The sequence below is a fragment of the Protopterus annectens genome, chromosome 1.part2 (genome assembly GCF_019279795.1).
Source record: "Protopterus annectens isolate FY-2018-M chromosome 1.part2, PAN1.0, whole genome shotgun sequence".
NCBI lineage: Eukaryota > Metazoa > Chordata > Ceratodontiformes > Protopteridae > Protopterus > Protopterus annectens.
In genome coordinates, this window is record NC_056727.1 from 248,170,272 (window position 1) to 248,314,450 (window position 144,179).

Genomic DNA, 144,179 nt, shown 5'->3' on the forward strand with positions numbered 1-144,179 from the left:
AGATCCTACTCAGGAATATAAAAATTAGATAGACATATTTCTTGATAGGGTTAAGAATCAAGATACTATATCTGCTTCCTTGTTGGTTGAATTGAAGGTTGATGCACCCAAGCCTCAGTACTTTTATTTGGTTCCAAAGATCCACAAGTCCCTTAATAATCCACCTGGGCATCCTATTGTGGTGGGCAGAGGTTCATTAATTGAACCTATGTCCGAATATTTGGAATATAAGTTGAAACAGCTTCTTCCATTGGTCACAGCTAGGGTTCGATACACCTAGCAGTTTTTATTTTTGATGGATAATTTACAAGTTCCTCTAACAGCCTATTTGGGGACACTAGATGTCCAGTCTCTCTATATGAGTATACCTCATGTAGGTGGAATAAAGGCTGTACAATATTGGATGGAACAGTCAGGATTATTGTTTGAAGAGGAAAGGGAATTTCTGCTGTTTTTGTTAAAGTTGGTGTTAGAACACCATGCTTTTCAGTTTGAAAACCAATGGTATTTGCAGCTACAGGGAACGGCTATGGGGGCGACTTTTGCCCCAATTTATGCTGACCTGTTTATGGGTTATTTTGAGATTCAGTATATTTACACAGCTCCACACCCTTTTAAATCTGAGCTCTTAATGTGGTGTAGATATAATGATGATTGTTGGGTTGTGTGGGGGGTGAACAGGCTGATTGGCAAAAATGTGTGATATACCTTAATCAAAGTATGTATAGTATCACATTTACAAGGGGTATTAATTCCACGGAAATCAAATTCTTGGATGTTAAAGTTAACAAGGCAATGGATGGTACTATAATCACCAGCCTTTATAGAAAACCATTTTCCAAGAATGCTTTTTTACATGTCAATAGCTCTCACTCCCGCCACACTATCCACAATATACCGGGGTCACAATTTCAATGAGTCAGGAGAATTTGCTCCACAGAATCTATATTTGAAATACAAGCCTCAGATTTAAAAATGAAATTTATTAATGGGGGTTATAATAGAACAGTGATAGATAGATCATACAGACAATCAAAAATTGGTGACAGGACACATATGTTGCTAGATTGTGAGTCAACTGAGGGGTTTGGTAAAGGTAAAGTGAGATTTATTACTACTTATGGTACAAATACTTTTCATATCAAAAATACCATTTCCAAGTTTTGGCATGTTTTACATTCCGACCCTTTTTCACACAAGTTGTTCATGAAGAGTGCAGTTTTGGATATCAAAAAAGTAAATCTTTAGGGCAACATTTTTCCACTTTCAAAAAAGGTAACCATGTATCTTCCAAAGAGCTTGGAGGTATAGTGGGGAACACATATTGCGGTTTTTGTAAGTATGTAAATTGATGCCCAAGACTAAGTCTTTTACATCTGTCAATACTAGGAGGGTGTTTGATATTAAATATTTAATTAAATGTACCAGCACATGGGTGGTCTATATGGCTATATGCCAATGTGGGGCATTTTATATAGGCCAGACCTCATGTGCTTTGAAACAGAGGATAGCCCTCCACAGTAGCGATATCAAGTGTCATCGTGTTCGCAGTGCCTTACACAAACACAAATTAATCCATACAATGGCTCATTTTGTGTTTGTAGGCATAGATATGTTAATATTATCATAAGTTAAAGTCACGCTTAAACACAAAATATTGACAGAAAAAGAATGTCGTTGGATAGTAAATTTAGGTCCCCTTTTCAAATCAGGTCTCAATGATCAATGGTAGCCAGTAGGGGTAGTATATTTAGGTTTTTTGCATATTACCAATTTAGGCATATATTTAGTTTCAAAAATAAGTATCTTCTAAAACAAATATATTAAGGTGGGTGTTTTTTATGTGTCAAAAAGAGGCACACATATGGGTTACCATATAGCAAAGCACATGCACACGTGGGAGTTTATACTTATTGGTGCATACACCCAAGTGCATGTGGTTAGGATTGTACTGATGTATACGTAGATTAATACGATATGGACATGTATATGTAAGCATATGAAATTATGTGTATAGTAGCATATGTATGTAAGTATGTATGTATATTTGCATATATCAGAATATTGGTATTTGTATGTGTATATGAGTGTATAAGTATGAGTATCTAGTATAAAACTTGATTTTGGATACTGATTAGTCAGCAATATTTGTGTATATATATATATATATATATATATATATATATATATATATTTACATTAGGGATAGGGTTTCATATATTCTGTTTTTATGTATATGGTTTTGGTGGTGGGAATTGAAAGCACCTATTTCTAACAATTGGTATCAATTATAGTTTTTATTTTTTATTTTCTATTTTTGTGTTTAAATTTAAGTGCTTACATCTTTAAATTTTGCTGCCTATTGTTTCTGTAGTTTTGTATTTAAGTCAGGACTTCTGACCATTATGTCACACATTGATTATGCCTATGGCGAAACCGGTCACCGGTCTGTGGTTGCAGACTGTGCTGTAATAAACTTTTCTAAATGGCAGCTGTCTTTTTCATTTTAGCTGAGTGCTGGTGATATTGTTGGTGTTTATGTGGTTTCACTCCGTACACCAGTATTCTACGATCGTGTGCACTTCCTTTTTTGTTTTTTGTATATATATATATATATATATATATATATATATATATATATCTATATATATGTATATATATCATCAAACAAGTGAATGCTCAAAGAGCGATCACTTTAGAGAGAATCTAAAGTGACTGAAATTATGGAAAACTAAAATGAATTGTACTCCTTACATGGGGATCCAGTGCCAGCCACACCCCTGCTAATTTCAAGATGATGCAACAGCGAGGTAAGGGCAAATTTCCCTACCTTACTGCAATGCGATCCCATCAAAAGGCTGCTAGCAAAAACTCTATTGGAAGGAACATTTGCTCATATGAGTGTTCGCTCTTTTAAACTATAACTATATATATATATATATATATATATATATATATATATATATATATATGTATGTGTGTGTGTGTGTGTGTGTGTGTGTGTGCGTGTGTGTGTGCTTGTGTGTGTGTGTGTGTGTGTGTGTGTGTGTGTGTGTGTGTGTGTGTGTGTGTGTGTGTGTGTGTGTGTGTGTGTGTGTGTGTGTATAGCCAGTGATGGTCATCCAAATAAAAACTCTGAAAGCATTCTTTTTCTTTACTAGTATAGCATGTTTGAGCATAAGTCTGCGTAGTCCATTCAAAAGCTATTCCTGTACCTTTCTTCAGTATTACTGTACTGTGACCTTTTTGTCTAGCATCTGCCTGGACAGTAGTAGCTTGTGACACACCATAGATGGTAAGAGTATGTACTATAGTGCTCTCATATTTAAGCATTCTGCATCCCTTTTCTTGCTACATTTTCATAACCATGTCATGTCATGCTCTGGTAATTTCCAGGATGGCATTGTTATGTCTAACAATTTGCTAACTCACTATACCATGCCAAGGAAATGCATGAAGAAATAATTTGTCCTGGGTCTATTGTATTTTTACAATTGCCTTGACCTTGTCTGAATTCAGATTTAAGACCTTCTTAAATGTAAATATGTTCTGTGTACTTATATTTTCTCAGCTTCAATTCTCTTTACCTTAGCTTTAGTAACTTTAACAACCACAATTTATGTCCATCTTTGATAGATCTCCAGCCAAGATCATCAGTTATACTCACTATACCATCTAGCACCAGCACCATCTAATTCAAAGTAATTTAATTTGCAGCACTCTGAAACACATTTGGAGCTAAACAGATTTTAAATGATAACCTCGCTTATCTGGATCCACCTATGTGTATAGCCTAGATCCATCTTCTTCTAACCTAATTTTCCACAACATCTGATTATCAACAATAGAAGAAAATACCTTAATATCTGCATGGTTACAGTGACTTCCTCAAATGCCTGTAGTGGAAAGTGTTTCCTTCTGAGCAATTTGTTTATGACTTGAAGATCCGTGTGCATTCTCAGTTTGCCTTGCTTCATGACTGATACCATTCTATTTACCCACATATTCAGTTATATTTACTTAACTGTGATTCCTGTCTCCATAATGTTCTTCAGTTCATTCTCACCTCCCAGTTTAAGTGCAAATGGAAAAATTCTTGAAGCACAAATCACTGGCACTGACTTATGGGTTGTCTTGCAGGCCATACAGTCTTTAAAACAAATATGAATATAAATGCTAATGTCATCAATAACTTACAATACACATTCATATGCATTAATCACTTCAGGAATTACAATTCTGAATTTGCAATAGAGCACTTATTGTGTTAGCCATTTTACTCGATTTGACAGTCACAGGAGTAACATTTATCTGTTTCTTTGTGCTAATACTATCTATTTATTTATTTATTTGACATTTGTTTACTGGGGTGGTCTGACTGGGTCTAGAGAACCCATTTTCAGCAGAGGCTCGGGGAGAAAAGCTCCACATACAGTACAATAAAAATACAGTAAAATCCAATACAGTACATATCACATTAGAAATACTATACAAAATAAGTTGAAAAAACAAATTATGTTACAAGATGTTACAATATTGGAAAAACTTTCAGTGACCAAACCAGGAAACACAAAGAAAACCAGTCCTGTGACACAAATCCAAAGACCATACTGGAACAGTATATTAGCGCTTTCATCCACTTTTAATTCTGTGAACTTCTTCAGAAAAACATTTACAAATGACCCTACCCTAACTTCCTATTATATCTTAATCTATTAACAGACAGGAAGTGACTTCAAACAATTAACAATTGCATAGACAATTATATAAACATGTATATGTGTCAGTAATTGTAAAATACACTTTTTCTTTAAATAAAATGATTACTATAAAAACATATATAAACAATATTTATCTATTGACTAAAAAGCATTTTAAATTTATGGATTCGTTTAATCCAGGTGCACTGTCTGCACCTAAAAATAACTGCCAAAGTGTTTCTTTACATTCCAATGTGTTGTTGAGATCACCTCCAAATAAAACCTTGTCCACCTTTTCTAAGGCAAAAAATTCAAATTTTTTGAAATCAATACATACAAGTGTGTGTCTAGCCAGTGAATTTGTTTTGTCTTTCTTTTTAATGGCCAGATTGTGTTTGTATATCCTATATTTCAAACTTCTTATGGTCTTTCCAATGTAATAATTATCACATGGCATGCAGATAGCAATGTAAACAACATATTCACTATTGCAATTGTAATAGTCTTTTGCCCAAAAAATTTGGTTTGAATGACTTAGAGTTACACAAGAAGAATTACTAATAAACCTACATTGTTTGCAATTCCTGCAAGCATAAGTATCCTTCTTATTACATCCTGTTCTAGTGCAACTATTAGCCTTGTTATTTCCTGATTCTACCATTGACTTGATGTTAGTTACTCTTTTGTAAGTGAATCTGGGTCTCAATCCTATTGTCGCCACTAACTCTTTGTTTCCAAGTATTATTTTAAAGTTGTTCTCTATAATGTGTTTGATGTGCCACATTTCATTAACTATAGGTACAGAAAAGGCACTCATGTACTTAGAAACTCCAGTCTCCAATGTACCTGATGTACTGTCAGTGACTGGACCTACCATTGTGTCAGTTGAATACAAAATGGGTGAAGCCACCCCCCTTCTTAACACCATGACTTCGCTTGACTTCGTCACAGCATCTAATTTTATAGTTATGGGCTTTTCGATGTCCAGGGATCTATGACACTGATAAAAGTAAAATATGCTGAAGTTTTAATGTAGCTTCACCTTCAGCAGTAAAAGGCCTGTGAGTGTGGGTAAGTAAGTTGGGGTGAGGACATCCTTCCAGCAGATTCAACACTACAAACAGTACAAACTAGTGCATGACTTAACAAATTAAATTATTATTTCAATTCTTGGAAATTGTCTTACATAGATTTAACTCAGTGTACTTTTTCTTTGCAAACTTTTGCAACTGCAGGTGAAATTCAGCTGTGCAAGTTCTTTAGGTACTGGGATATAGTAGTCAGACTTACTATGTGATTGCTTCACTAGGAGAGAGAGAGAGAGACAGATAATAAGGATTTCTTAATGGTTGAACTAGTTAGGTACAGTACTATTTGTCTATACTCATCCACATTAAGTAACGTTTGGCAAACAAGAGTAGTGCACTATATTTCATAGTTTTGCAATTCAGCTTTCTAGCCTTTATGAAAGCTTACAGAAGCTATATATATATATATATATATATATATATATATATATATATATATATATATATATATATATATATATATGTATATATATATATCTACTATGCCCTTTTGAATTTGTTATAGCAGCTGGCACAGTTCCTAAAAGAAATTCTGTGTAACTGTAAAAACATGGAAGATGTGTTCCCAACAGTACAGTTTGTTATTTTGCATCTTCTGATTGAACAGCTCTTCAGAATTATCAGATTTGCTCTTTAAACATTTAAATTTATTTTTGTTGAAGTCTGCACAAGCTACTGAATCTACAAGTGCACAGTATGAATTCCTTTAATCATATCACAGTTTCTCAAGTATTAAGATCAAGAACACCTGGCTGCTTTAGTTGCTTTTCCATGGATAATTTGTGGAACAATAATCTGTATTTTAAGAACATGTACTTACAATCTGGCAAAGTCAGCCCAGTGAGCTTCAGTTTGTGCAAGTCTACAGATCCCACAAATGCTTATATTTTACCATGTTGTTTTACCTCCAAGAGGCATACATATATTGTTGTGGTATTTTATTTCATCCTTTACAGACTATTGCAAAATTGCCCAAACCACACAAAGCTTACAACTTTATTAATTGCTCAGTAGTGTACCTTATCATACCTACATATGTACTTGTTTGCACTGGGTATAGTTCTTTCCTGTTAGACTTTTATTACTGTGCACCATCCTTGGTAACAAATGGCTGTCAGGGCTTCCATTTTTTAATATGTTTAGTAATTGTGGACTTCATTACTGCTTTTATTTTATATACTTCCAACTTATCATTCATGCTTCTGGCTATATGCTTGAAATTTCATTTAATCTGCACACATCATATGCATTGTCCATTGTCAAGAAAACTTCCTTTAATAATTTGCCTCTGAACTGACTATTTTTGGATTTAAATGCGATTCTATGTCATATTCATAAATTAGTCAAGTGACCAAATCCACATTCTTATGGTCTGTGTTTCAAGTCTGTTATATTAGCACCAACTGGTTCTAGGTTGATCAAGGAACTTTTGTGTGTGTGTGTTGTAGTGCTTTTGAAGAGAGTGGATGTAAGAAGCAACTTGAGACCTTGCTAACTGGTAGTGGTTGTGTCTTCTTACCGCACCTATCACTTCTTAGAGACTCTGCCCTGGATGTGAAATACGTGCTGTTTGCTGCTGTTTGGATATTTTATACTTTTTACAGCATGCTCCTATCCGATTCCATTCTTTTTGCTGTTGGATTTATTCTTGTTTTATACGGAACAGAAGGAGAGATGGTGGAAGGGAGAAAGGAGAAAACGATAGAGGAACTAATTGGTAACAATAATGTGATGAACAATACGATGGCTACTCGTATAGATGGAGGATGCACATTACCTCAAAGTAAGTCAAAAAGATTAATGTTCAATGTGAATGATAATCCACTATTGAAAATAGACCTGAGAAATGACATGACAACAACAGAACAGATGGTCAGTAATAGAACACATTTGGTTGATATGGACAGATTTTTTAAAGACTTAAGAGAGTTAGAGGATAATCTTTATGAACTCAAAAGACTACAGTGGCAACAACAACATCTAGAAGCCTGCCTACACTTCAATATTGTACCAAGAGGCTTGAGAGTGTTGCTGATGCCTACTTACGGCAACTCACAACCTGAGTTGCTGAAGAAGTGTCAGAGTTTAAACCTGGAACATAGCCGAAATTACATGAAACTATTAATAGAGCATTTTTTGCCAAGAGAGATGGAGCTGGTTATGAAGGCAGAGAACTTACAAAAGAGCTTAGAGCAGGATTTTGAGAATGAAACCTGTACCTCTAAACTAGAAGAAGTTTACTATAAAATCACCCTGTATGACAGTAAGTTGGAGCAGATTAAAGCCAGGAAAATCAGAAGAGACTATACTGACTTCAAAAAGGGGGATGTCATCACGTGGTCAAAAGAATACAACAGGAACCAGCAACCGTGTGACAATGATGAACAAGGCTATCACTGTTCAAAGAGAGCTTCTTTGAACAGAATGCAAAAACCATGGGCAGCAGAGAGAAATATGATTGATAATGAGCAGGGTAACAACAGGAACAATGCAGAGGATACAGCACTGCCCCAGCAGGAGATAAGGAACAACACTGAAAGTACAGAAAACAGGGCAAACCCAGCACCCCAGGGCAGCAACCACCAAGGTGATGTGAATAAAGACATGGGAGCAATACCGAAGAGCAATGAAAAAGAGATGGTTTTTCTGACTTTTCCGTTAAGGATAAGAGAGATAAGGAACAGAAAAGAAATGAGATCCTTGAGCAGAGGAAGAAAGAGAAGGAGATCATTTGCAGAAGACAGATGAAAAGTATGGAAAGGGAATCTTTGGTCTTCAATCTCTCATCCGTCAGACTAACTGATGTACAAGTTAATGTGTTGAATAAAGGGTTGAAATTCATACCCACAAGAGGAATGGATGAAAATGAGGCTATATTAAGCCTAAGAAGTTTTGGAAGAGATGTGATGCTAAAGACCATGTTCAAGAACAATAAGGATATACAGATGGAAAGATTCAAGAAACCCAGTAGTTTTGTTCCACAAAACAATGGGGTGATGGACACATTTATCAATGTTTGTGAGAAAGAAATAATTGAACATATTCAAAATAATATTTATTTTATTTATTTATTTATTTTACATTTGTTAACCGGGAGAGTCCGACTGGATACATGTCCATTTTCAGCGGAGGCCCAGGGAGAAAAGCTCCAAGTACATAACAGACATATGAACATTGTTAATGCAAAAAAAGGAAGATAGTTGAGTTCTAAATACAATATAAAGATACATCACATCTTGGGAAAAAAAAAACAACAGCAGCATATAAAAAAAACATATGGCAGTTACAAAGGCGAGGCCTTGTTAAAAAGCGGTTAAGGATAGTGAGGTAAGAGAAGGGTAAATGATAGTGGTTAATCAGGTTTGGAACAGGGACATTGCCAGAGAGTATTGAGATGGGGTTTAAGCTTTTTGAATTGTAGGAGTGAGGGTTCTGAGGTGAGCATGGTCGGTAGGGAGTTCCACATTTTACCTACAAAGTTTGAGAATAGAGAATCCCCAGCAGAATTATTGGCTTTGGTAGTTTGAGCTAAGATCTTATTGGAGGAGCGTAAAGATTGCAGGTTAATATAGGGGTGAATGATGTTTTTCAGAGCTGGTGTTTTCTCTGGGTGATACAGTATCTGGTGAGCCGTTTTGAGTTGGTTGAAATGGAGTTGGCTGGAAAACTCTAACCACCCTAGTTGCTTCAAGTTAGTGCAGTGGTGCGTTCTAAAGGTGGAATTTGTGGCAAATCTAGCTATGTGATTGTAACAAGAAGCAAGTTTGTTAAGGGTTGTCTTGTTTAGGTTTGTAAAGAGGGGAGGCATAGAAAAGAGTTGATAGTAGGTGTGTGCTGGCAATTGTAATTTTAGCGTGAGGAGTGAGAAAGTGTTTTACTTTATAGAGAGAGCCAAGCTTTTATTGACGGTTTTGATGGTAAGATTGAAATGGGTGTCAAATTTAAGGGAGTTATCAATGGTAACACCTAATAGCTTTGTGTGAGCTTCTGGTGATATAGTGATTCCATTGGAGGATGTAATAGAGAAGGTGGGGAAGAGTCTTGTTAGTGGGTGAGAAAGTAAGTAGTTTTGTTTTGTTGGGGTTGAGAACTAGTTGTCGACTTGAGAACCATTTTTCTATTAGGTTGAAGGTGTCTTGGGTTGAAGCAGTGAGGTCTGCCAGGTTGGAGGCAGTGCTGATGATAGTCGAATCATCTGCATATTGAATGCATGTGGCATGGGGGTGATTGTGGGCAGGTCATTAACAAAGATGGTGAAGAGAAGAGGGCCAAGAATAGATCCTTGGGGAACTCCAAGTGTAACAGGTAGGCATGTAGATAATTTGTCCTGCCATAGAACAGCCTGTTGCCTATTGGACAGGTAGGATTGGAACCATTTCAGCGTGGAATTGCTGAGTGATAGTTTTTAATGTATGGAGGAGTTGAATGTGGTTCACCATATCAAAGGCCTTGGAGAGGTCTAAGAAAAGAGCAGATGATAGTTTATTATTGTTTCTGAAGTTATTGATGGTATTAGAAAAGGATAGTAGGGCTGATGTGGTACTGTGATTTGGCCTGAAGCCATGTTGGGAGTTAGCTAGAATTTTATTTTTGGTGAGGTGTTCCATCAGTTGTTTGTGGACACACTTTTCCATAATTTTGGCCAGGGGTGAGAGTATAGCTATAGGTCTGTAGTTGGTTAGCTCTAGTGAGCTACCACCTTTATGGAGAGGAATAATGTGGGACATTTTCCATATGGAGGGATGAAGGCTTCTGACAAGGTACGGTTTATGATTATGGAGACGGATAGGAAATGGCCTCAGCTGCTTTTTGCAGAAACTCAGCTGGGAGAAGGTCAGCTGCTAGCTTAGTGGGTTTTAGTTTTTAAGAAGAGATGTTATAAAGGATATGGGTACTGGATCGAAGGTAAATAGATGATCTGATGTAGTTGTAGTATTCTGCTGGCATGGGTAGTGGAGTGGGCTGGTTGTTTGTTTGAATTGTGTGGCCAGGGATTGTATAGTTTCTGTGAAGAAACTATTGAATGTGTTAGCAATGTTTACAGGGCACTGTTGTTTGCAAGTTGTTGGAGTGGGGGTGGTTGCCTGGCCTGGGTGCAGGAGCTTGTTTAAGCCTGCCCAGAATTTTTGTGGATTATTAAGGTGTTTGTGTTGGAGGTGGAGGAAGAAGTTTTTTATCATTTAAGATCATTCTTTTAGTTTCATTTCTAAGTTGCCGGAAGGTTTGGTGGGAGTGTGGGTCTTTAGAGGTACACCATGTGACCCACATCTTGTTTCTAGATAGGATTTTGGATTTTGTTTCCTTAGAGAGCCATGGTGCGGTTTTGGTTTTAGTTCTAATGGACCGTATTGGAGCATGGGAATCTAGAATCTTGAGGAAGGTGGTGTTGAAGTAGATAACTGCCTCTTCAAGAGGAAGAGACTTGAGTATTGTCCAGTTGTGGGCTTTAAGTTCAGTTTGAAAAATGGAGGCGTTGAATTTATTATTATTCCTGATTTTTTTTTATGGTTGTAAGAAGGGGGTGATTTTCTTGAATTTGATAACATAGGTGAGTAAGTGATCACTCATGTCCTCTGGGTGAGTACCTGCTGAGTACTGGTCAGGATCTTTATTAGTAAGGATCCAGTCCAGGATGCTGTCTTTGTTTTGGGGTTTACCTAGTCTGGTAGGAGTGGATATGAGCTGAGAAAAGCCATGTAGATTTATGCTGCTAGATGGGGAGCTAGATGAGAAGGAATTCCAATTGATGTTGAAGTCACCTAACACTATGGATTCCTGGGGTGAGTTTGAGTTAACCAGTGGAGAAAGTCCTCTAAGGTTTTGTTATTATTGTTGCCTGGGGATGTAAATACATGCTATATTTATGCTTTTATGTTTGTTTGGTTGAAGTTTTACAAGTAGAATTTCGGCATTGTTTGTTAGGAGGGGTTGTGGAGAGGCAAGGGAGATTTGTAATGTATTTTTGTAGAGTATGGCTACACCGCCACCTTTACGAGTTATTCGGTCTGCTCTTAGTATATCATACCCTGGTGGGATTATCTGTGTGTCTTTCGAACTTGGTTTAAGCCAGGTTTCTGTGAGACATAGTAGGTCTGGGGAACAGGTAGCTAAAAGGGCATGTAGGTTGTGAATCTTATTGTTTACACTTCTGATGTTTAGATGACAGGTCAGAAGAGAGTTAAAGGGTCTAGAGTTTAGATTGAGAAGTGGAGGGGAGGATAGGGTGGAATTACAATTGAGTGGAGGGGAAGGGCCAGGGTTGGGGTGGATATCACCATCTGTGGCTAGTCTGTGATTCAGAGTGGTAATGAATTTAAGGGCTTTGAGTAGAAGTTTGTAGTAATGTTTATCATTTGGCCTAATATTGGTAGGTTTGATAATTACATAGCGTTCGAGTTCTAACAAGGTGGGTGCGTAGGGAGTTGAGTCATGGCCTCTGTTGTTAATTATGGGTGAGGGGTTGGTTTGGTAGCCTGGGTGGTGGAAGCCTATGTAAGACCAGGTTTCATATAGGGTAGCTAGGTAAGGGACAAGTAGGAGGGGAAAAAGAGTTAGTATGATAAGCTTCCTGGGTGGTGTCATATTCCGTTTGATCTTAGAGGGCGGTAGTGAGGTACAGGAAGTTAGTGGACAATAGGGGGAGTGGTTTGAGGTTATAAAAGTACGAGTACTGGGGGTGGGTGGGAATAGGGGGCAGGGCGGGGAGCGGAGCAAGCACGAGCGAAGCGAGTGCTCGCGGAGCGGGGTTTACACTAAGCCACTAGAGCCCAGGTTTCAAGATGTAACTCCTGAATAATTAACTTGCAGGTGAGTAATCTCATCTAAACAAACACCAGGTTCAATGCCTATGCTTTGGGAGCTATAATAATAGAAGAAAGTTTTATAACATCACAAAGGAAGAGAGGATGGCCTTAAAGGAACTGGAAGTAAATAAAGAACTAACAATCAAACCAGCTGATAAAGGAGGAGGGGTAGTTCTGATGGATACCAACAAATACACAGAAGAAGTTTTGCTTCTGTTAGAAGATGGTGCCTCATATAGAGAAATTAATAAGAAAGAACTGAATGATATTGAAAGTCGAGTGAGGATGTGTCTGGAAGGACTTAGAGAAAGGAATCTGATCACATCAGAGTTATATGACTATCTGGTTGTTGAACATCCCCTGATTCCAGCTTTCAAATGCCTTCCAAAAATCCATAAAGATCCACACAAACCACCAATGAGGCCCATTGTGGCTGGAGCAGGATGGATCACAGAGCCAGCCTCTATATATATAGAAAATCACATCAAGAAAGAACTGGAGAAAGTACCAACAATTTTGAAAGATACGAAATACTTCATAGCAAAGTTGGGTGAGTTCACAGACACCTAAAGAAAAAAAAGTAAACATCGAATGTATGTATGGACATTAAGAATTTATTTACTAGTATCCCCAACTGTTATGGTATGATGGCTATGAAGGAATATCTTATAAACAAAGGCATGTATGGTGAGAGACAAATTGTGATCATCTGTGAACTGATGGAGTTGATATTAACAAACAACGTCTTCATCTTCAATGGCAAAATATACATTCAGCTATGTGGAGTAGCAATGGGCACGCCGTGCGCCAATAGCTATGCGAATTTAGTTTTGGCGCACTGGGAAGATCAAGTCATTCGTCATGAGAACCCGTGGAAAGACAACATAAAGTTGTATCAAAGGTTTGTGGATGACATATGCATTTTATGGGAAGGCAATGCTGTGGATTTGAAGGAATTTCATCAATATTTAGAAAACAGCACTAACTTCTTGAGGTTCACCGTGATGTACAGTGATACACAAATGGACTTCTTAGATGTGAGAATATAGCAAAATGAGGAAGGTGACATAGAAACAACCCTTTATAGAAAAGATTGTTGGAAGAACAACATACTACCAAGAAATAGTATGCACCGAGGCACTCCCACAGGAATGTGATGAGGAGTCAGTTTCTAAGGACCTCAAGAATACACTCGAATGACATCAATATCACGAATATGATGGAAGATATGTCAGACCATCTGAAAGACAGGGGGTACAAAGAGATGGAGATCATGGAAAATAAGCAACAAGTCATGATGGAAAGGGAAATGAAGGCAAAACCATACTTAAAGAGAAAAAAAGAAAATGGAACAAATGAGTTCAGAAAGAAAGACCCAGAGGAGGTTAAGATGATTCTTACCCACACGACTGACACTAAACAAATTTGTGGTATAATAAAAAGAAACTGGAAAATATTAACATCAAATGAAGAATGCAAGGAGATAGTGGGACAAACACCGAGATTTGGATATAGGAATGCAAGTAATTTAAAGGATATTTTATGCAAGGACAACTACTCTATATCACCAATTATGTCAGACAGAAAGGGAATCTTTCCTTGTAGAAGATGCACGATGTGCAAATACATCTGCACAGAAAATGCATTTGAACATCCCATCACCAAGAAAAGATACACATGCAATTCATATGCGGATTGCACAACTAGAAATGTTGTGTATTTAGCCACATGTTCAAAATGTGAACAATTCTATGTGGGAAAGACTATAAGACAACTAAAAGAAAGGCTCTCCAAACATGTCAGTGACATTAGGTTAAAAGATTTTAAAAGTCCCCTGGCAAAACATATCAGGGATCATGTAGATCATAGTTTTGTTTTCAGGGTTTTAAAAGTTGTATATGTGTCCAGTAGGGGGGGGGGTGACACCAATAATAGACTAGAGCAAAAGGAAATGGTCTGGATAGGGAAACCACAAGCAGATGTAAAACCGGGACTCAATACTACATTTCCCATCCAACCTGCACTGAGGAAGCGAAGACTAAGAAGGTGAGTCTAACACTTCTCAAAGAGAAAGGGCACATTAACTTGTAGTGCTGTTTTATTCCACTTGCACTCAGGAAATGAAGATAAGAAGGCATGTTCAATGTATTAGGGAATGGGCATGCTAATTAGTACTTTCACCTCATTGGAGCAAAGTATTTTTTAAATAAGGAACAGTGGTCATTATGTATAAATCTGATGAAGGGTGAACTTTGAAACTTGAAAGCGCTTATCTTTTGTGTTTGTTTTACTATTTCAACAAGTTCTGATGATGTTTTATAATAAATAGAAGCTGCTTTAAATTTATTCAGAAGTGGATGTTCAGCTCTATTGTTGTCAACTGTTTTAAGGTGATGTTTGTAGACAATATGCCTGCAAACGAAAAGTGCTTTTGAAGAGAGTGGATGTAAGAAGCAACTTGAGACCTTGCTAACTGGTAGTGGTTGTGTCTTCTTACCGCACCTATCACTTTTTAGAGACTCTGCCCTGGATGTGAAATACGTGCTGTTTGCTGCTGTTTATATATATATATATATATATATATATATATATATATATATATATATATATATATATATATATATATCTACTATGCCCTTTTGAATTTGTTATAGCAGCTGGCACAGTTCCTAAAAGAAATTCTGTGTAACTGTAAAAACATGGAAGATGTGTTCCCAACAGTACAGTTTGTTATTTTGCATCTTCTGATTGAACACCTCTTCAGAATTATCAGATTTGCTCTTTAAACATTTAAATTTATTTTTGTTGAAGTCTGCACAAGCTACTGAATCTACAAGTGCACAGTATGAATTCCTTTAATCATATCACAGTTTCTCAAGTATTAAGATCAAGAACACTTGGCTGCTTTAGTTGCTTTTCCATGGATAATTTGTGGAACAATAATCTGTATTTTAAGAACATGTACTTACAATCCGGCAAAGTCAGCCCAGTGAGCTTCAGTTTGTGCAAGTCTACAGATCCCACAAATGCTTATATTTTACCATGTTGTTTTACCTCCAAGAGGCATACATATATTGCTGTGGTATTTTATTTCATCCTTTACAGACTATTGCAAAATTGCCCAACACACACAAAGCTTACAACTTTATTAATTGCTCAGTAGTGTACCTTATCATACCTACATATGTACTTGTTTGCACTGGGTATAGTTCTTTCCTGTTAGACTTTTATTACTGTGCACCATCCTTGGTAACAAATGGCTGTCAGGGCTTACATTTTTTAATATGTTTAGTAATTGTGGACTTCATTACTGCTTTTATTTTATATACTTCCAACTTATCATTCATGCTTCTGGCTATATGCTTGAAATTTCATTTAATCTGCACACATCATATGCATTGTCCATTGTCAAGAAAACTTCCTTTAATAATTTGCCTCTGAACTGATTATTTTTGGATTTAAATGTGATTCTTTGTCATATTCATAAATTAGTCAAGTGACCAAATCCACATTCTTATGGTCTGTGTTTCAAGTCTGTTATATTAGCACCAACTGGTTCTAGGTTGATCAAGGAACTTTTGTGTGTGTGTGTGTGTGTGTGTGTGTGTGTGTGTGTGTGTGTGTGTGTGTGTGTGTGTGTGTGTGTGTGTGTGTGCGTGTGTGTGTGCATGTGTGTGTGTGCATGTGCGTGTTTTGTAGCCATGGCCTGAGCCATTTTGGTGACAATGGAGGAAAAGTAATATTATAAAACATATCAATCCATCGTTTGAGAAGATTTTAAAAAATGACAAAATTAGCATTTATATACATAGAATTAGAATTTATGAAGAAAATGTCTTAAAAGTGAAGTTTGCACACAAATGTAGTGTAAAGAGGCATAGATACAATTATGCAAATATTTGTAAATTACTGAATGGGTGGTACCACATTATAGATATGTACAAAGAGGTTTCAGAATCTTAAAATTGCCACTGTATGAATCTGATGATAATAGTGAATATCAAAGAGAAAACACTGAACAATTTGGGAGTTGCTGTTAGCATATCTGTATAGCACTGTACAGAAAGCATTGCAGATGAAAAAACAAAAGTAATAATATTTGGACAAAACAATAGAAAACACCTGAGGTAAGTAAGTTTGTTGTCAGAAGTTAAAAAGTGATAGGAGTTATAAATATGAATAACTACTATGCTTCATTGGAGGAAATACTTAGCATTTTAGGGTGGGGCAGAACCCAGTGGAAAAATAATAGCATCTGTTCTTCATTAAGTAAGTCATTGTATTGATATCCCTCTTCTAGATTAATGTGTAGCTTTCTCTAGAATGTTGGGTAGTCTTTTTAAAATAGATGTCACTGGGATGAGAGTTCTGTGGTGCAAATATAATTTTTGAAAAAAAAAATTTGCCCAAGGATTTATTGAAAGGGAGATGTTCAAGAAAGACAACATTTTTAAAGCTGATCAGAGGATTACATGTTTTCCCCAATATCTAGTTTAGAAGCTAAAGAAGGGAATATCTACTAAAGAGAACTTTAATTGTGAATGAGTTTACATGAAGTTTTGCTCTAGCTATCATGGGTAACCATTTTACCTTCAGGAAATTAATATAGTGATTCTCTGAATTGTCTCAAAGTGCAACAAAGTGACATTTAGTGGCTTCCAGGACATTTGTGTTGCAAAAGGATTTAATAAACATTATGAAAAGGCAGTATTCTAGCCTGTGGATGAGAATGCTGATTTAGTTTGCTTATCAAGTTTTTCTTAAAGTTAGGATATGAAAGAATATGTAAGCACATTTGAGTATCTTTAGTGTTTTGTCCACTATGTGGTCTGTACTGTGAATGAAGGAGAGTTGGGGATTAGATGTACTGCAGTACTTCTGCTAAGTATTGGCACAGATGGGAGCACCCAGATCATCTACTGTTTGTAGGGACATTTTGGCAGCAAACTGATTATATGTGACCTGTGGTATTTCTGTTGAGTAACGAGAAAGATGAAGATACCTACAGGGTCTACTCTTTTTAGTGACAGGTTACCAGCAAATGTGCAATCAGTTTAACAAATTATGAAAGCTAGGCTAATACAGTTAAGGGACAGTTTAGAGTCAACAAGCCAGTTCCAAAGGATATTAAAAGCTGTTTTGCAACTTATTTAGTAGTGCATTGCACAAGGGACTTGAGACTACAATTATAGCATTGTCTACATTAAGGGTGCACTTGATAGTGGGTAATTTTCTGTCAAGCTGTTAATTAATATGGAAAATAGCACTTTCCCCAATGGTTGAGGCTTCAGGAGTCCATGTTGCAATATGTCCTTTTGTGGAGCAGAATGCCATGTGCAAGGGGTTCTGCAGCTTTTTTCTTTTTACTGTAAATGACATGATGTAGGTGGATTGGATACTTTAAATTGGCCTTAAGCATGAGTGCGTGCATGTGTGTGCCTTCTGTGGAAGGTTGGGCGCTGGGCTGGCAACTCGACACCATAAAACTCCACTGCCAATCTTGAGCGGACAGGTGATCTGCTGTGGCAACCCCTAACAGGGAAAAGCCGAAAGAAGAAGATGCTCTTGTTATGTAAAGTTTATGGTTCACAAATAAATATTGTTTCTTTTGTTGCTTTATTGAGACTAGATCAATTAACTATAGCAAACGTGTGCTTTTATTTGTTATAGTAACAGCTGCTCAGTTACTTCCTGATTCCCTGTCATGCAAAATAGCCTTTGATAATGTAATTCTTAGCACAGTTTGTACAAGGTGGGTGTTTTCTGTTGTCTGTAGCAGACTGTAGCACATGAATGCAACACCATTAGTCAGCCAGACAATAAATCCTCAAATAAATGCAGCTGTAGTCAAATAAAAGTAAGTAGAACAAAATAGGATGTCATAAAGTATATCATGTGTCTCATACAATATAGTACAGAGATGTAGCAGTAATAGTTGTATACCATAGATAATCACAGTTAGGAAGAAAACTAAGGGTGTGTGAATCATTTTAATGGTAGTGCTACAGTAAAATGTATGGGTAACAGTGGTGAACCAAGACTGAATTCTTGAGTGCCATTTGCTTGAAATTCAATCAGCCAAAGACTGGAGCTCCTCCCAATCACTGTCAGCAGGCCATACTGGTTGAGATGGTCTTTTCAGTGGGAATTTCTCCCTCCTTTGTACTGATGCGAATGTGGACTTTGTATATTTAACTATGATGGTGCATTGAGGATGACTGACAAAGATGAAGAAGATGCATCTTCATCATTGCTTTAATTTCTCCAAATCATCGTTGTCACCATTTTCATAATCTCAGATGTCATTATCATAGTCTTCATTTTCATTGTCTTTTTGTCTTCTTTACATCTTCATCTAATCTTAATCATTTCATGATTGCTCAATCACGAATTTTACATTTTCTTAACCAACTTCATTATCTTCATTGTCTCTTCTGTGATATGATGAAGATGATGACACAGTGATGATGAAGTAATGATGAAAGTGAAGAGCTGATGAAAACCGCAATCAAAAACATCTGTATCCCTGTTTTTTATGCACATTGCATCCTTTTCATATCTTCATGAAATCATCATCATGTCTTCAACATCATGTTTGCATCTCACTAATCAGCATTGTTGTCATCTTCGGTGAGTCTTCAGTGTCATCTTTATAATCTTCATCTTTATCACTTCATATTATCACATCTTCATCTGCAGTGTCATTGCATCATCACCACCGGCATCTCCATCACCTTATTCTTCATCATCATCATCATGTCTTCATCATCATTGCATCTCCATTGCCTTCATTATCAATTTCACTGTCATCTTTACCATCATCTTTGTTATCTTCTTCATTTCCATCATTGAATCTGAGACTTCATCTACATTATCATCTTCATTTTAAAAGTTTTCATTCTAGTATTAAGCCATTGAGTGTATACCCAAAATACCCATTACTGTAGACCTACCACAAAGATGTTTCACTTGATGCTATTTTTTTTGCTAAAAAAAGAGTTTCTGCCCAGTTGGTATTTCACAGCCATCAAATGCAAATACATAAACAGATAAATAAAAATGATTATACATTTAGAAGTCATTAGCATTCCAAAATGTGCATGCTGATTGGACAGCCCAGCCAGCATGCCTGTTGTAGATCGAGCTTATACTAAGAGAAAAAGTTCGGCCACTAAAATACCATTGAGTGACCAGACTTTCTGTTGGTATATGCTGGGGTTCAAAATATGAGAAAAATCAGGAATATTATGCAAAACTAAAAAAAAAATACTTGATTTTGTTGTATTTGTGCACTGTACTATTAAAACCCTGTTTTTGTTTCTTAAAACTGAAAAACAAACAAAAAAACAGAAAACAGCAAAAGAGATTTATTTTTCTGTTGGTTTTCCTGCACTGCACTGATGTACTGTGCAAATGTGGGAAAACAAGTTCTGTACGCACACAAATTACATCAGCTGACAGAACACAGCACAGAAGAAGACTGAAGTGTCGCTATACAAAGACATTATTTTAGAGAGGTAAGCAATTTCTTCCTTAAATAGTATCATTGTATTACAGCAATGATCCACTCCTGTGTGGGGGTATATCTGGATTTACCCATGGTTGATTTGTTTAATCACTCGGGTTGTGCCCTCGTGATCGAGCTACATCAACTGTGAGTAATACGGATATACACATACCCAGTTGTAGATTATTCCTTACTTATTCCATGTTAGACAAGTATTAGTGTCACACCTGTAAATGGCTAATTATGGCATATTTATGTGCTGAAATCTTCTACAGACTACAGAAGAGCCTAGCCATTACAAAATGTTCCAGACATGCATCTGGAGCATTTCTCCCAGGGCTTCCGCTGAAAATTGGCTTTGATCCAAGCCAGACCTTCACAATAAACAATTGTTAAATAAATAAATAAATAAATAAATAAATAAATAAGCTGTCAAACTATTTGTGTCAACATCATGAGAAGGCTAGGACACATATTATGGAATAAGGGCATAACTGAACTGATGTTCAGTTTACAGTAAATGCAAAAAACAACTTCACTATACTTAATAAACATAGTTCCACCGAAGGAACTAAAGGAAAGTATTATGCATTTTAGAACCAGAAGGTCTGTTTTACTTGATGAGAACATAATTACAGCAAAAATAATTGAAAAAAATTGCATATAATCTTTAAAATTGGAGACAAGTAACTCTCTCTGTTGTGTTGAAAGAAAACCATCAGCCTACAGCATCCACAAATCCTACATAGAAATTATCCTAATAACCTCAGAAAGGTGAGTGCAATACACTCATTTAAAAGCTCTGTTAATATTATTGAATATAGCACTAGTAATGCAGCCTTGGTCCATTGCTTCATACATGTATCTTGACACACTGTATTGTATCCTTCTCTGAAGGAATGCTGCCATCTACTGAGAGCAGGCCCATGGCATGCAAGACTGATCAGGAGCATCTACCTGCCTCATCCAAGCTGGTGATGGTATCTTCTTGTATGCATGAGATGAAGCATCCATGTATTACAGGTATGTATTGCAGGCCAGAACACGGGTGTGGACATCCACACCAGTTGCCACGGGAGGTGACAAGGGTTTACTAAATGTCCCTCTTATCTTTGCATCGTTTATGGTGCAGCTTAGTGTACAGTGTTACTGGGAATTCCTCTGACCTGTGGACCAATTATAAACATTAACAAAAGCCCATCCTGAGCACTCAAGTAGTGCCAGTCTTTGGGAAAATTAAACCAGACTGCTCGGGCTGCAGGAAAGAGAACACACCCTGCTTTTAAAAGCAAAAGTGTATTTTTGTGCACAAAAGTCCTTCGTATCTCCTTGAATGATGGCTACCCCTGATCAGCTCTTAGCTTGCCCTGCAAAAGTCCCCCACTGAGGAACAAATAGACTAAAGACCTGTAGGAGTGAGGGTGATGGTCAGCAGGCAGGGAGGAAAAGAACATAAAGAAAGCAGAGAGTGCACTTTGGTAGAGAATTTAAATAAGTAGGTCTCAGGCTTTTACTACTAGCAATGGTATGCTTATTATTAACTATATTAAGTTAACTAAGATATAGGGTCATCCAAATGTGGGCTTGAGAGAAAGAAGATAAAAAATCAAGTACCAGAAAATATAAGGTGTCTACCCGTACATTTGAACATTCAATTGATTTCTTTGCATTTATTTGATTTTTGAGAAAAAACTGCCACAAAAGATATATTCATGTGCAGCCATAGCATTTTTTCTTTAGTTGTTGTCCCTATCAGCCTCTGCATTCAGCCTACTTTCTGGAGGAAATGAATGCCTGCTATAAGTTTATGGTACAGTCATGGACCTGCAGCAATAGAACTGCCCAACATAAAGACTGTGCAGAGTGTGCATCCAAGTATAAGAAATCATAAATAAACAGATATGAAGTTACCTGTCTTACAGTCATCATCTGTACATGCATCAGGGAGCATGCATGACACCTTCTGAGGCATACACTGAATCAGAAAGAGGGGTACACATAGAACACCTTCAGAAGCATACAGTGAATGCACCTAGGCAGGCATATCCAACAACTGAAATGTCAACAGAAGTTTCTCACTAAACGAATACAGGGTGTAAGTAATATGATCTATACAGACCACCTCAAGGCCCTAGCCCTGTATTCTGTCTCCTACAGGTTGTTGGGGAGCTCTATGCCTGGCATAAAAGGCATTGTCTGACCCCACCCTGATGGATCTCCTACATATCCGCAAAACAAACAGCACCAGAATTAACCATTCTAAAGACTTGAACCTTGCCTTTTATATAAACAGGACCTGCTAAAGAGACAGTTATGTATCCCAGAGACTACCCATCTTTGGAACAGGCTTACCATCCATGCGAAGCAGAGTTCCTCCCTAACCCAATTCAAGTGTAACTTGGACAACTTGATAGGGAACAGGAAATTTATCTCTGGTTTGGCACTTATGTTTCTAATGGACATAGCCTGTAAATGTTTCATCTCAAAGCCCCCTGCTTGTAAATGTTTCACCCCCCCAAGCCCCTGCTTACACTTATCAAGGGTATCAGAACTTCTAAGAGATTTTGGATGCGTGGCTAGGCTTAAAAAGGCCCTTGTGTTTGTTAGCCAAGTAAACAACTATGAACCTAAGAGGGGTACATATAGAACACCTTTCGAGGTATATCATGAACCAGAAAGACTTCTTATCTCCTTTTTGTGGATGACTTAAAACTATATAGCTCATCAGATGAGGAGTTGAAAGCAGAACTGCAAATGGTTAAAACTTTCTCAGATGATATAAGAATGTAATTTGGTCTTGATAAATGTACAAAAGCAACATTTAAAACACAAAAGCTGCAGCAGGAAAAAAATCAACCTGCGACAGAAATATGATTTAAAGGAATTTGGGGAGGAGGGAGTGTATAATATTTGGGATCAGATGAAAGACAGGAAATAAAATCTAAACAAATGAGAATAAAGTTCAGTTATGAATACTTCAGAAGACCAAAACTGATGTTGAAAACTGCCGTGACATCTAGGAATAAAGTCCAAGCTATAAATCAGCTTGCTCTTCCTGTATTAATTTAGAGTTTTGGCTTGATTGATTGAGTGATTGTACACCGAAAATATCAAATGAAATGGTCATGAAAGCAAAAAAAAGATACGTTGTGCTTATCAAATTATATGTAAAATCATTGTATACCAAGATTATATATTTCTTGCTTTGAAGGAGGTATGTGCCTCCTCAAAATTGATTACATGTATTGATCTGAAAACATGGGGCTGCATACATCTGCTGACATAATCAGATCCAAGCATAATGAAAATTTTGAAACATGAAGAGAAGCCTAAGATGGCATCTCTGCTTAGTTTAGCATAACCATTTTGGTAGCAAGCATGATGGAGATGAAACCAGAAGTATACAAAATTCAGACAGCAACTGAATATGCCAAAAAACAAAAGAAATAATATAAGGAAAAGGATCGGATGATAAGGAAAGTAAATTGGAACTACATATAGTGGCAAGTACAGAGATCTCCTGAAAGAACCCCAAGTTGACCAAAGTTTGACTCAGAAGTGGTTTATGAGAGGCGAATTGACATCAAAATATGAAAAGCTAATAATAGTGGCCCAGGATAGTAGAATAAGTACATGATGATTTGCAAAGTCCATTGAAAAGGTAGGAGAAACAGATTCTTCAGATGGTTCTATAAAAAGCAACTGGAAACAGTCGATCATCTTGTTGCTGGGAATGATTTACTAGTGGCAAAAGGGCCTGTATACTAAAAAGCATAATAATGTGGCAAGGCTGTTGCACTGGGGATTGTGCAAACATTGCATTAAAAAAGTAACAGAGAAGAATTGGAAATATGGACCACAAAGCATTATAGAGAATGATGATGTTTATAACGCATAGGATCACCCATTACCAGCAGTTCAAAAACCAGACATGAGAAAACCAGATATAGTAATCCATGTAAAAAGACAAAAGTGGTATTGGTTATTGGAATTACTACACCCACTGATTATAGTGTCTTATGTACAGAGAAATACAAATTCTTAAAATACCAGGATTTGCAGGCAGATGAAAGTGGATGAAAGACAGTTCCAATAGTAATAGGAGATACACTTCTACAAAAAAAAAAAAAAGAATTTAGAGGCATACTTAAATATGCTAGCAATACATGTAACCATGAATTACAGCTGGAGGCAATTCTGGGCACATTGTGGGAGTTGAGAAGAGCAATCTTTGTTAACATCAAAGACTGAAATAGTACTTACTTCATGAACTCTAACAAGACCCTGACTAGGAATGAGGTCCATTCCAGTTATGGTATTAAAAGCCCAAAATACTTGGAGAAATTAAAGTGAGATAAACCAAGAATGTTCCTGTTGTGGAGAAAATGATGGTCCATCCTCAGTGCATATGCAATGCACAGCATAATATGCATATGAGATGCATTGTGTACAAGCTTACCATCCATCTTGTAATCAGTTAAAATGGAATTCATTCTGCCAGGACAGGTGTGACCTGTCATGTTAAAGCCACACAGTGAGGTGTTTCAGCATACCATCTTAACACTGATTTGTATGGCATGAGCACAGATAATGGTATGCATTCATAGTCTGATGTCACAGGGGTGGCAAGGATGTTTGTCATTTTTCTCACATCACACATAACAGCAGCCCCAAAGTATTTAAGAAAAATACGGTGAGGTTGCACTCTACCATCTGTGTAGGTGTAAGTCAAGGCATGCCTTCACTGGATCAGCATTTTGTCTCTCAGAGGGCATGTAACACAGATGACAACTGGATACTTGTGTCTGGCACAGCTGCCATCTCTTGATATCCTCTATCTGTATCACCATGTATGTAATTTGGATTCAGCGCAGCATATGCACAGAACCTGCCCTCCTTTCCCTGTTGACTCCATGCTGTCTCATGACACCTTGGGATGCTATAGGCTGAAGCTCATGTGTTTACTGTCTTCACCTAAATATTATGGTTGCACATCATGTAGGCAATGATGGCATTATGTCCAGAGTTGCCTTTATGCAGCAACCGTGCTTTGCACCTGCTGACCTAAAAGCTGCAAAACAAGCTTATTAGGTTGCATATTGGGTTAGCAGGAATTTATGGTATGTAGCCAATCCAAAAGGACAAGATTAAGCAGTGGCCAACAGCAGTCTACAAGTAGTATGTGGGCATATATAGGTTCATAGGTTCATAGGTGGGTTCTAGGCTATCTGCCCGAAGGCACTTATAAGCCTTGCCAGAATGTGTTGGCTTTTGCCGCCCCCTTAGATTAGTTCCCTGTGCCTCTGTCCAGCAGAGCCACTGATGTGATCCCCGAGGTAAACTTTCTGTTTCTCATCCACTCATCAAGGTTCGTTTGAAGAGTGTTAGCGAGGAGCTCTGCCTAATGTAGATTGGAATCTTGTTCCAAAGCATGGGAAGTCTCTGGGACAGGAATCTATCCCTCCAGCATGTCCTATTTATTGTTGTGGTGAGATTTAGATCCCTAGAGTATGTGGCTCGAGGGGATAAGGTTTTCTTTAGGTGGAGAATGTCCATCAATTCAGGGTTGGACATGGCCTTGTATGTCAGGCAGAGATCACCTCTGAGAAGGCGGTATGCAACCGAGTACAACTCGAGTTTCTTCAGTCATGCTGCATAAGGCATCTGTTTGAGGCCATTGATCCTCTTGGTGAAGTACTTCTGAGGTCTTTCCAGCTGTTGCAGGTGTCTTGCAAGTTACATCCCAAATGGGGCATTGTACTCTAAGATGGGTCTGATGAGTGATGAGTAGAGGGGCACAATGACCTCTTTTGATCTGGATGCGAACCCTTTTGTGATTAGGTGGGCCATGTAGAAGGATTTTCTAACCACTTTGGCAATGTGATCATCAAAGTTGAGATTACTATCTACTTGGGTCCCCAGATCCCTTATTACGTCTTCCGTATTTAGGGGACTACCACCTATGTGGTAGTTTGTGGGTACTTTGCTTTTTCCAAAGGGGATGACTATTCACTTTTTGGCATTTAGCTTGAGGCCATGATTTTGACACCAGGTATCCATCTCAGTGAGACCCTTTTGGAGGATGTCTGTGTCAGCCGGAGAGTCAATTATAGCCCCTAGTTTGCAGTTGTCTGTGAACTTGGTCAGCTATAGTCCTCCTGTGCTTGCCTGTACCTCTGAGAAGTATATCCTGAACAGGTGGGGTCCAAGGACTGAGCCCTGTGGAATGCCACTTGTAAACGGTTTAGAGTCAGACCTAGCTCCCACAATTCTCACCATGTGGGTTCTGTCTGTGAGCCAGTTAGCAGCCCATCTTGTGATGTAGGGGTTTATGTTCAGGCTGGTGAGCTTGTCTATAATACCAGAATGGGGAATGGTGTTGAAGGCCTTAGCGAGGTCAATGTAGACTGTGTGTACCACCTTTCCCTCGTCTATAGCCTTGGTAACTGTCTGAAAGAAGTCCACCATGTTTAGGAGGCATGATCTGCCCTTAACAAAGCCAAAGTGGGTAGGGTCCAGTGTTTGGAGGTTCCCAATGTCTCTGGTAATGAGTTCCATGATGATGTACACCATAGCCTTGCAGACCAAGCTAGTCAGGCTTATAGGGCGATAGTTCCCGGGGTCTGTTGTGGCTCCACCTTTGTGGCGTGGAATAACTGTTGCTGTGCGCCACTCTATGGGTATGTAGCCTTTGGAGAGGCTGAGTTTGAACAGTGTGTTTAGGTGAGAGGTTAGTTTGTCTTTGAGCTCATCTAGGATGCAGCCTGGGACACCATCCGGTCCCATTTATGCTGTGTTTTTGGCTTTGGAGAGGGCTGTTTTAACCTGAGTGACTGTGATTTCAGGGACTCTACATTCTTCTGGTATGGTTATGGGCCCTTTTGGGGGTGAGAGGGGGGTGAAATTTGCGCTGAACCAGTCTGCCAAGATGTTGGCAATATCAGTCGGTTCAGTGTATTTTGTGCCATTCTGCACTAACTCCGAGCAGATCTGAGCATTGCCACTTAGATTCTTGACATAGCTAAAGAATGCCTTGCAGTTATCTTTGGAGTCCTTGGCAATTTTTCTTTCAAAGCTCGCCTTGGATGATTTTATGAGAGATCGTAGTTTCTTGCTGATACTGATCAGGTATGTCTTCCCTTCTTGGGATTTTACTCTTTTCTGTACTAGTTTCCTCCTTCTATTGTATAGCTTGTTTATGGCAGGAGTCCACCACACTGGTTTCCTTTTCTTGGAGGAGTGAGTCTTGGTTTTGCTTGGGATGGCACGATCCATGCATTCTTGTAGCTGCCCATAGAATGCATTAGTAAAGGATTTTGCAGCTTGGACAGTGTTATCCTTCAGCATGGGGGCTTTGAAACTTTCCACCTCGGTTTTAAGTAATGTGAAGTTTGCTTTTGAAAAGTTTTTCATGGTGGCTTTCTTGTCTGGGGTTGGGGGCGGAATATGGATATCCAAAGTGATTTGTTTAATGTCAGATCTAACCAGCGAGGGGTTGACCACTGGTGTGGAACACTGGTAGCCCATGTTGGTGATGACCAGGTCCAATATGTTGTCACCTCTGGTGGGAGTGTTGACCAGTTGAACCAGGGCATTTGAGTTTATAAATTCTAGGAAAAGTTGGGCAAGGGAGTTAGTACTTGAGTAGTTCTCCCAGCTAATGTTTGGTTAATTGAAATCATCCAATATTAGGGTGTTTGGTAGGACCTTTATGTTTCCCAGTGTTTCCAGAAAAGCAGAATGAGGGTCCTGGGACATGGTGGGTGATCTGTAGCAAGCTACAATTTGAATTGCAGTTTTGCCCATTGTTAGTTGCACGTGGATGATCTCTGAAGCATCGTGTTGTGCCACTAACCTGGAGGTGTGGGTATCCTTGATGAATATGTATACGCCCCCGCATTTTGTATTTCGGTTTGGGTTCTGTGGCCGAAATGTATGGTATGAGTTGTAGCCTGGTAGTGCTGGGGTGCTCTCTGGAGCCTTAAACCAGGTTTCTGTTACTGCACATATATCGATTTTCTCCATACTGAGGAGTGCCTTGAGTGCATGCATTTTGAGGTTTTGATTTCTGGCATTGAGTAGCATTACCCTCAGTTTTTTGTTACTTGTGCTATTTACGGTGGTGGGTTTGTCTTTTGAGCCTTGCCTAAAAAAGGCACTATGGGGGTGGCAAGAGCCTTGGCAAGTATTCAAAAGCCTAAGGGTGGCAGCGTGGCTTGTCAAGAAAGTCATCCCAGGCAGACAGACACTGGATCCCCTTTGAATGATACCAGAAACTTAGCCAATTGCTGAAATCGAGAATTTTTTCTTTATACTGTGGTATCATTCTTGGTGAGGACAGGATGCTACTGAGGGTCAGGGTCATACCGGCCTGGGCTACATGATCAGAGAGCTCTTTCCATGTCTCTTTTCATGTAGTCCAAGGAGGTACAGCCAGACCTCCCAACCATCCCGAATTACTCGTTTTTTACCGAGTTTTGGGGTCCAAATGAAGGGGTGCCACGATTCCCGAGTGGCACCCCTTCATTTCCAATTTTTTTTGCTTTTTTTTTTTAAATTTTCGTGCTGTCAGAGCTGACGTCATCACATACGCAATGACGTCAGCTCCGTCAGGCTATCAGCTAGTCGGAATTGAGCTCAAGGAGCTCACATTCTCATTTCCGGCTGGCTGAATTGAATCGCAAGCTGGCGGGAATGGGGAATACCACTACAGCAGAGGAAATTATGTGCGGCCATGAAGATCGAACAGAACAGCAGAGGAACTTGTGTGCAGGCCAGGAAGCTGAAACGGCAAACAGAACAGCAGAGAAACTTGTGTGCAGGGCTGCAGGCCAGGAAAGCTGAAACGGCAGAGTTTTCAAGCCGGGAACTTCTCAGGGCAGAGAGAGCAGGGATTAATGGCAGGAAGCAACGACAGAGGAATGTGAACTACTCAGGGTAAGGAACCACTCGTTATTCAGGGTGTGTGTGTGTGTGTGTGTGTGTGTGTGTGTGTGTGTGTGTGTGTGTGTCTCCATTTGTAAAGAATGTTGTCTTTTTTCATGAATGATGGACTTCAAACTTAATTGTATGTAATGATAATCTAGATCATTACAAAGAACGGATAAAAAGGGACAGCAAATTGGACTTCTTTCTTTGCTGCTAGATACAGCATTTTTAAATCCGGCATCTTCTATCTCAAGGCTGCAATAGACTGGTAACCACCAAAAGTCCTGATTTCTTAACTATATACAGCACCTCAGCTATTTCATAACCAGCAGGCATCTCTTTTTAATGCCTTGACACATGAGCGAGTCAAGAGTATGAAAAGTGTTTTTTTTTTTTAATAAATACGTTATGTTGCAGTGCTGCATTGCTGGCTGGTGGCACAGATCAGTATTTTCATACAGTGTATCACTACATGGAAGATACTAATTAATGAATTAATGATATTAAAGTGAGGTAAGCAAATCAGTACAGAAAAGGAAGGATTCTGTAGTCTACAATAACATAAAAAAAATCTTAGAAATAGCTATGTCAGTAAAAGCAGACATAATCTGTTTGAAGGATGCAAACAAATGTAAATCATAGACACTTTCAGTACAATATAACATCAGATATATTAAGTGGAATTAATATTTTGCAATCAGTTACCTTCATTTCATAGACTACTTAGTGGAAAAACTGGTTTTTAGCTAGCAATGTGCAAAATAGCTTCAAGTTCTGAGTAATAATTTGCTAGATGTAATGTATCTTTTGTTATGCCCATATTCTTGGTGACTAGAGGTATTCAGGCTCTAAAAAGAGCCTACTATCCCTAGCCACCACAATTTCTGAGTGAGTTGAGAGCTATGATGAGAAGTGAGAACATTTTGCTCTGCTAACAGTTGAAAGTTATGCTCTGAGCTTTGTCCAGATTTTTTTTGTACTAAGAGTTGAGAGAGCTATGATAGGTAAGAACATTTTTTTTTGTGCTAAGAGTTTAGAGCTATGATAAGATGATAAGAAGTGAGAACACAATTTGTAGTTCCCCATTATTGTTTTTGTGCTAACAGTTCAGAGATATGGTGAGTGAGAAGTGAGAACTGAATTTGTATTCCCCCATTATTGGCTTTGTTGTTTGTCCATGTTTTTTGTGTTGAGGTTAAGAGCTATGTTGAGACGTGAGAAATGAATTCACTAAATGATGGCTATTAAGTTTCAGTCTTCCTATTTTTCAGGCAGCTGCTGATTTGGCATAGTGGTATGTTGTTCTGACTGTAGTGCATAGAGTCCTGGGTTCAAAACCTGCCAGTGAAATGCATGATGGTAGCACAACATTTTATTCTAGCAACTTTACAAAATTATACAAGCAATGTTTAAAATGTGTCCCTGGTTTTTGACCTTTAGCCCCCCCCCAAAAAAAATGAAATTGAAAATAAGTGCGAGACTCTGTGCAAGATGCCTATGGCTTACACTACTGTCATTCTATTTATAGTGTGGGTGTGGAAGCAGACTTTTATGATGGAAATGTTCTGAATTGGGCAGTTTTGTCATTATTGGTTCATGTGTTTTGTATCATTGCCTACAGTACAGATTACTGGTAAAATGTTCAAACAATAAATTTAAAATGTGCTCTAACATGTGTGTTGTATTATACAAGAAATATAATTTAATAAAGTCAGGAAGGTGTATAAAGAAAAGAACACATGTATGTTTCTTGTTTTGTGTGTAAGGGGCCAATGATTTGAAAACAGCCCAAAGGTAATCTTTATCCACCACTGGCCAAATGCATTCTCTTTGGATGTGGTGTGGGTTTCAATGTTCAATGAATGTGAGTTTCAAGGGCAAAGAAGTTTTAATGTCAAGCCTATTCTTATTGTGAGACAGTATTGCTTTGTTTACCAGATGATGTCTTTTAGTGTTTCTGCATTGTTGTAAAATCCAAATCATTGTAGAAGTAAAGCAGTATGCATACATTAGTGTTTATGGTAAATGGGGTGAAATAACGGGACATTGGAATGGCTACAGGGGGACTCTGGTGCCATGTTTTGGTTGTCTGTTCTTCAGTTTGCGTTCAAAAGTTGGTATCCCACAATTCCATTGGAGTGGGTGGGGTTACATAATTATGTATGCAAATTAGATGTTAATCAGCGTACATATTTGTACCTATTTTTCATGGGCCTTGTCCAGATTTTTGATGTTTCCAGGCTGAGAGGTATGGGTACAGCTCATGTCATTCACGCCAACATGGACAATGACAGAGTCATATTTGTACTTGTTCTGGAGTGACCTGAGTGCTTGTGTTATGTGGAAGATCCTGGATCCTGACAGGCAGCTAACAGTAACCTTCTCCTTATTCAGCCTAGTGAGTGGGATGTCAGTGTGTCTGACTATAAAGTCACCTATTGCTAGCATGTTGGGTATGTTATTTTGCCTTAAGGGCTGTGATTGCATGGCACACTAGTTTTGTGAAGTATGTGTTTCATTGTTTGTGTTGGGGGTGTGGAGGTTGCTTGGATGTTTGCTTTGGAGGTCTCTGTTGGTTTTGCAGATTTTTATTTAGAGCCTCCAAGTATGTTTCCATGTATTTATGTGTTTTTTGCCAGTGCTAGTTTAATGGGTCTATGTGAGACTGATGGTGTGATGCAAGTATTTTCTTTCGCCTCTTGACTGTCTGATCCAGTCTTGGATTGAGAGAGTTTAGTCTCTAGTTTGGCTGTATAACTGCATCTCTCGCATGTATTAGTGTTTGGTGGTAGGAGGAGGGGGTTGTCTGTGTACATGAGACAGTTGTAACATTGCCTCAAAATGCCCAGATTCACCAGTTGGACTGGAGAGTATCACAGGATCACAGGATACAGAGTTTGCTGTGATGTTCCAGTAAAACTACCATCACTAGAACATCTGGATTTAGTTATCAACTGTGTCAGAAATGTCTTCCAGGATTTTGGTATTTGTCCTTGTGATGTATGTGATGCTGTGCATTCCTTCATAAGTCCTCTGTATCTGGGTCAGGTACGGTTGTAAATCACGTAATACCAGCATATTGTTTTCTGGGATGGCAGTAGTCTGACTCAGGTTTTTTACCATCTGAGAATCATTGCCTAATACAACAGTGATGCCAGCATCAATCCAAAAGCAGCAAAGAAATAAATTAATTCATGCAAAATTTCCATTATGTAACACCAAATGATATTATCAGTAACCTAGATAATCACAAAGAAGTGTGCCCAAATTGATATGACATTAGTGAGATCTACCATTTGGATGCTCATGTAATACACAGAAGCAGTAATGCTAAAAGGTGCACCAGAATGGGAGAACAATGCACAAATAGGATGTTGAAATCTACATGTAAGATATATACCTAGCTGAGCCCTGTGGGACATATACAAACATAGGAACCAGGCATGTGATCCTGAAGACCATTAGATACCTAGACATACACACCTTGAAGGAGACACACATAAAACTCTCTGCCTCCTTTTTCAAGCACTTAACAGTGCTCACCTCCAAGGTTGAACTTTACTGCATATGAAAACCCTGGTGTGAATTTCTGTCTACCTAGCCACTCATCCATAGTAGCTTTAAAAGTACTCAAAGTAGCATCTTGTTGGATTATTCCATAGGCTAGGAATATGTTGAGTTACGAACCTGTCCCTCCAACAAATCTTGTTTATTTGTTGGTGTAGATTAACACACTAGTGCAGGTGTTTGTAGAGCCAATGATTTTGCAAAGAAATATGAGGGCAAACAGGCCTGGGTCTTTCATGGCCTGAAAAGTGAGACACAAGTCACCTTGGAGAAGCCTTTGAGCTTTTGGAGGTCTTTGGGGATAGGTTTGGCATAATGTTTAAGGCCTTCACCTCATAGACAAAAAATACAGGGTTCGATTCAGACTTTAGATTACTAGCTAGGCTCAAAATGGCCCTTCAGGGCAGTTAGTCTAGTATTCATCTATAAACCTATAAACATAGCCATGTATGACTCCAAACTGGGGTATAAAGGCTAACGTGTGCAGCTATTGAAACTGTTTCTTTACCTGACCCTAATCAGACCATTAATAGAATACAATGCTCTCTTCTGCATGTATCTCACCAGACACCTGCAGTAACTGGAGAGACAAAAGAGGTTTCTCACTAAGAAGATGCAGGGCCTCCAAACCATGAACTACATGGATAGACTGAAAGCCCTGTCACTGTACTCTATCATTTAGGCTACTGAGAGGTGACCTGTGCCTGTTCTACAGGGCAATTTCTGACCCCAACCTGATGGAAATGCTGCACATCTGCACATCTTATGGCACATGACTCACTCCCACTAGGGATCTCAACCTTGTCAGCGACATCATCAAAACATGCTGGAGAGACAGGTATGTCACCCAGAGATTGCTGCTGCTCTGGAATAAACTTTCAATTCATGTGAAGCAGAGCTCCTCAATGACCCTATTCAAGTGCAACCTGGACAAATAGATGGGTAACTACAAATTCACCCTGGGGGTGGCATCCATGTCCCTCATTGACAGATGTAGTCGGTGCTGATCTATAAATTATGTCCATCTAACCATCGACAATTGGGGAACCTGGGATTAACATGGTTAGGCTTATAAATTCTCTAGGGCCACTGGCCTAGTAACCTCTTATGAACCTACGACCCTATGAACCTTTGCTGTTGAGTGATATGCTTAGATTTTTACATACTAAATGGCATTGTATTGAATGATAATGGTTGTAAAAGGGGAAGAATGCAGTGATAGGATGGGTTTTATGGATCTTAAAGCTATTCCCTCATTAATTAATTGGGCCAGATAGAAGAGTTTCCAGTGCTGGTGGAAACATGCTGATTAAATGACAGAGATCTGTCAGTTTAAGTACCAAGGTCTTTTACAGCAGTATCTGTCTGAACAAGTTTTTTACTGAACATTACTATGCTGTCTTGTTTTGCATTTAGTTTGAGACTATTTTCAGTACATAAAGTTTGTGAATATCAATATCAGCAGATGAGTGGACAGTAGCACACAGCCTGCACTCATTTGTGGACATGCCCAGGCTGAAACTGAAAGTGGTCGTTTGTTTTCTACCCTGGTTATAAAGTTCAAATAAATTAAATAAATAAATGTCATTTCTTATAGTTCAAGTCTTGTATGTCTATCAATCTAAATATATAGAACTTGTTATGAAGCAGCAAAATGTGAACAATACGTTTAGAAAGAAATGCCTTCTGGAAATGGAGGCTGTGTTAATTTGATAGTCCTTGCAGTACTTAACTCAGCTGAATATAGTTCAGTAGTGCAAAGCCTGCCCCTTAACTTTCCCTGATTTTGCAGAACATCCCTGATTTTGCCTCATATTTTTCCCTGCCCTAATAAAATGTTTGATATTTTTGGTAAATCTCTGAGGATTACAACCACTCAATAATGTCAAACATTACAGTTTCATAGTCATTCTTCAAAAAATGCACTCCAATGCAAAACCTGCTGTTTTATTAATATTTTGTATAAATAGGGGTCTGTATCACTTTGTTGAATACTTTATTCAGTGAATATTTATCGAACTCACTTAAGCAAAAACTCATTTAAACAAACGATCATTTCAGTGAAAATTCTCCAAGGGAAAAAATATTAGGCCAGCTACCGACCGTAAGAAACATTACACAATTTAAAACTCTGCAAAGTGTGTGTGTGTGTGTGTGTGTGTGTGTGTGTGTGTGTGTGTGTGTGTGTGTGTGTGTGTGTGTGTGTGTGTGTGTGTGTGGGCGGGGGGTACTCTGCCCCCACACCCCTCAATGTGGGGTGCTGCATCCCCACATTTCCCTAACTAAATATACCAACTCCCAGATCGCACTACAGTGGGGAAAAGAGCAAATTCCCAATGATGGGTAAACACGTCCTTTCCCTGAGAAAAAAATTGCTGAAACGATTACTCGCTTAAATGAACTTTCACTTAAGTGAGTTTGATAAATAGTGATTCGCTGAATAAAGCATTCAACAAAGTGATATAGACCAGTAAATAGAGTAATATTTAAATGTCATCCCTGACTGTGGATCTTTAACCTCCATGATGCATTTTTCCTTCCCCCCCAGGACCTTGCTATGTGGCACCTCGACAACTGGCCCATTTGTTTCAGGGGAATGGAAGTTTGGAATTCTTGGCCTAAGCAAGAGCCCTTTGGTCCATTAATTCCGGCTCACAAATCGCTATCAGCCTTCTGTCCCCCTGCAATAGTCAGATGGTAGGGAGAAAGTCCTTGGTGTCTGCCTACCCTCGATACTCGGGGCAGCTGCCTCCCTCCATGGTGGCTCCTCAAAATCCACAATTGCTGCCTCCTAACAGATTAGTATCCTCACATCAACTTAACCTCTATTGTATAATGCAAATGCACTATGTTATCATGGGCTTGTCTGGCTTGGAACTCCACTAGGTGTGTCAGAAGACTGTTCAAACTATCATACTCCTGATCCCACTGAGCGGCACCTGTCAGGATTTATAGGATACAGACTGAGCACATGGATATATTTAGATAATGTAAAACAATCAATATGTACAATATACTTACATTCATAATTAAATGTCTATAAGACGAACTTCAATCCCACTAGAAGGTGTTTTTTTGCTAAATTTATGTCTATCTAACCACACCAGGAATTCCTTAGCATCTGTTATTGGTGCTTGCTTTAGCAGGTGCATATTGGCTAGCTGTCATTTGTACACTTATATTTGTAGTTGTGGCCTTCAGTGTCCCTCAGTGGCATCAGATGGTCCTTGAACAGCCTTTCTTTTTGGGTTTTGCCTCCTTACTAGTCTGGAACTTCCAAATCATGATCAGGAAGTATCTGTTAGCATATTTTTCTTCAAAGCACTAACGATATTATAACACTGTTTTGGGCAGTTATTAATAAATACAATTCTGGGTATGGCCTAGAGTATCTATTGTATTACATTGGGATGAAATGGCTAAGCTTGAAATGACTTCCTGCTTGATAGGCTAGTAACCTCCTATGATCCTATGATCATCTTCATATGTGCATTTTTATGTCTTTGTGTACCATTATCCCCCACTGCCCTCACATATTTTTTTTAATTCTTCTTCACTAAATGAAGGCTGTCTGTGTGTAAAAAAATAGCCCAATCACCAGTTTTATCATCTACAAGTGAAAAGTACAATTTTCTCTTTTATGTCATCACTGAAAAGATGATTCATTTTAATGTCTTGGGCCATATTTTTATGGTGAAATAATGTGTTGTGTTTCAAACCTCATGCAGTCACTATGAAGTGTAAGGTAAGTAATGCTGGCCAGATGAAACAGTGTATATTCTACATAAATAACATGCAGGTGCCGCAGACTTCATAGTGCTTTTAAAGCTGAGGTGCCTTATTCATGCCTTATGGCAGTTAAATAACATTTCATAACTAAAGGCCATTTCAAGGGTTCTCTGTCATGAAGACAGTCTATAAACAATAAAGCATAACTTGCTAAAGTGCACTATACCTGATAATTAAGCAGAATTGCTATATAATCAACAGAAAAAAAATGATGGCTTTAAGCACTAGCTGAATAAGAAAAAGTGCATTAGCCTAAAACTATTTAGATCAGTTCCAGTTCAGAAACCTGGTTAGACATTTTAAATATGCATTTCTAAATGTCAGCTATACACTAAAACAAGTCATTTTACATTGTTATTTCAACATTTACTTGCCCATAGTACCTTTCCTACAAATGTATGCTAAATTTATACGCCATACCATTGGTAAGGAAAATAATTAGTTAAATATATATAAAAAAATAAAACCATGACAGAATTAGGAAGCACCTCAACTAAATGAAATAGTAAATTCCCTTAAAGTTTCTAGAGTGAAAAGGTAAGGGTTATTTTATTACTGGATTCTTTGTTATGCCGCTTTATCTGTCAGATGTGCAGCAACAGCTCTATTAAGGCTATAAATTATCATTTGGATACTGTCTGGTTTCCCTCTGGAACAGCTAGTAGAACAAAACCCTGCCTGTGTCATTGTTCAGTATCTAAAGTTACTATAATAAAACATAGTGTCATTTATCAGTTCTGTAAGCAGAAATAATCATTCTAGAGAAACAGCTGCAGCTGCTTTCTTACCAAAGTTAAGATGTACTTTTGTTCTCCAGTGTTAACTAATGTATTTTATTATTACTTTTGCAGGCACCACTTTATTTCTTTCTGGAAATACTCAACTTAATCTTTGGAAATAACATTCAAACATAACTCTGATATTCAGGTTGTCCTTTACCTGCTTAAACTTAAATGTTATCTTTTGTTATACTAATTCTTTGTCCTTCTTCAGAGCCCTATCTTTATGTGCTTACCAATTTTACAAGCAGAACAAACCATGTCCTCAGCAACATCTCATTGATTGTGAGTCTGACACTATTCATTTTTTTACAGCTAAGAGGACTATTGCACAAGGCAATTTTCTTTTCCATTTCATGACCTCTGTGGGTGTTTCAATATCTGGAGCAATTTCAGTTTTAGGTCCATTCTGCTCTTGTTTCGCTTCTGGCATTATTTTTTGCTTTACTACTTTATCTTTTCCCTTCTGTTTTCTTCAATTGTTTTCTCTTTTATCGCCTAAGGCAGCCAGCCCAAAATGGATTTGAAAAAGGCAAGCAACAATGGCACTTTGGTAACTAGGATCATGTGACATAAATGTGGAACATCCTAAAATGGAAACTGTGTATAGTAATGTTAAGCATAAACTGAGCGAGCAAGTTCAGTCAAAAAATGTCATGTTTAGGCCAACAAGTAAATGGGAAGTCAGGTTATAATTCATTGCTAGTGCTCAAACATTCTAGGAAATCATATATAAACCAGATATCCATCACTGTGTTCAAAACAGATAGAATTCTGCCGACATAAAGTGGTCTTCATTAATTGAAAATTTGCAGATGGTTTTAAACTTCAGCTTATAACTGAATCAGTCACTTAATCAGGTAATACCTGGGTATCACCAGTTAATAAGGTATTAATAATGTATTTTACATGACATTTACTAAGGCATTTTAAAATAATATGCGGGAGAAAGGCTGTAAAAGAAATGACTCCATTTTACTTTGAAATATATTAGGAAAGTGGAGATGTGGATTCTAAGGAAATATGGAGGGAATGGGAAGGGAGGGAAAAATTAGGCAAAAAAGGAAAACCTGGACAGGACAGGATAGTGTGCAGAGAGGAAGCTGTCATGATTTGTAATGCATTGCACAGGGAGGGAGGGAGAGGGCAAAAAGATTGGGATGGTGATGATGAAAATAAATGTGGAGGAGCTAAGACAATAGTAGAAAATAATGAACCATGTGAAATAAAAGGCAAAATGTGAGTCTAAACAAGTTAGAAACATTGGAAGCTCCAGTGGCTTGTACTGCTTTAATGTCTTTCTATGTTCCCTTTCTTCACCCTTTCATTTGGAAAGAATAGAGTGTGAACAGGAGTATCAAAACAAGGGCAATTAATGGATGGTATTATGCAGATAATAAGCAGAGATCATGACGTGATTATGTACCCAGTCCATAAATTATGGTTAAAGCAATATGCAGTGCTGAAGGCCTGAGCTCATATAAAGAGTTGATACAAACAACATACATTTTCATTAAAATGTAAATGTTGTCATTGTTGACAGATAACAAAATCTGTAACTCTTACTTAAGATGTTTTTTTTCTTTTATGTTTATGAGCAGATGGTTTTGAACCATTCACTACACATATGCAATGCAATACAGTCACAGACATCATGACTCTTATTTTAAGATTCTGGTTCTTTAATAACTGAGTAAAAATGTATAATTGTATAATATATGATACAGAATGTGAGTGTGTGTGTGTGTGTGTGTGTGTGTGTGTGTGTGTGTGTGTGTGTGTGTGTGTGTGTAGAGAGATCATATACACATATACTTTTCAGTAAAAGATACATGATAATGAGATTATACCATTTTCCTCAATGGCACATGCATTAATCTTTTATATGATCCCAGGGAATGGCAGCATTTCCCTTTAAATGAAGCATGCACTGTTTAGTGCACCATTTCATTTAACAGCTAACACAACAGAGATAGCTAATCAAGAATAAAACTATCAAAGCTGATTGTATGTTTTCAATGACACCTAGTGCCGATCTGACTGTGAGTCGTTACAATGTGGAATCACTCAGCTTCTTGTACAGCCAGTATGATTTTTTATGCTACAGCACTTTGTTTAACATTTCTCCATGAATCAGTTGCTACGTATATTATGATTAGTGTGTACTTTAGTGGATCATGCATGAAAAGACTCCAGTGTTCACATCAGAGGCAATCATTTTTCTTGGTCCTGATGGCAAAAACAGGTAGGGTGTGTTTTGTGCTGATTGAAAAGTGATGGATTATTTTAATGGGGCTTGAGACACATTGTTTTCTTTAGCACAGCAGGGTATTCTATTTTCAGGGTTTCACAGTGAAATATTATGCATATCTTCCTCTGGCCAGCTGCCAGTTTTAGAAGACAAAACCACAGCAGATAGCAGATCTCAGCTTTTGCTGTATAGCCAAGCTATGCCTTCCAGAAATAAGTGGTAAACTAAATGAAGCAAAACTATCTGCAACCACATTAATGTATTGCCATATGTGCAAAGCACAGATAAATATCTGGTTATAGAACACCATAAACCTTAAGCTAAAAGATACATTAGCTGTCACTTTCACTATTTCTGTGCATTACTTTATGGAAAATCAGCTGCTTTTGTACCAAAAGAAAGGGATTTCTTTAAAAAAAAAAACTCTCCTTCACTGACTAGCTGACCTGCTCTTTTATTACCCTCTGGTCTCTTGATTTCAAACAGTTCGGAGTAGCTATTATTTCATATGCCCTGTCCCCTTTCATTCGCTTTCAGTTTGCTTACTTACTCCAAAAGGCACCATCCTAAATATGATGACAGTAGCTGGTTCACAGTAAGATTACTTGCTGGAAGGCAGCATTCCTTTGATTTACAATGGTGTCAGAGAGGACTAACACTGGAAAGGTGTAATAGAATACCAGTGCACCTTTTAAACAATTATTAATCACTCCAAAATGGCTGCTTTCTGTATCATAGCTGATATTAAACAACTGACCTTTCTAAAAACTCTGAACAGAGTATATTTGATATTAAAGAAACCGACTTTTGTAAAAATTCTGAAAAAGGGTATATTAATATGTTTCCTATTCGCAAAGACATATCATTGCATTTCCTTATCCAGGACTTTTTAAAGATGACATATGGGGTAGATGCTTTCACCATCAATCTGGGAAAGACCAGTGATGCATTTTCTTGGACAAAAATTTTTAGTGATGCAACATTGCGTTTAAGCCTCAGTCTTGGAACACATTGCGTTTGAGAAACAGAACTAAGCTACATTGCACTACTGAGAAATCAGCATCCTCTTTCAGGCTTTGAATCACTATACATTGCAAAATGAGTTCTGTAGCATCACAGCGTAAACAGACCTGCCTTGTTTAACTTCTCAAATGTAGCTGAATAACACTGCTCCACTATATATATATATATATATATATATATATATATATATATATATATATATATATAATGTGTGTGTGTGTGTGTGTGTGTCTGTATATATATATATATATATATATATATATATATATATATATATATATATATATATATATATATATATATATATATATATATATATATATATATATATATATATATATTTATTTATTTTTGCTGTGACCCTCTAGGTGGCCAACAGGCCTCACTTCTGATTCACTCAATCAGCTTGTTCATTCTTCCCAGAGGTGGGTGCCATACCATACAGTCATTCCTCCTTGGGGCAGGGGAAGAATAAAATATCATGCTTTTCAAGCAGTTGGGGTTTATTACATTAAGCTCTAATCATGCTTACTGTGCATGCAAACCATGTCTCCGAAAGATAACATGCAACTGGTGTAAGCACTAGCCATGCATACTGCTTTAATGAGAGGTATCCCATCACTTGTCCTGCATCCTTAAAGGGCAAGCACCTCCACTGATCTCAGATCTCAACCTAGAATTCTACCTGGACTTTACAATCTCTACATGTCTTCCTCATGGGTCTACCTGAAAACACCGACACGCCAAAATAGCGACAACAAAATAACCGACACAAAAAAAAGACAAAAAAAGAAAGTTCAAAAACATGAAACTTCACATGCCCAACAAAACAAAATCCTGACAATCAATAAAACAAATACCTTTCCCGAAAAACACACACACAACACAAGCACACCAAAAACCTTTCAAACCTGCACTAAACCTTACATACACAACTATCTATGCACTAACTTTAACCCAAAGCCTAACCCTCAAGTTTGTCACTATCACACAGTTACCTTACCCGCACCCTAACCCTAACTCACTTAACCTGCCCCTAAACCTAAAGTCTGTCACTATCACACACTTACCTGACCCGCACACTACCCTAACATCCGTCACTATCATACACTTACCTTACCCACAACCTGACCCTAATGTCCGTCCCTATCGCACACTTACCTTAACATAGGTTCATAGGTTGGTACTAGGCTATCAGTCCTAGGGCCTATACAAGCCTAGCTATAACAATTCACTGGTTATTTCTTCCCACACTATTTACTTCCCTGGACCCCTGTCTAGCAGGGTGACTGACGTGATCCCCGGGGTGAATTTCCTTTTGCCCATCCAATCGTCAAGGTTCCTTTTGAAGAGGGCCAAAGAGGCACTCTGCTTGACATTTATGGGCAATCTATTCCAGAGTCTGGGGAGTCTCTGGGTCAGGAACCTATCCCTCCAGCATGTTTTGTTTATTGTGATGACAAGGTTTAGATCCCTGGAGCATGTGGCTCTGAGGGATTGGGATTTCTTTAAGTGTAGCATGTCCAACAGCTCTGGGTTTGACATGGCCTTGTATGTTAAGCAGAGATCGCCTCTGAGTAGACGATATGTGACAGAGTATAGCTGGAGTTTTTTAAGGTGGTCAACATAGGACATCTGCTTTAGGCCTGTCATTCTTTTAGTGAGGTATTTCTGCGGCCTTTCCAGTTGTTGCAGATGTCTTGAGAGCTACATAGCAAATAGGGCATTGTTTTCTATAATGGGTCTAATGAGGGATGAGTACAGTGGTACAATGACCTCCTTTTCTCTGGATGAAAAGCCCTTAGTGATGAGGTGTGCCACATAGAAGGATTTTCTGACTGTTGTGGCAATGTGGTTATCGAAGGTGAGACCACTGTCCACCTGTGTCGCTAAGTCTCTTATCACACGTTCGGTGTTTAGTGTACTGCCACCTATATGATAATTCACAGATACATCTTTTTTCCCCAAAGGGGATAAGTATACATTTCTTGGCATTGAGCTTGAGCCCATGGCTCTGGCTCCAAGCATCTGTTTCTGTAAGGCCCCTTTGTAGAGTATCCACATCATTTGGGGTTTCAATAATGGCTCCCAGTTTGCAGTCATCTGCGAACTTTGTTAGCCAGAGTCCCTTAGTATTGGCCTGTACTTCAGAGAAGTAGATGCCAAACAAGAGCGGTCCCAGGACTGAACCCTGAGGTACTCCACTTGTCACTTGTCTGGAGCTGGATTTGGAGACAGCTACCTTTACAGTGCGGGTTCTATCAGTAAGCATTGGGTGACATAGGGATTAATGCCAAGCTTAGTAAGTTTGTCTATGATTCCAGACTGGGGGATGGTGTAAAAGGCCTTGGCAAGGTCTAGATAGGCTGTGTGGACCACCTTACCCTTGCCCATGGCTCTGGAGACTGATTCAAAGAAGTCAATCAGGTTCAGGAGACAAGATCATCCCTTCACAAACCCAAACTGGGTGGGGTCCAGTGTTTGAAGGTTGTCAATGTCTTTGTTTATAAGTTCCATGATAATACACTCCATGGCCTTGCAGATAAGGCTCATCAGACTGATGGGACGGTAGTCTCCGGGATCCAAGGTGGATCCCCCCTTGTGGAGTGGGATAACTGTAGCTCTGCGCCACTCAGTGGGCACAAAACCTGAGCTGAGGCTATGATTAAACATGACACTTAGGTGAGGTGCCAGTTCATATTGTAGTTCATGTAGTACACAGCCCGGGAATTCATCTGGTCCCATGGATGCTGTATTCTTAACTTTGGAGAGTGCGTTTTTTACCTGTGTGGCCATTATTACCGGAATTTGGCAATCTTCTGGTATTGAGATGGGCCATTTAGGGGGTGAGAGGGGGGTGAAGTTGGCACTGAATCGATCTGCCAGAATATTGGCAATATCCTTGGGATCAGTGTATTTAATGCCATTCTGTTTTAGCTCAGAGCAGATCTGAGCATTGCCATTTAGTTCCTGACATAGTTATAGAATGCCTTGTGGTTGTCTTTGGAATCTTTGGCAATTTTATTTTCGTAACTAGCTTTGGAGGACTTTATGAGGGATCTCAGTTTCTTACTGAGGCTGGTAAGGGAGTTTTTTCAATCCTGGGATTTTCCTCTTTTCTGCAACAGTTTCTTCCTTTTGTTGTAAAGTTTGTTTATGGCAGGGGACCACCAGATTGACTTCCTTTTTTTGGATGAGAGCATCTTGGTTCTATTTGGGATGGCACGATTCATGCAAGAGTGGATGTGCTTGTACAGTGCCTTAGTGTAGGATTCAGCAGTTGAAGTTTCAGTTCCTGTCTGCATGCATGTCATGAAGTTTGTCACTTCTGACTTGAGTAGCATGAAGTTTGCTTTGGAGAAGTTTTTTTATGGAGGTTTCCTTACTGGGGGGTGGGGGTGGGATGTGGATGTTAAGAGTGATTAGCTTATGGTCAGACCTGACTAACAAGGAGGTGACCATAGGTGTGGAGCATCGATTTCCCATGTTGGTAATGACCAGGTCTAGGATATTGGAGCCCCTGGTGGGACTATGGATTAGTTGATCCAAGGCGTTGGAATTTATGAATTCCAAGAACCGTTAGGCAAAGGTGTTGGTACATGAGTAGTTTTCCCAGTTAATGGCAGGGTAGTTAAAATCACCCAGTATTAGGATGTTTGGTTCTATCTTAATATTTTCCAGTATGTTTAGAAAGGTGTAGTGAGAATCTTGGGGTATGATGCAGGATCTGTAGCAAGCTACAATTTGGATTGCAGTCTTACCTAGTGTTAGTTGCACATGGAGAAATTCAGATGCATTGTGTTGGGCAACTAGCCTGGTGGTGTGAATATCCTTGGTGAATATTGACACTCCTCCACCTTTAGTGTTTTGGTCCTGGTTTGGTGGCCGAAAAATAAACAGCCTTTGCAGGTCTGGAACCCAGGACCCTGTACACTATAGTCACAGTAGTTGACCACTAAGCCATCACAGCATGTTGGTGTTCTCAGCGTCGGGATTCTCAACTGTCGGTCTTCTCCGTTGTCGATCTTCTGGTGTCAGTGTTCTCGTCATCAGCATTCTGCACTTTCATCCTTTTCAGATAGACCCCTTCCTCACCCCTCAACCTGACGACCTCTTTATTCGTCTCTCTTCCCCAGCCATCTCTTTTAGCCTCTGAGCTGTAAATCCAAGTTATATTGTTTTGGTCAGAGTCATGGCTTTATTCCAGTATGCCAGTGCAACTGTACATACACTGTCTACCTGTCCACAAAAGGTTAAAAACATTGTTAAGGTCACATCCATTTCCTCATACTGATGGTGCACTGTTATAACCCTCATGGTATATGCAATGTTAAATTATTATTCTCTTAGGCATAATAACTTGCTCTCCAACATAGTTTGCTCAAGTCATCATAGAGCTTCTTGCATTTTGTATGAGATTTGTACTCTCTTAATATTTTGATTAACTGAAAGATCCTCATCGATGCCTATTATGAGGTTACTTCAGCAGCTAAAAACTTTATTTTTTCCCTGATGCAAATATTTCAGACATGATTTTTTCAAGCTGGATGGTTTTTGAGAAAGCGAGTATTTCTAGGATCTAGGATTACACAGATGTGATTCACATAACTCCGCTATGATGAACTGTGCTGCATCTTTTTCATATACCTTAGGGCTGATATTAAAGCTGCATTCAAAGTAGTTCTTAAAAATTTATCTAAATAGCAAACTGAAACAGCATGCAGAATTCACAAAATGTCTCTTTGAATCAGAAAGCAATACATAAGAGTTGGACAGTACTGTATATGGAAATGTATGAAAGTTGCCTGTAAATAAAAAATGTTGCTGTGTTTAGTGGGCACTGTTCTTTAGTAGTTTGCTTCTTACCTCTTGGGCTGCTTCCATTGCTTTTAATTGCCTGGGATTCACTAAAATGCTCACCACTTGCATTAACTGCCTAATGCCCACCCCCACATCTTTGATGACCTTACCTGCAGCGCAGGTACTCACATAGGAATGAATGGGTAATTTCTGTGTTTTGCAAAGGTCACCTTTTCCTCCTAGAGAACATTTTACTTGGCCAAGCCATTCAATAAATTGCTTGTCTGAGAAAAACTGACAGCCACACAGGTTATGAAGCCCACTGATGTTTATTAAAATGCCCACATATGGAATATGCATGGCAGATTTAACAAACACACTTCAAATCCCAATTGCGTGCAAAGAGAAGCACAGATTCAGATATCATAGACCTTAGAGCATGAACTTGTTCTTGCCACTAGCATACCTTTTTAACATTTTCAAAGTAGGGACCCTTCTATGAACATACTCTAAAAACTGGTTAACTTCTTGCTGCATATGGTTACATACCTCATCACATTGTTATTTAAGTTTTACTTTTACACTGTGTTTGTCATTTGTATATGTGGTATATAGTTTTATTATTATTATTCTGGCCTTTGTGAGCTACAATTTAATATATACATACTCATGCATTTAGTTTAGGACAACATGTTGTCTATTGAATCCTTTCTGCTGTTTATCATTTGCCCATATTGGAGCTAACCCTGAAAACTTATTTTTGAACCTCATATTTTTTATTGCTTTTAATATCTGCAAATATAACCATATTATTTGTAATACTGTTCTAGGTATGATGTATAGTCACTGTATTTATTGTGTGAATCTTCCACAGGCCACTCACACTTTCCATAGCAATGTAGCAAAGACTGCATGTGTACATTGAGTTAACTGTTTCTGTTTATTTTGTGACACAATTAAGATAAGGCAACAGAAGTGTTGGAAATTGTCAGTTAGTGGTTATATTTTACAGGTCCACTGCTCCAATGAACACATAATCAGCTTGTGTATCTCTATAATTTCTTAATCTCTGAATTATTATGTATGCTGGTACAGTTTATCTGCTTGTTTAGATTAGCAGAGAAATGAAAACCAATGGGTCTATGTAATAGGTGCCCATTCCATTAATATAACATCATCACTTGTTAATTTATAGCAGACACTTTATGCACTAGGCTGCTAGGAATTGACAGACATGTAGAGTTGTGTTAAAAATGCAGCTCGATCTCAGAAAGCTAAACAGTTTAAACTGCGTTCTTTGTCCCACAGCTTAATGTATGATTAAAGTATAGGCACAGTTAAAAATCAGTTGAGACTTGCATTCCCCAGTGGTCAGCTGCATCAACAACTTCCAAGTTATGTGCATAAAACTTGCATTCAGTGTAATGACTAATGATTATCTTGTATATCCTCATAGCTACTGCACTAAGTACTTTTTATTTGTTTGTTCTTGTTGTTAGCTATGTTATTTATAGGTAGCTTTTTTGTCCACTGCAGATCAACGGGTTTTCCTTCCTTCACTGTTCTATTCCTGTCTCGTCTATCTTCCCTTGTCCCTAATCTTTTAGTAGATTTCTACTCGGTCTTATTTTCATTGTCTTTCTCAGTGTTTTTCTCCTGAAGAATTTAGTAGTTGACAAAAAATATACTGCTTAAGTTATACATATGGCAGTCATAATTACAATACTGCCTTCGCTCTTCATATTTTTTATATATCCTGCTTAAAGTGGCCATAATATTGAACAGATGATAATTTTGCCTCAACACATTATATTGACAAACACAGCAAAAGCATTAACTTTTACTTCCATTGTCTTACTGGCTACAAGTACATTTCTGAGTCAATAGATTGATTTTGTTGTTAGCGAGTTTGGGTCTTAAACATCTACTGCTCATATTCCCCAGCTATTCCTGATCCAACAAACTTAGAAAACCCTCCATCAGCCTCACTCTGTAATTAAATATTAACATTTTAGTCAGTATCATGGCTGCTATAAAACAATCATAGGAGCATATTATAAAAGCTAATATAAAACTTAGCATTAATATCAAACTCTACAACCCTACCCATTATACTAAAGAAAATAACTGAAACTCATAAAATGACAAAACAAACGCCAATTCTAAACAATTTAACCATGACAAAATATCACAACTATAATAAGACAACCATAGGGATATAGTATAAAAACATATCAACTAATATATAATTTGTCATCAATTATCAGCTCTACAACCCTCCCCATTAAACTAAAGAAAATAACTAAAACTCATTAAATGACAAAACAAACGCAAATTCTAAATATTTTTATCATAACAAACTACTATAATCTCCATTATTCCTTTATTGTGTCCTCCTCCTGATCCTAATAATCAGTTATACCGCAACACTAAAAACTTTAATTAGCATCATATACCTCACCTCCTCAGATACGATTACACATCTGAAAAATAATAATGAACTTCTAGATATTTAAATATAACACATAAGACTCTCTTTCACAAACTGCCTGTCATCAAACCAAAAATTCACCCTTTTTCAACTCATTTATAACCAAAGGTTATTAGAAAAAAAAAACATCAACATAAATCATAACATAGAACACTTCTACAATGTGATAACATACACTATAACCAAGGGTCTCCCAAACAAAACAGATTACATTTCTATAAACCATCTTTTCATAGGTAAACATATGTGTTAATTTTCTATTTTTTTTACATCAGATTGAATGCTATGTATCACTGCTTTAATTTGTAATATTGTATATATGTAACCTTCTTACCATTTTAATACTATGTTATATAATTGTTTGTAACTGTTTTTTGAAGCTTTTCTCCACGGACCTGCACTGAAAATGGATCCTTGGCCCAGTGAACTTTCCCAGTCAACAACTGTCAAATAAATAAATAAATAAATAAATCTAACTGACCCTACTGTAACTTTCTTGCAAAAACCTTATGCCACAAAAATGCCTATAGTGTCTAAAACAAAGAAGCAGTCCCCTCTCTCTCTCTCTCTCTCTCTACACACACACACACACATATATATATATATATATATATATATATATATATATATATATATGGTTCTACCTGACATAGTCGAAACCACACAACAACGACATCACCGACACCACATAATCGACAGTCCATTAACACGAAACCTCACATACCCGACAACGAAATAACCGACGGTACACAAACACGAAACCCCATACACTGCACACACCACAATAACAACAATAAAAAACAAAACACATCCCCATTCCACAAACCACACACACAACACAAGCACACCAAAATCCTTACAAACCCACACTAAACCTTACCCTAACCCTAAGGTCCGTCACTATCGCACACCTAACCGCTCCTAACCCTAACTCACTTAACCCACCCCTAACCCAAAGTCTATCCCTACACACTTACCTAACCCGCTCCCTAACCCTAACTCACTTAACCCACCCTATAACTCCCTAACCCTAACTCACTTAACCCACCCCTATCCCCACAGACCGTCAATATCCACACTTACCTGACTCGCACCCTAACGTCCGTCACTACCGCATACTCACACAGCCTTTTCCCATGTCGGCATCCTCGGCGTCGGTGTTGTCATCCATCCTGTCGGTCTTCTGCATTGTCGATGTTCTGGCACTCGCGATTCGCGTCGGTCTTCTTCATTGTCGATCTTCTGGAGCTCAGTTCGTTGTTGGTCTTCTGCGCTGTCGACTAAGTCAGGTAGAACCATATATATATATATATATATATATATATATATATATATATATATATAGATAGATAGATATCTGTATATCCTAGATATAATAGCCTTTAAAGGCTAACTCCTTAAATCATATTTAAAAGATAAAGAAATATTACCTCCAGACTATAGTATAATCTGTAATGACCATGAAAGCAAAAGTGATTGAGGCATTCTCATTATCTGATCTAAAAAGTTTAATCTTATCCTTCAACCTTCTGAAATAACAAACATTCATGAGGTTGAAAGCCTAATAGCTATGCTGAAAATAAGTAGATGCAAATCAACAGTCTTAATAGCACTATATATATAATCAACCTGTAAAGACATTCTGTGTTATATCAATACTATTATAACTCAGGAACAAATAGTCCTAGATGGCCTTAGCAAAAACTGGCAAAAACTGCCCTTGTATCTAGTCAACACATTATAAGCCAATTTGGTCTCATTCAGCTTATACAGTCACAGGGAAAAAAGTGACTAGTAAAAAAAGTATTGTGGATTTGATTTTAACAACAGGTGCCAACAAATGTCCGCATATGTTATTGATACCAAACACTATTAGTAATCATAATCTAATCTATATCACATAAAGGGGTCCCCAACAGATGATCAAAATCTTAAAACTTCGACTTTCATATGGCCGACACCATATGATCAAAGTTTTAAAACTTCAAACATTCTGAATGGAGATCTCTGTACAGTGCGGAACAGGAAAAGTTCCCTTTCCCTCAATGTAGTTGATATATTTAAATAGCAAGGGGTGTCGGGTCAAAAACAAAGACATTGGCAGCCTTCAAACATGGACCCCAGTTTGGGTTTGTGAAGGACCGATCGTGTCTCTTGAACCTGAACCTGACTGACTTCTTTGTATCAGTCTCCAGAGCCATGGATGAAGGTAAGGCAGTCCACACAGCCTATCTGGACCTCACCAAGGCCTTTGACGCCATCCCCCACTCTGGAATCATAGATAAACTTACTAAGCTGGGCATAAATCCCTACATCACTCGATGGGTTGCCAGCTGGCTTACTGACAGAACTCACACTGTAAAAGTAGCTGACTCCAAATCCAGCTCCGACAAGTGACAAGTGGAGTACCTCAGGATTCAGTCTTGGGACCGCTCTTGTTTGACATCTACTTCTCTGAAGTACAGGTCAACACTGAGGGATTCTGGCTAACAAAGTTTGCAGATGACTGCAAACTGGGAGCCATTATGGAATCCCCAAATGCTGTGGATATTCTCCGGAAATGCTTGTGCTATTGGGCTGTAAGATTGCAGCCCCCCCCAGCTGTAAACAGAAATGAAAAGAAAAAATAAAACAAACACAAGTTGTTTCCGGACTGCTGGTGAACCAGCCTGGGGCATGCGCACAGAATCTAGACTGTCTCACCAGCAGGAATACAGCAGATTTTATTAAGTGTGTGTGAAATGCCCCAGGTGCTATATGGTGGTGGGTAGAGAACAGGCTTAAATCCTGAACCTTGGGCCCAATGTGGCAAGAGCCTGAATTCCCTACCCACCACCATTTGTAAAAAAAAATTGCAGATTTTCCCCTCATATTTGTTCTGTTCTGTTCCTCATAAAATCTGTGCTTTCTGTATTTTTGTGTCCTTACAAAGTTAGTAATGCAGTGGTAGCATTGTTGCCTGATAGCTACAGGTTCTCTGGTTTGATTCTTGGCTGGGGTGCCTTCCGTGTGGAGTCTGCATGTCCTTCATGTGTTTGTGTGGGTCTCCTCTGGGTACTCTGGTGTCCTCCCACCTTACAAAGACATGTGTCTGTAGTGTTTCTCCCTGGGCCTCTGCTGAAAATTGGCTTTGGTTCCAAGTCACACTTTCCTGGTTAACAAATGTTAAATAAATAAAAATGACAAGCATTTGAATTTCAGACTTCATATTTTTCAGAAAGTACGTGGTAACACAAAACTTTTTATTTTAGCAGTTTTCTAAGTTTATAAGATGGATATTTAAAATTTGTCCCTATTTTTAGGACTGTATTCCCCCATTATTGGCTTTGTCCAGGTTTTTTTTGTGCTAAGGTTAAGAGCTGTGGTAAGAACTGAATTCACTGAATATGTTTGGGGGCTGCATTCCCCCATTATTGGCTTTGTTCAGGTGTTTTGTGCTAAGAGGTTGACAGCTATGGTGAGAAATGAATTCACTAAATTGTAGCCATTTAAGTTTCAGTCTTCCTCTCTTTCACAAAACAGCTGATATGGCATAGTGGTATGATGCTCTGACTGTTTTGCACAGGGTCCTGGGTTCAAGACTTGGCAGGGAAATGTATGGTGGTAATACAGCATTTTATTCTAGCAACTTTCCAACATTATACAAGCAATGTTTAAAATGTGTCCCTGGTTTTTTGGCCTTTGTCCTCCCCCCGATAAATGCTGGCTTTTTCCAGATTTCTTGTGCTGCAAAGTTCAGAGATACAGAGCTGCAGGGGAGCAAACGTTTAGTAATGCTTATGATGAGTCTGATTACATTGTTAATAGCACAATAGGTAGTGCATTTGCTTTTGATGCAGAAGGCTGTGGGTTCTACTCCCGTAGTAGGTAGGTGCATTGCTGATACTGTACTGTGTTGCAAAGAGGTAGGTGCTGCAGACCTTTTTAGCGAAGAAACCTAGTAACTATAAACCTGTTATCAGTTTGCCATCCATTCCCTATTGCAATATTACTAGCTTATCATTTTTAGTGTAACATATGCAATTTATTCCTCAAGGGCAACAGGCACTTTATTTGTAGATGAAACAATGAAATATAAAGTTGTTTGCTAGAAGCAACCTCTTCATTAGTTACAGATCTCTTTAATGTGGAATTATTTAGATGACTTTTACTTATTCAGAGATTGTGCATATTTACTGATACTGGTGCACTGTAGAAGTTTGAGTAGACTTTTATGATGGAAATGTTCTGAATTGGGCAGTTTTGTCATTATTGGTGCATGCATTTTGTTTCATTGTTTACTGGAAAAATGTTCAAAACAATAAATTTAAAACACCCTCTAAAACTGTACTGTATTGTACAAAGAAAATAATTTAATACAACCAGGAAGGTGTATGAAAGAGCATGTGCATGTTTTGTGTGCAAGGAGCCTGTGATTTGAAAACAGCCCAAACTTAAAGTTAATCTTTATCTGCGATTGGCAAAACGTATTTTCTTTGAATGTGGGTTTCAATGCTGTTTCAATGAATGTGAGTTTCAAGGGCAGAGAAGTTTTAATGCTAAGTCTGTTTTCATTGTGAGACTGCATTGCTTTGTTTAGCAGATATCTATTAGTGTTTGTGCTGTAAAATGCAAAATAAAACTTTCAAATGAAGTCCAAATCATTGCAGAAGTAAAGCAGTATGCACATTAGTGTTTATGGTAAATGGAGTAAAATAGCCAAGTAATTGTTCATTGGAATGGCTGCAGTTGGGAGGCTCCATTCAACCATGATTTTGTGAGGGGGGAAGGGCGGCAAACTCAAAGACAGCCACGGCTGAACTATAACTCACAACTGTCCAAACTTTTGCAGAATGAATAGATTTTTGCTTTTTATTTTTGGTTTGTTCTTCATAAAATTTGTGTTTTTTTGGCAAATCATTTAGGAATTAAGTCACTAAATAATGACAGACGCTGAGTTTCTGACTTCATAACCTTCATAAAAATGCATGCTAAAGCAAGACCTGTTATTCTATTATTCTATCACCTATCTCAGTTTATACAAGAGCAATTTTTAGTACTGTTTATATGTTCCCCCAATATATTTGGCCTTGTCCAGATTTCCTGCATTATCAGGTTGAGAGGTACATGCAAATAATTGCTTTATAGAATTAGGCATATCCAGACCTCTCAACTGTCCCTGATTTTGGCTCAAAATGTTGCTCTTCCCCTAATAATCCCTCTGTAAAATGGCAATTTTGGAAGAAAACATGGAGAGTTTACAATTAATAAATAACTGTAATAATCAGAGTTATAGATTACTTGTATTTCAGAAATGCTTGTAGATTCTTTTATTTTGTCAGCTGCTCAAGTTAGCAGTACTAATATTAAAAAAAAAGTGTCCCTTCTTTGGCAGGTTCCCAGCTGTATTGTGTGGCTATTTTATATTTTTGCTTCACATTTTTGGTCTGTTTTTCATAAAATTGTGTTTTTTGGGCAAATTAGTGGCAAATCATTAAAGACTGAAGTTAGAAAATAATGACGGACATTTCAGTTTCAGATTTCATACCCTTCAGAAAATTCATACTCATGCAAGACTTACTATTCTATTATCTTTCTATGTTTATAGAGCAATATTTAAAAAATGTCCTTATTTTTGGCCCTTTGTCCCAATTCTATGCATGGCTTTGTCCAGATTTCTTGCTCTGAGATTCAGAGGTATGACAAATGTGTCAGGGCCATCACAGTCAGCCAGAGACATTTCAAACTGTGACAAACTTGTTGCACCCGACTCCCCCATGTAGTGACCCTGGATGTGTCCAAGCAAGGCAAGGAGCAGTTATGCAGTGTAAATGAGCAGAGTATCCCCCCATCCAAGGTAGGCACAAGTACTTACAGTTGCTTTTCATCTGTCCTTGTGTTTGCAGAATGTTCTGGTTTCTGTCATATTTTTATACTGTTGATTTATGCTTATTATTATTCAGAAAGTGTCTGTTGCTCTGTGTTTAAGTAGCAATGCTTTAATGACCATCAGGTAAGCTTGTCTGAGATTGTAAGATGCAAGTAAGCTTTAATAAGCATACTGTTAAAGAACTGCCAACATTGAAAGCCTTTCTGTTGTTGCCATGCAGAGAATACTTACATAACTAGATAACGTATAAGCATTGGGCATTGAAATGCATATGACAGTATTTGTAATAAAGGACAGGATTACATTATTTTAAGAAGCTCATTACATTTGTTGGAGACTTGCAGTTATCTTTGCAGGCTTTACCTGCAAACTAAACAGAATGCCAATCTATTGTGTGGGGTCCATAACCTGTGCAGTAATCCTTTAAGCAATGTATCTTGAGCTTGTTTCTTGTTTGCTTTTCATTTTTTACTTTGATTATGTTTTCCCCATGAAACAAGTAGATAGTTGTTGTCAAACAGTGGGTCTTTTTTGGATAAGAAACATTTTTACAAGTGGGGGTATCACAGAGATTGCTACTTTCAGCATGTTACTTGGTACTTTAATAAAGCTGAATTCTTCTTCTTCTTTTGGCTTTTCCTGGTTAGGGGTCGCTAGAGCAGATTGGCAGTGGAGTTTTACAGTGTCGAGTTGCCAGCCCGGCACCCAACCTTCCACAAAAGGCACACACACATGCACACTCACACCTAGGGCCAATTAAGAGTGTCCAATCCACCTACTGCATGTTTTTTGGGATGTGGGAGGAAACTGGAGCACCCGGAGGAAACTCACACGACCACAGGGAGGACATGCAGACTCCACACAGAAGGCACCCCAGCTGAGAATCGAACCAAAGAGCCTCTTGCTGTGAGGTGGCAGTGTTAACCACTGCACCACTGTGGCCGCCCACTTTAATAAAGCTGAATATAAATTATAATTAGAACTGCAGTGCAAGGAGAAGTGGTTTGAGTTGAGTGCTGCTTGTTTTTCTTATACTTGATTTTGACTGCCATTCCAGTAATGTATTTAAAAAGTAATTTCTTTTTTCATGCCTCACAACGTTTTTGTTTCCATCTAGATATTAAGTAAGCTGTCATGCAGCCAATGCATTGAAATATTTTTTTTTTTCTTTTACACTTTATTTTGTCTTGATTGGACTCTTATAATGACAGTTTGGCACCCAGGGCAGCATATTTAATTAAAGTTACAGTTTTTGTGGTTTTTAGCATAGCTCCTCCCCTTTCTAGTTGGCTACACACATTCCCATTGACCCCACCCATTCAGCTGTCACCTGCAGCCCCCCTTTGATTTGAAGTCAACAGCCTCCACTGGATATTCTACAAAAGGGCCTTACAGAAACAGATGCTTTGTGCCAAAGCCATGGGCTCAAGCTCAATGCCAAGAAGTGTATAGTTATCCCCTTTGGGAGAAAACATGTACCCATGAATTACCACATAGGTGGCAGTACACTAAACACCAAAAGTGTGATAAGAGACTTAGGAACACAGGTGGACAGTGGCCTCACCTTCAGTAACCACATCGCCACAACAGTCAGGAAATCCTTCTATGTGGCACACCTCATCACTAAGGGCTTTTCATCCAGAGAAAAGGAGGTCATTGTCCCACTGCACTCATCCCTCATTAGACCCATCATAGAGCACAATGCCCCATTTGGTATGTACCTCACAAGACATCTGCAACAACTGGAAAGGCTGCAGAAACACCTCACTAAAAGAATCACAGGCCTAAAGCAGATGCCCTATGCTAACCGACTAAAAAAACTATACTCTATACTCCAGCTATACTCTGTCACATATCTTCTACTCAGAGGCAATCTCTGCTTAACATACAAGGCCATGTCAAACTCAGAGCTGTTTGGACATGCTACACTTAAGGAAATCCCAATCCATCAGAGCCACACGCTCCAGGGATCTAAACCTTGTCATCACAATGAACAAAACATGCTGGAGGGATAAGTTCCTGACACAGAGCTCCCCATACTCTGGAATAGACTGCCCATACATGTCAAGCAGAGTGCCTCCTTGGCCCTTTTCAAAAGGAACCTTAACAACTGGATGGGAAATAGGAAATGTACCTGGGGATCACGTCAGTCGCCCTGCTAGACAGGGGTTCAGGGAAGTAAATATTGTGGGAAGAAATAGCCAGGGAATTGTTATGGCTAGACTTGTACAGGCCCTAGTGCCGATAGCCTAGTACCAACCTATGAACCTAAAATCATCCAGGAATATTTTTGTTTTGTTTTGTTTTATTTTTTTCTTCAGGTGTTTGAACTTTTGAAACATCGCTCATATGGTCTCGGCTGTATGAAAGTCGATGTTTTAAAAGTTCGATCATCTGTAGTAGACCCCACATAAAGATACAAAGAAATATATAGAAATGGCAACCACAAAAAGGTCAGGGCATAGACCAAATGAAACTAATAACCAAAAAAAAAAAAAACTATGCATGGCCAGGAAGACAGCAATAAAATTTATTGGAGAAATAATTGAGCGCTTTCATCCCTCCCTCAGGGGACATCAGAATGAATATAAAAACCAGTAAAATACTTAAATAACTAACTCAAGAACTTAATTGGATAAAAATGAGCCAGTTGCAATTCACCAAACATATCACATGATTTTGACTCAATGTGCCCTCTCAGTTTTTCCAACATTGAATCCATTGCATATTTCACATTTAGCCAGGTGAACTACCCTAGCAGTAGAGCAGTTCCCTTTAAGAAATGTTACTTCGGTCCTTGTTAAGTTGCCCAAAATAATACTACTAAATTTTTGTTGTTGGTTTTCTTTTCCGATATTTTTTTTTATGTTACTACCCACTTTATTAATGTAATTAATATTGGAATATATTTAGAGTCAATGGTGATGTGAGAAAAGTGGTAGGGGGAAAGCTGATATACATTAATAAAGTGGGTAGTAACATCAAAAAAACTATTGGAAAAGAAAATCAACAACAAAAACTTAGACAAAGGAGTTGGCACTAGACCTTGTGGAAGTTGTGGTCAATGTTTTTGTATTACTAAAAATAGTAGCATTATTGTGGTCAGCTTAACAAGGACCAAAGTAACATTTATTAAAGGGAACTGCTCTACTGCTCTACTGCTAGCTTAGTTTACCTGGCTAAATGTGAAACATGCAGTGGATTCTATGTTGGAAAAACAGAGAGGGCTTTCAAGAGTAGATTCTATGAGAACAATTATGATGTTCAAACTAAAAGAGAAACCAATGCTTTAAACAGGCACTCCACAGTTTGCCAAGGATTTGTAAGGTTCAGTTTTGGTATTTTGTAAATTCTCAATATGGACCAAAGAGGGGGAACTGGAAAAACCTTTTAAGTAAAAGAGAGTTACAATGGCAGCTGAGGTTGGCTGCCAATTTTCCACCTGGATTAAATTACTGTGTTTCCTTAGAACCAGAACTTAAAGAAAGAGCAGATAGGTTATGAGGTTGCACAACAAAGTGGCACTTTGATCATTTATTTCCAATAAAACAAAAGAATAATTGATTTAGAAACATATACATATATATTTTTACACTCCCATTACTGAAGGGGCTAAACACAAAGACAGTTGTTTGGTTTTTAAATATAATTATTTTGGTGTTTTTTACAAAAACAGTTTTTAGATAAAAATATATCGTATGTACATGTTGAGTCAAAATCATGTGATTTGTTTGGTGAATTGCAACTGGTTAATTTTTATCCACTTAAGTTCTTGTGTTGGTTATTTAAGCATTTTACTGTTTTTTTATATTCATTCTGATGAAGCCCCCTGAGGGAGGGATGAAAGTGCTCAATTATTTTTCCAATAAATGTTATTGCTGTCTTCCTGACCATGCATAGTTTTTTTGTTATTAAATATATAGAAATGTCCAACATAATGTAATAAGAAATAAACACAAATTCATTTCAAAGACATGCATATCTTTTTCTTAAAGGACACCCATATACCACACACAATATTTTCTTTACCCGTAGTATACTCACCTCTGTATAGAATCATTCCCATAAGTCCGTATATGCACACACAAGACTTAGCAGTTTCTTCCCCTCTGTGTAGTTATATCCTAGTTAGCTTCTACATTTTCACTATGTTAAAAATGCATGAAACCTTATAATTCTTCCTTTAGGAATTTGTCTCACTTGCTTTTTCATCATTTCATCTATCACATCTGATTTTTTTTTGCCAAGGACAAAGACAAATAGCAAGGTAACTGTATCTCTTCTTTATTACTTACACCCACAGGGGTCATAAACCAATTCAGGCTGTGAGGAATCTTTGTTGTTTACAGCTGTATTTTTTTCCTCTCCTGAAATGTACTTAGTCTTTGTCTAATGCAGATCATTCTGATACATACCATTGAGATAATGCATAATTTGAATATCTAGGAATTTATGAAAAACAGTGGTTATAAAAAATAAGGAGAGGTATGTTATAAGTTACTGAGCTAGTCACTATTAAGGAGAAGCACATGTATTTACTTGCTATGTAATGCTCTATAAAATAAGATAATCCAAGTGAACTCTGAAGGGATATTACTGTGAAAAGATATTTGTGCGAGGATTAAGTATGCATTACAAATATTTAATTTTACTGGACAGATATCTACATATTCTTTAATTTACACATATTTGGGATTTATAAATGCATTGTCTACTTTACTTTGAAAGTAATAATACATATCTAAGCAACAAACTGAACAATTTTGCTGGCAGAAACATGCACAATTTTTTCTTCATATTACAACTTACAATACACTAATTATCTGAGTTTTCCAAAGCAAGAAATGGGATACCTTTACTGAAAGGGGAAAGAAGGTAAGGGATGAATGACTGTCGTCCTTTAGAAAAAAAATTGTGTTGTCTCAGATATTTCCTCAAACCTCATCTAGCACTTTTAGTGACTATATAGCACATAAGTAGGAAAATAAATCTGTAAGTATCCACAACAGATCAGTCACTCACACTCTCACTAAAAATTCTCAAACTTAAAAGTATATCACACTACTTTCATTCAAATTGAATAGAAGTAGGATATGACAAGATAGGCTACAGCATTATAAGCACATCATTTGTGTCATTACAAAGCATTATGAGAATGAAGTTTTGTTTGTCTTTTCAGCTTTGCCCAGTTAGGGGTTTCCACAACAAAACTCCGGTCCGCTAATGATTGACAGTAGATTTTTTTTTATGGTGCTGAGTTGCCAGCCTGATGCCCAACCTTCAGCGGAGGCACACCCATTCACGCATGCCTTTTGGAGGCCACTTGACCGCGGGGAGGACATGCAGACTCCACACACACAGAAGACACTCCAGCCATGAATTAAACAGGAGAACCTCTTGCTGTGAGACAACAACGTTACCACTGTACCACCGTGGTGTATCATGCCAAAAAAAAAAAAAAACAAGATGATGTTGACATGTCTGCCATTAATGTGTAGAAAAACATAGTAATAAATAGTTATTGTGATGCTGGCACGTTTGAGCTGTGCAGATCATCGTCATCATCATCATCATCATCATTATCATCATCATCACCACCACCATCACCATTAATCCCTTTTCCCATTTTTTACATGGGGACAAGATGCCACATCAATGGTTGCCACCTCTCCCAGTCTCCTACTTAGTGTCACACAATCCATCCATGTCTTTGCTGGATGTCTCTGTTTTCTGTTGCCTTCTTCCTCTCTTGTCCAAATCTCCTTCACCAAAATAATAACATATTTTTAGTCTCTGCCTATGCTGCTCCTTTATACACAACAAGCAACAAACATTAAAAAAGATTACTTCTAAATGATGCAGTAAATTAGTTTATCTAAACCTTCCTTACAATACTAGATACACTGATCCTTCTAAATGAGAAAAGAGACAGATGTATTCCTGCACCTTGGATTACTTTTGAATTAAAAGAACTAAAGATAAAGCACCAATAATATCATATAGAAAAACAACTGATAATCTACAACAATTTCAGCACTAGAGAAATCTAATTACATTTTTTTCTCCACAAAGCCAAACAAACATATAATAACGACCACCAAATTTATAGTAGCAATTCAGAAAAGCTCTTCAATAAACTACCTCCTAACAACAGGTAAAAACCTGTCCATGTCAGAAGATCAAAAGTTCAAAGACTGAAAATCAAAATATCTAAAACTCTAAATATTGAAAATATTTTAATGCAGAGGGCAAATTCCCCTCCACCCCTTATGTGTGTGGAGGCTGCCCCACCCCCCACTATCACTCCCAACAGCCCACACAAACCATGCTAATTATATTTACCAACTCCAAGATTGCATAATGCTGGTGAAAGGGCAAATTCTATTTTTAATTTTTTGATTATAGGTATTTTGATTTTCAGTCTTTAGAGCATTCCATCGTCTGAAGGTGATCCATAAAAACACATTACCCTGACCTTTCCTCAGCTTACTGTATGACTTGCAAAAATAATTCCCATGTTATAGGTATGAGCAACACAATTAAAAAGATCAATAGCATAAACATTTCAGAAACAAATATAGCCAACATTGCTACTGTCTACTGTATCGCTACAACTCATATAAACACAATTAAAAATCTAATGTGAAAAATTAAAGCCCACCTCCTTTGCTGATTTTAACCTATCTACAGGACATATATGGATTGCTGAAAAGGTCATTGCAGATTCAATATCTATTTTTAGAAATCAGTTAATTCAGAATTCCATAACTCCTATGTTTTAGAAACAGACTAATGCTATTCTCCTTGACAACAATGAGTTAACAAATTTGAGGCCTATATCCATTTTAGCGCATCTTTCCAAACTATTGAAAATGTACTCACTTATAATTACTCCATTACCTAACCAAAAGCTAACTGCTTTCCCCAGCCCAACATGGGTTTAGGTCAGCTCAAAGCAGGGAATCAATTTAAGTTTGCTAAAATTCACAACCTATCTTCTTGAAAAGTTTAAATTGAAATGGTTGCATCTATATTTCTATACTTATCTAAACCATATGCTACAATATCATATAACATACTGTTAGCAAGACACAAAAATCTTGGGTTAGACAACAAAAATATCTACTGATTCACAAATTTTCTCTGCAAGCATGCACAGTGTGTGAAGTGGTCTGAAATGCTATTACATTCTCAACAACTTATGTCTGGCATGCAGTAAGGATTAGTATTAGGACCTTTACTCTTCAATTTATTCTTTTGAAGAATGCATACAACCTCAGACTGAGATAATCTAATTCAACATATAGACAATTACACCTTATTGAGCACTCAGCTTCATCAACTGGACAACTCCAGGACCATCAACAACTCACTTTTAGAAAAACAGAAAATTGGATGACTAATTCTAAATATCTCTATATCTAACTATATATATCGTTCTTTATATATGTAGGTGTACTATCAAAATTGTGCAAATCAGTTTTGTGAGTAACAACTTACTCGAACCAAAATGCCAAAAATGTGCACATCATTCGCTCACAACCCCAAAGGTTGGTATGTCAAATTCGACATTCTCAACATTACCTGGACGCCTGGAGATGTACTACCAAAGTTTTGCAGGGGACAAGCCCCCACACCCCCTGCTAACTATATATTCTAACTCCAAGATTGCAATGCAGCGAGGAAAGGGGTACTTTTCCCGATCTCCACTATAGTGCGATCCAGTTGAAAACAGCGATGCTCAAAATCACAAACACAAGCTACTTGTCAGCGTTTCAGATGCAATGGGATTTCCACTCACAATTTTAAACTTTTGCACCTTTACTCTTGACCTTATGAACAAGATTGTAAACTCTATATATATATATATATATATATATATATATATATATATATGTGTGTGTGTGTGTGTGTGTGTGTGTGTGTGTTTGTGTGTGCGAGTGTGTGTGTGTGTGTGTGTGTGTGTGTGTGTGTGTGTGTGTGTGTGTGTGTGTGTGTGTGTTTGTGTGTATGTATAGAAATCACAAAAAGAGAGTGAGAGATACAGATATGTTTGTATATTGTTGTGTATTTGTTAACTGGAGTAGACCACTGACCACAATGGACAATTTATATTCAGGATTAGCTCAGTAGAATACAGTGGTAAAGGTGTGAGAAAGAAACGGTAAGTCTTTTATCCAAAGACGAAAAGCTAATTGTGCAATTTATAAGCTTAAATGAAAGTGTTTTTGTGGTGACTTGGTTTTGCTGCAGTTCTTTTCTGGAGTAGGGTTTTGCTGACTTTTGGTATTTGGATTTGGTTAAATACATAGTAATCATATATAATAAGTGAGGAAGATTACAACAAAAGGTAGGGACATCATACACACTATGTATTATGTCCCAAAGGTCATTAATCCAATGAAAAGAATGATATATTTTCATTATATAGATAAGGTCCAAAGAAGTCATTGTTCCACTGTATTCTGCATTCATCAGACCTAATACTGAGTACAATGCTCTGTTTGGTATGTATCTAACCAGGCATGTCCAACAAATCTGATGTCCACAGAGGTTCTTCACTAAAAAAATACAGGGCGTAAGTAACATATCCTGTACAGACTGCCTCAAGGCCCTATCCCAATATTCTGTCTAGTACAGGCTGCTGAGGGGAGATCTATGCCTGGCATACAGGACTTTGTCATACCCCAATCTGATGGATCTCCTGGATAACTTCCAAAGAAATAGCATCAGAATTACCAATTCTAAAGACTTAAACCTTGCCTGTGATATAAATATGACCTGCCAGAGAGACAGGTATGTGTCCCAGAGCCTACCCCATCTATGAAACAGGCTCCTTATCCATGTGAAGCAGAGTTCCTCCCTAACCCAATTCAATTCTACCTTGGACAACTGGCTGGGGAGCAGGAAATTCATCCTGGTTTGGTACATATGTCTCTAATGGACACAGGCAGACTGTAAATGGTTCATGTCCCAGGCCCCTGCTTGTAAATGTTTCATCTTCCAAGGCCCTGTTTATACTTATTAAGGGTAACAGAACTTTGAAAGGTATGGCTAGGCTTAAAAAGGCCCTTGTGTTTGTTAGCCTAGCAAACACATATGAACATATGAACCTATGAACCTATAATGTGCAATGTAAATGTTGCAATATAGATAATGATAGAACACTATATCTGACCAGGGGAAAAGAGAAAAATAGGTGGGGAAGGGAAGTGATAAAGGGGTCTATATTAGATCAACGAATGCTTAAAAAGCAAATGCTGATTGAACATACTTTTGTAAGCGAAAGCTTAAAATATCGAAGCAACAGAAACCCAAATTTTTTCCTAGGGAAAGAATTTGGTTGTCCGTTTCTGTTGCTTTGGTATTTTCAGTGCTGTGGTGGAAAGTTACGGGTCAGGTTCTGTGTGATTGTGTGGATGTGAGTGTTAGGGCGGGTTAGGTGAGTTAGGGTTAGGGCATGGGTTAGTTATGTGTGCGATTGTGTGGACGTGAGGGTTAGGGTGGGTTAGGTGAGTTAGGGTTAGGGAGCGGGTGAGCCGAGCGTGCGATAGTGGCGGACCTTAAGGTTAGGGTTTGGGTTAAGTTAAGTGGATAGTTTAGTGGTGTGTGTATAGTTTAGTGTAGGGTTAGGTATCAGATTTTAGGTGTATGTGTGTGGATTGCTGTTTGTTTGGTGTGCTTGTGTTGTGTGTATGTGTTTTGGATCAGCAATTTTTTTCCCTAGGGAAAAAATTGCTGTTCTGACAGTTCGAGATTGTAAGTTTTCACTTACATAAGTGCAATCAATCAGCATTCACTTTTTTAAGCGTTTGCTGATCTAATACAGACCCTGATAAACAGGCAAAAATTCTTGAAAGAACCAGGCAGGTTATATTCATTGACAGGAATGTAGTGGCGGAAGAAAACTAAACCAAGAGTTAGTGGTGTGTCCAAAGGTGAAGCATTTGCACTGGCACTTTTTTTGGGTTCTAGGTAGGAGTTGGCAATCTTTACTTCCAAGACTTGAGATGCCATGGTCTGTGTATTGTAGTTTGTACCTGGATGTTTGTAGCATTAGATCTGAGTATGTTTTCCTGTGTTCCAGCAAAACAAATTTATTTCCACCAGCAGCCCAACATTCAAACAATAATGGCTTTAGAATATTTTTAATCAGTAATAAAGAAAATAGAGCTGTTACTGAGAGCTGGATCATGGATGAATGGGGCCCCAAGCATGCTAATAGATCAGCACCCCCCCCCCCACGGCCATTCCAATGTACCATTTCTTGGTGGTCTCTCTCTCTCTCTCTCACCTCATTTACCATTAATACTATTCAAACCCATCACTGTGCATACTATTTTCTTATTTACTTCCACAATGATTACAGATATTTGGATTTAATTTAAACATTTTATTTCAAATTTTCTAGCACAAACACTGGCAGCCATTTTCTAAAAAAACAATATAGTCTCACAATGAAAACAGGCTTAGCATGAGCAACAGCAAACTTTTTCTGCCCTTGAAACTCATATTCATTGAAACTACACTGAAACCCACATTCACAGAAAATGCATCTGGCCAGTGGTGGATCTAGTGTACCTTTGTGATGTTTTCAAAACATGGGCCCCCTGCACACACTTTTAGTTGCATGCATGAATGCATGTGTTCTTTGATTCACTTTCCTGATATTAAATTATATTTCTTATTTAATACACCACCACTTGTGTAGTTTTGAACATTTTTCCAGTAAACAATAAAACAAAATATATTTATTTATTTATTTCAGTTTGATTACCGGGGAGGTCCACTGGGCGTTGGTAGCCTGTTTTCAGTGGAAGCCCAGGGAGAAAAGCTCCAAAACAAGGAATTATTACAGTTCAAATATTTTGATTACAAAGGTAATATCAATGTACATGAAAAAATCATAGGCACTCTGAAATACAAAAATAATTTCAATGAACATGCAAAGTCATAGGCACTTAGAATTACAAATATAAGGTAGTTACATAGGGAATATTAATGAACATTCATAGTCATAGGCACTCAGAATTACAAATATAAGGTAGTTACATAGGGAATATTAAAGAACATTCATAGTCATAGGCAGTCTGAGTTACAAATATCAGGTAGTTACATAGGGAATATTAATGAACATTCATAGTCATAGGCACTCAGAATTACAAATATAAGGTAGTTACATAGGGAATATTAAAGAGCATTCATAGTCATAGGCAGCCTGAGTTACAAATATCAGGTAGTTTCAGTTTTGTATTGGGAGAAAGGCAGCCCATGATGAGTATGTTTTACTATGTAGGTCACTAAGTGTAATACATTTAGAAGGGAATAGGAAGAAAACAGGAGGGTTTAGTCAGGGGCGAATGGAGTAGAAAGTTTAGGATTTGTAGGCTGAAGAGTGTAGTTGCAGATTCTGTTACGATAGAGGTAGGAATAAAGCTGAGTTTTGAAGTTATTTAGGTTGGAACATGTCCTAAGTGACAAGGGCAGGGCATTCCATTTTTTAGCAAGTGTAAAGGATAAGAGAAGCTGGCCAGCAGGGTGCTGGGGTTTATGAACTGTGATCAGGTTGTGTTGAGAAGATCTAAGTGGTCTGAGGGGGGTATAAGGGTGCAGAATATTAGAAAGGGCAGGGCATTTAGAGGGGTGTAGAAGTAGTTTGAAGGCTGTGGTGAGTTGGATGAGGTTGAGTTGATTGGGAAGTTCAAGCCAGTTTAGGGAGTGAAGGGCGGAGCAGTGATGAGAAGAGGATTTGGCGTTTGTGGCAAATCTAGCGACTTTGTTGTAGCATAGCTCTAGTTTGGTGGTAAGAAAGGATGAAAGATCAGTGAGCAGGGGGGCACCGTATAGGAGGGTAGGAAGGAGGAAGGTAGAGGCAAGGCTTACTCTGGAATGAGGGGAGAGGAAGTGGTTGTTTCTATAAAGTAGACCTAGTTTTATGTGTGTTTTTTTTGTTGTTCAGTTGGATATGGGAATTAAATTTTAGTTGATCGTCGATTGTAACACCAAGAAGTTTGGAGGAGGGTACAATTTCGATAGGGGAGTTATTGAGGCTGGAGATTTGGAATGACTTTTTGTCAAGAGAGGAGGATCTAGAGGGAGAGAAAAGGAGCATTTTAGTTTTATTGGCATTTAGGGAGAGGTGATTTTGTAGCATCCAGTTTTCAGTGGTTGAGAAGGCACTTTGGGTTAGGGCTTGGAGGTGTGTTAGGTTTGGGGCGGAGCAGATTAATGTTGAAAAGTCAGCATATTGTACAATAGTTGTGTTGGGGATGGCCTTGTGGAAGTCATTTATGAAGATATTGAATAGTAGTGGGCCGAGTATGGAACCTTGAGGTACTCCAGTAGGGGTGGGAAGAAAAGTAGAGGTTGCTTGGCCCCATTTTACTGCTTGGGATCTGTTAGAAAGGTAGCTGGAAAACCAGGAGAGGGATTCTGATCCAAGGTTGAGATTTGATAGGTGACTTAAGAGGTGAGTGTGAGAGATGGTATCGAAAGCTTTAGATAAATCTAGAAGGACAGTAGATACTATATTACCGGAATCACGAGCAGAGTTGACTGAGTGCAAAAAGGAGAGAAGGGCAGTGTTAGTACAGTGTCCTGGGCAGAAGCCGTGTTGGGTAGGAGAGAGAAGTTGGTGTTGGGTGAGGAATGGCAAAAGTTGTAAGTGGATACATTTTTCTAGGATTTTGGATATAGGGGAGAGAATGGCAATAGGGCGGAAATTTGTGACTGTACAATTTTTGCCACCTTTGTGGAGAGGTAGGATGAAAGCGGTATGCCATAGTTTGGGTACGTAGGATTCAAGTAAAGATCTATTGATTAGGATGCTGATGGGAAGAGCAATAGAGTCAGAAGCAAGTTGTAGGAAGGCAGATGGGATGTTATCGGGGGCATTGGAGCAGGGCTTTAGTTTATGAAGGAGTTTCTTTATTTGGTCATCAGATACTGGTTTTAGTTTGAAAGAGGGTGGGTAAGAACAGTTTGAGGAAGATTGAATAGTGGCAGGAGATAGGTGATTGTTAGGAAATGTTTTAGTTAGTTCAGCAATGAAAGAGGTGAAGAAAGAATTAAATAGAGAGGCTATTTCGAGGTCGGTTTTGCTGGTGTCTGGGCAAGGGTTGTTTTTAGTACCAGGTCTGAGGAGAGAATTGATGGAATTCCAAAATTGTTTGGGGTTTCTAGCATGGTTTTCTTGAAGTTGGATGTAGTAAGATTTTTTTGTCTTTAATGATTTGTTTCTTGGTGAGGTTTCTTAATTGCTTGTACTTAAGGAGTATTTCAGGTTGTTTGAGTTTATGGTAGGTTTTCCAGGTTTTATCTCTTAGGAGCATTAGCTTTTTTGTATCTTTGGTGAGCCAAGGGGAGGTTTTTGCCTTAAGTCTTATAGTTCTAGGAGGGGCTAGAGAGTTAAGGACTGTTAAAAATGTTGAATTGAAATAGTGGACAGCTTCATCTAGTGGTAGTAGTCTTAAAGGGTTCCAGTTGATAAGTTTAAGTGAGTCAGAGAAGGAGATAGGGTTAAAGTTAGAGAGGGTTCGAGTGAGAATGTAGTGGTGGGAGTGCGGGGGGGGGAGTAGCTCATATGGCATAAGCAGGGAGGTGGTCTCCTAGAGGGCCTGGAGAGGTGTCAGATTTTATGATTTTGTTTGGATGAGAAACGAGAATCCAATCAAGTATGGAGCCAGGAGAGTTAGCTTTGTTTGGTCTGGTAGTGGAGTTAATGAGTTGGGAAAAATTAAACAGGTTGATGGTTATTGAGGGATTTGGGTTTGAAATTTTACTCCAATCAATGTTTACATCACCTAAAATGAAGGTTTCTATATTAATATTAGAGGAAGTCCAGGATAGGATGTCTTCTAGAGTATTAGTATTGTTGCCTGGAGGAATATAGAGACAGATGATGCAGATAATTTTGTGGTTGTTCAATTTTAGTAGGCCAATTACTAGTTCAGTGTTATTGAACGATGGGATAGGGTTTGGGTAGGGAGTAATGGACAAGAGGTCGGAGTAGACTAGAGCAACACCACCGCCCCTTTTATTAGGTCGGTCGCATCGTAGAGAATGGAATCCTGGGGGCAGGAACTCAGAGTCATTCATGTGAGGTTTTAGCCAGGTTTCAGTGATAGCTGCTATATCAGGGGAGTTATGGTTGAGCCAGGCATGGAAGAGGGATAGTTTATTGTTTAAGCTTTGGGCATTGATGGTAAGGAATTTGAGTTGTTTGTTAGAGGATTTCTTGTAGTTGCTAGGGGGGTTTGTGGGAAGAGAGGTAGGACCTGGTTGGGGTGAATGTCCCCAGCTAAGTGAATGATTGTGGGATGGGAGAGGTTCTTTTTAGATTTGTTTGTAGATGGAGGTGGCTGGTAAAAGTGTGGTTTATATTTAAGGTTTACATCTGAAGTAGGAAAAAGTTTAATTTTCATGAAGAGTAATGGGAAGGAAGGAATTAATGAAGAGTAATGGGAAGGAAGGAATTAATGAAGAGTAATGGGAAGGAAGGAATTAATGAAGAGTAATGGGAAGGAAGGAATTAATGAAGAATAATGGGAAGGAAGGAATTAATGAAGAGTAATGGGAAGGAAGGAATTAATGAAGAATAATGGGAAGGAAGGAATTAATGAAGTGGATATGTTGTGGTAGTGAGAGACAGGGTGGTGTAGGGGAATAAGAGGAGGAGGGAGTAAGTGGATATGAGTATAGGAAGTGATGTGGTAAAGGGAGATAAGTAGGAAAAGAAAGGAAGACAGTTGAAGGATTTTGGGAGGAAGGGATATCATGATGGTAGTGGTAGGAAAGTAAGTAGAGGTGAAGGGGAGTTTGAAATATATGAATCAATAATGACAAAACTACCCATTTCAGAACATTTAACCATAAAAGGCCAGTCAAACTATTGTCATTTTAGTTCACCAGTATTAGTCACCATGCACAATCACTGCAGAAATAAAAGTCATCTGAATACTTCCACACTAAATATAACTGCAATTTATGAAGAGGTTGCTGATGTCAGACAACTTTACATTTCAGTGCTTCATGCCCATGTGCAATATTCAAAAAGTAAACCTCATTTTTGTATAAAACGGAAAACATAAACAGACAGATCTATGGAGTAGAGAGCTAAATCCTGACTACAGTGCAGACAACTTGAGCTCAGTTAGTATATTTGGCACCTGTATGAAGTGGCTGCTGGCTCCCCAAACAAAGGGAAAGGGGGACATCTCTGGCTCGGCACCTGGGGAACATTTTGTGAGAACTTCAGTTTTCTGCTCTTTAGAGTTATGAGCTGGCCAAGCCCTCACTACTGAAGCGCAGTTATACCAAGAAGCCAAGAGGAAATGGTGTCTGGAGTCGCAACTGTCCTTAGGAGCAACACTTGTAGGCCTGCAGGATCAGCCAAGGAGGGATTTTGTTTCTCCCAGGGAAGAGGGTAGACTGCCTCTGCAGAACTAGGAATTAGACCTGCTCCCTGCTTGACTAGAGAACAGATGGCTGATGGAGTTCCTGGGCATGAATGAATGGATCATAGAGACATCAACTAGTTCAGGAATATTTGGTTTCTCTCCCCAGAACTAATGGGCCACTTGGGCTATGGTAGATGAACATCAGGGTAAGTCTTGGGATAAACAATAATAAAATTAAACCAATACCACATTTCTGTATAACATTACTGAGTATGAAGTTTTAGTTTTAAGTTTTAAAGTTATCTTCCTTCTATTTCAACTACAAAAATGTAAAATTTTGCATATTCCCTTTGCCTTTTACACAGATACTAATTTTGCAGTAAGATTTGCAATCAATGTCATGCTTCTGTACAAATGATTGTAACTTTGTGTGTAGATCTATATCTTTGCTTCAGTTTCAACATATATATATATCTTTAATTTATGTTTAAAAGAATAATTTCTATACATATATTGCTGAGAACTAGACTGTCTATATGTACCTTATATAAAGCAGATATAAACTGGATTTAGATATGACAATGCTCTTTTAATGGTGAAACTGTCATCTATTTGTTTTTCAATAACAAAGTTCTGATTAGTAAACAAGTTATAATTGCTTGAAGTCTCAGCTGACCTTGTCTCCATTGCATGGTTCTTTTTCCTAATTTTTTTAGTATTCTCAGCCGTCAGCTTTGTTGGTCACAAGTACCAGATTTCTCTGTGGTCTATACATATATCGGTGCACTAGATGGAATGGACAGTGCATCAACACCCGCTGTATTGATGTCATAAAGTAGAAGCAACCAATATTAACACATTCTGCACATGCTCTGGGGATTATGCAAGCGTTTTTGCAGGGTCTTTATTAGATCAGCAAACGCTTATAAAAGTGAACGCTGATTGATCGACCTTATGTAAGCAAAAGCTTACAATCTCGAACTGTCAAATCAGCGATTTTTTTCCTAGGGGAAAAAAATCGCTGATCCAAAACACATACACACAACACAAGCACACCAAACAAACTGAAATCCACACACATACACTTAAAATCTGACACCTAACCCTACACTAAACTATGCACACACCACTAATTATCCACTTACCTTAACTCAAATCCTAACCCTAAGGTCCGTCACTATCGCACACTCACCTCACCCTCTCCCTAACCCTAACTCACCTAAATCCGCCCTAACCCTCATGTCCACACAATTGCACACATACCTAACTCAAACCCTAACCCTAACTCACCTAACCCACCCTAACACTCACATCCACACAATCGCACACTTACCTGAATCCGACCCGTAACTTTCCACCACAGCACTGAAAATACAGAAACAACAGAAACGGACAACTGAATTCTTTCCCTAGGAACAAAATTGAGTTTCTGTTGCTTTGATATTTTTAACTTTCATTAAAATAAGGTAGATCAATCAGCGTTGGGTTGTTTAAGTGTTCGCTGATCTAATATAGACCCTTTTTGCAAGGGGCCAAGAACACTTGCACCCCCCCACACTCCCTGATAATTATATATACTAACTCCAAAATCACACAATCTTCAGGGGAAAGGGAATATTCATCTATCCAGGGATCATCAATATCGCACACCTCATGACAATATGTCTGCATTGACCAAATGGTGTCGAACCGACAGGTGCTGGCACACTGTTCATTCAATTGTTTGTCCTTCATCCATATGTATGTATATATATATATATATATATATATATATATATGCATGTGTTAGTTACCCAGTCGAATGAGTGTTAGGTGCATGCGGTCGACTAGTCAGGTGATTGACAGGTGTGTGAGATCACAGAAATACAGGTTTACTCTTATCTGCGTCCTCTCTGAGTTAATATATATAATAAGTGTGCAGTGTAGGATATGAAGCTGTCTACACTGGGGGTGCAAGGGAGGTTTCCCCTACAAAAAAACAATATTTTATCTTGTTTTTAAAAAAGTGAGAAATCACGTGTGCCATGGTTGTTTCTCAACACATGCATAGTGACAAGCCAACTTCTTTGTTTTTGACCATATGCAGTCAATACTGTCCCACCCAATTATGAGTATTTTCCCTTTATAAGTGGCACAACCATATGTATATATATATATATATATATATATATAAATACATATAATATATATATATATATATATATATATACAAATGCATATAATATATACAATAAATATATAAATATATATATATATATATATATATATATATATATATATATATATATAAATATATAAATATATATGTGCGCACACATACATTTACACATAAAAATAAACATATATGATTATTTTAGGAAACGCAAACACAGAACACCTAACCTCAAAATATATAAACAAATGAATGCAAAGAGCACCAATTACTAAAAGTACTGAATCACAAAACACATTTCTCTCTCACAAACCAAACACTTTGTCAGTAAATTGCAACTCAGGAAACAAACGAAGGCTCAAGGACACAAAGTCTCCAAAGCGAAAAAAAAAGTAAAAACAAGTTTATTACTTTGCAACTAAATAGTATGATACAAAAATAAACAGTTAAGCACTTTTCGTCTTAATTTAGAAGACTTCTTCAGACCTACAACAGTAGCACAAGTACTCACTTTAAAACACTTTATTTGTGCACAAAAGCAGCTATACATTTTTGTTCTTTACAGGTTTTCACAGTTGCTGTTTTTGTATTTGACTTGTTGCTGATGTCATGTGTCCAAGCTTAATTACTTAATTACTTATGCAATACCATTGGTTAATGTTTTTTGAAACCACCATGTGGTTTGTATTAAAGTGAGCACTTGTGCTACTGTTGTAGGTCTGAAGACGTCTTCTAAATTAAGACAAAAAGCACTTAACCGTTTATGGTGCTGTGGTAGCGTTGTCGCCTCACAGTAAGACGTTGTCCTGTTCGATTCTCAGCTAGAGCATCTTCTGTGTGGAGACATGCATAAATGGGCGTACCTTCGTTGAAGGTTGTGCATCAAGGCCAGCAACTCGGCATGTAAAAATCTACTGCCAATCATTAGCGGACCTGAGTTCCGCTGTGGCGAACCCTAGCCGGGAAAAAACAAAAGACACAACAACTGTTTAGTTGCAAAGTAATAAACCTGTTTTTTCTTTTTTTTTCGCTTTGGAGACTTTGTGTCCTTGAGCCTTCGTTTGTTTCCTGAGTTGCAGTTTGGATTTGTTTGTTTGAATTACACAGTTTGTTCATCTATGGCCACTGGCACTGTCTCCAACTTTCCTGAGCAGTCAGATGAGCAGAATGCCTTTACACTCAGTAACGCATTGGATGTCAGCAACTTGACTGTTATTTTAGCTGCCTTGAATAAAAGGCTGAACAAGCTGTCAGCTCATTTTGATGGTCTTCCTAACAACCTCTATCTAAGACCTGAACAGGAAGGAGGTTCTTCTTTACTATGTGAAACCCCTAATGCTTGCAGAGACAATTCTTGCAGAGACAAGCAGTCATTGCTTAACGGTGAAACAAGTGGATTGAGCCGAACTGGTGAAAGGAGTGAAGGAGGTGTAAGGGGAAGTCATTTGGCTTCAGTACAACTTGGTGTAGGTTACAGTGGTGGATCGAATAATTTATCCTCAGGGCTTATTGGGCTTCCAGATGTCAGTAGCTGGTTAAATGAGAGACCATCTTTGAATATAGAACTGCAAAATAATATACGGGAGCAACCAGCTGGAGGTAACACACCACTGGTGTCTCTTTTAAGAGACTTTGATAAAAAATCATTAAAGACTAAAAAGCTTCAACTGGAGATACGCTATTTTGAAGAATGTAGGAAGAAAGGTGTTGTGCCAAAAGGTCTTCTCTTGTGGCAATACCCGTCGGGGTTGGAAACAGGTACACCTTTTTTCAATGACCTTACCAATTTATTTGATAAGCATGGTCTAGAATTAATGGGTTTAATGTCCAAACATTGCAGCTCGACTATTGATTGTTTGGCAACAGATATTTCAAGCTTAGATAAGGAAATCAAGGAACACCCAGATTTCCTGAGATATCAGTTTGAATACAAAAGGGTAGTCAGCTCTATCGAACAACAGATATTGAAAAACACTAAGCTTAAAAAACTAAAGAGAGATATTAATGACTATAAGAACGGTGTTGCTTACCCTAAACCGCCCCCATTCCAGTCTAGGAATATTTCAGATCAATCAGGAGAGGCTTTAAGAAGTCAGGAGAGAGGGGCTCAGATTATAGACTTTAACCAGTGTGTAACAGAACATTTCTCTAACCAACAAAGTAACACTGTCCCTATTGATGAAGTAAGAGAAGAGAACTACTACTCTGCCCAGAGTCAAGGTAACAGGTATCAAAGTGGTGTTTCAAACAACGTATATTACCAGTCTTCTTTTTCCAACAATGGCCAAAACCATAGACCCAAGTACAACACGAGGGTGAAAGGAGCCAAGCAGTAGGTAACCAAGTGGAACAAATAACTATTAAACCTACCATTCTGTTTAATAGAAAAGGTGATTTTAAAATTTATAACTTCTCTGACTATGACATTGATCCTAGGCTTTGCAAAGTTTTTAGCAGGGGTCTAACTTTTGTTCCAAATTACCACTTTAGGCTTCCTGATACATTAATTGATCTAAAACATTTCACCCGTAAACTCAATTTAAACTTGATGTTTGGTGAGAACAGTTCTGTTAACAACAGCCTGAGAGTGTCCAGTACCTTCAACCCACCAATGCACCCATTGTTGGATGTTTTTGAACATTTATGTGAGTTTGACCTTAGGCACTTGCAAAGAAACAACAAGAATAGTGTTGGTACACTAAACATGGATGCTGGAGAGAGGGATATCCTGAGTTTAACCAAAAGTCTTCCTATTTGTTTTTTAAAACCAGACAAGGGAGGTGGACTAGTAGTTATGAATTTAAGTGACTACAATTCAAGAATGCATCTGGTCTTGGAAAGTGGTATTTATGCTGAATCCAGTGTCAATGAGATGAATGGGGCCTATAAAAAGATACATTTTTTCTTAAATGATTTATTCATCGAAGGAATGATGGACATGGACATATTCAATTACTTGTCTACACCTAGCCCTAAAATACCAACATTATTTTGGTTGCTGAAATTGCACAAAGACCAACAAAATCCACCCATGAGGGCCTTAGTCAACTCCCGGGGGGGGGTCTATCACATACGGAAGTGCAAAGTACATTGATTCTATCTTGAAGAAGTATGTTGAAAAAGAAGAACAAGTTTGCAGAAGCTCATGGGCATTTCTAACGTCCATTAACAACATTGAATATGATGAATCTTTAATGTTCTTAATAGTAGACGTGGTTGACTTATATTACTCTATTCCCCATGAGGAAGGTATTGAGGGGGTAGTCAAGAGAATATTAGTGCATGGGGCCAACAGTAGAGAAATTAGGTTATTTCAAGAAATCATGGAAGTTATTCTGACTAACAACTTTGTAATGTTCGACAATACGATTTACAAACAACAAACTGGTGTGGCTATGGGGGGAGCTATGCTAACTTGGTGCTGGCTAGATGGGAACATAAAAACATTATTTTGGATAATGAATGGTCTGACAGAATAAAGATGTACACAAGATTTTTGGATGACATTTTTAAACTGTTTAAGGGTACTGTAACTGAAGCCCAGAGTTTTGTGCAACATCTTAAAAGCAGTACCAGTTTTTTCAAGTTCACCCACACATATCATGAGAATTCCATCACGTATTTAGACATCGAGTTAAAAAAGAACATAGAAGAGCAGCACTATGTAGCCAGGATCTACCATAAACCCACATATTCTAACACCATGCTTCACTACACAAGTTGCCATCCTATACATCAGAAAAGATCTGTACTTAAAGGACAACTTGTCCATGCAGCAAGGATGGTGACTGATGAAGTGACTTTCCTTGAAGAATGTGAAACACTTAAAGTTATGTTTCTAAAGAGAGATTACCCAGACACATTGGTCCTTGATTTAGTAAATGAAGTCATAAACAAAAGGAGGGAAGGGTTTTACAAACCACTTCTTAGACCTACTATTAAGTCAGTCACCTCAGAAGAGGATGTGAATTTGGAAGTAACCATTAATATAAATCATGATTGTACACAAACATAGGTGTATCCACTAGAAAGATTTCAAGTAGTTTTGTCACCTCATTTTGTTTGGAAGTCAAAGCAATTGAGGTTATATTTAAAAGAAACTGGACCATCTTCATGATGGAACCACATGTGTTGGAAAAGTTGGGTAATTCACCATCTTTTATTTACAGGAAGAACAGGAACTTGAAACAGATCTTAGAAATGGAACCCCAGACCTGTAGTAGATCTGGTAGTACATTTAAATGTGAAAACTGTAACTATTGCCGATATATAGCAACAGGGACAGAATTCACAGCAGGTTCCTTTAAGGTAAAAACTAAGGGTAGATTTAACTGTAACTCTAAATCTGTTGTCTACCTGGCTAGTTGCGTAGCCTGTCCAGCATATTATGTTGGTAAGATGGACAGAAAACTAAAAGAGAGGATTTATGAGCACACATACCATATTAGAAAAAAGTCACCTTCTAATGCATTGGCAAGGCATTGTGCTGAACACCCAGCACACCACTTTCACTTTAGAGTGATTTGTCAGGTTACTGTTAATCTAAAAGGGGGTCCTTATCATCTAATTTTGGAAAGACAGAAGTTGATTTGGCAACTGCGTCTCAACTCTTATAACCCCCCAGGTTTGAATGAAGTCACTTTCATTGCCTGTATTCTGAAATTAAAGATCCTAATGTGCTAGACAAGTCTTTTGTCTAACTAAGTCTTTTAAACAGCTCTATTTGTAGTTGAGTAAAAGAATGCAGGTTTTCGCTTCATGTTTTAAATCTTTTAAAAAACATGTCTCATCTTACATCTATGTTTGCTTCACCCTTGTTGGTAATTTGTGAAAGTATTACAGTTGAGTCGATCAACACTGGTTAAAGTTGAAATTGCAGTCTCTTATTTTATTTTATTTTGAGTGCAGCGTTCTTTTAGTCCACTTGGAGCGCTCTTGTAACTCATAACAATGTGTATATAAACATTTACATTTATATATATATTTTCCATAGTTTTTTCATCATTTTCTATCACATATTTTAAGAGTTACACTCTGCCCACCTAAATGCAGTGATTTAATGTGTCTTTATTTGTGCACAAAAGCAGCTATACATTTTTGTTCTTTACAGGTATTCACAGTTGCTGTTTTTGTATTTGTCTTGTTGCTGATGTCATGTGTCCAGGCTTAATTACTTAATTACGTAATTACTTATGCAATACCATTGGTTAATGTTTTTGAAACCACCATGTGGTCTGCATTAAAGTGAGCACTTGTGCTACTGTTGTAGGTCTGAAGAAGTCTTCTAAATTAAGACGAAAAGCGCTTAACCATTTATTTTTGCATCATACTTTAGTTGCAAAGTAATAAACCTGTTTTTACTTTTTTTTGCATTGGAGACTTTGTGTCCTTGAGCCTTCGTTTGTTTCCTGAGTTGCAGTTTGGATTTGTTTGTTTGGTTTACACACTTTGTCAGTAAATCACAGCTGTAGAATCAAGATCAAGCGATCTCTGAATAGCGGTACTGTTAGGGTAAGAGTTTTTAGTAACTTATTGTATGAGGTTGCGGTTAATTGCAAGGCTTGGGCTAGGTTTAACATACATTAGTAGGGACTGTTACATAACAATGCATGAAGAAAATAAATGCATTATATAGGCAGTCGAATGATTGGTAACATTTTACAAAATATATATATTTGAGAGTTGTTATTTCAATACTAGAGAATACACTGATGGCTGGTATTATCAGCCAACTCCTACTGTGGTTTAAATAAACACGCAAGTATTAAATATGTGAATTGAAAGCACAGTAATTAAAAACTGGTAGTAGCCATGTTAACCTGCATGCTTGTCATATTGCATGATAAGCAGGGCTAGGCTTGGTTAGTGCCTGAATGGAGGATTGTTTGTAACTGACAGAAACTGATTTTAAACTTTTTTATAATCTGGTTTATACGTATGTTTGAAAATATGCTGATATGAATGTGATTTTAATAATTTTGTCTTAACATTGGCATTTTCTTATTGGTGGTTTTATGTCATATAATACTATCACTTGCTATTTAATGCATATGTGATGGTTCAGTTATGGTCTGAAAATGTTCCATGTCATTTGTAAGGAATGAAAGCACTTTGTGCTCATAGTAAAAATTGTGTAATGGCTATCCAGTCTCAACATCTGCATTTGCACACAGGCGTGCATACACACACACACACACACACACACACACACACACACACACACACACACACACACACGCACACGCACACGCACACACACATATAGTTCCAATTAACTTACTCAAATGCTTACGAGATTGAATATAAGAATGTGGAAAACAGAATATCAAAGACCGTAACACTGAAGATGTAGCAGCAATACATTTCATGAGCATTTAAAGACTGTGTTGTTTAGATATTTGGTTTATTTAGAGCTACAAATAAAAGAGAATTACTGTTATAGTGTAAATAAGTTTACTCCTTCTGTGGAATAGATAGCTGGAAATTATTTCATGTGATTTATGGTCATTTCTCTTTGAAGCAGGCAGAGATCTAGATACTCTAGATACAGATATAGTTTGAGATCACAGATAGTTTGAGATCACAGAACAGCAGAGATCAGCATATTATTCCTTTCTGCACTGTGGTGCAATCTTGGAGTTGATATATATCCATTATGCATATATATATATATATATATATATATATATATATATATATATATATATATATATATATATATATATATATATATATATATACACACAGAGAGAAGGCTGCGGTGGTGGTGCTGCAGTAGCGTTGTCGCCTCACAGTAAGACGCTGTCCGGTTCGATTCTCAGCTAGAGCATCTTCTGCGTGAAGACATGCGTGAATGGGTGCACCTTTGTTGAAGGTTGTGCGTCAGGGCTGGCAACTCGGCATGCAAAAATCTATCTGCCAATCATTAGCGGACCGGAGTTCCGCTGTGACGACACCTAACCGGGAAAAGCCGAAAGACACAACAACATATATATATATATATATATATATATATATATATATATATATATATACAGAGAGAGAGAGAGTGATAGCTATATATCTATATATCTATATATATATATATATATATATATATAATTAGTTGTGGGTATTGAGCATGCAGAAATGATGCTCTTTGTGAGCATGTGTGCTGTTTCAATATTCTACCCTTTAGTCTGCTCAGTATTTAAGTAAAGAGTATAGCTCCATACCTGCCTTAATATTGCAAACTGTGTCACAAAATGTAAATGGATTGAAAGTAAACTACTTTCCTCTTGCAGTCAGTAAATTTCAATATCACCTTTTCTGCCTTCATGCTGAGCTAGTAAAATAATGAATTAGCCTCTGGTTCAGTTATATTATTCACTATAATTCTTCTCTGAATAAGTTTATTATTTAGGCATGTTGCAAAGCATAAGTGAAAGACAGGGTTACAGAATACATGTACTGTTTTATTCTAAATTGCACAACTATTTGCATGGCTCACTATATTGAACAGCAGAGTACATAAGCCTCTTAGATTTTCTGAATGATGCAGAGGTCCTTATTGTCTATATTGGCATCTTGTGTCCAGTGGGGTACCAAATGGTGAGAAGGGCTGTTATTCCTTAGGGCTACACAGCATAGCTGGGAAAAGCAGTTAAATACCTACATGTATATTATTCCTTACTAAGTTGTTCTGTCTTGCATGACTATGCTTAAGAGTAATGCATAAAAATGTTTATCCATAGGTAGGACAATGGAGCTATAGTCATTGCCATAATGGCAATGCAGTGATCTTGTACTGTAGTAGTCTTATTGGTGGAAGGTCACCAGGTTCATTGTGTAGGGTTTGGAAAAGTATAGTTCAGGTAGCAGCACTGTTTACACCATGAGCAACTCCATTACAGGTAGGGTGTTTCTTATCATGCAATGGGGATGGAGAAGAGCAAGTAGCAGGGGCAGACAGTTGAAAAGTAGAAAACAGAAACATATATTTGGCATGGTATTACTCAAAAGCTAGAGAGGACAATAGATTGACAGATGTGTACAGAGAATCGACAATGGGTGATGTGAGGGTTTGACAATGAACAAAGTATTGGAAATGACGTATAAGGTAGGGAACACACTAGGGTGGACTAGGAAGGGGGATGGATAAAATATCGGAATGGTTGAATGTCAGGTGAAGCTAGAGGGCAAGAAATCCAAGCACACTCCTCTGGGTGTCTGAGGGTATAGAACTGGGGTCCTGATGGCAGATGCCTATACATTGTATGACTACCAACTGCATTAGAAAGTGTTTAATCCTCTCAGTGTGAGTATCCAGCTACCAATGAACCTAAATAGCAACCATTCCCCACACCTCACACTAGCAGAATCCCTGTCTACTTTCAGGTAGAAGCCTCCACGCCCCTCCTGAGAAGCAAATGATGAAGGTACCAGTGACTCCTTCAGGTCTGCTGCCTCAGAAGAGGCTTCACCCTCACCCCTATTAATTGGCAGACCTGGCTGCCAGTAATATCCCATTGGTAGATGATTTAGCTTGCACAGACTGAAGTGATCTAGCATGTTCCTCATTCTCTTCCTCTTCTTCCGTAATAGGATCAACATAAGAAAGACAGAACAAGAAAAAGTACATCAGGCATGCATATACAGACACATTGGATGGTGCAGTGGTGCAGCGGTAGCATTGTCGCCTCACAGCAAGAGGTTCTCCAGTTTGATTCTTGACTTTAGTGCCTTCTGTGCAAAGTCTGCATGTCCTCCCTGTGTTCATGTGGGTTTTCTCCAGGTACTCTGGTTTCCTCCCATGTTACAAATACATGCTTCTGGAGCATTTTACCCAGGCCTCTGCTGAAAATTGGCTTTGTTCCAAGTCGGACTTTCCTAGTAAACAAATGTTAAATAAATAATAATAAATAAATATACAAAAAATACCAGTACAGATGTAAACTGAATTGCCATAGAACACAAACACACCTTTCCACCTGTAGAGATGTTCCCAAATTGTGCAGCAACCAAACGTGTTCAGTTGCCACTCTTTTGCCACCAGAAATAGACGTATACAGTGTTACACATATATGTGAAGATTGTAGAAGATAATGGTACTGGAGAAAAATGCTTACAGTATATCCCTAATTCCCTCTTCTGAAAAGTGTTGGTACCACTTCAAGTCACTGTAATGATACCTGTATTGCTAACCAGAATGGGAGATGCCACTGGAATACCTCAACATTCTTGGCAGTTTATGCCAGGTGTCTACTTTTTTTTAAAGATCCATCATGATTGTCCAGCAAGCATTCCAAAAAGTTTGTGTACATGTAGAACATGAAAAGCCTGCTCTCTGTACACAATGCATTCCTAGGTCTTTAAGTAGTTACAACCACTAAGTCCAGATTACTTGTGGTGCAAAATGATAGCTCTGTGCACATGGATGCACATTTTTTTAATCACATTCCATCCAAAGTGAAGAAACGCTGCTCTGCAGTATAGCATATGTACGGGTAAAGTGCATTGTGTTCAATGTGACATGTATAACTCATGCCAAAATATATGGATAGCTCATTGCACACTGGCGTTGATGTTAACTGTTGCATTAATCAGTGCACTAACTTTCCCTTGCTAGCATGATATAAAACATCAGCATCATTTTACACAACATTGCTTACAACCATACAACTGTTAATTTGAAAAATTTGACTAAGGCATTAATAGATATAGAACACTGGAAAATTAAGGATGAAGCCCTGCCAGGTAAAGTACCTCAGCAACAACAATCCCTGTGGTGGATGTCAGGGAGAACTAGGCAGATGTTATGGTAGATATATAACCAAGAACTCAAGACACTGGCACTGAGCAGTACCATCTTTCTGTGGTTGGTGGATGAGTTCAAAATCTGAACACAGGAAAGTACAAGTAGGACATGCTACAAAGGGTCTGGGTTCCATGGTCAGATGTTGAGGCCCAGAAACAGTACGTAAATTGGTATAGTAAGATTATGCATAGTATTAAGTGCAGCTAATAACCCAGTAGTAATATGTGGAGAGGCCATGGCCATACTTATGTGCATCCCGCAGTGCATCATATGCACCCACTGAATGACATGCATTGTCCACAGTTGTACAGGTAGTGGCATGGTCAGCCAAATAAGGCAATACCTTGAAAAGTACACTGGCCTAGAGAACCATAGCTGCTATTAGTGGTCTACCTCACACATGACATTCTGTGCCCTGGCAAAGGTATTGCAGACAAGCACTATCAGAAAAAGATTTGCCGGGAACTGGTTTAGGATGTGAATGCTATAGGTGGCCACAATAGGGCATTACAATGCATAAGATGAAGGGTTACTGATATGATAGCCCATAAAAAGGAAAAATTAGAGCGCACTGTGACATGCTGGTCCACCATAGCAGGTGGACCATCAACACAGAAGTAGCTTACTGATGCTGAGGAGTTTCTGGTGTCACTGGTCAACTGGGGTAGTATCCTCCCTTACCAAGGCTTGAATGGATGTGGGAGCAATGCTACCACCAACCACCTGAATGTCTGTTGTGGATGCACCAGGTATGCAATGTCTATTACTGTATTGTACAGGATAGCACAGTCCGCTGCATGCTCAAACTGATACACAGACCAAGATCTGTCTGTATGTCAATACTTCCAAACACCAATGGTCTGCTATGCAACTTTCTTCATAACAAAGTATGCTTATGAGTGTATGCTATAGTACTATGTTCATGTGCATCAGTATGCATGTTACAGGGGATTATAAGGCACATGTTTGGAGGCTGAAAAAAGGGCCACATGTGATCAAGTTTTGCCTGATTTCACTGGTGGAAGGTCCATCATAAGTAGACAATATAAGGTTGAAATCAGCAGGGCACCTGTGGCTGATGACAGTGATGACAACATGCATGTCACACAGTCTGATAACATAGTAGCACTGCCTCCAGCATTGCAAGGGCAGGAGTTATTTTCATCCATCATTACAGAGGCTCTCATACCCGCGGTGGTGGTGCTGCGGTAGCGTTGTCACCTCACAGTAAGACGCTGTCCAGTTCAATTCTCAGCTAGATCGTCTTCTGCATGGAGACATGCATAAATGGGCGTACCTTCGTTGAAGGTTGTGCATCAGGCCTGGCAAGCCGGTACGTAAAAATCAACTGCCAATCATTAGCGGACCAGAGTTCTACTGTGGCGACCCCTAACTGGGAAAAGCCGAAAGACACAAAAAAAAATTACAGAGGCTCTCATGCAGCCATGGTGGTGCAGCGGTAGTGTTGTTGCCTCACAGCAAGAGGTTCTCCCGTTCAATTCATGGCTGGGGTGCAGGAGTGCCTTCTGTGTGGAGTCTGCATGTCCTCCCCGTGGTTGGGTGGGCATTCTAAAGACATGTGTAAATGGCCGTGCCTTCGTTAAAGGTTGAACATCGAGCTGGCACCTCGGCATTCATGAAAATCTACTGCCAATCATTAGCAGACTGGAGTTCCGCTGTGGCGACCCCTAACCAGGTAAAGCCAAAAGACAACAACATTACAGAGGCTCTCATAGAAAGATAGGCCTAGTGTACAACATCACCAGTGTATCAGAAACATCCTGCATCTGACAGTCTATGTGTTCCCCCAGCCCCCCACAGCATCCCCTTTTCAACCTCTCTGCTAGCTTCCCTTCTTTAGAATTGCTGTGTTCCATATCTCTTTGTGTTTTCATCTGTGCTGACAGCTGATTGTCTTTATTCTTGTCTCCTCATTTATTTGTTTTATCTTTTGCCAGATATTTTTTTTTTTGTTTGTTTACAAGAATACTTTCTATGCTGGTATGCTAGCAGATGTAGATTAGAAGTGGTTGTAAGATATGGATATCAGGGTTAATCACTGGGGCTGTGGCAGCTTATACAGCCATATAGTCTTCATTTTACTCTGCATGATGTTATATGACTTTGCTGGGTGCTGTGTTTTCCTTGCCAGGACATGGCTGTTACTTCCGCTCAACCTGATCGGATTCCAGGTGGTGTCAAATCTTTTATTTTGGAGGATTATGTCCGTATGGATGTAAACCCTTTACTGAAGTTGACGGTCTCTGATTTGAACAATCCTGATAGAACAAATAGTAACTTTAAAAACAACATGGATGTGTTATTAATAACTCGTAAACTTGAGACTAAACTTTACAAGTTACATACTGTGCAATGGCAGAGCTTGCACATGGAAGCCTGCCTTAAATTTAAACTTGTTCCGAGAGGCTTGAGAGTACTCAAAATGCCCACGTTTGGGGACTCCAATCCGGAGCTTCTGTCCAAATGGCAGAAGCTTAATCTTGAAACGAGCTTCTCATATATTAGGATCTTAATTGAACATTATGAGATCGTGATGAAACAACTAATGGAAGAGATCAAGGGCATTGATAATGAGTTGACTAAGTTACTGGGGAGTGACGAGTTACTACTATTTTTTGATGACCTTAAACGTACTTTGTCATCCTTAGACTTCAGGACATTACAAGATAAAAAGAGGAAGCTTGAGAGGGACTTCCTGGATTTTCATAAGGGCCAAGTTTTTTCTTGGCCGAATGATAAATTTCCACCGAAGAGTGGCTTTCCTCGCAAACCCGACTATACATCTTTAAATCCGGTGGTTACCAACACGGATACCATGACGAGGTTTTCCCCTCCTGTGACTTCATCAGCAGGCGCTCGTTCATCAACTCCGCCTCCACAGAATGCGCCTGATCCTTCGCGTAACATCACTGATACTCTTCTGCCTCGTCGGGTTGTCGTTGAAGCCCAGGTGCATGCTGAGAACAATGTTACCGTGGGTCTACCACCTCCCCTGGATACTACATCTGGATGTAAGACGAATGATGTTCGTAGAAAACAGCTATCGATGGATCCGTTTATTGTGTCGGCAGAGGATGAAGTCTTTGGTTTGGGTGAAGGATTGCCGTGTTTTCCTCTACCATACAAACCGAACGACAGAAGGACTTGGTCTCCTTTAGGGAGAGCTGTGAAAAGGAAAAGTACAGAGGATACTTCACAGAATACGAAAAAGGTACTGAGACCCACGACTTAGTTATTAATATATCTAAGTATGTCTTGAATGATAATGAACTTTCGGTCCTTAATAAAGGGTTGGGTTTTATACCCTCTGGTTGCTGTGATGTAACTGACATTATCGTTGATATTAAGCTCTTCACGAGGAATCTGGGCTTAAAGTTAATGTTCGGTGAAGGTAATAGCAACAATAATGCTGCTCATATGCTGTTCAAGAAACCGTCCACTTTTATGCCCCCACAACATCCCTTGTTGGAGGCCTTTGAACAGGCCTGTGAGTCTGATTTATTTGACCTTTATAATGACAAGCAGGCCAAATCCAGTTTTTATAACATGACTTCTGATGAGAAATCAGCCTTAGCAGATTTAAGGTGTAATAATAAGATAACTATTAGACAAGCGGACAAAGGTGGGGCCATTGTTGTTCTAGACAAGTCTGACTATACCAATAAAATGGAATGCATGTTGGCAGATAGGGAGACCTATCTCCCAATATACAATTATAATTTGAATGATCTGATTAAAAGAGTACATGCTTGTTTATATGATTTAATGCTAACTAATGTCATTGACAATGACTTGTATCTTTATTTTTTGGTTGACAAACCCTTAGTACCTTCATTTAGGGGTTTACCTAAAATCCACAAAGATGTGATGAACCACTTGTTAAGGCCTATTGTTTCCAGCCGTGGATGGCTAACTGAACCTCTGTCCATCTATTTGGACAAGTTACTCAAACCTGTTGTTTTAGGAGTGGAGCACATCCTAAGAGATACTCCTCATTTTTTAGAGAATTTAGGTGCATACAGCAAATCTCATCTCGCCAACATTGATGATATGTTGGTCACGCTTGATGTGAAGTCTTTATTCACATCAATACCTAATGATGTTGGTATGGATCACATTAGGGAGTTATTGGTTCAGAGGAAAATACCAAACAATACAATAGTTAGATGCATGTCACTTCTTGAAATTGTTCTTGAGAACAACGTTCTCTGTTATGATGAAAGATATTTTCTACAAACAAAAGGAGTGGCGATGGGCACCCGTTGTGCCAACGCCTATGCCAACTTGGTACTGGCACAATGGGAAGAGTTATATGTCCTCAACACAGGTCTTAAACATGTTAAACATCTTAAATATTACAATAGGTTTGTAGATGATGTTTTTTTGCTGTGGGGTGGCACTACTGAACAATTATTAGCCTTTGTGAAATATCTAAATGAGACAACAGATTTCCTTAGTTTTGAATGCTCTCACTCGTCTGACAAGATTGAGTTTCTAGATGTTAAAATAATGAAGGGAGCTACTGGCTTTGACACTGAGTTGTTTAGGAAACCCTGCTGGAGGAACAGTTTATTGCATCGTAACAGCATGCACCCTAAGCATGTACATCAGAACATAATCAAGAATCAGACCATTAGAGTCTCTAAATTGACCTCAAAGAGCAGTGCTTATAACCATCACAAATCACAACTAGCCAGGAACTTTATATCTAGAGGCTATGACCAGACACAGGTACTTGCTGATATTGCCATGGGGGATCTTCATAGGGATGACATTGGAGCCCCTTTGATTAATAGATCACATTCCCATAAACGTTTCAACACGGCAGACAGTACATCTTCTGTCAATAGGATCATTATTCCTTATACCAATAAAAACAATCATGTTTTGGATGTTATAAACAAGAATTGGAGACTTCTGATGGTTGACGAAAGAATCAAGAATTTGGTCGATGAGAGACCTCGCGTAGCATATAGGAACATGTTATCTCTTAATAGACTACTATGTTATGATAGGATCCACCCGAGTGATAGATCCTTGAAGAGGACATGCACTTTTGCCTGCAGTTCTTGCAACCAATGTAAATACATAGGCTGTTCTGATTGTTTTATACATCCGATACCACGACGTTCCTATAATTTTAAGCACTATGCAGATTGTAGATCCACCAACTTAGTCTACATTGCTGCATGTCAGACATGCAATGCTTTTTACGTTGGAATGACTACAAGAACTCTACGGGAACGTATCAGGGAACACCTTTATGCCATTGGCAAGGGCAACACCATCAATGCCCTAGCCAAGCATGTAATAGATAAAGGTTGCTCCCATACATTTAGGTTTCAAGTCTTAGAATTAGTTACAAAGAATAGCAGATTGGGCAATGTTAAAAACCTTACTGAAGAGAGGGAAGCCAAATGGATACTTAGACTGCAGGCTCATAGGTTTGGGTTGAATGATAGGATAGCACTCAAACCGTTTTTAGCCAATAGACCTCTTAGGCATTAGTTTTTAGATATATTATGTTATTTTTGAATGTTTTTTATTATTATTATTATTATTATTATTATTATTATTATTGTTTTGTCATTATTAACTGTTTGTGATTTGAATTTATTGATTTAATTATTTGATAAGGAAGTGATGTAATCAATCCTATTTAAGGGGAGGCTCCTTGACTGCTTTTATGTCTGATGAAGCGTTTGTGATAACGCGAAAGCGCTAACTTTTACTGCAGTCGTTTTATCTGTTTCACAATAAATTTGGTTGTTACCTATTGGAGAGAGGACATTTTTCTTACGTTTTACAGCACATGGTGCACCTTCTTGTTTTTTTCTCCTGTATTTGTTCTCGTTCTTGAAGGTGCTTCACCTGGTAGGAATTGTTTGCTTCCTGTAATTATTGCTGGGTGCTTTGTCTATTGTTTGTTGTCTAGTAGAGTGGAAAGATTCTAGTGTCATTGTAGTGTTTGTTGTGCTAGCACAAATGCTGTTTCATTCTTCAAAGTACTATCCAGGAGTGAAGGGAGTGGCTATCCCAGCATAAGCAGTTAGTGGGCATGATCTAACGTGGGAGTACAGTGCTCGGTTTGATCTCAGCTTCATAAATGAGTGCTGATGCTGCTTTTGCTGTCACTGCTAAAATGCTGAAGGATTCAGTATGTGAGCATGTGGTAGTAACTATAATAAACTGCTTATTACATTTGTAGCTTGCTGCAGTTACAAGAATGTAGAAAAGCTTTTATTTTCTCCACAGTTTTGAATTGCGGGGGTCAGCCGTTTCAGGAACTGCACAGATCACTAGATGACCTAGCTACAGTTCTGTCCCTTCAAATTCACTGGCTTCTGCTCAACACCATGTAAATCCGGCATTGATTGAGTACACTCGCATATTTAGTAGTGACATTATATTCCACTATGTAGATAACAGAGCTGATTATCAATTTTACAGGTATAGGTATCAATATTATACATATAAGTTCATAGGATAGTGCTAGGCTAGCTGCCCTTGTTGGCCATTTTAAGACTAGTCAGTTTCCATTTTGGTGCTTGAATTAACCTATAGCATTTGATGTTAGAATGTCCTTATCCATTCTGCAGTTAACAATTACATATTAAACATAATGAGAATAACTGGGATCATATCATAGCTCTATTAAAAAATTCCAAGGCTAGTAATATGTGAATTGTATAGATAAGGTTGGAAGATATGGCGATTATGATCAAAATAAACAATATATGTAAACATTTTAAAAACAAAACAGCTGGACTGAAGTAACAGATTTAGTGACTGTTAGACAACAAAATATTTGATTTATATTTATATGAAAATATAAAAGGACAAAGCTGGATACCATGTTTCTTGTTGACCTAGCACATGATAAAAATCTGTGCTTTTATTGTACTTTTTAAAACAAATAAGTATTTGTATTTAAAATGGCTTTATTTTTAATTCAGAAAGAACAAAATATCCATTCTTTTTCTAGTAATTTTCACTGCATATCGAAAACTATAAGAATATGTTAGTTATATTGGTAATTATCAGTTTCTTATTTGTATAGCATTACCTATACTATGTTATCATCTGTTGGTTGGTTGTAAGTGAATTGTTAGTAGTGTCTTCATTGTTTGGTATGAGATGCCATCAAACAGTAGAATATTTTTTTCATTTATGAATACATTTAATACTCATAATGTGTTTACTGCAAAATTTACAAGAATGATACAGTGTTTCTGTCACATTTGATTTACAGACCTTAGATAATAACAAAGGATTTTGTCTGCACAGTTCTACTTACAGCTGAATCCTTGAAAGCAGTATAAATATGAATAGGTCTAGCTTTGTAGTGTTGATAGCTCCCATGTGTGTCTGTTCAGTTGTAATGAAGGAAAAATGGAAGGTCAGACTTATTCCCATTTGCCAGTCCTTGGCTACCCCCTGCTGGGACTGCAAGGTCACAGGCATCACCAAATTTGAAGATATCCAATAAGGCACTGCAGAAGAAATAGCAAATCACAGTCACACATTCCATAAATGAGCTTCAAGTGAGAAACCTAGCTTCAGATTCATTAGAGGTGATAAATTTCTGGAACTTCTTTTACTTGTGAGATGCACTGTTAAACAAAATAAACATATATTAGTGAAATTAGAATGTCAAATCTGTATTTCTGCATTCTGGGAGGAAATTAAAACTCTATATTTCTCACATGAAAGAATACTGGTGTTTCTTGTGGTATCACAATGTAAATGAAAGCACCCTGAATAGTTACTTCTTTTCTATATGACAAAACTTAATTGCTTTCTCAAGTTAAGTAGAACATATGTGGGAAGATTTTCCATGGATGACTGCAGATTAAAGAATGGAAAGTCAATTTTAATGGCAGAAGCTCCACAAAAAAGAAAGGGCCTGAAGATAAAATTCATTGTGTGGATTACTTTACTATTCATATAACAAGAAAATCAGACTAGAGCATACATCTGTATTATTTTCTTATTTCTAAATATGTTAAAAATTTAAAACAATTCCAAAGTTTATGAACATTTTAGACTTACCAGTATATTAATAACATTCTGATATATGCTACTCAGATGCACACCTGAGCTTGTTTTTTCTGTCTTTTTTTTAGTTAAAACCATTTCATGCTCCCAGACTGGTTCTAAACATTGTTATTGCTCTTGTAATTCTGCTCAGATAATTCACTGCAGATGCACATTCACATTAAATGCCAATCAACTTTATACCTCCAATTCTTGTGACATACATTTTTAATTTATTTTACATTTCTGCTATATAGCAGTTCTTTAAAAATACAACTCTGAAGGATATATAAGCAACCTTATGTGCTTTCTTCTAATAAAATGTAAGCTAGGAAAAACTAAGATAAGTTAATGAATGCCAGTAAAGATGTATGCACAAACAATGCCTCACATAAAGATTCCATCTGCTCTGATATTCAAAACAGAAGGCTATATTTTCAAAGTTCTTCATTTCTTCATCCGTTTTGAAATACTGACTTGTTTAAGGGTGTAAGCAAAGGCTGACAATGCACCAATTAATATAGATCCTTTATGTTCCTAAATAAAATAAAGAACAATAAACTGTTTGCTTTCAATAGCTGACCAAAGCCTTAAATGAAGGCCTAAGTTAAATGATTTTTTTTTAACAAAGCTGTGCAAATATGAAACTGGACACACTGCATAAAATTTAAAATAGGAGGTGCATATGTACATTTCCCCTCACTTCTTCATCTCTTTCACCATATATGTAGATGAGATCAGAGATGACTTATTAGGATGCGATTAAAAGAATTCCACCATGGAGGTTATAAAGAGCATCATGCAAAACAACACTTGAGGCAAATTTTCACTGACATTTACTAAATCTCACTGCAGCATGTACTATGCAACACTAAGCCAAAAGCATTTGAAATTCAAGAGTGTTGCTTTGAAGCAGGCCTTAGTTTATTTATTATTTTTACTGGGAACAAAAAGTGGCACTACTTTACTTAATTTTAGTATTAAGATTTCCCTAGCTTGATATACAACACAAAAATTGACTTTGTATGTAAAGTAAGTTTAAAAATATATTGCTTGTTGTCATCTGTGAAGTTTGTGCCACTTAATCAAAGTAAGGTTGGGACCAGATTTATTAATAATGCTGATAACAGTTACATGCAACCATGAGCTTTTTTTTTTACTATTTGAATTTAAGATAACTTCTTCTGGCTTTTCCCAGTTAGGGGGTTGCCACAGCAGATCACCTGTCCACTCATGATTAGCAGTGGAGTTTTACAGTGTCAAGTTGCCAGCCTGGCACCCAACCTTCCACAGAAGGCACACACTCATGCCTAGGGCCAATTTAGTGTCCAATCCACCTACAGCATGTCTTTGGGATGTATGAGGAAACTGGAGCACCCAGAGGAAACCCACACAACCACAGGGAGGACATGCAGACTCTGTACAGATGGCACCCCAGCTGAGTTTCGAACCGGAGAGCCTCTTGCTGTGAGGCAGCAATGCTAACCACCGTACCACCATGGCCACCTATTTGCATGCAAGATAGCAGTGAATAAAATGTTCCTGAATGATTACTGTGATTCATTGCACCATGCTACACTGAGTTTAAAAATGTAAAGTTTGCTGATAACCTATGCAAAAGTTTGGCATAATGGTTAAGGTATTTACATTACTGCAACAAGGTGTAGGGTTTGATACTCACATGGGATAATTGGCTAGGCTTAAATTGCTCACAAGGGAAGTTAGCCTAGTACTAATTTATGCACCTATATCATTTACACAGGATCTATTGCTGTGACCATGCAAAGAGGATTCATGTTCTTTTATAGAAGTTTGGCAGTGTCTGCATCTATTTCTCTGCTGTAAAACATTGCCCTTTAACTACAAGAGTATTATTTTCTGGTCTGGTGTAATTCTTAGTCGCCAAGAATATGTTATTTATTAATTTATTTGTATTGGTCAAGCACATAGATCGCGATGATTTTTTTGTCATTTTCAGGGCTGAGACAGAGTGGAATTTGTACACAAAAAAGAACAGTATACAAGTGAAATACCATTAATCTTCATTGTGAAATGACAGAGTGACAGAAGTATTGAGAAGATGCATTCATGCCAAGAGGATGTCCTGGACAATGTAGAAAAGTTTGGTGTTGAATATATGAACAATAAATATATGAAAGAAAACAAAGTAGTTTCAGTATTTTATCAAAAGAAATACTGCAGGTGTCCTTGGAGGAAATATTTCCTTTTATATTCAGATGAGATAGTTGAAAAGGAAGATAAAACACACAGTTCTGATATGCATAAGTTTCTTTTAGGTTCATAGTCTCATAGTTTTATACTAGGTTAACAAACACTGAGACCTTTATAAGCCTAGCCATGAAACTGAAATGTATCCCACGGCTATTTTGCGTCACAGCTTGTATTAAGGGGGGGGCGTGCTAATTAGGGCATGATTTAACTGCTGCCTCTGTCTATCAGAGACATAAGTGTCAGACAGATTTCCCATCCACTGGTCCAGGATATACTTGAATGAGGTTAGGGAAGGGTTCTGCTTCACATGGATAGGAAGCCTATTCCAGAGAATGGAAATTCTCTGGTATACATACCTTGTCCCTCCAACAAATCCTATTTAAATCCCAAGCAAAGTTTAAATCTTTACATCTAGTACTTCTGATACTGTTCATTTTAAAGATATATAAAATGCCCACCAGGGCAGGTCCAAGGATTTCTTGAATGCCAGGCATAAATCGTCTGTCATCAATCTGTAGGAAAGAGAGAATAGAAATAAGGCTTTGAAGTGATCTCCACAGGGCATTGTGTTTACACCCCATATTCTTATTGTGATGCACTTCTGTGGAAATTCCAGTTTTTGCATCTGCCTGTCCAGGTACATACCGAGGAGAGCATTATACTGAATAATGAGGTGGATGAGGGGTGAGCATAGTGGTATGATGACTTCTCCACACCTAGATGCAATGCCCGTACTTAAAAGTCGAGTGATGTAGAATCCTTTTCTTGCTACATTAGACACTGTTGGTTGAAATCCAGATTACTATCTACATTCATCCCCAAATTTCAAATTATTAGGTCTACGTTTAGGGATGTTTTATTGGTGAGGTAGTTTCCTAGGATGGCCAACTTCCCAAAAGGTACTATTATGCATTTCTTGGCATTAAATGCTAAGCTGTGGCCTTGGCATCATTCCTTTGTCTGTTTTAGACCTTCTTGCAAAATGTTATAGAGTACAAAGGATTAGTCCAGATAAAATCAGTTTAGCTGGCAGATCTAGGAGACTCTCTCTCTCCTTTCCTCTGATATCCTCCCTGTGGGAAGAATAAAGACACCTTGTTGAAGTTTCGAGTAGTTTATTCAGTTAAGTTTCTTGTTAGTCCTATCACCCTCTGGGTCACAGGTGGGATACCAGACTCCATGCGAGCTCTTTGGATTACCTCTGTTTTCTTATAAAATGTTAGTATCTTGAAGGGTTTCTGTGATTGCTCTCAATTTGCTATCATCTGCTAAACTGGTAAGTCAGAGGTCCTTGACATTGGCTTTGAGTTCCAAGAAATAGATGCCAATAGGAGTGAACCCAAAACAGAACCTGGTGGTCTACACTGTTGACCAGCCTCTTTGTGGAGGTCTCTCTAATCTGAACATCCTAGCTAGTTGGCTGTCCAGTGGATTGCAGAGGGGTTTATGCCTAATTTTGCTAGTTTGTTTACAATGCTAGAGTGGAGTACTGTATCAAATGCCTTAGGTAGGTCAAGGTAGGCAATATACACAATTTTGCCCTCATTCATTGCCTCAGTGATCTTATCAAAGAAGTCCACCAGGTTCAGTAACCATGACCTGGTTTTGATGAAACCAAACTGGGTTGGGTTCCATGTCTGAAGGTTTCCTATGTGATTGCTAATCATTTCCATTATAATTATTTCCATGGATTTGCATATGAGAATATTTAGACTAATAGATCTGTAGTTACTGGGATCCATTGATGACCCTCCCTTGTACAGCAGGATGACCATTGTGGTCCTGCTTTCTCATGGCATGACACCTGTTCAGAGGCTATGGTTGAATAGTGAAAGACCCTAATAGTTCTTATTTCAGGATATTTAGGATACATCTTGGGATATTATTGGGGCCCATCAAAGATGTATTATTGGCCTTAGAGAGTACATCTATGTTAAATGGTATTTCCTGGCAGGGGTGCTAGGGGTGACTGGAGAGTAAAGCTGGAGCTGAATTTGAATGGCTTCATTTATCGTAGCTGTTGTGTGCTGCCTTTGAGGTTTTGGTCATATCTGAAGAAGTCCTTATGGTTGTTCTTAGCCTATGACACTATCCTTACTTCAAAATTTGCCTTGTTGGACTTAATTAGTCCTCTTAGTTGTCTAACCAGTTTATTGAGAGAATTTTTATTATTTTGGGGGGTTACACTTCCTAATGTTAGCTATGACTTTTTTTTGTAATATAACCTGCCTAATTTTGGATTCAGCCAGGGTGGTTTCTTTTTACACTGGTTTTGGGCTTATTTCTGGTAGGCACATCCATCTCTATGACATGACTGGACAGAACTTCTGTAAATAATTCCTCATAAGCCTCTGTGCTCTCTGAGTTTGGAGGGACTTGACATTTTGACAGCTTATTGCTTAATAAAAGGCAGTTTGCCTTGGAGAGTTTTCAATGGTTACAGAACTGATTTTTATTTCGGAGACTGCTTTGTGGTCTGACCTTACCAGAGAGAGCATGATGACACTGGGGGGTGCAGCATTCTCACATCATCATGCCCAGGCCCAATATGTCTGCACCTCTGGTAGGCATGTGATTGTCTGGTCTACGGTGTTTGTGTGCACAAAGTCTAAGAATCCATACTGCAAATTTGGGGTTGAGGCTGATTCATTCAGAAACCTACAGTAATGACCTGACAAGTAAAAATAAACTAGGATGGTATCCTTGTCCAAAGTGTTAAATATGTAGCCATGGGGCTTTAGAGTAGTGGGTGAGTAATGCTGGTAACAGTAGGGAGCAAACACTATTGGGCAAATGTAAATAAAAGAAACAGCTGTTGAGCTTATAATGAAGGAGGAGTTAGAAGTGAATGTAGTAGAAGAAGGGCTGGTAGGTTATATATTTTTTGCATAGTAAAATAAAACAAAGAATAGTGTAAAAACAGCAAAATCAAATAACGAGAGTTTGTTAGGAGAGAAAAATGGCAACTAAGACTACAGACTTTTTTGAGAGATATGGGAAGACCAATAGTAAAAAGCTATGGGAGAATTTTGATGTGCATTATACAATTCTGGTGGTGTCTGATTAATTTTGTATATGGGAAGTAAAAAGGGATAATGTTTTTGTAAATTGCAAGCACTGAATGTATGCTGAATAGGAAACCATGCTGAGAGCATTAGTTAAAAACAACACTGGATTTATTTGCTTATGAGCAATAAATCTTACTATGCAACAGAGTGAGAGAAACATTCATTGTCAGTTTTAAAACTGATATTGATCCAAAAATGTTTTGGACTGAATATGAAAGACTAACACCATAAATATGCCAGACTGGAAGGATTTTGTTTTATGGTCAATAGTAACACGGTTGTTAAAACTGTAACAAGGATGACTCATACTGAATCTCTGACAACACAAATACTTTTTGCTGTAGTTTTTTGGTGGTTGTGTATAACCAGTATTTGCTAAAATTGAAAATTGAATTGAAAAAGAAAATTATATAGTACATATAATGGGTATGGAAATCTATTATACAGGAGTGTCAAAATAGTTTAAATTAATTGACAGTGTCATATGAAGGAAAGCAGAGATAATAAATATTGCAATCTACTATAAACAAGGGCACTTATGGAAGGTAATTATACTACAAGCACTTGAGTTCCAAGCTCTTGAAGACCACTGCATTGAAGCAGAAATTCAAGTGTCTTGTAGCTCATACAGGCTGCTATTCATACTCAAACCTGAATATTTATTTATTTTACATTTGTCTACTGGGAAGGTCCGACTGGACAGATGCACCTTGAACAGTACTGCCCATTATTCAAATTGGAGTGCAGTAAGTGCGTCAGCCATGGGGAGAGAGTGGGAGGGGATGAGAGTGTAGATAAGGCAGTGTTGGGGAAGGGGAATTAGGCTGTGGGACTGGGAAGGAGCCTTAGGATTAGGGAGTAGGATGTGAGTTTAGGGTTAGGAAACAGTATGGGAGTTTTAGGTTTATGGAGTGGGAGTGGAATGTAGGTTCAGTAAGTGATCTGAGAATTTAGGATGGGAGGTTGGAGTCATAGAGTCAGGGATCAATCTGGAAATGTAGGGCTAGGAAAGAAAAGTGGAGTTTTAGAATAGTTTGGTGAGTCTGATGGCATATGGGGATAAAGCTCTGACAACATACCTACTGATTCTGGTTTGATTAGTGGCATAGGCAACTGGAAGTGTGACAGGAGATAGGTGGGTGTACCTATCCTGGCTATGAGGGCATTCTGCTGCAATGACCCTTGGTGGAGACTGGAGATGTTGTGTTAAGGTCATTGCAGAGCTGCTGCAAAGGCAGGATATTACACCACATGCACCATTGCACAACTTCCCTTCAGAAGCAACCATGACACTGCATTGGGAAGTGAAGATAATGGACAGACCCAGCCTAAATGTCCTGGCTGAAGTTAACAGGATCCATGCCTAGCCCCAACTACATTGGAATAAGTCCAGGGGAGAGCAGAGATGGCAGACTCAGTATAGATGTTGGCCACTGTGTAGGAAGACAGTAGGATTAAGCAGGGAGAAAAGTACTAATAAAAAATAATTGTTTGCTGAGGTACAACTGTCCTGGATTATAACTCCTAGCTGTTATCAGCAATAATTTGCAGAGGTGTGGTACAACTGGAGAAGTGCTGAAACCAACTACCTAGAGTGTTGGCATAGTGTGTGACAGACGAATGTCAAAGAAGCTGAAAAGTGATATGTATAAAATAGTGCTGTGATAAATACATCTTTATGGAGCAAAAGCCTGGGCCATCAAGGCAGAGCAGTTGAGGAAGCTTGAGATGATGGAGATGAAGTGGCTGAGAGTGGTGATAGGATGCACACTGTCTGACAGATAAAGAAATAATGACTTTAGAGCAGAAGTCAAACAGGTCCTGCCTCAGAGCAGGTCACAGAGAAGAAATTGCAGTGGTTTGGGCATATGTGCAGGAAAGCAGGAGATGATTTGGTGCAGACGATTTAGTAGAAGCAGGAAGAGGGTAAGAGCAAATGGGGACATTCAACCAAGAGATGTATGGATTGCATGAGACAAGTCCTGCAACATCAGACATGGCTATCAAAGAAAGCAAGACTGAATTGAGAGAGGTAGTGACAATTCATGTGACACCCTTCCCCAAAAAAATGGGAAAAGAGGAAGGGGGATTGATGATGATTATGATGGTACAACTGCACACATATCCAAATGCACACAGTAGCAGAATTCATATAGTTGCATTACTTTGATGCCTCTGTGTGATATAGTGCTGATCAGAAAAATGCAAACTGGATGTTCATGACCTATGCCATGCTGTATAATATGTAGCTGCTGCCCAGGTAGCTGAAAAGCACATGGCATCTGCTGAGATCTACCATAGCAGATAAAAATATTTATTTATTTATTTATGTATTTATTTAGTAATCCGTTGGTGCTCATTTTAGTCCGAGTAGGCCAATGGCCTCTTTTCAAGGGATGCCAGAGGTTGTATTCATACTGACTAGTGGAAATTTTATCAGGGCACCAGAGAAATTCCCTTCTCTGTCAATAGGTGATATTGGTGCACAATGGCAGTTGATAGTGCCGCAGTTGCACTGTTGGCTACAGCAGGTGAAGAGGATGTGATTGTGACTAACTTGCAATCTGGAGGTTTAAATGCCCACATTTATTAAAGATGGATGTACAGAATTCAGATGATTCCTTGGGTGAAACACTGTGGTCTAAATTAGTGAATAAAATTGCAGCTACTTGACCCTATGCCAGAGGCTGGTAATTTACTTGTGGATTAAGATATAGGTCTTCATTTGGGAGTTTCTTTACCTATATAAGATGAAATTGGAGAGGACAAAAAGCCTGCATTAATTGGTGCAAGCATTTCCCAGCCACAGGAAGTGATAGCTAGTGCTTCAGGTCAGAGGTCATTTACTGATGTAGTAAGAAGCAGGTCAGAGATATGAGTTTCAAGGTGCTTCAGGAGGGTTGGATAAATGTAAATTTTTATTTAGAATCATGTGTCTTTGTGCGGGCCCCCCCCCCAATAAATTTTGAAATAAAATAACAGCTCCTCTTAGACTGATAATTCTGCATGTGAGAGATCTGGGTCACTTTAAAATGGATGCCTCTTAGTTGTTGCTGAAATCCTACGGAAAACTGGTAGAAACACCTACGCTTCTCCAACGAAGCACCTTACAGTAGCAGCAGAAGCTTTGTATTAGCTGAGTACAGTCTGGATAAAAACTGGGTGCTAGGGAAGTGATGTTGAGCTTTTAGGATAAATAGATAGATACTTAAACTACGTGCTTTACAAAATAGATGTGTCTAAAGATATGTAGGACAACCAAAGTACTGTTTGCTTTGCGGTACAATTGGACATTTTAAGCACAATTGTCCTTAAGCATGGCCACAATAAACATAATATGTCATAAAATATGCATTATGTGTGAGGGAAAAGGTAATTTTTTTGTGGACTGCCCCAAAAATAATCATCACTATAAAAATAATTATAACAAAAATGTAAAATAGTGATAAAATCCTAGAGATGGATCCAAATCATATGGCATTTTCTCAGAGTGGCACTACTCAGCCAATAGCTGAGGAGGATCATCCTGAAACCTCTGTTTTATTATTAAAATTGTATGTGATATCAAACAATAAGATTGAGGATGGTGGAAATGAAAGTGCAATCATAGGAGAAAACGTAAAGAATGAGGAGATTTCAATTCCAGTGTCATAATGGTTCAAAAATAGAAACGGAATCAGGTAGAAGATGAGGGTATTACATGCTGCAAGTACTTAATAAATAAAAACAGATAATGCTCTATATAGCCTGAAGGGTGTAAATATTTTAGGAGAAATTTGGTAAGAAAAATAAATGTTATAGTTGCTAACAGAGAGTTATTAGAATAAACCAAGAAACAGTGGAGAATCTATTCACTGCTCATAAAACTTTAGTAGTAAATTGAAGAATAACAGTATATGTGAGCAGGAAGGTCCTTGGTTATTTAAACAAAGGGAAGACTTACATAAAAATATAATGCATCTGTTTAATTAACCAGGGTCTGGCAAAATCATGTAGTTATGGTTTGCTTTAAAAAAATGCATGGAATGCTGTTATAGGCTCAAAAATAACTTAATTACAGAATATAAGTGGGGGATGCATACAAGGAGAAAGAGATGAATGAAAATGTCATGTTAATGCATGAATATAATCAAGCCATCTTAGAAGAGAAGGATGTTACTTGTATTGTTTAGGAAGTAAGGAAGTATTGGAGAAGGAGATAAATCTATAGTTAAATCTGCTAAAATAAAATAAACAAAATAAAATACATGAAGTGTGTCCAGTTGAGGTTAAAGAACATAAAAAAGACAGTCATGTGGATAGTCTGTAAATGGCTCCTGAGAAGCACATCAGTGATATTATATAAAAAAGTACATTTTTTTCATTTAAAATTAGTAAAAGCTAGAATATGAACAAGGAAATATCTGTTGATAAGTTAGACATAAATTGACAAGAACTGGCTAAATATTTTATGTCATGAAGTTAGCCTTAAAATATTAATGTTAATGTTAATAATCCTTATTTTTGTTACAAAAAGGTAGAAGATTGACAATATGAGAAATGTTAATGATGTTTAATGAATGGGTCTCTTCATAGCAGTGATTCCTTTATTATAATGTCTATGGCTCTATGCTGCAGCTGATATGGAAAAGCCATCAAAAATGTGTTTTGGCAATTGGAGACCCATTTTGTTGTTGAACCGTGATTACAGTTCTGGCACTCATGATACAAAAGAGAATGCAGACTAAAATAGTATTTTTTTTTTTTGCCTGGTGAAGTGTATAGAGTTAATATTGTTTAGGAGTACCATGAGAATTGTGGTTAGTACAAGAATATATAAGACAACTTCAGTTAGAAGGTGAAGTGAAACTATTATGGAAACTAGATAGCATAAAAGCATTCGATTCCATATTTCATGGTTTATTATTGCACATACTAGAGAAATTAGGGATTCACAAAAGAATAGTCTTGTTTGATAAAAGTTTATGATCAATCATTTGTTTACCCTGTAGTAAATGGTAAAGCTGGAACGGCCATATTAATGATGCTTGGAATTCAACAGGGTTATTCCCTAAGTGCATGCAACACTCAAACTATTGCAACTTAAAATACTATCAATCAATAATAATAGTGCAAAATATAAAACTACTTAGAATAATAATAGATCACTGGTTAAGATTCAGCCTGCACATCCAGCACATCCAACGTGCAATTCAAAACAACTACACAAAACTAGAAGTTCTTTATAAAGTGAAATCTTACATAATAGGATAAGCACATAGGACTATATCTCAGACCTGTCTAATTCATAATCTCCTATGTACTTCATCAATTTTCATTAAATTGCAGTTTACTAATCATGCAAAACTGGAACAATATTGTAATAAAATTGGAAAGTTTAAGAAAACCACAAAGAAATCCACTGATTGTACACTATACTACACTAATACACTACTTTTTGTGGTTTGGTATTCAGTTGTTTTCCACTATGCAATTTTTCTAATGTTTGTAAGTAACCACATTAACCAGTCATATCACTTTGTGGCATTTCCCTCCTTTAACTGGCTGGAGCTATTTATGCGCTGGCTTATTGTCATATTGCAACCATCTCTGGCATCCTACATACCCAGACAGATGCTCTGCTACCAGCCAGTTTTAAGCTGATAACCCTTCACCCCCTTTCCCCAGGATATTTCATCACTATGCCAAGTACTTACTCAAAAACTTAAAAAGTCCTAATGATGACTGTTTATACCTGTGCATGTTGCCAGGAGTGGCTCGTGCTGTTGGACTGCAAGACTGCAGCCCCCCCAGCTGTAAAATGAAAAGAACAGAAAACTAGTTGCAAGTCCTGCGCATGTGTGCTTTCCTATCCAGACTGCCGTCTAACCAGTCTGGATTACAAAAATAAGGCAATCAGTGTAGATGCCCCAGAAGTCTATGCAGTTACAAACCACATATTTGACACACTCCAGAAGCTCATAGAGAATATTGTGTGTGTGAAATGCCCCAACTGAATATTCCTGGTGGCTAGAGTTATTCAGGCTCAAACCTGTGCCTTGGATACAGGTGGCAAGAGTCTGAATTCCCTACCAACCACTACTGCAGAGCTTTGCCTCAGGGTCTATATCACATAATCGAACTTCCAAAATTTCGAACACCATAAGTTTGAACTTGGAAGATCGAAATGTGACGACATCGAAACATCAGAACAGCAAATTTTTTCCCAGGGAAAAAATTTTTGTTCCGAAAAACACACACAACGTAAGCACACCAAAAACCTTATAAACCTACACTAAACCTTACATACACAACTATCTATGCACTAACCTTAACCCAAACCCTAACCCTAAGGTCCGTCACTATCGCACACTTACTTTACCTGCACCCTAACCCTAAAGTCCCTCACGATCGCACACTTACCTTACCCGAACCCTAACCCTAAAGTCCATCACTATCGCACACTTACCTTACCCTAACCCTAAAGTCTGTCACTATCGCACACTTACCTTACCCGCACCCTAACCCTAAAGTCTGTCACTATCGCATACTTACCTTACCCGCACCCTAACCCTAATGTCTGTCACAATCGCACACTTACCTTAACCCATTTCGTAACTTTCGCACCACAGTGGAGGAAATGTCGAAACTGCAGAAACAGCCAACCAAATTCTTTCCCTGGGAAAGAATTTGGACTTCCATGGCTTCGACATTTTCAACTTTCGAACTTCCAAGTTCGAACTACTGGTGTTCGACCTTCTGGAAGTTCAATTACATGATAGGAACCCTTTGTCTCATATGTTTGTTCTGAACCTGTTCTGTTCCTCATAAAATCTGTGGTTTGCTGCAGTTTTGTACTAAATGACAGACATTTGAATTTCAGACTTCACATTCTTCAGAAATACTTGGTAACACTACACAAAACCTTTTATTCTATCAATTATTTAAGTTTATAAGATCAATATTTGAAAATTGTCCCTATTTTTGGGGCTGTATTCCCCCATTATTGGCTTTGTCCAGGTTTTTTGTGTTAAGAGGTTGAGAGCTATGGTGAGAACTGAGAACCGAAATCACTGAATATGTTTGGGGGCTATATTCCTCCATTATTGGCTTTGTCCAGGTGTTTTGTGCTAAGAGATTGAGAGCTATTCTATAGTGAGAACTGAATTCACTAAATGATAGCCATTTAAATTTCAGTCTTCATGTCTTTCAAGAAGCAGCTTGTATGGCATAGTGGGCATGTTCCTGTGACTGTAGTGCATAGGGTCCTGGGTCCAAGACTTGGCAGTGAAATGAATGGTGGTAAAATAGCATTTTATTCTAGCAACTTTCCAAGATTATACAAGCAATGTTTAAAATGTGTCTCCTGTTTTTGGGCTTTTGCTCCCCCCCCCAATAAATGTTGGCTTTTTCCATATTTCTTGTGCTGCAAAGTTGAGAGATACAGTTGAGTGTCGAGTGGATTTAACAAGGAGCTGAGAGTTTTGAGAGAAGTTTAGTGCTGCTTATGCTAAGTCTACTTACATTGTTAAGAGCACAACAGGTAGTGTACTTGCTTTCAATGCAGAAGGCTGTGGGTTCTACTCCCACAGTATGTAGATGCATTACTGTTACTGTACTGTGTTGTACTTTTAAAGGGGGTGGATGTTGCAGTCCTGGGAATGTCCTCTTTGGTGGCAATACCTAGTAACTATGAACCTGTTATCAGTTAGCCATCCATTCTCCTTTGCAATATTACTAGCTTATCATTTTTTTAATGTAACATAGGCAATTTATTCCTCAAGAGCAACAGATACTTTATTTGTATATGAAACAATGAAATAAAAAGTTGTTTGCTAGCAGCAACCTCTTCATTAGTTACAGATCTCCTTAATGTGGAATTATTTAGATGACTTTAACTTCTGCAGAGATTGTGCATATTTACTGATACTAGCGGACTGTAGAAGTTTAAGTAGACTTTTTTATGATTTAAATGTTCTGAACTGGGCAATTTTTCACTATTGGTGCATGCATTTTGTTTCATTGTTTACTGGAAAAATGTTCAAAACAATAAATTTAAAATGCCCTCTAGCAACTGTACTGTATTATACATGGGATATAATTTAATACAAATCAGGAAGGTGTTTATTGATTATCTGATCAGCTCAAGTATGCCCCCTCCCAGTTCTTGGTTGGATGTGTTCAATTAGGAACCAGTTAAATCAACTGTTTACAAGTGCAAACTTTTTTTGTTATTGAATATTTTCACTGAGTCTGAATGCTACTGAAAGAGATGAAGCCAGATTGAAGCAATCACTTTTCTTAGCTCTTCGGGGATTTTTTTTTGGGGGGGAGTACTTATTGTCCACACCTAGAGAGCTAAGTCCGTTGTGTAGGATTTCTGCCGCACAATTCTCCTGGCTGAACTATACCTCTCAACTGTCCATATTTTCGCAGAATGAATAGATTTTTGTTTCTTATTTTTCGTTTGTTCCTCATAAAATTTGTGGTTTTCTGGCAAATCATTTAGGATTGAAGTCACTTAATAATGACAGACATTGAGTTTCAGACTTCATACCCTTCAGAAAAATGCTAAACCAAGACCTGTTATTCTATCAACTGTCTAAGTTTATATAAGAACAACTTTTAGTACTGTTTGTTTGTTTCCCCCAATATTTTTGGCCTTGTCCAGATTTCTTGCATGAAGAGGTTGAGAGGTATGCGCAAATAAATTGCTTTATAGAATTAGGTATATCCAAACTTCTCAACAGTCCCCAATTTTGGCTCCAAATGTTGCTATCCCTCTCGTAATCCCTCTGCAAGATGGCAATTTTGGAAGAAATGTGGAGGGTTTACAATTAATAAATAATTATAATGATCAGAGTTACAGATTACTTTTATTTTAAAAATGCATGCAGATTCTTTTATTGTATCAGCTGCTCAACTTAACAGTACTAATATTAAAAAAGTGTCCCTTTTTTGACAGGTTCCCAGCTGTATTGTGTGGCTATTTTATATTTTTGCATCACATTTTTGATCAGTTTTTCATAAAATTGTGGTTTTCTGGCAAATTAGTGGCAAATCAGTAAAGACTGAAATTAGAAAATAATGACAGACATTTGAGTTTCAGATTTCATACCCTTCAGAAAATTCATACTAATGCAAGATCTACTATTCTATTATCTTTCTAAGTTTATAAGAGTGATATTTAAGAATTGTCCTTATTTTTGGGCCTTTGTCCCACTTCTATTTATGGCTTTTTCCAGATTTCTTGCTCTGAGGTTGAGAGGTATGACAAATATGTCAGGGCCGTCATCGTCAGCCAGAGAAATTTCAAATGGTGACATACTTGTTGTACCCAACTCCCCCATGTAGTGACTCTGGATGTGTACAAGCAAGGCAAGGAGCAGTTATGCAGTGTAAGTGAGCAAAGTATCCCCCATCCAAGGCAGACACAAGTACTACAGTGGCTTTTCATCTATCATTGATTTTGCAGAATGTTCCAGTTTCCCGTCATATTTTTATACTGTTGATTTTTCACTTATTATTCAGAAAATGCATGTTGTTGCAGTGCATGTTGCTCTGTGTTTAAGTAGCAATGCTTTAATGACCATCAGGTAAGCTTGTCTGAGATTTTAAGGTGCAAGTAAGCTTTGATAAGCATACTGTTAAAGAATTACCAACCTTGAAAGCCTTTTTGTTGTTGCCATGCAGATAATATTTATATAACTAGATAATGTATAAACCTTAGGTATTGAAATGCATATGACAGTATTTGTAATAAAAGACAGGATTACAGTATTTTCAGAGTCTCATTACATTTGTTGGAGACTTGCATAGGTTCATAGGTTGGTACTAGGCTATTGGCCCTAGGGCCTATACAGGCCTAGCTATAACAATTCCCTGGCTATTTCTTCCCACACTATTTACTTCCCTGGACCCCTGTCTAGCAGGGTGACTGACGTGATCCCTGGGGTGAATTTCCTTTCTCCCATCCAATCGTCAAGGTTCCTTTTGAAGAGGGCCAAAGAGGTGCTCTGTTTGACATGTATGGGCAGTCTATTCCAGTCTGGGGAGTCTCTGGGTCAGGAACCTATCCTTCCAGCATGTTTTGTTTATTGTGATGACATGGTTTAGATCCCTGGAGCATGTGGCTCTGAGGGATTGGGATTTCTTTAAGTGTAGCATGTCCAACAGCTCTGGGTTTGATATGGCCTTGTATGCTAAGCAGAGATCACCTCTGAGTAGATGATATGCGACAGAGTATAGCTCGACAGAGTATAGTCATCTTTGCAGGCCTTACCTGCAAACTAAACAGAATGCCAATCTATCATGTGTGATCCATAACCTGTGCAGTAATCCTTTAAGCAATTTATCTTGATCTTATTTCTTGTTTGCTGTTCATTTTTTACTTTGATCATGTTTTTCCCATGAAACAAGTAGATAGTTGTTGTCAGGCAGCACCACAGCAGGTCTTTTTTGGATAAGAAACATTTTTACAAGTGGAGGTAATTAGTATCACAGAGATTGATACTTTCAGCATGTTACTTGGTACTTTTATAAAGTTGAATATACATTATATTTAGAACTGCAGTGCAAGGAGAAGTGGTTTGAGTTGAGTGCTGCTTGTTTTTGTTATACTTGATTTTGACTGGCATTCCAGTAATGTATTTAAAAAGTAATTTATTTTTTCATGCCTCACAACCTTTTTGTTTCCATCTAGATATTAAGTAAGCTGTCATGTAGCCAATGCACTGAAATATTTTTTTTTCCTTCTCCACTTCATTTTGTCTTGATTGGACTCTCATAATGACAGTTTGACACCCAGGGCAGCATATTTAATTAAAGTCCCAGTTTTATGGTTTTGAGTATAGCTCTGCCCCTTTCTAGTTAGTCACACCCCTTCCCACTGGCACCACCCATTCAGCTGTCTCCTGCAGCCCCCCTTTAATTTGAAGTCACCAGCTGCCACTGCATGTTGCTAAACGCATCAACATGATTCCTACAGATATCAGAGATAACTCATCTCATCTACAACTTAAAATCCCTTTGAAGATGTACTTTTCAAGATAATGGTCCTGCACTTATTAATAATCCATTACTAAAGCCACTTTTTATTCTAAATCATATCCAGTCTCTAACTTCCAATTGCAATAAAACCATACCTATTAATAAACCAGTCCTGCCTTTGTATCAGCCCTATTGCAAAGTCCCATTCTCATGTAGTCAGATCAAACAAATATCAGGAAATTCTCACAATTTACTGAAGTAGTTTCTGTATTAAAGGACTCAAGTGAATGTAAGCATCTGTAAAATAAATATATGCTTCTTTTCCTGTTTGCCAATAAAATTGCAGTGGGAGTATATGCAAACAATGTAAAATAATAATAAATGTTCTGTTGATGTATGTGAGTCTTACATCCATGTATACTATGTTCTGTAGATGTGTCTGAGTTAAACATACTATAAACACTTGTATATCCCTTGTATATATCCCTTGTCATATGGTGATCACGTTATGCTACATATTCATGAGTGTTATATAGTGTATTTTTACTGTTATCTCATGCAAATGTTTATCTAATGTGGAGCTTTCCTTTCCCAGACTTTGCTGAAAATGGGCTTTGACCAGTCAGACTATTCCAATAATCAAACAAAAATAAATTAAAAACTAAGTACATTTGTATTTGGATTGAGCATATACTTTGTTGCATGTAATATAAAAGAGAGAGTTGAATGGGAATTGAAACTGAAATTTCATATAATTTTCACTTATGTGGATGATAGCATTTTATATGTGGATAGTGAAAAAGGATTTAAATGTACCGTGATGGTTGTACCAGCCATATCAGTGAAGTTGAGGTTGAGAGTCTGTCCAAGTAAACATGAAGGAGTTGGATATGATAGCATTTTAGAAAGAGTTTCTTTCTATTCCAAGTTTTTGATTCTGGGAACTGGTTTTAGTGTGAAAGAATAGTTAAAACCCAGTAGGAAAGTGTTTTAGCTAGCTAGATTATGAGAATGGAGAATGTTTCTTATGTCAAAAAGTGCACATTATTCAAAGTTATATTGTTCTGTTAGACATGCATCTGTCAGGTATGTGATTACTTCCTGAAATGCTAGAAGCAACTATATAGCAACTAAATAGCCAGGGAATTGTTATGGCTAGGCTTGTATAGGCACCAGGGCCGATAGCCTAGTACCAACCTATGAACCTATGAGCCTATAATGAGGTTTACTTTTTCTCCTGCAACATGAGACAATATATTACATACAATTAAAAAAAGAATATTTCATCAGGTTGAGAAAAATGGTGGCATACAAATGTTAATGCAGTTCTATGTTATTATGCCATTCTGTTTAATGTATTTGTGAAAACCAATAGCAATAATTGTTTTCATCAATACTTAGGAGAGTATCACAGATATGTAATGAAAATATGACAAAATAGTCTTTTTTTCAAACAAAATGTTTAAAATTATACAGTAATATATATATATATAAATATATATATATATATGTATGTGTGTGGGTGTGTGTGTGTGTGTGTGTGTGTGTGTACATCTGTGTGTGTGTGTATGTGTGTGTGTGTGTTCTTTAAAAATTATTTATTTATTGATTTATTTATTTATTTATTTATTTATTTATTTGACATTTGTTAACTGGGTTGGTCCAACTGAGCAAAAAAGCCTGAGGAGAATAGCTCCATGTGGATTATACAAAAATATAGAATAGAATATGTAAAAAATCAAAAACAAAGTAAGAAACTCAGAGTTATATAGAGTAAAACAGAAAATGAATTTTTACAGAAAGTAAAATAGAAAACAAATGGCAATAACAATGGCAGTTACAACAGAGTATAGGAAGAGTAAGCAGTGATATAACATATAAAGTTACACATTTGGGAAATCAAAAGCAAGCAACATTTTCTTATGCATGAAGTATATATGTATATATATATATATATATAGGTCTACTTCATATGACCTAACTTTCATATGATTGACATTCATTTCAGCGAGACCAAAACATCTAAAGTCCAAAACACCTAAAACCCATTTGATCGAAACTCATAACATTGACACATGAAATAAATAGCATTATGCCCTTTTCCCCACTGTAGCAGGATCCTGGAGTTACAATATATAGTTGGGGGGGTGTGGGGGGCGTAGCCCCAACATAATTTAGATAACAATTGTTGTCTGCAAAGAGTTAGTCATATCAGTTATAAGTATCCATGTGTACCTTTGAAATGTATGAAGTATGTGGGGGGCTGTGCCCCCCACCCCCCAACTATATATTCTAACTCCAGGATCACGCTTCAGGGGGAAAAGGGCATAATGTTTTTAATTTCATGTGTTCATGTTATGAGTTTCGATCAAATGGGTTTTAGGTGTTTTGGACTTTGGGTGTTTTGGTCTCGGTGGAATGAATGTTGATCAAATGAACTGCCGATCATGTGAAGTAGACCCATATATATATATATATATATATATATATATATATATATATATATATATATGTATAAAATGTATACTAAGAGTAAAAGAAAAAAGAAAAAAAGAGTTCTTAAGCCAGGCCCTCCTTAGAGAGTTATTACAAGTAAAAAAGGGGAGAGAAGAAATAAATCTATTTAGCCAAACAACAAACGACCAAGGAAGAGGTGTAGACCCAAATAGGAATCCAAAAAATAGCGTAATAGGAATTTATTTATCTGCTTTCGTCCGTGGACTTCATCAGAATGAAAATCAACATTTACACATCCAATAAATACCTTGCAAACAATTAAAAATTCAATTGAACAATTAACTTAAAAAATCTCTTAATGTTAATCAATCAACTAATCTGAATGTTAATTAAAATGAAGGGAAACTATGTCTTCATCTTTTTTGACTTGTAATTTACGATATTTTAAAAAACATTTTACATTAATTTTTGAAATCACCATCTCTCATGTCTCTCTGACAAACCTCCAATATGGAGAACTTTAATACTAGATGTCATCCCGACATAATAAACTGACATGTGGAACAAAGGGCAATATAAATGACCCCCTGTGTACAACAGTTAACAAATCCTGGAACTTCAAAGGTCCTGTCAGATGAAACAACAGAAATATAGGGACCCAAAGAGATGTAATGACACATATTACATTCATGACAACAATGCATGCCCTGCTTGTTAGATGACCTATGTTGTGTCATGTTCCAAAGCCTTTTATATTAAAATGGTTCTTCTGAACAAAAAATGGCTTATTGCCTAATATTTTAAAAATATCTGGGTTACCCTGAATGACCCGCCAATTGTGTTCCAACAGACGCTGAATACGTCGACAATCAGAACTCATGTCAAGTGAACAAACAAGCTCACTTTGATGACATCAAAAGTGTTTTTGTAGTCAAATTTAATAAAGATTAGTTACCAATGTCTTATCATAACCTCTGTTAAAACAAAGAGGAAATAAAATCAAATTCTTCAAGTAAATCGGCCTCTTTAGATGTCATACGACAGGCCCTAATAAATTGCCCTCTGGGGATGTTGTTGATGGTATGCTTGGCATGTCCACTACGAAAATGCAAATAAGCATTATTAAATGTTTGTTTTCTATGGATACGGCTGTGAAATCTGCCTTCATCTACATCCCACCTGAGGGAAATATCCAAAAAATTGACACTTAAACCTACATGTCCAATGGTAAACTTTAAATATTCAGAAAAGGAATTAATTTCTGACAGAAAATTACTTACTATAAAATTGTCACCTTCAATGACAAAAATCAAATCATCCACATAACGGAAAAGATGTTGAATTTGCTATTCAACACTGGCATGAATTCAAGCTCCACAAGCCATAAACCAAATTGGCATAGGCGGAGCAGCAGGGGACCCCATAGCTACACCCTTCTTTGTCTGTAAAATCTGCCTCCAAATAAAAATAATTATTATGTAGGACTATGTCAAGCATACAAATAGTGGACACAACAGTATTGCTGTAATCAGGTTTGTTCTTAGTTAAATAACTAGCATCAATACCATCTTCATGAGGTATGCAAGTATATAATGAAATTACATCAACAGTGAGGAGAATATGTTTGTTAGGATCAAACAACTTTGCTGAAGCATAAATGTTAAATTTATGTAAAAAATGCCAAGAATCACGAGTATAGGAGCCATCATTACCAATGATGGGTCCTAAAACTGCATCTATGACTAAGGAAATTCCTTCAGTAACAGAATGTGGATTGTGAACAGACTTATGAGTTTTAGGTATCCCAAACATTACCCCTATCCGGGGTTTTCAACAACACAAAAGTCATACATCTCAAAAGCTAATCACACGACATTTAAAGCTCATACAACTGAGAATGTATGAAATGTTGACCAGGATTTATGTCAGAAAGGGTTACCTCATCATATTCATCAACATTGTTTAAAACATCAAACATTTTATCCTTATAAGTATCCTGTTCCATGATTACTCTTCATAAACCTGAATTTATCTGTCATGGCAGTTAAGTTGTTTAAGGCTTTTCTTTCAGTGTCTGTCATATTACTATAATGACTTGATTTAGATTTTAACATTTTAGTGATGTCTTGTATACATATTTCCTCGAACACCTTTATGGTGTGTTGTAAAGTTGGTGTATAACATGAGGGTTTGTTAAAAACTCTTTGCTTTTCTACTGACACATTATGCATTAAATAATGTAAATTGAGTTTCCTGGTGTATTTTTTAAGGTCCACTAATGAACTAGGAACAAAATTAAAACCTAACTTCAAAACTTCCAAGGCCTGTTCGGAAAAAAGATCATTTGTGAAATCAATCATAGTGAAATTATTAAACTGCTCAGCTACGTTTCGTCCCCGGAAGACTGAGAATTCAGGAAAGTCCTGCTTCTGGTCAAGACAGTTTTTGAATTTGACTGATTTCTCTTGCCGAAAAAAGAAGAAGAGGTAGCTGTTGACAAAGAAGAAGTACTGCCAGGATTAGACCCAGTTCTTGTGTTGGTGGTTTTGCCATCAACAACTATGGATGGAAAATTACTGTCATTAACCACCAAGGAATTGTTGTCACTATCATAGAGTTAACTTTCAAATTAACATCGTCAATAGAGGCTACTTCATTGCCAAAAAAAGTACTTTTGGTGCCAACAATACCACTATTGTCAGTACTTGAAGCGGCAACAGTTTTTATCATGTATGCATTAACAGAAAAATTAATATTGTGCCCCTGAAAATTACTTGGTTTACCAAACCTATTCGACACAGCAAAATGATTATATGCAGTTCTGTTTTTATAAGAAGCAATGTCTCGAACCAACTTCCCCTGTTTCCTGTTCACAATATCAACAGCATGTTGTTCAACATCACTTAAAGTATTTTCAAAAAATTCATCAAAACTCACTCCAGAAAGACTTTGTTTAAAGAAAGACTCAATTTCAACTATTTCTTTCTTAAGAGACTCCATTTTGACCAAATTGTTGTCAATGAGTATTTTCAAGAAAGTGTCAAACATGGGCTCACCTCCATTGACTCCATTAGGGCATTTGAAAACGAAGTCCTTTAGGCACAATGTTCAAATCAATGCGAAATAACAATTCTCCAAGTTTGAGAAATTTTAATAACTGCTCACGTTTATGGTTGAAATCTTCGTTGTTATAACATTTAGGAAAATTACCAGAGGAACAAAAGGATTTTAAAACTGTTCAAAGGTCCCCGACCAATAGTGCGCTTGCTTTCCTCTTGGAACCTTCGTCCACAGGGGAATGTTTTCACATTCAATTACTGTATCCATCTCACGAAAGGACTCATCCAAATTAGTAACTTTACCATCAGCTTTAGTTTCGTTGCTTTCATGACAAGAAATTTTAAATTTGAAGCCTCAGAATTAGGTGTAGGGGTGGATAGTCAGATTTAACAAACTAAGAACAAGAAAAGGTGCTAACAAAATAAACAAACAACGAATTTATTTATCCGCTTTCATCCACGGACTTCATCAGAATGAAAATCAACATTTACACATCCAATAAATACCTTGCAAACAATTAAAAATTCAATTGAACAATTAACTTAAAAAATCTCTTAATGTTAATCAATCAACTAATCTGAATGTTAATTAAAATGAAGGGAAACTATGTCTTCATCTTTTTTGACTAGTAATTTTTACATTAATGGACGTCCTGGATAAGAATCTGATTGAAGCCTAATTTGCCAAACAGTTTCTCGTTGTAGTAAATAATTTTTGAAATCACCATCTCTCATGTCTCTCTGTTATAACAACGAAGATTTCAACCATAAACGTGAGCAGTTATTAAAATTTCTCAAACGTTATAAATCGATAGACTTGGAGAATTGTTATTTCCTGATTTGAACATTGTGCCTAAAGGACTTCATTTTCAAATGCCCTAATGGAGTCAATGCAGGTGCAATGAAGCTGGGTTGCGCTTCTTGAAAATACTCATTGACAACAATTTGGTCAAAATGGAGTCTCTTAAGAAAGAAATAGTTGAAATTGAGTCTTTCTTTAAACAAAGTCTTTCTGGAGTGAGTTTTGATGAATTTTTTGAAAATACTTTAAGTGATGTTGAACAACATGCTGTTGATATTGTGAACAGGAAACAGGGGAAGTTGGTTCGAGACATTGCTTCTTATAAAAAAAGAACTGCATATAATCATTTTGCTGTGTCGAATAGGTTTGGTAAACCAAGTAATTTTCAGGGGCACAATATTAATCTTTCTGTTAATGCAGCACGCAGTAAAACTGTTGCCGCTTCAAGTACTGACAATAGTGGTATTGTTGGCACCAAAAGTACTTTTTTTGGCAATGAAGTAGCCTCTATTGACGATGTTAATTTGAAAGTTAACTGTAACTGCTGATAGTGACAACAATTCCTTGGTGGTTAATGACAGTAATTTTCCATCCATAGTTGTTGATGGCAAAACCACCAACACAAGAACTGGGTCTAATCCTGGCAGTACTTCTTCTTTGTCAACAGCTACTTCTTCTTCAATCAGTCAAATTCAAAAACTGTCTTGACCAGAAGCAGGACTTTCCTGAATTCTCAGTCTTCCGGGGACGAAACGTAGCTGAGCAGTTTAATAATTTCAGTATTATTAATTTAACAAATCATGTTTTTTCTGAACAGGACTTGAAAGTTTTGAAGTTAGGTTTTAATTTTGTTCCTAGTTCAAGAGCGAACTATGTTAGAACTGTAGTGGACCTTAAAAAATACACCAGGAAACTCAATTTACATTATTTAATGCATAATGTGTCAGTAGAAAAGCAAAGAGTTTTTAACAAACCCTCAGGTTATACACCAACTTTACAACACACCATAAAGGTGTTCGAGGAAATATGTATACAAGACATCACTAAAATGTTAAAATCTAAATCAAGTCATTATAGTAATATGACAGACACTGAAAGAAAAGCCTTAAACAACTTAACTGCCATGACAGATAAATTCAGGTTTATGAACATAGTAATCATGGAACAGGATACTTATAAGGATAAAATGTTTGATGTTTTAAACAATGTTGATGAATATGATGAGGTAACCCTTTCTGACATACACCGTAGTCAACATTTCATACATTCTCAGTTGTATGAAGCTTTAATGTCCGGTGACATTAGCTTTGAGATGTATGACTTTTGTGTTGTTGAAAAACCCCGGATAGGGGTAATGTTTGGGATACCTAAAACTCATAAGTCTGTTCACAATCCACCGTTTAGACCAATAGTGTCCTCTCCGCATTCTGTTACTGAAGGAATTTCCTTAGTCATAGATTTTAGGACCCATCATTGGTAATGATGGCTCCTATACTCGTGATTCTTGCATTTTACATAAATTTAACATTTATGCTTCAGCAAAGTTGTTTGATCCTAACAAACATATTCTCCTCACTGTTGATGTAATTTCATTATATACTTGCATACCTCATGAAGATGGTATTGATGCTGAGTTATTTAACTAAGAACAAACCTGATTACAGCAATACTGTTGTGTCCACTATTGACATAGTCCTACATAATAATTATTTTTATTTGGAGGCAGATTTTACAGACAAAGAAGGGGTGTAGCTATGGGTCTCTGCTGCTCCCTCCTATAATTTGGTTATGATGCCAGTGTTGAATAGCAAATTCAACATCTTTTTATTCCGTTATGTGGATGATTTGATTTTTGTCATTGAAGGTGACAATTTTATAGTAAGTAATTTTCTGTCAGAAATTAATCTGAATATTTAAAGTTTACCATTGGACATGTAGGTTTAAGTGTCAATTTTTGGATATTTCCTCAGGTGGGATGTAGATGAAGGCAGATTTCACAGCCGTATCCATAGAAAACAAACATTTAATAATGCTTATTTGCATTTTCGTAGTGGACATGCCAAGCATACCATCAACAACATCCCCAGAGGGCAATTTATTAGGGCCTGTCGTATGACATCTAAAGAGGCCGATTTACTTGAAGAATTTGATTTTATTTCCTCTTTGTTTTTTAACAGAGGTTATGATAAGACATTGGTAACTAATGCTGCCGATGAAATTCTTCAGAAACGTAATGACATGTATCCCTCTTTATTAAATTTGACTACACAAAACACTTTTGATGTCATCAAAAAAGGGAGGGTTAATCGATCGTATGGTGAGCTTGTTTGTTCACTTGACATAAGTTCTGATTGTCGACGTATTCAGCGTCTGTTGGAACACAATTGGCGGGTCATTCAGGGTAACCCAGATATTTTTAAAATATTAGGCAATAAGCCATTTTTTGTTCAGAAGAACCATTTTAATATAAAAAAGGCTTTGGAACATGACACAACATGCGGTTCAACTAACATAATGCACCATAGGTCATCTAATAAGCATGGTATGCATTGTTGTTATGAATGTAATATGTGTCGTTACATCTCTTTGGGCCCCTATATTTCTGTCATTTCATCTGACAGGACCTTTGAAGTTCCAGGATTTGTTAACTGTTGTACACAGGGGGTCATTTATATTGCCCTTTGTTCCACATGTCCAGCTTATTATGTCGGGATGACATCCCGACAATTAAAAATTCGAATAAGGGAACACCTTTATAGTATTAAAACTAAAGATGATACCAACGCTCTTTTTAAACACTCATTAGTGTGTTGCTCCTTTAAGAAATTTTTGTTCTCCATATTGGAGGTTTGTCAGAGAGACATGAGAGATGGTGATTTCAAAAATTATTTACTACAATGAGAAACTGTTTGGCAAATTAGGCTTCAATCAGATTCTTATCCAGGACTCAACGAGTCCATTAATGTAAAATGTTTTTTAAAATATCGTAAATTACAAGTCAAAAAAGATGAAGACATAGTTTCCCTTCATTTTAATTAACATTCAGATTAGTTGATTGATTAACATTAAGAGATTTTTTAAGTTAATTGTTCAATTGAATTTTTAATTGTTTGCAAGGTATTTATTGGATGTGTAAATGTTGATTTTCATTCTGATGAAGTCCACGATAAATAAATTCCTATTCTTCCTTGGTTGTTTGTTGTTTGTTTATTTGTTAGCACCTTTTTCTTGTTCTCTATTTAGCCAAACCCTCATTCATAGGGTCATAGATTAGTACTAGGCTAACTGGTTTGTGGGCCACTTGAAGCCTAGCCAGTTATCCCATGTGAGAATCAAACCCTGTGCCTTGGGTCTGTAAGGTAAACACCTCATCCATTACACATCCTCCCACCCTCAAGAGTTAATTTGAGGTGGTAGGGGTCAAGAAGGAGGTAAAGGAAGGGGGATTTAGGGTTTAAGTAGGGGCATGGTAAGGACAGATCCAAGAGTTAGCTATATAGATTTTTAGTTCTTTTTTGAAAGTGTTGCTGTGAGTAATCTTTCTTATGTTGGGTGGGAGTTTATTCCAGTTTTTAGAGACTGAGTATTTATATAGTAATTTTCCAGTAACCTTATTGGATTTGTATATTTGGAGAAGCTGTTGGTCGGTGCTTCAGAGTGGACATGTAGGTTTATAGTAAGATATGTGATTGCCTAGAGAGGGGCAGGCAATAGATTTGTTGAGTAGGAAATGAGTTGCATGAAGTTGAGGAAGTTGAAGTTGGTGGGGGAATTCTAGCCACTGTAGGTGTTTCAGAGCCAGGCAGTGGTGAGAGGTATGTGGTAGGTTTGCAGTAAATTTAGCAATTTTATAATATGTTTGTTCCAGCTTAGTAGTTAAAGAGGACTGAAGGTTGGTAAAGGTTGGACGTCATATAGTACACTTGGGAGTAAATAAGCTTGGGCCAAGGATATTCTACGTTCTATTGTTAGGTATTTGCTATTTCAGTAAAGGAGACCGAGTTTTTATTTGTTTTTTTTTTTTTTTATAAAAACTGTTGGACATGGAGATCAAGTTTTATTGCATCATCTATTATCATTCCAAGTCGCTTAGTGTGCGGTTCAACATTTACGGTGGTGTTATTTAAGGAAGAGATGGAGAAGGTGGGTTTGAGGTGTGAGAGAGATTTTGGGAGAAAGAGTAAGAATTTAGATTTTTTTTTAGGATTAAGAATAAGATGGTTTTCAGTTAAACATGTTTCAACAGAGATAAAGAAGTTTTGGGTAAGAGTGTGGAGTTGAGAGATACATTCAGAAAAGGAGATGAGTATTGAATCACCCGCATTCTGAGTAAGACAGGAGTGAGGGCAGGAGGTATAGAGTTCATTGGTGAAAATATTGAAGATAAGGGGACCCAGGAAGGAACCCTGAGGAATATCTTTATGGATAGGGAGGAACGGGGAGCAGGAGGAGTGCCATCTTACTGATTGCATTCTTTTTGAGAGATAACTAGAGAACCATGTCAGAAAATGGGAAACAACTGTTTCACCCAAGGCTTTAAAGTGGACAAAACAAGTGTCATCAAAATATGTATAGATTTGTTTGAGCCAAGATGGGTAGTTTTAGAAAAAACAAAGCTGATTGATAGTCACAAAAAATACAGAACATTTTTTTCTGAGGTTAGCTCAAAAATTAGTGATTAAACCTGAAAAGTTATGTAAACATTATAAGAAAAGATAATCCCTGGGATTCAGAAAACTCTGTGTAGGCTTTGCAAGATGACTACATGGAGGCTTACATGTGTGGACAGTAATGGCAGGTGAGCAACAGCGCTAATTGCATATTCATGCCACGCACCGCATTTAACCTAAATAAGCATGGTTTCAAAACCATGTAATCTAGCACTGACAGCAAATCTGTTTAACTCAGAGCACAGTAGGTTAGCAGGTTTGCACAGAATTCCACAATGATCACCTGGGCTTAACATATAATATTTCTCATAGCTCTCAATCTCTTAGTGCAAGAAATCTGGACAAAGCCCAACATAATGGGTGGACAATGACCCAGAAATAGGGAAAGATTTTGCATATTTGCTCCTTTAAACTTAGAAGTGTGCTAGAATAACAAGGGGTTTGTGTGAAGATACATTTCTGAAGGATTTGAAGTCTGAAACTCAAATGTATGTAGTTATTGCATAACATCAGTCCTGAGATCATCCCACTGATATGGCGGAAAATCACAGGTTTTAAAAGGAACACACCAAAATATATACAAGACAAAAATTTGGAAATTCTGTGAAAATCTGGACACTTGAGATGTATGAGTTATGTATGTGGTGCAAACACAGTACACGATAGTGTATACAGTGCAGAATATTGTGAAATCCCATTCCTGGCATTCTGTGCAGAAGTTGTGTAAATGATCTGTAAGTGTACATGGACTGCCATGTCAAATAAACACTCAGGGGAAGTGTATATATTGAACAGGGTCACAGATGAATTGTTGGAATGAACACAGGGAAAGAGGACAGGTGAAACAACCTAATGTACTAGCAGATGGGGACATGTTAATGGAAGACATTTGCAGCAGCAACACCAATCACATATCAATATGGTACAATACGGACTGCACAGTGAAAATGTGCATTATGTGACTGTCACACAAGGTGATATAACAATGGGGAAGATGTCTGTATGAAATAAGCATCCTTACATGAGCAATGCGGGTTCTGGTGTGTAGCTTGCAAGACATTTCCCTGCGAGCTACATCGCCAAAACCAAATGGCTGCAGCAGCACTTTGCCGTAGTGCAATATGGCTGAAAAGCATAGCTGCTGCAGCTGTAATCTATGAACGGGCAGAGACAGACTGACAACAAAATAAATAAATAATTAAATAAATGCATTCCTTGAATGAGAATAAGGAATGTGTTACACATCCAGTACGGCTGTCTCTGTCAGGGAAATGTTTTGAGAGCTACACACCAAAACCCGAGCAATGCAGAGGATATTTATCAGGGATGTGGCATACAATTAGGGTAGGGTGCATATGATGAAGCTGTGCAAACTGATTTGCCTGAATATGATTGTAATCTCAGCAGACGTCTCCAGCAAGTGGGACACAGGTAAAGGCTCATGGACAACATTAAAAGAAGCAAGTACAATCATGGACAATATCAGAATAATACCACCAGTAATCCCATGTCTCTGACATAACATATGTGATTTAGAGTGATCAGAGATGATTCTACAAAAACACCCTTGTACGTCTATTATGACAAGTCCACATTCCATGAGGGTAATCATGCACAATGTCCGGGCACTGTAACATCTACTGGAGGTGTTAGGAGGGCCACTGCTATACCTGTATGCAGCATTATGATCAATACAGGTTAGTTGAATGGTGTACATGGCAAATATATATGACACAATCCACACTGTCAAGAATGTTACCCATGACAGAAATGTTGTCAAACAGCTATGTATGTGCCATGTGCATTATTGGAACAGGTAGCACAAGTGCATCTGGTGTAACATACTTAGTAGTTGTGTTACATACAAGGAAGTAGTCAGCATTGTAATCACATGCTGGTGGATGTTGCACTTACCGTTTATGTCAGTACATGGGTCACATACCTAATTATAGGGTGTGATGTCTACATTATGCTTGGGTTGTGTTTTTGTTTTCTTGATGTACAAATTCCACTATATTTTGTGTTATTGAAGGTGTTGTCATGTCTGTGACAGCAATCTTTGGTGTGTGTTAATACTGTCTGTATTATATTAATATCCAGTTGGACTCAATGATTGAACACAATCTGTAGTCCTTCAAACATCTGTTTGGTCACAGGATGTGTATGTCATCTGTGATGCCTGTCACTTAAATAATGGAGAAGAAAGGGTCTAGCAGATAGCCCTGATGTGCATACCTAATCACTGGACCTGAGATACAGGTTGCTTCACACATTTCAACATATTTAGATGCCACCTATGTGATACAATGGTCTACCCACTTGGTGATATAGGTGTTTATGGCCACATCTGACAGTGTTGAGTGAATCCCTCAGTGTGGATTTGTGTCAATTACCTTGGGCATGTCAAGTTCTAAAGGATGATAGTGTTGTTGTCATGCATGCCCTTGATTACCTCCTTGAGGGCATCTAACAGATGTAACAGACACGGTGTAACGTTAACAACTCACACAGGTCTGTTGCACACAGCCAGGATATTACTAGTGTCCATTTAGAAAAGGTCCATGATGACATGTTGGTCTACATCACAGAGGAGGAGAGTCAGTATGTGTCTATATATGCATGCATCATGTGCTGCCCCCCCAACTCAGATAGATGCATATTCATATACACCCCTTGTATGCTGGTTTTGTTGAAGTGAATATTCAACATTGTCAGGAAGGTGTATGTGATGTGTCACGTGATAGGAGATCTGTGATGTTATCACAGCCCATTGATTCTGTGTGATAGGCCTGGATAAAGGTAAGACAGTGCATACTGGCTATCCTGATCTGGTCTAGGGTTTGAACAATCCCCCCCACACAGGTATCATTGAGAAACTCTATAGCTGGGGATTAAACCTTACATCACTATATGGGTAACAAATTGTCTCATTGACAGAACACATGATGTAAAAGTTAGTGAATCAACCTGTACCAGTAGAGCTGTCACCACTGGTGTACCCCAGGGATCTGTGCTTGTCCCTTTACTGTTTGGAATCTATTTCTTGACAGTTCAGGCTAAAGTATATTGCCTTTGACTTACCATGTTTGCTGATTCTGGCATACTGGGTGCAATCATTATGTCAACCTCTGATGATAACATACTACAGTAGGGGATAACACAGATAAATTATTGTTGACAAAGCAACATGGCCTACAAATAAATGCAAAAAATGTGTCTTTATTTTGTCCTTCTGCAAAGTAGAATTCCCTGCTAATTACAGTATAGTCAACAGTCCCACAATGCTGAAACCCAGTGATGCAAGCACCAGGAATACCCATACATAGCAATCTAAACTTTGACCACAAACTATTAACAGTGTTATTGAAATCCTATGTTGTGCACATCATAAGTCTTGCCATTATATTCAGATCTGAAGATTATATTACATCACTGTACTCGAACCTCATCAGAACACTAATATAGAGAATAATACTGCCTTTTGCATGTACCTCACGAGAGACACGCAGCAGCTAGACAGACCACAGGGGTTTCTCACAAAGAAAACACAGGACCTACAAGCTATGCCATTATGTATGTGGATAAACTGAAAGCCATATCACTGTAATCTGTATCATATAGGATGAGGGAATTTCTGCTTGGCTTCCAGGCAAGTCTCTGATCCTGCCCTGGTGGGAACAGTATACATCAACAAATCAGATAAAGTTGAAAACATCAGCAGTGTCTGGTGAAGAGAATATGATAATGGCAGTGCCCCACATGCTGGTTTGAAAGGGTCTCTGTAATGTCAAACAGGTGCACACACACACACACACACACACACACACACACACACACACACACACACACACACACACACACACACACACACACACCCCAGTTGACTGCAGTGAGAATAGAACCCCTACCTATCTAAGTGCACAGACTACAGAACTCTGTATTTAAGGCAAGTACCACAGCTCAAGTCTGATTTGCAGTGTCTCAGACAGCACTTTGTAGATGAGGACACCAGCAGTGTCTGTTGAGGAGAATATGGCAATAGCAGTATCCCACATGCTGTTGTAAAAGGCTCTCTCTAATGTCAAGCAAATATGCACAACCACACACCTTAGTTGACTGAGGTGAGAACAGAACCTCTACCTAAGTACACAGACTATGCAATTCTGTATTCAAGGAAAGCACCACAGCACCAGCCTGACTTGCAGTGTCTCAGATATCACCTTATAGCTGATGACATCAACAGTCTCTGATGAGGAGAACATGACAATAATAACAGTTTCCACCTGCTGATGTAAAAGGCTCTCTCTAATGTCAAGTAATACTTAAGCACACACACACCCCAGTTGACTGCAGTGAGAACAGAACCCCTACTGATCTAAATACCCAGACTATAGAACTCAGTAATTTTTTCAAGTGCCACAGTGCAAGTCTAACTTTTATAAGGTTGCAGGCCAACTTATAGAGCATGACATCAGCACTGGATGTAGGAGAGAAGATGTTGGGAGGCCTACATAAAATGTGTAGGCATGTGAAAGTATCAAAATACTGTTAATCCATGTGATTGGAGTGGTAACTGTAGGATAGACTATTTTGCTCTTCTGGCTAGACACACATACACACACACACACACACACACACACACACACACACACACACACACACACACACTCACTCAATTGACTGCAGTGAGAACAGAACCCTTACCTATCTAAATACACAGACTACAGAACTCAGTAATTTATGCAAACTCCATGGCACAAGTCTGATTTTTACAAGGCTACAGAACAACTTATAGTGCATGACATCAGCACCGGATGTGGGAGAGAAGATGATGGGAGGCCTGCATAGCGTCACAGCTTCATAATTTTCTAGGAGGTAACTAGGTTAATGGTCCTAGGGACTTTACAAGCTTAGCTGTGTAAAAATCCAAATACCCTTTTTGAGAATAGTTAGATGTTCATTGTTAGCACAGTGATTTTGGGATCAGCACTGAGTGACCCAGTCCATGAGGGACATAGGTGGTACCCCTGGGTGAATTTATAATCACCCATCCAGTTGTCCAATTTGCACATGAATAGGTTGAGGAGCAATGCTTCACATAAGGAAGAAGCCTAATACAGAGGAGCAGCTATGACTGGGAAATATATCTGTCCCTTCACCATGTTCTGTTTATGTCACAACCTAGGTTGAGGATCCCTGGAGCACTTTTTTTCTTATCCCATTTGTGGATGTCCAGAATTTACATTAGGGCAGGGTCTGAGACTGCTCTGTAGGTCAGGCCCATGCTGCTTCTCAGCAACCTGTATGATAATGAGTACAGTGGCAGGGCTTTCAGTCTTTCCATTATGTCTGGTGCAGTGGTTAACGTTGTCACCTCACAGCAAGAGGTTCTCTGGTTCGATTCTTGGCTGGGGTACCTTCTGTGTGGAGTTTGCATGTTCTCCCTGTGTTTGCATGGGTTTCCTCTGGGTACTCCGGTTTCCTCTCACATTCCAAAGACATGCATCTGGAGTATTTCTCCCTGGGCCTCTGCTGAAAACAGGCTCTGTGGAACCTAGTTGGACTTTCCCGGTCAACAAATGATAAATAAATAAATAAATAAAAATAAATAAAAAAAATGAATGTCATGTTTGGGAGGCCCTGGATTCTCTTGGTCTGAAATCTCTGTGGTCTCTTGCCTCAAGTGTTTGGTGAGGTACATAGAGAAGGGAGCATTGTACTCAATTAGTGGTCTGATAAGGGTCGAGTACAGTGGAGCTATGACATCTCTGGTCTTGGATGTGATGCCCTTAGTTTTGAGGTGGCAATGTAGAATGTGTGTCTTATAACTATGAACACATAGTGACTGAAGTTTAGATTATTAGCAAACTGTGTTCCCAAGTCTTGCACCACTGGGTTTGAGCTTAGAGGGCTGCTATGTATAAAATAATTAGCAGGGCTACTTTTTTGCCATAGTAGACAATGAGATATTTTCTTGTGTTATTTTTCAGTCCATGAGTTTGGCATCTATCATTTGTCTGTGTCAGCCTTTCTGTGATATGTTAACAATTTTGGGGTTTTCTATATGATTGTGCCCAGTTGACAGTCATATGCAAACTTGGTAAGCCACAGACCATCTACCTGTGCCTGGACTTCAGAGAAATAGTTTCCGAACAGTAGAGGGTCTAGCACAGTTTCTTGTGGTACTCTACTTGTAACTGGTCTACTGGTGGAGGTGGACTCCCCAACTTTGGCAGTGTACATTTTGTCTGTGAGACAGTTGGCTATCCATCTAGTAATGTATGGGTTATTACCCAGATGGAAGAGTTTCTCTATGATACCTGAATGGGGTATTGTGTCAAAGGACTTGGCTAAATCAAGATAGGTGGTATGTCCTGTTTTTCTTCATCCAGGGCTTTGGGGACATTATCAAAGAAGTACACTAGATTTAGTAAGTAAGATCTACCCTTGACAAAACCAATATGGGTTGGGTCAAAAGTGTTGAAGGTGACTCATGTCCCTGTGGATAAGGTCCATGGTGAATCTTTCCATAGCCTTGTAGAGAAGGCTGGTTATGCTTATGGGTCATAGTTCTTAGGTCAGTTGACGGATATGTAGACATGTTCAACTGTGAAGATAGTTCTAGTTCTGCATGCTACCAGATTGACATGCACTGCATATCACACAACATTTGATATTAATGTATATAGTATCAGTGATATATTTGTGAAAAAGTAGGATTGCAGTGCATGGGTAAAGGCAACACATAGCTGCATTGTAAATGTGTGACATTGTTCAGTTTAAGTTTCCACGTGCAGTTTCATGGCATAAAGTGTAAAATGGACAGTAAGCAGCACTAATATGTGATAAATTGAGTGTATGAAACACACCCCCTGCTTAGCTGACTCTTTGGCAGCAGGTGTAAATGCATTGACACATTCCTTTTTGAGTCCAGATAATGCTGGGTTCGAATCAAGGTGCATGTAATACTTTTAAATAAACAGGGTTTAATGCAATGACAGTATTCTTTATAGTACTTTCATCATAGGTCACTGTGTGTCGAAGGGTTAAGCAGCATTATGCAGAGGTGTACAATACCAAACTCCATACAAACATTAAGGCCAAAAAGTGAAAGGATCCATTTCTCTGCTACTTATGTGCATTGTGTATGATTCTATTTTTTAAGCAGATTATAGGTAGTAAAATGGGGTATATAGGAAAGTGGTGAACTGGGGAACAAGCAGAGAAAAGAACAAAAGGAAAGCAATTCAGGAATATGCAAGAGGGAGGTAGGAAAGAACATTACCTATTCATTTCTTCAACAGTAAAAACTAATAATATATGCAGAATATTAGCTGAATTTGAACTGTCACCTACAGAGAGAGAGGGGTGACAACAATGTAATCATTTTGTATGGCCAATTCGACCAAATCAAGTATATTAAGAAGAGACTTGTGTGAAATGGAGAGCTGTGTACAGGATGATATTTTTTGTGGGACAGGTGCCCAAAATGTTTTTTTTTTTTAATTCAGTAAGAGAAGAATGCTTGTTAAGGGATGTAGAATTCTCAGGGTCAGGTAAGTTGGGTAGGTGAAGAAGTAAACAAACAAGACCCAAGACAAGGACTGTGAGGGACATGAAAGGTTAAGTAACACAATGATTGGGGTGAGACAGGGGACAACACAGGCTCATACCCATCAAACTTAGAGAAAGTGAGATTCAAGTCCTTGCCCACTGGAATGTCATCTCTGTCTGCTTACTCCAATGGCAGCTAGAGAGCTTTACATCTTTTCCTCCTATGGACGATGGGAAGAGCAGCCTCTCCATCTAAAGTAGACATGCACCGGTGACAACATACATGATCCTATACACCAACCCCAGCCTCTCCATCTAAAGTAGACATGCACCGGTGACAACATACATGATCCTATACACCAACCCTGGCATCTCCTGATGGGTGACAAAATCCCCACCTTCACCATTGCTCCCGAAGGATACCATTGCACCAGCTGCCAGGGCAGTACTGCTTGAGGGTACAGGTAGTGCAGGGGCAGCAGATGCAATGCTGTGAGATTGGGTCCCATGCTGGGAATAGGTGCTGGAGTTAGTGGAGCAAGAACAAGCTGATCCACTGGGGCTGACCTACCTTGCTGTACTGTGGAGCATTTAGTGATGTGGTACAGATGAATGACGTGGAGATATTTGATGACACATAATATTAAATAAAAAAGAGAGCTGAGGGTAGTCTTGAGAGAAAAAAGAGATAAAATTAGTGTCATCATGTATGACTTGCAATGCTTTAACACAGTTATACAACTATTTTATCTGAAGTATGACATTTAACTATATATTCTAACAAATACACACTATAACTACAGATTGCTAAATGTAATCCTTGAAATGTACATATATTGCACATATGTGAGTTCCAGTTATACAGATTACAGTTAACAGCAGGGCATTTGTGCCACTTCTATAGAGTTTAATTTAATATAAATATTATTAAAGAAATTCAGTATTGTATAGTTGTAATTCATGGTATATGAACCCACAACCTCTGACTACAGACTAATATTTGACTCCTAAAGTTGGTTTATGCTACAGAGTAATGCATTCATACTTGCTTTTACAGTTAGGATATACATGCTCAATTTGCTACAACATAAAAAAAAATATATCTTTAATTTTAAAGCTACAATAATACTTCTCTTGTCCTTCATACATATCACTTGTTTCCCTCAGTCTCTCCATTCGAGCAACATGAGTCTGTCTATTGAATTCATGTTTGGTATTAGCTGGGTAAAGAACAGTAAAGAACAGAAGAGCATTATACATACATGTCTTGCCAATATTTACCTTTTATTACAAGTACTTTCTTATAATCATACTTACACAGCTGTGGGATGTTCACAGTCTCAGATTCATTCAACTAATGGTTGAGGGTATCCCTTTTATACATTTGTAGGTTATTAAAATGATACCTACACTGCTCTCCAGTTTGTGGAATTCCAGTAGCACTGGATGCACCATGAGCCAAGCTATTACATGCCTCAGACTTGTTCTGGGAGCCAGAATAGTCCCTTTGAAGATGATTTTGGCTATGATGCTTTATCAGGAGTACAATAAATATCCTAGACTCCAGGACATCCCATCTCTGTGCCCTAAACTGAGCACTTTCCCCTCTAATGCCAGACATGTCTAATATCTGAAGTAGAGCAATGGCAGCTGATGTTTTCCTGCCAATTGTAGTTGTAGTGTTTACTGGTAGTGAACAAATTCAAGCAATGATGCCAACCATGTTTGCTCAATGTTAAAAGGGTCACATCAGTGCCAAGCAGGGAATAAATAATTACTTGAAACTGGAAGGTTAATCTTACACCTGCCCTTAGTTTGAGGGGTTTCTGGTGATGTAGCTTGGAAATATGTATTAAAAATTGGAAGGTAACTGTTAGGTGAGTTTAGTCTGCAGACATGCATTGGGGGCATTAATGTCATGACCTGAAACATTTGTTTTTGGCTATATACTCTGCTAAAATTGATTTTTAAAGTGTGGGATTCAAACTTAGGCATAAGAGAAAACATTTTCTTCCACAGTGTTGATCTTCCATCTTTTCCACAGAAGAAGTGCTTCTCAGACATAGTCAGTAATCATTCAAAAATACAGGTGACAGTTTGAGGTGTTACAGGTGACAGTTTGAGGTGTTACACATGTATGTGTGTGACCTGACATGGTTCTTTTATATAGAGCCAGTTGTGTATGTGAAAGCCATGCAAGTCAAGATAGCAGAATTATACTTACAGAAATATAGTAGACAGTATACCCTCAGTCATACATCTGAAAACACAATAAGGTGTCATATCCCTCAATTTAATTCATATCATCTCCACTATCTAAAGTGCTATAAGTGAGAGTGAATATAATGAGAAGTGGAACAACAATAAAAAACATATGGAATATCCTATGTTAGAACCCAGGAAGATATGAAATCCTGTACTTACAAATGGGACCAAAAGAATGTTGAAATAACCCTTGTCTGTTTTTCAGTTCATTACTACAAACTGCACTGTTACAACAGTAAAAGTAGGTTGTATGCCCTGTACTAGAACCCAGGGACATCTGTACTCCAGTCCTACATTTACACCTGCTGCCACAGAACTGGTTACATGACATTTTCATAGTTTTAGTCCCATAAATGGTGAGTGAGTGTGCTATGTGTTGTTTCTTAGCCAATGTGAGGGCATATCGAGCACTCCTACATCTGCCTACACCCACAGCAGCTGCTGGTTCCACCTATGACTGCTCACCTGCAAGTGGCTGCGGTGAACTTGCCATTGGTGGTGGGATGTGTGCCCTTCCCCTTGTTGATCCTACTGAAGCTGTTTTCTCAGGATAATGTTGTGTAGCATGGCACATACTGTGAATATTTCAGTACATGTATGTGGAATGTAATGCAGGGCTACCCCAATGTATTTAGGCACCGGAACAGTGACTTTAGCAGTCCAAGCACACATTCTATGATATTTTTGTTTTGAGCATATGCCTCATTATTTAGTACTTCAGCAGGTGTGAGTACATTTCTGATTGGTGTCATCAGCCACAGTTCCAATGCATAACCTGCATCCCCCAGTAAATGACCTTGTGGGATATCTCCCCTAGTAAACATCTAATACAGTTGGGAGGGATGCCAGATGATTCCTTTGGCATTACACATGACATGGCAGTTAATAGAGTGGAAGCTCTTTCTATTTATGTAGAGCCTTCCCTGTTCCCCAGGTGGTGCCTAATTTCTACATGTGTGCAATCTATGGCACCCAGTACTTCAGAGTAGTGTGCTACAGGGCAGAACTCCTTCACATTTCTAGTCCTATCCTCATGTGTATGGGGAAAATATATGCGGTCACTAATGTGTTGGAGCATAGCATTTAAGAATTGATGAAGGATTCCAAATGCTGATGCCTGTGACACCCTCAGCATGTCCCCTGTTGGTCTCTGAAAGGTACATATAGCTAAAATTCTGTAATGTGTCTCTATCCACCTTGTAGTGCTCTATAATTTCCACATTATGTAGATTATTAGCAGCAGCATAGACTTCCACTTGTTGTACACACATGAATTAAAGCTGTTTCTGTGTAGACTCCTTTCTGTGAATGTATTCCAATAGGTTTTGGAATTCACAGGGAAAACCAGTACTAAGTCTACAGGGTTGCTTTATAACTTGCTGAATAGCTCCTCCATCTTGGATTGGTTGATCAGCATATAATTCCACTGCTTATGCTGTAATTTGCATGCCAGGGTGTTTTCTTTGTTTGCACAGCTCTGGGTGGTTCTATACACCATGTAGAGCTACCTGTTGAATCAAAGCAACGTGCTACCATGTGCACTTTGAGGCATGATATGCACATAATGTAAATGGACCATGTAGGCCTTATTGAATTTGGCTGAATGTTTGTGTAGAAATCTAAAAACTGCTGAACATGTTTTTCATTTTTTTAGAATGTAAATAGATGAAAAATGTTTGGCAAGCTTTATAGAGTACAATAATTTGCCTCAACTGCTGACAGATGATCTATCTACAAATTTGTTATATTTTGAGATTAAAGATTAGAATGTCTTTTCTGATGATATTGTATGGTATTGGATGTTTATAGTCTGGAAAAAAAATGGGTGATGAAGTGTGCAAAAAGTATTGCACAATAAGTTATGAAATATTGAAGAAATGTGTTCTAATATTTATGAATAAATGTAGTCAATAATATGATAATTATTTTTCTTGGTTGTTAAAATAAAGTTAATTAAATCCATGTTCTACTCAATAACTGCTGTGGGATCTTTTGCATTCACCTGATCTACCACAAGGTCAGACAAATGAGATCTCTATTTATTATTTAATATGAAGGGCAGAAAACTCAAGAAAATAGCATTTCACTTGTGCTGCAATATAGTATCAGTAATGGAAAAAAATACCCCAAATTCTCCTGGTGGGAATAAACCCCACAACCTTCTGATCTTCAGGTGTCAAAGGCAAGTGTGCAATCTGTTGAGCTAATGAAATTATCATAATTACTATTATTATTATTGCTATCTGTTAACTCAATATATTCATAGACTAGTCAAATGATCATTTTCAGATATGGCCTAAGTTCAAAATGCGCAACTCTATAAAGTAAGAAGTCTCAAGCAATTTAAATTTCCAAGGGATAAGCAACTAACTGACAGATGATGTATAAGCAGGAGAAGATAGATAACAATATAGAAAGTATTCACATTTAAACTATACATTTCTTAGTATGCAATAATACAAGAATAGAACACTATAATGCAAGGGGATGAGCAGAAGATGATATGTTTAGCTATAGAAATTATCCAGTCTCACAAAAAGATGTTATCTCTTCTTGAATACTTTTTTCAAGTTTTTCCTGAAGCCATTCAGTGTCTTCTGAAATCTTATTTTCAATGTACTATGATTGCAAGTTGCTGATCCAAGTTTAGTGAAGATTCTCTCATATCCATTGCTCGGCCAGTCCACAGTCTAACCATCATCCTGAGTCCCCACGAGGGAGTAGGATGGGTCTGTCATGGAAAGAGAAGCCTTTAGTGGACAGGACTGACCAAATATTACAATTTTGAATGGTTTTGTGCTAAATATCATTTTATCCCTGTTGTGGACTGGTAACCATTTCACGTTGATTAGAAGATTGCAGTGGTGGATGTGGGAGTCGTCTTGCCATACAAACAAAACAATATATTATACTTTGCTACTTGAAACTTCTGAGTGTTTTTGGTTGAATGTGGTGTTAGAAGTAGATGGACATACTGATTCTTGGGAATGTGAACATTTTAGGCTAGGAAGCGGTATGCAGTTGGGCGTAATATAATTGAAATTGTCAGTTTGTATGAGACAATATCTTGTTCATGCTGTCCATGCATGTCTTTCTTTATCTCTTGTACCCTCATCTACTTCTCCTCATAGTTAATAAATTTCTTTTTCTGACTGTATCTTAGCACAGAGAGGTATCGACAAAACTCTACAGTGCACCTCCTTTCTAGTAGCTTAAATCAGTGGGCGGATAGGAATACAAGAGGTCATCACTTTCTTCAGAGAAGATACTATCTCATCAACCATTAGTACCTGTGACACCCTTGGGCTCTGCTTCTGTCAAAGTGTTTTCAGAAGAATACTAGATGTCATGCCTTCAAGTAACATGCAGCATTCTGAAGTTACCAACCACCCTTTATTCTCTCAGTAATCCATTTTCTCAACACCAGCCTTTCCCTAAGGCCCAACTTTTCTTTTCACTTTCTGAGTGCCACCCCATTCATAATTTGCACCTGGTAGTGCTGCCTCAGAACAGTAACCCTTAAACTCTTACATCTGCAGGAGCCTGTGCAGGGATTCGTAAAACAGCTTAAACCCATTGAGTTCTATTTGTTCTACATTTAATTAAGCTTTTGACTCCTACTCTGTATTAAACCACAGTGGCTATTTGTACACATAACTGCTGATGTAAATGCACCTTTGCTGATTTCTTACACAATGTGCATGCTCAGACTGATTACCTTGTGCTGACTTGGGGGCTGTGATCCTCTTCACTCCATTACCAGCCCCAGTTTCCCAGCCACTCCTCACACTATCATATTAATATGCTCTACTCTCCTCCTATAATTCCTCCCACACCACATACGCATTTTAAAGTTTTACCATTATTTGCCAATGTCAGGAAAAGTACAACAAAATGTTGCTTAATTCCCAACAGAATCCATCTATGATCAATCAATGATTGAGTACAATGCCCCATTTGGTATATACCTCACCCGGCACCTGCAGCAGCTGGAGAGACCCCAAAAGTACCTCACCAAGAGAATCAAGGGTCTCCAACATATGTCATATGCTGCCAGACTAAAGAAGCTCCAGCTCTATTCAGTAGCATACTGCCTGCTCAGACGTGATCTGTGCCTGATGTAAAAGGCCATGTCCAATCCGGAATTAATGGACATGCACCACCTCAAAAAATCCAAATCCATCAGAGCCACGAGAGCTAAAGATCTAAACCTCAGCACAAATATGAATAGGACATGTTGGAGGGACAGATTCATAATCCAGAGGCTTCCCGCACTCTGGAACAGGATCTCAGTCCATGTTAGGCAGAGCCCCTCACTGACTCTCTTCAAGAGAAATCTTGACGAGTGGATGGGTGATCGTAGGTTTACCCCGGGGGTCATCTCTATGTCACTACTAGACAGAGGCACAGTAAACTAAATTTATTTTGTACACTTTTGTATCATTGCATTGGGTGGCGAAAGCCACGTACACTATGGCTAGGCTTATAAATGCCCTAGGGCAGATAGCCTAGTACTATACTATGGAACTATGAAACTATGCATACTTAACAATAAAACACAGAAATATTTCCCTTGCACTTCTTTTTTTCTTACCAACTGTTTAACACAGCAGTTATCTACTTCCACAGCATATATAAGGCATGATGCTATTTCAAGTGTATACTGCCTAATCGACTACAACCTTCACCCCGTCCTCTCCCTAACATCCTTTACTTCACTCCCCAAAGCAAATCAACGTAACCTTTCCTCATTCATCTAACTTTCTACATAAGCTATGTAATGAACTTTTGTTTTACACATTTTATCCTCACTATGTCTCTACTATTTGAAATGGTGCTCTTTCAGACGTCTATACTACTTCTACTAACACTTCTAGCTCACATGACATCTTATCTTTATCCAATACACAGCAGTGTAACTCCCTCCTTGAGCACCATATGCCAAACCAGTTATTCTTCTTATTTTCACCATGCTGTCTTTCCCATTTTGTACTCCATCACCTGTAATGCCTTCATGAGGTACACATAAGCACAAATGTGTTAAACCTAACTTAAAGCAGAAAAAATATCACCAAAATGGATTGTACCTTATTACCACTTTAACTCCACTCTATCTCTGGTGGGGGCAACATCCTCCCAAATCCTGGCTCGTCTCCTCAAGCTCAATTCACATTTACTTGTCAAACCAAAATTTCTTCCATTTTTTTCTCCTCATTCCAACAGTGGCACCCAGCTACTTCTCCTAAACATGAATCTGAGATGCATGTATAACAAAATATCTAACCTGCATGCCTGCATAGCTTCACACTCCCCCTATATATTTGTGTTCACTGAAATCTGCCTCAAACAGGATATGAAGGACCAGGATACCCTACCCCAGGCTACAGTATGATCAGAACTGATAGAAAACATAAAAAGACTGGTGATGTAGCAATTATTTATAGAAATGCCCTAAAACATACTGCGTACACCCACTCCCATTCTAAATTCAGCAGTGTAGAAACTTGTAATGTTATCCTTGAAATAAACAAACAAAAGAGCATATATATCATAGCACTATACTTTCCACCTGAAATTAACACTGCTACTATTGAAGATATCATGTACTGGAGCTCCCATAATATTTACCACAAAACTTTAGTATTAGAATGCCTAAACATTGATTATTCAGAGCTCACTACTTCTCAGAAATTCACTCTATATGTGAGCCTGTATGGTGTCTCCCAACTCATGTCAGCATCAACACGAATAGACAAGCAGAGCAGTAAGCAGTCCACTCTCGAATGGATCTTGACTAATACCACAGACAGAATCAGCACTGCTAGTTGGTTACCAAACACCACCAGTCACCACCTGCCAGCATCTATAGTATGGCAAACAAACAATGTAGTCAAACATACCCATTTCAACCAAGTGCATCTGTAGTATGGCAAACAAACAATGTAGTCAAACATATCAATTTCAACCAAGTACACAGCCTGTTTCCTTTCTATAATATTACTCAATGTGTGTTTACTGTACTAGCCACTGATGAATGTAACCAAATGACTGAACAAAATGTCCTTTCAACTGTGTTGTTTATTGTAGCACACTGTGCTCCTTATAGTATATTTACCTTCTGCTCCTTTTTTGGCCTTGAAATTGTACCTTATTAACTTTTTGACTCTGCACTGCACTTTATTAACATGTATTGTATTTACTGTATTTGCTGTACTAAACTTTGTGGAGCTTTTCTCCCCAGGCCTCTGCTAAAAATGGAATACATGCCCAGTCAGACTTTCCTGGTAAACAAATGTAAAATAAATAAATAATGATCTCTATTCAACAAAGACAACTTTATCTCCTGTCTCTACAAATGCAATTAGAATATTCTAAAAACACAAAACCGTTGTATCTCATTTGAGTTGCACATTCCTAATCACTCGCTCCAATTAAAACAAAAAGCAAAACAATCAAACCCGCCACCTTGGCTAACAAAAGAGACCAGGCAACTAATGCTGCAAAGACACAAATCTCGGAAGGTATAGTCCAACAACAAAACCCAATAACATTGACACAACTTCAAATACCTAGACAACCTATTCAAGCAAAATATTAGAATAGACAAAAAAAAATCCTGCTACACCAATGTGCACAATAAGCACCTATATAATCTCAAACAGCTTTGGGTATTACACTCTGACTAAACCACAGCACCATTTTCTTCAACCAATAACACTTCTGACTCTATACCCACTTAATTCAGTGCATTTTTACAGTCAGCCCTCCCGCTATTCAAAGATAACCCTACTGCACAACTAACTCTTCCTTCCACTCTCGCCAACCAGCCATTCTCCTTTTCTTTATAATCGGTCTTTATCTCAGCTGTCTGGAGACACCTCCAAAAACTAAAAACTACATCCCCAGCAGCCAATAATCTGCCATCAGAATTTCTTAGACTTGTTGATCCCCTTTCATATCCAGTCTTAATACTGATCAGCCACTCTATTACAGGGAACTATGTCCCCCTCTGTATGGAAGAGATCATACATAATCCCACTTCACTAAAATATAAGGGCAATGTATTATCTTCCAACTCTTGGCTCATCTTTTTTTTCAATAATCGTTTTTATTGTTTTTCAAAACCATTATACATTTCACACACTATTTACATTATGTACAATACTGCTTCCAATGTTTTAGTTCCATTTTGAATTTCCACATTATACATTAAGAATAAATATCATATTAATCAAGTACAGGAAAATGCAAAAACAATAAACATAAAAGCATCTACTATATACAATTATGAACCAACTCAAGCCAATAATTTGTATTATTTCTACATTTTCTATCTAATCCAAGAATGTGTTAGTACACATACAGAATGTCCTAAAGGAAAGTGGATAGGACCCGCTAAGCCAAAATAATATTAAAGATTTGTTCCCAAATTTTTATACTGTTTATACTTTTCTTATTATTTTTAATTAACAATTTGTGCGCTAATATATGCTTAATTGCTAACAGCCTGAAATTTTGCCACGATGTCTGTGCTGGGTTCAACCAATTTGTGGCTATATATAATTTCATTAGTAAACTAATATTCATAATTACAATCTTTTTTGTTTTGTCCAAATTCTCCGTGGAATATGTAAAATCAAAAATTCCCAGGTGAGTGTTGAGTTTTGGTAACCCATTTTTGTAGCTGCAACTTTAATGAGTTCCATAATTTATAAATGCACTTGCAACTCCAGAACATGTGTAACAGGTCTGCTGTCTGATCTACACACTGTGGACATTTAGGTGACTTTTTTGAATCAAATTTATAAAGTGTTAGATGGGTATAATACGCATTGTTAAATATCATCAATTGAGTAAAGACCAGTTTTTGAAGTGATACGGATTTTAATGTTAAGTTAAACGCCTCTACTATTTTACTATCGTCTAGGGATGGCAATTTCTCTCTCCAGTATTTCGATAACAGAATATGATTATTATATTTTCTCTCTTTTACCATTTTATACGCTGAGGATATGTATTTTCTGTCTTGTTGCAATGCTTCCCACAGATGACGCGAAATAACTAGTTCCTCTTTTTTAATTTCAGAACTGTTAAAATAATTTATGGCCAGATCTTTTATCTGCCTCATTATAATTAAATAAGAAATGGGAAGATTCATCTCTTTTAAGATATCTTGTACCGCTACTCCTAAGAAGGGGTATAAATCACTTACAGTTAAATCCTTAATAAATGGAAATTTCTTTAAGTCTATCAGTTGATTACCAATAGTCATATTAGGATTCCCATGAAACGGTTGAAACATCATCATATATTTTAATAGGTTCAAGGAGGCAAACAGAGTTTGAGTCGCCATTGCCCATATCTTGATGTGCCAACTCTTGGCTCATCTAACTAAGCAGAACAGTCTATTTACTACCTAATATGATGCAGAACCTATTACAGCACCACCATTGCTCTCCATGGTTTTACTAATACTATTAACCTCAATAGAAAAGCAAGTAAACTGTTTCCTTCTGTTTTCCTAAATATATCAAAGCCTTTGACAGAGTCTCTCAACAAAAAATCTTTTCTATAGGTCTCTCCCAATCTGTGCTCTCATGGTTCCACACCTACCTATCCAACAAGGTACGTGTTTAAATGGAAACAAAATGTCCCCCCTTACTACCAGTATCTGTTTGTACATCACAGGGTTCAGCACTTAGTCCATCATTATTCAGTCTTCACCAACAATCGTCACACATCCACTGAACGCACAAGCATTATTCAATACATAGTCAATGCATTCTTATATGCACAGCTCCAAATCTTCTACAAACACTTTAAATGACCCAACAATCTTTTTCTTCCATTGAGATTTGGCTACAAAACCCTAACTAATTGTTATTGAAACTATTTTTTACACCTAAGCATATATTACCACAGAATCAAGCTTTCAAAATTCTCTCAGCCAACAACATCACTATAATAACTGTCACCCAGACAAAATTTCTTGGTGCCGCTATAGATAACAATCTAAAAATATGACCAATACATTTCCACACTTATCAAAAAAAATGTTGGTATCCACTAACATGCTAAATCTTTGCTCATTAACTCTTCTAGGAGAACCACAGTGTGAGCATACTGCCTCCCAACTCTTCTTTATGCATCACCCATTCATACAAATCAACATACTACCTCTAAAATAAAACTCAGCTCTTGCTACAACAAAGCTGCAGCATTTGCAGGAAACCTTTCACAAAAATCTCACCACTGACAGATACTAAAACATATGGACTAGCTAGAGCTACCTGACTATCTAATCTACAATCAATTACACTAAGCTTGCAAGCATACTATATATACAAACCAGAGTACTGCCTCTCTAAACAATTCCATGGAGCTCTACTGTCCATACAGGGATCACTGCTCAGCCCTCTTCCTTTCCTCCAACCTTTTTTTACTACTGTCGCACTCCAAATCCCCTCTGTATCTAACTTATATCTCTCCTCCTTTTTCACCCTGATTCACCTCATCTTATGTTATTTTACCCTGTTTCTTTCCTCAGTCTTTCTTTTGCTACTCTCTCACTTCACATCTGCCTTTTTCCTACAACCTTAAAATAGTTTCACTTCTCTACCACTATAATGTACTCCCATTCACAATCACAGCTCTTTAACTGTGCACAACTCTCTGATGATGTCTTCTCTTCATCCTCTGTACAGTTTGACATAGCTCAACCTATTCCTTATTTTTTACCTTTTCCTATCACGCAGTAACTCCTACCTATATATTTCTGATCATAAAGTGTCCAGTACCGACTATCTAAATTGGCCTCAATCTTTATGCATCAAATCGACTGTTATTATTATTTTGCCTACCTACCACGAAACACCAGCTTTCACAGTTTGTAATACATGTCTGTCTGTTACCTCCATAATGAGTGTTTCTCTAATTTCTATACATAGCTAAGAGTATTGTTGCATTTTACTTGTTTGTAATCTTAAGTATTTTTGTCAATATATGCATGTGGAGCTTTTCTCCCTGTGCCTTTGTTGAAAAAAGGTTTTACATAGCCCAGTCATACTTTCTCAATAAAGACAATAAATAAATAAAAACAAATAAATAAGATGTGGGGTATTTTATACTATAGTTTCATCCAATAATATATTTTGCTAAATATCCTATCCATGTGTCAGGTGAATATGTGCAGTCTTATAACGTACTAAGATATTTTGCTGTGTTACATATGGCATTATTTAATTTATTTTGAATGCAATGGGGAAGATATTCTCAGTAATTTGAGTGGTGGCAAATAATATAACACTGGACTTTTGGGCTTCATTACTAACTTATTGAATGTCCAGTTGTCAAGAGCAGTAAACCTGGCTTGCTGAGGATCAGAGATAGTTTTGTTGGAGATTAAAAGTAGCAGATCAGCTGCATTCATTACTATATTGAAATGGAGCAGTAGGATGCCAAGTACTGATGCCGGGGTAGATCAATATGAACAATCGCTATGTCAGAAAAGGAGCTGTTAGCATAATGTTGAACTGTTTGTTATCAGAGTAGTTCTATGGTTCTTGATGAAGAGAGTGAGGCTATCTGCTCTGACGTCATTGGTAATTCTAAAAGTGTACTACAGGAAAGAATACAATAATGTATGCATGATATTAACAATATACATGGACCTCATAGCAAAATGTGTGTTAATGCATAAGAAGGAAAGCGACAAGTGCTTCAATTCATGAGTTTGGATTAGGTGGAAATAAGTTAACCAACTTTTGATGGTGGAATGCCATTTAATTATTTTTATAAGATAAATTCATTGTGTCTAAAATAAATGTTATTTTTATGCTGTCAGCATCCTTATTATATTTTCATTTTATCAACCCTCTGTTATTCACTGTGAATCTCAGGTTTTGCTAATCATGCTGTAAAGTTTGCTTTCACAAGGGATACTAAAAATCCATATTTAGTTTTACTGAATAATGGAAATGTTCCTAAGCTTATTAATGACTTTTACTTTTGGTATTTAAGATGTTGGCAGTGGTGGTGCTGCGGTAGCGTTGTTGCCTCACAGTAAGATGCTGTTCGGTTCGATTCTCAGCTAGAGCGTCTTCTGCGTGGAGACATGCGTGAATGGGTGTACCTTCGTTGAAGGTTGTGTGTCAGGGCCGGTAACTCAGCATGTAAAAATCAACTACCAATCATTAGCAGACCGGAGTTCTGCTGTGGCAACCCCTAACCGGGAAAAGCCAAAAGGCACAACAACTTTTGATATTTAAGATCAACAGTAGCAATATTATGTAACTGTTTGCTATTGAGACATATAATTTTTTGTTCTTCTGTAATAAAATTTCATGACCCATCTTTAAATTCTTGGTGGAAAACTTGATTTTAAATATGTCCAAATGTGTGACATTGGGTATGTATATGTTGAACTAAACTTATCCAAACAAAAGTCAGTGTGACAATCCATTGATGTCCATGCTGCCCTCATATAAGTGACTCACAGTATGACTTTTAGTCATGACATGAATCTTTTATAATCTGAGCACATAATTACCAAGCTAATAGTCAAAGACTGAAGGGCAAAGTTAAAAATAATTATTGATAAAAGTTCTAAGGTTAGAGAAACATTTTAAATATTGCTTTCATTCATGTGGAAAGTTAACTGTGTAACAGTATTTGCCTGAAAATGTACTTTCTGAAGAATGAAAAATTTGGAGCTCAAATTTCTGGCTTTGAATACTTACTTTAATCTTCAATAGTTTTCCAGAATAGCATACAATAATCAAAAGAGTAAAGCATTACTGGAACAGCTAGAAACACAAAAAAAAAGTAACGCAAAGAGCCAGGTTCCAAAGGATGACACGCATATCTAAAAACCAAGTTTAATAGAACAAAGAATTGAACACTTTCATCCTTACATAACCAGGACTTCATCTGAATGAAAAAAGCATCACCAACTGCACATTTATATTGACATCACGGCCCTTAACAATGCAATTAAAATCCTAATTAATTGAAACAATACACACTTCATTATGTTCAAAAGAAGCACTGACAGGAAACTGAAAAACAAGACACCACATAACCATCACTTAAAAACTTGTAATACATATAGATAAATATTGTATTGATTAAATATTATATAATCATATTTACTGTATAAAAAATAGTGATTAAATTACACTTTAGTTGACCTCATTTGCAAAACTGGCTGAATGGAAATATTCTCATTTAGTCCAGAAAAACATGCTGTTTGCAGTCTAAGTTAACACCTCACTTCTTTATTTTCTAAACGCACATTTGTGTCACCACCCCAGTGGTTGATTTTGATCTGTTCAAGGATACAAATTTGAATTTCCTACACGCCTGACAGAACAGTGAATGTTTAAACAAAGCATTGTTCAATGTGTGTTTAGAAAATAAAGAATTGAGATGGCAACTCAGACTGCAAGCAACATGTTTCCCTGAAATAAATCAGAATATTTCCATTCAGTCAGTTTTTCAAATAAAGTCAACTAAATTGTAATTTAATCACCAGTTTTTATATTATAATTTTTATATACAATATTTATCTATATGTATTATACATTTTTAAGTAATGATTACATGGTGTCTTGTTTTGCAATTTCCTGTCAGCATTTCTTTTTAACATAATGAAATGTGTATTGATTTTAATTCCTTAGGATTTTAATTGCTTTGTTATGGACCATGACGTCAATATAAATGTGCAGTTGGTGGTGCTTTTTTTCATTCTGATGAAGTCCTGGTTATGTAAGGAGAAAAGGGATCAATTCTTTGTTCTATTAAACTTGCTTTTTACATATGCATGTGATCCTTTGGAACCTGGCTCTTTGCGTTACTTTTGTTTTGTGTTTCAAAAAATCAAGCACTTTATGATTCACAGTGTAAGAATTTGAAATAAAATCAGGGTGAGTTCAGAGTTCTGATTACCATTTTGGTTTACACCCTGACATACACATCAGCATCTCTACTGATACTGTGTGAGGAGACATTGCTTTAATGGCTTTCAAATACTCTACTTGCACTAGATTTCCTCTTTCTACCCTTGTAAAGATCAAGCCATGGAATGGGGTACGAAACTGTAGAGCAAGGACCTTATATCTGCCAACTATTTTGAACATTTTTAATAGTCAAGCTATTTAAGCCCATGGTCTTTCTGAACTTTGCTTTTAATGGAACTCTTTACCTGCTTTTCATTACAGACCTAGTATGATCTTATCAACTAGAGATAATACTGGGAGACTAAAGTCTTCCAGTAACAAATGACTGCTGCTTTTGCTCATTTAATGATACCCCTGTAGAGAGACCTGTGAATAAAACATACCAACAAAGATTCCTCTTTTTTTTCAAATCAGTGTATTATGGAAATGACTCCTTATTGCAAAGCTGAAACTGAGAGTCTTCATTATATATGATTATGATGAGATAAGAGTGAGAAGAAGAGGCAGAGAGAGAGAAAGAAAAAGGGTTGTTCTGCATGCCTACAATTTATATGTGGTCATTTCTGCTTGAAAGTATGAATAGTCTGCAAAATATCCCGTAGCCAATGCAAGAAGAAATGTGGAAGTACTTTTAATAAATCATCAAACTCAATTATTTTTTTTAAATTTTTCTCTCTCCTATCACCTTTTAGCTTATTGAAGAGAACATGGGCAATGGAGGAGACAAACTATTTTTGTGATATATTCTCTGTTACTTTCTCAGCTAACTGCTTAATCCCTTTGTCTCAGTCATATTTTTCATAAATATACATAGTTTCAGAAACTTAGGCTGAGGAGGATGATATCAGAATGTGCAGTCAGTTTTAATCAGAAAGGTCGATGATCAAGAATTTATTATTTTTAGCTATTTGGTAATCATCAACATGGTCCGTACAAGGACATTTGGCTACAAAGCTCTACATATAGCACACTTCCATTTTTAGTTTAGATATGTAAGAGTTAGGAGCAAGAGGTTTTACTTACATCAAGTGATGAACGGGGGGATATTTTGTTTACATTTCTTCAACAGAGTCATTTCTAACTAGCTCTCTGGTACCCTGACATGAAGCTACATCAAAAAGTCATTGCTTTGCTTATAAAGTGGATGTTTCCCCATACAGATCCTGCACTCCTCAAAAGTACTTAAAGCACCTTGCCCTGTCTTTAATATCTATTAATGATACTTAAGATGAAAAACTATGGGGTGCTCAAATTCACCACCAAGATGACTCAGTCATGCGGCCCTTTTATTCTACCCCCAAGAATGCATTCTTTACCCGAGACATTATCCAAACTCAGTTCTGCATAGTGCATAATCTTCCCTTCACCACCAGGTGGCCATTGGGTTGTTTTGCTTCTTCTGTACATGTGAATACATGAGGTTTATTAACTTTGTTGACTGAGGCACCAAATTTTAATACATGAACAGTGAGTATATGCGGCAGAGGTAATAGTCACAGACTCTTCTACATCTTAAAAGAATAAATTAGAAGAACTAGTGTGTGTGTGTGTGTTTGTTTGTGTGTGTGTGTGTAGGGGGGGCATACATGTGATCCAATGTGTGGTTTTATGGGCTGCAAGCGCAAGCTATCTCACAGACTCCTGTAAAGTAGCATATGAACTGCTTCTATATTATTGTGGAATCCTAGAATGGTCTGTCCACTTATTTTTCCTGTTCTGTTGAATGAGAAGACACTGAAGAAAATGGCTATCCTGGCTAATTTAATGCTTCTTCCCTCAGGTTAGTGGGTTCACTGGAACAATCTAAAAAAATATTGTTACTAAAAAAATAATATTTTGGTAGAATGCTTTAAGCCACATATGTGCAGTAAAACAAAAATCTGCAGGTACAGGCAGTTTACTAGATAAGAATGCATATGTGTGCATCAGTCCTTATATTTGTTTGTTACGTAGGGCCTAATGCCTTAGGAAAATGCCTCAATGGTATGAACTGATTATTCACTTTCAATATTTTCAAACAACAGCCTTAAATTATACAATATACATGATCCTAGAGAAAAACAAATACATCCTGTATATCCAGTGTTATTTTGTACTATATTGATACCCTAGACAGTAGTGACCGTACCTAGTTACTTGTAATGGTCAAATATATTTGGCCAATAAGTGCCAAAACAGAGTATCTCACTTAAAGAAAATTAAGAGCATATTAAGTATCACAGGAAAGTACAACTGATCCCTGACTCAAAATGAGATACTCAGCTTTGTAGGATGGAAATACTTATTTGTGACATCTGAAGTGTGCATTAATGCAAACATGTGCAAAGTATGAGCTAATGGATACAGAGGGCATACAGACATCCACATGAGCTGCCAGATTCATTTGTAAAGCAGTAGAATTCTAATCAGACCACCAAGTGCTGGACAGTCCTCATACAGATAGATATAGGCTAATTAGCTAGTGATAAACAACTTATACATAAACAGGATATGTACGGGGGCAGTGTGACAGCAGTGAGTTCTGTGGAGGGAGTGAAGGATGCGTTTAAGGTGGAGGTGGGATTACATCAAGGATCAGCTCTGATCCCTTTCTTATTTGCAATGGTGATGGACAGGTTGACAGACGAGATCAGACAGGAGTCTTCATGGACTATGATGTTTACAGATGACATTGTGATCTGTAGTGAGAGTAGGGAACAGGTGGAGGAGACCCTGGAGAGATGGAGATATGCTCTAGAGAGAAGAGGAATGAAGATCAGCAGGACTAAGACAGAATATATGTGTGTGAATGAAAGGGAGGATAGAGGAATGGTGAGGATGCAAGGAGTAGAGGTGGCGATGGTGGATGAGTTTAAATACTTGGGATCAATATGTGGAAGAGAGGTGAAGAAGAGAGTACAGACAGGATGGAGTGGGTGGAGAAGAGTGTCAGGAGTGATTTTGTGACAGATGAGTACCAGTAAGAGTGAAAGGGAAGGTCTACAAGAGGATAGTGAGACCAGCTATATTATATGGGTTGGAGACAATGGCATTGACAAAAAGGCAAGAGTTAGACCTGGATGTGGCAGAGTTAAAGATGTTAAGATTTGCACTGGGTGTCATGAGGGTGGACAGGATTAGGAATACATATATTAGAGGGTTAGCCCAGGTTGGAAGGTTTGGAGCCAAAGCCAGAGAGGCACGATTACACTGGTTTGGACATGTGCTGAGAAGGGATGCCGACTATATTGGGAAAAAGATGCTAAGGATGAAGCTACCAGGTAACAGGAAAAGATGAAGGCCTAAGATAACATTTATGGATGTGGTGAGAGAGGACATGCAGGTGGTTTGTGTGACAGAACAAGATGCAGAGGACAGGAAGAAATGGAAACAGATGATCCGCTGTGGTGACCCCTAACGGGAACAGCCAAAAGAAGATGATGAGCTAGTAATAAACAACTTGACGAGGGTGAGAACACAGGTGTGAAGCAGCACAGAACAGTGACAGTGACCAACCATTTGGCATGTTTGCGAAATCATGATGTTGTGCATGGCAAGGAAATCTACACATGACTACATTGATATTTGTTTGCAAAAAGTACCACACCATGAAATGCTGGTTGAACTGTACATCATTGTGATCTAATTTCCATATGATAGGATTCTGAGTAAATGTGTCTATTCAAACCATGAAACACTTCGCTGTTGCTTACCAGGCAGTTACTCACAACACCAGCCATCTGTTAGCACTAAGTAGGGTAGATTTACAGATACTCAGATACATACACAGCTTCATAACACATTTTCAACAAGGAGCTAGGATACCATAATGTATATACCTAATATTTCCTGCAAACAAACCTGACTTTTCTAAGCACAGCAAAAGAATAACTGTTTTGAGTATTTACTAGAAATCTGTGTCATAGCCCAGGCAGTGTGTGTGTGCTGAAATTATTCATTTTTGATTAATTACTAAAAGCGACTAAAAACGAGTATATTTGGTCAAGGAAAGTGTTTGACAGAAAGTATAAAATCAGACAGTATGAGCAAAGCAAGAAAAACATTAAGAGGCCCCAAATCTGAAGACATTGCTCATATATCAGTAATGAATATGAAAGAGAAAACAGAGTTAAGTTCCTTAGCCTTGTTTTGTATTTTATCCAGGTAACTTGGAATGCTATTTTAGCATAGCAATTCAGTACGTAGTGCAGACAGTTAAGGCTTTCAGGTAATAATGAGCTTCATGCTGTAGCTCTGGCTGTTAGTCCCTCTCTCTGAACTTGCATGCTGTGTGAATCCAGGCATATCACTTAACTAGATAAATACTCCTTTGTCACAGATGAATCAAGGCTTCTGTGCATAATGGGCTTAACGGATTAACAAATTAGTAATAAAAAGCAAATATCTTCTGGAGGAATAACCTGATGTGTGATATAATTTCAAGGGAACCACTAAATTTAATCTACATCTAGCAAAAAAATGTCAAATGGAAATAGCAAAATATTGATACATTTGTCACACTGCCATACAGTAATTTCACAATATCAGAGATCCACGACTAGTACTTGGCACAAGATATGGCACCCACACAGGTAGCAAGAACAAAAAGGAGTACATTGTCAGCAAAAAGGTGGGGGGGGGGGTCATTCAATCAACAGACTTCTCGTGTGCAGTGAGGACATTGGGGGGATTAAATAAACCATACACGATAAATTTGACCGTGTGCAAAAAGTTTTAGATTCAGTAAACTCTGTGTAGTGGAGAGCACTCACGTGCAACAAAGAAACTTTTGTGGCATACAAATTACAGAAGTAAATAGTGGTGGATTTGTACAGAAAGTACCTTAATGTGTGACAGCAGACACTAATTTTACTAATATGTGTCCATTCCAAAGGTTTCTTTCTTATTCCTCTCCTTTTTCATTGCCCTTTTTGCATGATGGCCACATAGCACAAATAGTGTAAGTGGATCATGGTTGTGTTTATCAGGTATGTGCGAAGCGTGGCAGACCACCTATGAAGCAGACAACCAAAAATAGTAACCAGATGCATTCAATCAATGCCCTTGGCCATAATGAAAACCTGGCATGCAGTACAGATGCAGTAGAGATGGTACTGGTTTGTAGTACAGAGTGTGCAGTCTTAGTTTTACTACTGTGACATTGCAGTTT